The 108,217-nt window shown below is 34.6% G+C and overlaps 9 protein-coding genes across 38 annotated transcripts; all 9 read right to left on the minus strand.

Moving 5' to 3' along the window:
- Positions 1-10,819: 10,819 nt before the first annotated feature.
- LOC142242498 (uncharacterized) lies at positions 10,820-16,335 on the minus strand. Of its 3 annotated transcripts, none has more exons than XM_075314070.1 (3): positions 15,971-16,335; positions 11,432-11,743; positions 10,820-11,367 (listed from the first exon to the last, which is right to left on the minus strand). In XM_075314070.1, exons 1-3 carry the CDS (start codon positions 16,133-16,135, stop codon positions 10,855-10,857), a joined length of 990 nt encoding a protein of 329 aa, XP_075170185.1. In that variant the 5' UTR covers positions 16,136-16,335; the 3' UTR covers positions 10,820-10,854. The 3 variants fall into 3 exon arrangements, with proteins under 3 accessions (XP_075170185.1, XP_075170186.1, XP_075170188.1); XM_075314071.1 differs by having other exon boundaries at positions 11,432-11,784; positions 15,971-16,106; XM_075314073.1 differs by lacking the exon at positions 15,971-16,335 and adding an exon at positions 15,826-15,894 and having other exon boundaries at positions 11,432-11,784.
- Positions 16,336-16,799: 464 nt separating this feature from the next.
- On the minus strand, positions 16,800-28,285 carry LOC142242497 (uncharacterized). Of its 4 annotated transcripts, XM_075314067.1 has the most exons (8): positions 27,482-27,519; positions 27,243-27,328; positions 25,795-27,168; positions 24,541-24,786; positions 22,839-24,470; positions 20,487-22,787; positions 20,282-20,417; positions 16,800-16,936 (listed from the first exon to the last, which is right to left on the minus strand). In XM_075314067.1, the coding sequence occupies exons 5-6, from the start codon at positions 24,268-24,270 to the stop codon at positions 20,596-20,598; spliced, it is 3,624 nt and encodes a 1,207-aa protein (XP_075170182.1). In that variant the 5' UTR covers positions 24,271-24,470; positions 24,541-24,786; positions 25,795-27,168; positions 27,243-27,328; positions 27,482-27,519; the 3' UTR covers positions 16,800-16,936; positions 20,282-20,417; positions 20,487-20,595. The 4 variants fall into 4 exon arrangements, with proteins under 4 accessions (XP_075170182.1, XP_075170184.1, XP_075170181.1 ...); XM_075314069.1 differs by lacking the exons at positions 24,541-24,786; positions 25,795-27,168 and adding an exon at positions 27,837-28,285 and having other exon boundaries at positions 22,839-23,266; positions 27,482-27,602; XM_075314066.1 differs by lacking the exon at positions 27,482-27,519 and having other exon boundaries at positions 27,243-27,382.
- Positions 28,286-31,259: 2,974 nt separating this feature from the next.
- On the minus strand, positions 31,260-36,967 carry LOC142242496 (uncharacterized). 3 transcript variants are annotated; one of them, XM_075314063.1, is made up of 3 exons: positions 36,603-36,967; positions 32,064-32,375; positions 31,260-31,999 (listed from the first exon to the last, which is right to left on the minus strand). In XM_075314063.1, the coding sequence occupies exons 1-3, from the start codon at positions 36,765-36,767 to the stop codon at positions 31,487-31,489; spliced, it is 990 nt and encodes a 329-aa protein (XP_075170178.1). In that variant the 5' UTR covers positions 36,768-36,967; the 3' UTR covers positions 31,260-31,486. The 3 variants fall into 3 exon arrangements, with proteins under 3 accessions (XP_075170178.1, XP_075170179.1, XP_075170180.1); XM_075314064.1 differs by having other exon boundaries at positions 32,064-32,416; positions 36,603-36,738; XM_075314065.1 differs by lacking the exon at positions 36,603-36,967 and adding an exon at positions 36,458-36,524 and having other exon boundaries at positions 32,064-32,416.
- A 464-nt stretch (positions 36,968-37,431) lies between these two features.
- Positions 37,432-48,917, minus strand: LOC142242495 (uncharacterized). 4 transcript variants are annotated; one of them, XM_075314059.1, is made up of 8 exons: positions 48,114-48,151; positions 47,875-47,960; positions 46,427-47,800; positions 45,173-45,418; positions 43,471-45,102; positions 41,119-43,419; positions 40,914-41,049; positions 37,432-37,568 (listed from the first exon to the last, which is right to left on the minus strand). In XM_075314059.1, the coding sequence occupies exons 5-6, from the start codon at positions 44,900-44,902 to the stop codon at positions 41,228-41,230; spliced, it is 3,624 nt and encodes a 1,207-aa protein (XP_075170174.1). In that variant the 5' UTR covers positions 44,903-45,102; positions 45,173-45,418; positions 46,427-47,800; positions 47,875-47,960; positions 48,114-48,151; the 3' UTR covers positions 37,432-37,568; positions 40,914-41,049; positions 41,119-41,227. The 4 variants fall into 4 exon arrangements, with proteins under 4 accessions (XP_075170174.1, XP_075170176.1, XP_075170173.1 ...); XM_075314061.1 differs by lacking the exons at positions 45,173-45,418; positions 46,427-47,800 and adding an exon at positions 48,469-48,917 and having other exon boundaries at positions 43,471-43,898; positions 48,114-48,234; XM_075314058.1 differs by lacking the exon at positions 48,114-48,151 and having other exon boundaries at positions 47,875-48,014.
- Positions 48,918-51,891: 2,974 nt separating this feature from the next.
- LOC142242501 (uncharacterized) lies at positions 51,892-60,145 on the minus strand. 7 transcript variants are annotated; one of them, XM_075314082.1, is made up of 7 exons: positions 59,993-60,145; positions 59,758-59,939; positions 57,895-58,200; positions 57,660-57,841; positions 57,449-57,600; positions 52,696-53,048; positions 51,892-52,631 (listed from the first exon to the last, which is right to left on the minus strand). In XM_075314082.1, exons 5-7 carry the CDS (start codon positions 57,477-57,479, stop codon positions 52,119-52,121), a joined length of 897 nt encoding a protein of 298 aa, XP_075170197.1. In that variant the 5' UTR covers positions 57,480-57,600; positions 57,660-57,841; positions 57,895-58,200; positions 59,758-59,939; positions 59,993-60,145; the 3' UTR covers positions 51,892-52,118. The 7 variants fall into 7 exon arrangements, with proteins under 7 accessions (XP_075170197.1, XP_075170196.1, XP_075170198.1 ...); XM_075314081.1 differs by lacking the exons at positions 59,758-59,939; positions 59,993-60,145 and adding an exon at positions 58,277-58,672; XM_075314083.1 differs by lacking the exons at positions 57,449-57,600; positions 59,758-59,939; positions 59,993-60,145 and adding an exon at positions 58,277-58,668.
- Positions 60,146-60,161: 16 nt separating this feature from the next.
- Positions 60,162-66,296, minus strand: LOC142242504 (uncharacterized). Of its 8 annotated transcripts, none has more exons than XM_075314091.1 (6): positions 65,884-65,902; positions 65,529-65,649; positions 65,290-65,473; positions 63,842-65,215; positions 62,588-62,833; positions 60,901-62,517 (listed from the first exon to the last, which is right to left on the minus strand). In XM_075314091.1, exon 6 carries the CDS (start codon positions 62,315-62,317, stop codon positions 61,550-61,552), a length of 768 nt encoding a protein of 255 aa, XP_075170206.1. In that variant the 5' UTR covers positions 62,318-62,517; positions 62,588-62,833; positions 63,842-65,215; positions 65,290-65,473; positions 65,529-65,649; positions 65,884-65,902; the 3' UTR covers positions 60,901-61,549. The 8 variants fall into 8 exon arrangements, 6 of the variants coding, with proteins under 6 accessions (XP_075170206.1, XP_075170208.1, XP_075170207.1 ...); XM_075314093.1 differs by having other exon boundaries at positions 65,290-65,427; positions 65,884-65,899; XR_012724124.1 differs by lacking the exons at positions 60,901-62,517; positions 62,588-62,833 and adding an exon at positions 60,162-60,298.
- Positions 66,297-69,306: 3,010 nt separating this feature from the next.
- On the minus strand, positions 69,307-74,877 carry LOC142242503 (uncharacterized). Of its 3 annotated transcripts, none has more exons than XM_075314088.1 (3): positions 74,650-74,877; positions 70,111-70,422; positions 69,307-70,046 (listed from the first exon to the last, which is right to left on the minus strand). In XM_075314088.1, exons 1-3 carry the CDS (start codon positions 74,812-74,814, stop codon positions 69,534-69,536), a joined length of 990 nt encoding a protein of 329 aa, XP_075170203.1. In that variant the 5' UTR covers positions 74,815-74,877; the 3' UTR covers positions 69,307-69,533. The 3 variants fall into 3 exon arrangements, with proteins under 3 accessions (XP_075170203.1, XP_075170204.1, XP_075170205.1); XM_075314089.1 differs by having other exon boundaries at positions 70,111-70,463; positions 74,650-74,785; XM_075314090.1 differs by lacking the exon at positions 74,650-74,877 and adding an exon at positions 74,505-74,571 and having other exon boundaries at positions 70,111-70,463.
- Positions 74,878-75,478: 601 nt separating this feature from the next.
- On the minus strand, positions 75,479-80,821 carry LOC142242500 (uncharacterized). Its single transcript, XM_075314079.1, has 3 exons — positions 79,166-80,821; positions 78,961-79,096; positions 75,479-75,615 (listed from the first exon to the last, which is right to left on the minus strand). Exon 1 carries the CDS (start codon positions 80,787-80,789, stop codon positions 79,275-79,277), a length of 1,515 nt encoding a protein of 504 aa, XP_075170194.1. The 5' UTR covers positions 80,790-80,821; the 3' UTR covers positions 75,479-75,615; positions 78,961-79,096; positions 79,166-79,274.
- A 9,117-nt stretch (positions 80,822-89,938) lies between these two features.
- On the minus strand, positions 89,939-96,716 carry LOC142242499 (uncharacterized). Of its 5 annotated transcripts, none has more exons than XM_075314075.1 (5): positions 96,324-96,716; positions 95,942-96,247; positions 95,707-95,888; positions 90,743-91,095; positions 89,939-90,678 (listed from the first exon to the last, which is right to left on the minus strand). In XM_075314075.1, the coding sequence occupies exons 3-5, from the start codon at positions 95,717-95,719 to the stop codon at positions 90,166-90,168; spliced, it is 879 nt and encodes a 292-aa protein (XP_075170190.1). In that variant the 5' UTR covers positions 95,720-95,888; positions 95,942-96,247; positions 96,324-96,716; the 3' UTR covers positions 89,939-90,165. The 5 variants fall into 5 exon arrangements, with proteins under 5 accessions (XP_075170190.1, XP_075170191.1, XP_075170189.1 ...); XM_075314076.1 differs by having other exon boundaries at positions 90,743-91,054; positions 96,324-96,709; XM_075314074.1 differs by lacking the exons at positions 95,707-95,888; positions 95,942-96,247; positions 96,324-96,716 and adding an exon at positions 95,282-95,509 and having other exon boundaries at positions 90,743-91,054.
- Between the last annotated feature and the right edge of the window lie 11,501 nt (positions 96,717-108,217).

Here is a 108,217-nt window from a genome sequence, read left to right on the forward strand (position 1 = left end):
TACATAGATGGGCATATGTACATACATATGTATACATAGGGATAGTGGTGGAAAGGTGTTATATAGGTGGTGAATTTGTATGATTGTGATATGAATGGATGTGTGTTGTGTATGCATTATATGCATGTGTGAATGTGTGAATGTGTGTGTGTGTCTGTGTGTCTGTGTTTTTTCCGATAGGTTAGGCAGATATTCGAATAGGTTGATGAAGTTGTGGACGGAGCTTTGTGATCTAGTTGAGCATAATAGTACATAGTGGACAGTCTGAGTGAATGTAAAGTATGTTAAGAGTGGTGTTTTTACATGTGACGATGATTTGTTCCGGGTGAGTGGTTTTATTTTAGTTTTATTTATTTTATTTTATTTTAGTTTTATTTATTTATTTTAGTTTTATTTATTTATTTTATTTTATTTTAGTTTTATTTATTTTAGTTTTATTTATCTTAGTTTATTTACATTTGTTAGTATGGTTTTTGGTGTTTTGTTTTTGTTTTTGTTTTTGGTTTTGTTTTTTGGTTTGTTTGGTTTTGGCTTTGGTTTGGTTTTGTTTATATCGTTTCTGTTATATGAACTAGCTGATGAGTCCCGGTGGTGTGGGACGAAAGGCCTCCTAGAGCACCGTTAGGGGCCTAAACGGCCATTTTGTTAGGATAATGGTAATGATAGGAGTTTGAGGAATTGGTGTAAAACACACCCCATATATATAGACGATAGCCATTGGTGGATATGCGTCTATATTAATTTCTATATAGTTGTGAGGGAACACAGTGGGAAGGAAGATCCTTATGTGATATATTTGGAAGATTAGGAATTTTATGATTTAATTCACTCTTAGGAATTGGTTTATGTAAATTAAATTTAGATTTAGTTACATCTAATCTACTCATTTATTTAATTGGATGTAGTTTAAAATGGAAGTTAAGTTAAATTAGTTATTTTTAGATAAAATTTAAGTCAATTTATTTTCATTTATTTTATTTATTTTTCGGGTTAGTTTAGTTTAAAATTATTTATGTATTTTATAATTTCAGGTTTAGGTTAATTAAATTTAATTATTATAACAATTTGAATTATTTTAAATTGAATTCAAATTTATTTATTTTATTTATTTATTTATTTTAATAAATTCGGTTTAGGTTAATTTAATTTAATTTATGTATTTTAATAAATTTAGACTAGGTTAATTTAATTTAATTTCGATTTATTTTGATTAAATGTGAATTAATTTGGAATTGAATTTGAGTAAAATTATTTCATTTAATTTGATTAATTTGGCTAATTCAATTTATTTAAATTTAATAAGTTCGGTTTAGGTTAGTTTAAGTTATTTATGCATTTTAATAAATTTAGATTTAGGTTTTAATTGAAATTTAGATTAATGATTAATGATATAATTTTAACAATTCGGTTTAGGGTAGTTTAATTCAATTTATTTTATTATTTAACAAGTTAGTTTTAAGTTAATTTAGTTTAATTTATTGTATTTTATTAGACATATCATAGATGGTTTCTATGATATAGGGCCCTCGTGGTTTGGATGCATGAGATGTGATAATAGATCACAACGAGGGAGGAGGGAAATGGACGAGATAGGTAGGCGGTGGGTATAGATGATAAGCTTTTTTCTTCATTGCACAGTTGGTGGCAATGAGGATTAGAGACCATCACGATACTGATTTGTACATATTAGGGACTATATATTGATTGATATAGTTATGAGACAGTTTGGAGTTCCATCACTTACTGGATGAGATTGACACGTCCAAAGTGTTGAAACCCTAGTATACTGTGTTACCGACGGTATCAACAATAGATAGATAGTTTTTGGATATTTGCATATTATGTATATGTAAATTGGCCCCCGAGGGATATGGATATCTACGTACCCGTCTGATGATATAGGCTGCGCGTGATAGTAGGATGTTGATGGGATGAGAGTGACATAGTTAGAGATCAGACCTTTATATATGCTTGAGAGCCTGTAAACGATCATGTCTACATGGCTCAGCTAGATAAAGTATAGTAAGTTGGGGTATTTTCTAAGGTAGGAGGAAGACGATAGTTACTATGCGACTAGTATAACAATGATGTTGATACTTGCATATGGACATATAGGTAGGATACATGGTAGAAGGGACGTGATTACGGGATTTTGTCTCCCTTGGTGAGACATGGGTTGGGGCGATATATAGGGAGATTTAGGGACTAGTGAGATTAGTTGTGTATATGCAGACCATACAAGCTTGATGATGACCTTGACCCATCTAAAGCTTAGCTATATACACTAGATAGGTCGGTGTTAAACTAGACCAACTATAATGTTGATGTCTAGTATATAGTGGATATGATTGAATGTAGGGAATCAAGCGTATGGGTGAATTAGACGTATAGGTGTATATGGTTGTCAAGTTGGGTGGGATGCATGTTAGGTACTTGGCCAGTGGATAGGTGATTATCTACTTTGGCCTAGGTTACGTAGGGACATATAATATGTATAGAGATTTAGGGATGCCATTGATGATGATGGTATGAAGTTGGGGTTTTGTCCTGTAGAATTTCGAATAGTCTGCACTGAGACTGGAGGTACAACTGCTGACTCGAATTGTGGTACAGTAGATTGTGGGAGGAGCAGTGCTCTCCGCTACCTCGCAGTATAAAAGGCCCATGAGGTGTATTTATTAAATTATCGTATATCATATGCATTTGCGTGTGACACTGTGGCCACTGTATCTCTTGGTTTGTTGTTATATATGAATGGGAGGAATAGTGGTGACGGGAGTGTATGATGTATATGATATGGGATCATGATGTATATTTCTTGATCTGTTCATAGGGACCAGATAACATAGACGACGGGAGGACATAGCTCGTCATGATGTGATACGGATACTGAATAGATCAAAGGGATAAGACAATAGAGTGACGGAATACATAAATTAATTTAAGATAGATATTCGTTTTTGTAAGTTAAGATAAATTAAGATTATTATTAGTATTAAGTAATTTTAATTTTAATTCGTATTAAGTTAAGATAAGCTATTATTATTATTATTATTATTATTATTATTATTATTATTATTATTATTATTATTATTATTATTATTATTATTATTATTATTATTATTATTATTATTATTATTATTATTATTATTATTATTATTATTATTATTATTATTATTATTATTATTATTATTATTATTATTATTATTATTATTATTATTATTATTATTATTATTATTATTATTATTATTATTATTATTATTATTATTATTATTATTATTATTATTATTATTATTATTATTATTATTATTATTATTATTATTATTATTATTATTATTATTATTATTATTATTATTATTATTATTATTATTATTATTATTATTATTATTATTATTATTATTATTATTATTATTATTATTATTATTATTATTATTATTATTATTATTATTATTATTATTATTATTATTATTATTATTATTATTATTATTATTATTATTATTATTATTATTATTATTATTATTATTATTATTATTATTATTATTATTATTATTATTATTGTTATTGTTATTATTATTATTATTATTATTATTATTATTATTATTATTATTATTATTATTATTATTATTATTATTATTATTATTATTATTATTATTATTATTATTATTATTATTATTATTATTATTATTATTATTATTATTACTATTATTATTATTATTATTATTATTATTATTATTATTATTATTATTATTATTATTATTATTATTATTATTATTATTATTATTATTATTATTATTATTATTATTATTATTATTATTATTACTATTATTATTATTATTATTATTATTATTGTTTATTATTATTATTGTTATTATTATTATTATTATTATTATTATTATTATTATTATTATTATTATTATTAGTATTAGTATTATTATTATTATTATTATTATTATTATTATTATTATTATTATTATTATTATTATTATTATTATTATTATTATTATTATTATTATTATTATTATTATTATTATTATTATTATTATTATTATTATTATTATTATTATTATTATTATATTATTATTATTATTATTATTATTATTATTATTATTATTATTATTATTATTATTATTATTATTATTATTATTATTATTATTATTATTATTATTATTATTATTATTATTATTATTATTATTATTATTATTATTATTATTATTATTATTATTATTATTATTATTATTATTATTATTATTATTATTATTATTATTATTATTATTATTATTATTATTATTATTATTATATAGTCTTAAAATTAAGTTAAGTTAGTATTAAGTTAAGTAAGTATTATTATTATTAATAATATTATTATTATTAAGTTAGGTTAAGTTATCATCATTTATTTGCTAAGATCATTTGGGGGATCTACATAATTTGCTCATGCACACATGTGTGGTGAGTAGTGTTACATAGATGGGCATATGTACATACATATGTATACATAGGGATAGTGGTGGAAAGGTGTTATATAGGTGGTGAATTTGTATGATTGTGATATGAATGGATGTGTGTTGTGTATGCATTATATGCATGTGTGAATGTGTGAATGTGTGTGTGTGTCTGTGTGTCTGTGTTTTTTCCGATAGGTTAGGCAGATATTCGAATAGGTTGATGAAGTTGTGGACGGAGCTTTGTGATCTAGTTGAGCATAATAGTACATAGTGGACAGTCTGAGTGAATGTAAAGTATGTTAAGAGTGGTGTTTTTACATGTGACGATGATTTGTTCCGGGTGAGTGGTTTTATTTTAGTTTTATTTATTTTATTTTATTTTAGTTTTATTTATTTATTTTAGTTTTATTTATTTATTTTATTTTATTTTAGTTTTATTTATTTTAGTTTTATTTATCTTAGTTTATTTACATTTGTTAGTATGGTTTTTGGTGTTTTGTTTTTGTTTTTGTTTTTGGTTTTGTTTTTTGGTTTGTTTGGTTTTGGCTTTGGTTTGGTTTTGTTTATATCGTTTCTGTTATATGAACTAGCTGATGAGTCCCGGTGGTGTGGGACGAAAGGCCTCCTAGAGCACCGTTAGGGGCCTAAACGGCCATTTTGTTAGGATAATGGTAATGATAGGAGTTTGAGGAATTGGTGTAAAACACACCCCATATATATAGACGATAGCCATTGGTGGATATGCGTCTATATTAATTTCTATATAGTTGTGAGGGAACACAGTGGGAAGGAAGATCCTTATGTGATATATTTGGAAGATTAGGAATTTTATGATTTAATTCACTCTTAGGAATTGGTTTATGTAAATTAAATTTAGATTTAGTTACATCTAATCTACTCATTTATTTAATTGGATGTAGTTTAAAATGGAAGTTAAGTTAAATTAGTTATTTTTAGATAAAATTTAAGTCAATTTATTTTCATTTATTTTATTTATTTTTCGGGTTAGTTTAGTTTAAAATTATTTATGTATTTTATAATTTCAGGTTTAGGTTAATTAAATTTAATTATTATAACAATTTGAATTATTTTAAATTGAATTCAAATTTATTTATTTTATTTATTTATTTATTTTAATAAATTCGGTTTAGGTTAATTTAATTTAATTTATGTATTTTAATAAATTTAGACTAGGTTAATTTAATTTAATTTCGATTTATTTTGATTAAATGTGAATTAATTTGGAATTGAATTTGAGTAAAATTATTTCATTTAATTTGATTAATTTGGCTAATTCAATTTATTTAAATTTAATAAGTTCGGTTTAGGTTAGTTTAAGTTATTTATGCATTTTAATAAATTTAGATTTAGGTTTTAATTGAAATTTAGATTAATGATTAATGATATAATTTTAACAATTCGGTTTAGGGTAGTTTAATTCAATTTATTTTATTATTTAACAAGTTAGTTTTAAGTTAATTTAGTTTAATTTATTGTATTTTATTAGACATATCATAGATGGTTTCTATGATATAGGGCCCTCGTGGTTTGGATGCATGAGATGTGATAATAGATCACAACGAGGGAGGAGGGAAATGGACGAGATAGGTAGGCGGTGGGTATAGATGATAAGCTTTTTTCTTCATTGCACAGTTGGTGGCAATGAGGATTAGAGACCATCACGATACTGATTTGTACATATTAGGGACTATATATTGATTGATATAGTTATGAGACAGTTTGGAGTTCCATCACTTACTGGATGAGATTGACACGTCCAAAGTGTTGAAACCCTAGTATACTGTGTTACCGACGGTATCAACAATAGATAGATAGTTTTTGGATATTTGCATATTATGTATATGTAAATTGGCCCCCGAGGGATATGGATATCTACGTACCCGTCTGATGATATAGGCTGCGCGTGATAGTAGGATGTTGATGGGATGAGAGTGACATAGTTAGAGATCAGACCTTTATATATGCTTGAGAGCCTGTAAACGATCATGTCTACATGGCTCAGCTAGATAAAGTATAGTAAGTTGGGGTATTTTCTAAGGTAGGAGGAAGACGATAGTTACTATGCGACTAGTATAACAATGATGTTGATACTTGCATATGGACATATAGGTAGGATACATGGTAGAAGGGACGTGATTACGGGATTTTGTCTCCCTTGGTGAGACATGGGTTGGGGCGATATATAGGGAGATTTAGGGACTAGTGAGATTAGTTGTGTATATGCAGACCATACAAGCTTGATGATGACCTTGACCCATCTAAAGCTTAGCTATATACACTAGATAGGTCGGTGTTAAACTAGACCAACTATAATGTTGATGTCTAGTATATAGTGGATATGATTGAATGTAGGGAATCAAGCGTATGGGTGAATTAGACGTATAGGTGTATATGGTTGTCAAGTTGGGTGGGATGCATGTTAGGTACTTGGCCAGTGGATAGGTGATTATCTACTTTGGCCTAGGTTACGTAGGGACATATAATATGTATAGAGATTTAGGGATGCCATTGATGATGATGGTATGAAGTTGGGGTTTTGTCCTGTAGAATTTCGAATAGTCTGCACTGAGACTGGAGGTACAACTGCTGACTCGAATTGTGGTACAGTAGATTGTGGGAGGAGCAGTGCTCTCCGCTACCTCGCAGTATAAAAGGCCCATGAGGTGTATTTATTAAATTATCGTATATCATATGCATTTGCGTGTGACACTGTGGCCACTGTATCTCTTGGTTTGTTGTTATATATGAATGGGAGGAATAGTGGTGACGGGAGTGTATGATGTATATGATATGGGATCATGATGTATATTTCTTGATCTGTTCATAGGGACCAGATAACATAGACGACGGGAGGACATAGCTCGTCATGATGTGATACGGATACTGAATAGATCAAAGGGATAAGACAATAGAGTGACGGAATACATAAATTAATTTAAGATAGATATTCGTTTTTGTAAGTTAAGATAAATTAAGATTATTATTAGTATTAAGTAATTTTAATTTTAATTCGTATTAAGTTAAGATAAGCTATTATTATTATTATTATTATTATTATTATTATTATTATTATTATTATTATTATTATTATTATTATTATTATTATTATTATTATTATTATTATTATTATTATTATTATTATTATTATTATTATTATTATTATTATTATTATTATTATTATTATTATTATTATTATTATTATTATTATTATTATTATTATTATTATTATTATTATTATTATTATTATTATTATTATTATTATTATTATTATTATTATTATTATTATTATTATTATTATTATTATTATTATTATTATTATTATTATTATTATTATTATTATTATTATTATTATTATTATTATTATTATTATTATTATTATTATTATTATTATTATTATTATTATTATTATTATTATTATTATTATTATTATTATTATTATTATTATTATTATTATTATTATTATTATTATTATTATTATTATTATTATTATTATTATTATTATTATTATTATTATTATTATTATTATTATTATTATTATTATTATTATTGTTATTGTTATTATTATTATTATTATTATTATTATTATTATTATTATTATTATTATTATTATTATTATTATTATTATTATTATTATTATTATTATTATTATTATTATTATTATTATTATTATTATTATTATTATTATTATTATTATTACTATTATTATTATTATTATTATTATTATTATTATTATTATTATTATTATTATTATTATTATTATTATTATTATTATTATTATTATTATTATTATTATTATTATTATTATTATTATTATTATTACTATTATTATTATTATTATTATTATTATTGTTTATTATTATTATTGTTATTATTATTATTATTATTATTATTATTATTATTATTATTATTATTATTATTATTAGTATTAGTATTATTATTATTATTATTATTATTATTATTATTATTATTATTATTATTATTATTATTATTATTATTATTATTATTATTATTATTATTATTATTATTATTATTATTATTATTATTATTATTATTATTATTATTATTATTATTATTATTATTATTATTATTATTATTATTATTATTATTATTATTATTATTATTATTATTATTATTATTATTATTATTATTATTATTATTATTATTATTATTATTATTATTATTATTATTATTATTATTATTATTATTATTATTATTATTATTATTATTATTATTATTATTATTATTATTATTATTATTATTATTATTATTATTATTATTATTATTATTATTATTATTATTATTATTATTATTATTATTATTATTATTATTATTATTATTATTATTATTATTATTATTATTATTATTATTATTATTATTATTATTATTATTATTATTATTATTATTATTATTATTATTATATAGTCTTAAAATTAAGTTAAGTTAGTATTAAGTTAAGTAAGTATTATTATTATTAATAATATTATTATTATTAAGTTAGGTTAAGTTATCATCATTTATTTGCTAAGATCATTTGGGGGATCTACATAATTTGCTCATGCACACATGTGTGGTGAGTAGTGTTACATAGATGGGCATATGTACATACATATGTATACATAGGGATAGTGGTGGAAAGGTGTTATATAGGTGGTGAATTTGTATGATTGTGATATGAATGGATGTGTGTTGTGTATGCATTATATGCATGTGTGAATGTGTGAATGTGTGTGTGTGTCTGTGTGTCTGTGTTTTTTCCGATAGGTTAGGCAGATATTCGAATAGGTTGATGAAGTTGTGGACGGAGCTTTGTGATCTAGTTGAGCATAATAGTACATAGTGGACAGTCTGAGTGAATGTAAAGTATGTTAAGAGTGGTGTTTTTACATGTGACGATGATTTGTTCCGGGTGAGTGGTTTTATTTTAGTTTTATTTATTTTATTTTATTTTAGTTTTATTTATTTATTTTAGTTTTATTTATTTATTTTATTTTATTTTAGTTTTATTTATTTTAGTTTTATTTATCTTAGTTTATTTACATTTGTTAGTATGGTTTTTGGTGTTTTGTTTTTGTTTTTGTTTTTGGTTTTGTTTTTTGGTTTGTTTGGTTTTGGCTTTGGTTTGGTTTTGTTTATATCGTTTCTGTTATATGAACTAGCTGATGAGTCCCGGTGGTGTGGGACGAAAGGCCTCCTAGAGCACCGTTAGGGGCCTAAACGGCCATTTTGTTAGGATAATGGTAATGATAGGAGTTTGAGGAATTGGTGTAAAACACACCCCATATATATAGACGATAGCCATTGGTGGATATGCGTCTATATTAATTTCTATATAGTTGTGAGGGAACACAGTGGGAAGGAAGATCCTTATGTGATATATTTGGAAGATTAGGAATTTTATGATTTAATTCACTCTTAGGAATTGGTTTATGTAAATTAAATTTAGATTTAGTTACATCTAATCTACTCATTTATTTAATTGGATGTAGTTTAAAATGGAAGTTAAGTTAAATTAGTTATTTTTAGATAAAATTTAAGTCAATTTATTTTCATTTATTTTATTTATTTTTCGGGTTAGTTTAGTTTAAAATTATTTATGTATTTTATAATTTCAGGTTTAGGTTAATTAAATTTAATTATTATAACAATTTGAATTATTTTAAATTGAATTCAAATTTATTTATTTTATTTATTTATTTATTTTAATAAATTCGGTTTAGGTTAATTTAATTTAATTTATGTATTTTAATAAATTTAGACTAGGTTAATTTAATTTAATTTCGATTTATTTTGATTAAATGTGAATTAATTTGGAATTGAATTTGAGTAAAATTATTTCATTTAATTTGATTAATTTGGCTAATTCAATTTATTTAAATTTAATAAGTTCGGTTTAGGTTAGTTTAAGTTATTTATGCATTTTAATAAATTTAGATTTAGGTTTTAATTGAAATTTAGATTAATGATTAATGATATAATTTTAACAATTCGGTTTAGGGTAGTTTAATTCAATTTATTTTATTATTTAACAAGTTAGTTTTAAGTTAATTTAGTTTAATTTATTGTATTTTATTAGACATATCATAGATGGTTTCTATGATATAGGGCCCTCGTGGTTTGGATGCATGAGATGTGATAATAGATCACAACGAGGGAGGAGGGAAATGGACGAGATAGGTAGGCGGTGGGTATAGATGATAAGCTTTTTTCTTCATTGCACAGTTGGTGGCAATGAGGATTAGAGACCATCACGATACTGATTTATAATAGTTTATGAGAGATCAGATAATATAGAAGATATATGATAGAGACACACAGTTGCTTATATAGGATGATAAGTGTACATATGATTTTGGATGCATGAATGAATATAATCAGATAGCTTAATTATTTATAGACCACTATAGGGTAATGAATCTCGTACGGAAGTGTTCCGGAAAGTAACACTACGAGGAGTATTCGTACCAGGATGATATGTAACGCTGAACGGTACCCAGTTTGTAGGATGACCAATGGCTTGATATGGTGACCGGAAACGGCTGATAGTGATGAATTGGGAATTTGGATAGTGTACGGCCCTTGGCATGTAATTGTCACGAACATGGCCTGATCCATTGGGGTAGTCCACTGACCGACGATGAACACCATAGGTTAAACGAGGGTTGTATGGCACTGCCCTACGTGGACGATAGTTGGTGGTATAATTATATGGTGTGTTATGGATTGGCTGCTGCTGTCTTCCCACTCCCATGTTTACAAATACATCCGAACTATTTACCGGAGTTGGAGGAAAAGGCTGCAGAGATGAAGACGGACTACTGGTATCACACGATGATGAATGGTAAATGGCTGAAATGGCCAAAGAGGGGGTAGTATGAGAAGACGAGTCATACAGTGGTTGGGCCTGGAAATACAAAAGAGAACACAAGGCTATGAGAATATATACACGTGACAATAGAAATTCTTACCTCTTGGGATGAACTGAGACCAGCTGCATTAACTTGGGTTTTGTTGGCAGTCTGGTTACCCACACCCTGCACAGCGGTGGTTCCAGTTAAGGGAATATCAACGTCCATAAAAAATTCTCGTAGTTCTTCCTCTTTGTATAGAACCTCTCCGGTTTTGGGTGTAGATGGCAATGTGGATGGCTTTCCAATTGGAGGGTGATCATCCTCATTGTCAGAACCTAAATCATCGATACTTACGAGAGAATTGGGATACATATCCATGATCTCTGAATGAATTGTGACACGGAAAAACTTGGTATCTGAGTAGATGCTCTGTAAAGAGGTGATGCGTTGATTGAGTGGGATAGAATGACCTGCATGAAGTAGAGATGACAATATGAACATATAGAATAAAAGGAAAGTAATAGATGTCGCCAGTAATGAGAAATATATGTATGCTGATTTGTCTAAACATGTTTTTTGTACATGACGCCTGATGCTTGACGCTGATTGGCTGTTACGAATGTACACATTATATAGGTTGATAACACATGAAAGATATGAGATGAGTGACAATGTAATGGTGATGCAGACGATACACACACACACATGTACATATATGTACATATGGAGTATGACTAAATGTTGACGGCATGCTGTTCGAATGGATGACGTGTCAGACTGGTGGTGTGTGTACGAATGAAATATGTGTGTGCTCTGGCAAAAACGGTTAGGATTCGAAAAAAATCCTATATGTACCCAATGCGTGACGCTGATTGGACGACGGGGCAGAGGTGAGATACATAGATATGTATGATACATGAAGGAAGAAGTAATAAAGTACTGCGAGCTATAACGTGTATAACAGCACGTAGATATAATATGGAATATTAATGATTGATGTGATGAGCGCCATTATAGATTTAGAACAAGTACAGATATTAATGATTGAGAGATGATTTTTGAGCCTTGATCTATGAGTAATCGGTACTTGAACAATACGATGTATTGTGGACAAGATCATGCATGTTGGGATACTAATGTTTATATATACAAGTATATGTATATAATCGAAGAGAATATGAATGTTCACATGGGTGCGGAAGCATGTATGCATGCAAGATGCGAATATAGACATATGAACATAATAGCGGACAAATTAATGTCTATATGGTACAGTTGTGTTTTTATCCGATTTTAGTCGTTAAGTCGAGCTGAAAGAATATAAGTGTCAGTTAGTGAATTGTACAAGGTTTGGAGAAGAAAGTCTGGGACATGAATTTGACAGGGCAGACACGTTATTTAAGGTCTGGTAAGTTTGGGTGGATTTCATGTATAAAAAGGTCCAATTTTCTAATATGGTACCGTTCCATGCCATTGAAACTCTTATAGATGTCTCTGGTTGCGTTCACGGGAGATATAAAGTGACGGTTTTTCTGCAACAGGAAAACAGTGAACCCACCAGGAAAGAAAACTTTCAGTTAAATTTAGGAATTCTGAATATTATGGAAAATTTGAATTAAATTTAGGAAATTTGAATATTTGTAGAAAATTTAAATTTTGAACATTATGAAAGTTTTTCTAAAAGTTTCGATTAAAAATTTAGAAAATCTGGATATTTGCAGAAAAATTTAAATAAAGATAATGAATATATTTGGACAAATTCGGAGAAAAATTTAAATAAAGATAATGAATATATTTGGACAAATTCAAAGAAATCTTGTAGTTTGAAGAGAAAGTTTGGGTTCAAAATTGCTAGAATGTCTTGGTGACATGCGAAGTTTATGAGGGACGCATTTCCAGTGAAGTTATAAATTTAAAGAATTTCTAAACTAATTTGTTGAAGACATGAATTTAGTTAACCTTAAGGTTCAATTGAGTATATCCTTTCCTCGGTATTGGTTAATTCAACTAAGGTACCCAAGGAATTATTAGAGGGAGGGAAAATTCCTCCAAATATATTATTCCATAAATTAAAAGAAAGTTAAATTGGTTTGAGGAAATAGAAAGTTCACCTTTAAGTTTGTTCCGGTGGAGTCAATTTGAGTTTTTGGAATTACAATGAACTTTAGAGATGGATAAGGTTTCTAATTTGTTAGAAGAAATTGTTTAAGACATCCTGGTCTTAAGATTCTATGAGTAAGGTCAGGTTAAATGGTCTGACAAGGCCTTTTTAGATTCCAACACTAATATCTTTTGCCTTCTGCAAATATAAATATATTTGGACAAATTTAAGGAAATCTTGTATTTTGAAGGAGGATTTGGGTTCAAAATTGCAAGAATGTCGTGGTGACATACGAAGTTCATGAGGGACGCATTTCCAGTGAAGTTATAAATTTAAAATATTTCTGAACTGATTTGTAGAAAACATGAATTTAGTTAACCTTAAGTTTCATTTGAGTATATACATTCCTCGTTATTGGTTAATCTAACTAAAGTACCCAGAGAATTACTGGAGGGAAAGAAAAATTCCTCCAAATATATTATTCCATGAATTAAATAAAGTTAAACTGGTTTGAGGAATAGAAAGTTCACTTTTTAAGTGTTTCTGGTTGTCTTTGTGTTCCAGTGGAGCCAATTTGAGTTTTGGAATTACAATAGATGGACATGGTTCCTTATGTGTTAGAGGAAATTATGTATGACATCCTGGTCTTAAGATTCTATGAGCGAGGTCAGGTTGAATGGTCTGACAAGGCCTGTTCGGATTCCAACACTAATATTTTTGCCTTCGGCAAAAATAAAAGGGGTTGTCTTACAGTGCTCGTGCTGGGATCTTTTGCCATAGGCAGTTTGACATACATTATGGAGATCTGATAGCCGGGCATATGATAAGACCATGTGGGTAGAAAAGTGACTTGATTACAGAGGATACAAGAGCTGTCCAGGAGTGATATATCGAAGTGGGTTCGGTTTGTAGCGATGCAGTTCCGGGCCAGTGATAGTAACAAATTTTCAATTTTCGTGGGTTCCTTAGGATCACCGTGAAACGATCCGATAATAAATTTTGGTTTGGCTTCCCGGATCGTGATGGGAACTAATCATAAATGAATGCGGTCTGATGCATCTGGTTTCCTACTAGATTATTCTGCCTTTCATTTGTAGTATGTATAAATAGATCCGGATACCATATGACAGAATTTGGTCAATATCTGATTTTAGGTAGACGATTTTTCATGGTATGAGAAATGCATGTTACTTGTAGAAGTAGAATAAGTAGATATATCCTAACTAACACTATGATTCAGTAGTAGAAAATATATATAGTTATTGGTTTGTATTGCTATTTTGGTTTACATACAGAAACTAGCTGATGAGTCCCGGTGGTGTGGGACGAAAGGCCTCCTAGTACACCCTTAGGGACCTAAACGGTCATAATAGAAAGAATTAATAATAGGAGTTAAATATAGGAGTATATACATACTCTACAGTTACTACCATAACAATATGGTATTCACTCAAGATAGTATAGGGATCATAGAGGGAAGAGCATCTATTTATATAGGTATCCAAGTAGGCATAATAGAATACTAACATTTGACAATAAGATGAAATGTAAACATAGGCTGTTATAAATACATGTTAGGTTGAGTGTGTGAGCGTGAATGTGAATATGGGTCATCGGTTGTGTGACTGACCTTTGGATGATATGGATGAAAGACCAACAGTGGTAAGTAGTCATATGAATTATATTTAATGATATATGATTAGAATGGAGTGATGTCTTCAATACCGTGGGTAGTACGTCACGTTAAGGGTAAATGTTTTTTGGTTTGAATTTTTTGTCGATTCCTGTTGATGATGTTTATTTGAATGGGCCGGATTAAGGTAGACCGGATTGGACACAGTTTTCGAACCTTATTGTTATACTTGATTTGCTTATTTGAATGGGTTGGATTAAGGTAGACTGGAGTAGACACAGTATTTGAACCTTATTATTATACTTAATTTACTTTAATTAAGTTATATATATAGTAGAATTAAGAGAAAACGAAGACCTATTGGCTGCCCTTAGGTAAGAGGGGTTTATATCTACTGTCTCCCATTCATATATGATGGTACAGGCCCACTCGTATGTTCGACTTGATATACGATTTGAATTTAGCTGGTTTCGGATTACACAGCTAAATCAATAGATGAATGAATCCTTTGGAAAACAACCCAAAGGAGTCTAGAATCACTGATGAATTTGGGTGTTTACCCCTGACGTGTAAGTGGGAAGTAATGCCCTATGATACCATAGGGCCAGATTTATTCACGGTGATTGATAAATGTATCTGCAGATTACATGTCTTATGATAAATTTATTCAAGGTTCTAGATAGATGTATCATTGGAATACATGGTTTATAATTGATATATTCAAGGTTCTAGATAGATGTATCCTTGGAATACATGGTTTATAATAGATATATTCACCGTTATATATATGAGAAATGTATCAGTAAAATACATGTCTGATAATAATTTACAGATCTTGACTGGTAGTGACTCCTGTATGATTTATTCAAGGTTCTAGATAGATGCATCTTTAGAATACATGGTTTATAATAGATATATTTACCGTTATATATATGAGAAATGTATCAGTAGGATACATGTCTGATAATAACGTATAGATGTTGACTGGTAGTGACTCCTGTATGAATATGATTTTTGATGAATTAAATTCGTAGAGTGATTTACGGATAGCATTACAGGTTGATGAGGGCCTGAATCTTGATTGCATATGATTTTTGATGAATTAAATTCGTAGAGTGATTTACGGATAGCATTACAAGTTGATGAGGGCCTGAATCTTGATTGCATGTAAACACAGTGGATCACTAATGTTCAGGCTGGATGCCACAAGGGGCTGAGTTAGACTGGACATTGAAACATGTAGCGAGGATTACACACATGGCTTATCCTGATGGAATTTGTTTTCCTCCTGGAGATATATGATGGCATGTATGTCACATGGGACTAAACCTCTATAGTAAGACTTACATGTATGATGCATGGGCAGAGGCAGATGGACCCAGATACTTATATGGACTGATGACTGCTGAGCACGGTTTGTGCGCTTGGGCCACACAGGTGGAAGGTTACTTAAGAAGGACCTAGACGTTGATAGTTACTGTCGCCTTCAGGGGTACACTGTCAGCTGCATATAATGGATGACTATGTCCCTATTGGAGGAGACATTTAGAATAGGATCATATAATGTACAAGGATGACTTACCTGTGGGTACATGTATGTGACGAGGTATGTATTTGCGTTGATAGGCGAGTGGACACTCGACCATTTTAAGTTTTTTCCATGGGGTGGTAGGGTGGAAACGGCACCATAGGGATCGGTTGATCCAACAAAAAATATACATGTTTTTGTTTATGTTTTTATACAGGCATAACTGGGTTGCTAGAATACGAGAACACAGTTGGCATAACACAGGGTGACACTAAATTGCCTAGAAGGTATTGTACAAGATAGGTGGTAATTTGAACCAGCAGGTTTACGAGTATGCTAACGTGTGAATGTTCCGAGTATCTGAAATATAGATTTGAATATTTAAACATAAAAAGGTGGACATAATATGTAATTATATACTATATTAGTTACTTACTATATATGATAGGTGGGAACTATGTGATTGACCGTATGCGGATACAATATGCATTGGCACATATATATGTATAAAAGATATAATTCCGGTTAGACTAGAAAGGGCAAAGGCTAGTATGGGACTTATATAATCACAGAGATCTGAATGTGCATGGATAAGTAAGACCTATGATTAAGGTCAGACCTGAACTTTGGATAATATGCTAGTTATATGTCGTTGATGCAAGTATAAATAAGACAGACTTTATGCAATTACACATTTCGTAAGTTTGTTAATGTATATACAGACTTATGCAATTACACATTTTGAACGGTAAAATGGTATACTGCATACGAAGCAAATTAAGTTTGTTAATAATATAATATATACAAGACCCATTGAACTGATTGACGGTACTGACCAGGAATGAGATAGGTCAAGGTTAATTCTAGACTGAATTAATGGATTGACGGTAGATTTAGAGTAACAAACAATTAGATCAACAATTATTGGATCAACAATTATGAATACAATAGGCAAAAATAAGTAAGGTATAAGATACGTTCGTGTACTTCCATTCAGAATTGGACATGGTACGGGTATGGCACTGTACCCATACACTATATTATAGAATATTTTATTTGTAGATAGGATTAAAACTAGGATGCTGACATAAAAACAGACAGAATAATGAAGATTGAAGTTCAATTTTGGGTGGTACCACAGATGCCTGGTGACATACTTATGGAATACTAGTTAGCATTTAGATCGTGATAACATTAGTCATTAAAATGGTCTAATTATATAGTGTAGAAAATATGGTCTGCATATTAGAATTTATCTGTTAGATACTAGAGATATATGAAGGTAATAAAGTATTATAGTCTTTGTGAGGTGAGGCCAAGCATGCCTGCTGAAATACTGGATGGATGCCTACAGCACTTGGATTGCGTGGGCAGCAGATATTGAATTGGGTTATTTAATTTATATATGAAATAGATTGTATATAGAACTTATGTTCACTATAAATTTGACGGACGGCATGAGTGACAGATAGAATATATAGATGATCGATAATATGCGCTAGATAGCAACTAATCCGTGGTACATATGGATGGTTGCTGATATTTGAGGTGATGATATGCAGACTCTGGGACACATGATGATGTTGCCATGCTGGTACCATGATGGACATGTTATATAGGGCCCTCGTAGAATACACGTATCTGTGATGTTAGATCACATACGAGGGGAAAGGATAATGAACAAATAGGCAGGCGGCGGGTAATGTGGTGGTAATTCCCTTCTTTATTATAAGAAATTGATGATGAGGAGCGGAACCCATTACAAAAGTGTTTGATCTGTACATTGACAATATGTTTTGTAGGGCATAATAATGATCATGATGTTGAGACCTACACTAATAGGTGATTACACGCCGAAGGTGTAGGGAACATAATACGCGATGTGAATGACGATGCTCACAACACATATATAGAAAAATTTTCATATCATAATATATGAAAATGGCCCCCGAGGGATTGATATATATCGTCGTACCCGTCTGACTCCAGAAGATGACATGGTTAGTCCATGATAGTAGTATGCAAAGTAAATTAATGTTGGGACAATATATAGGTAGAAATAGGTTTATATATACATAAGAGCCAGCAAATATGATACGATATAATATGGTTCAGCTATATATAAACAGATGCAGAGATGGGAATCACCCATATAGGTCGAATAGGATTAGTTAACACCACATAACTGGTATGACAATGATGTTTATACTAGATGTTGGATATAGGTAGGTGAAAGGACATATATATATTCATAAAAAATTGTCGCATCATTAAGTAGATATTTAAATGTATATACGATCGACCTTCTGGTCTATCGAGAATTTGCCGATTATAGGTCTGGATAATACACAGAATGAATTAGGAGAATTATCAGAAGTTAACATAGATTATGTGTGTATATATGGGCAAAACAAGCTTTGGCAATGACATTTTAACATTACAAAGTTTAGCTGTGTACACTAGGAGGAGATATATAACTAGATTAACGAATGTTTAGATCTAGTAATTAGGATGTAGAATTATATAGATCTAATACGGCAAAAAAACTAGAGAGGTAATCAGTTCCGTAGCCATATGATATGCAGATGGATGTATGCAATATGATATAGATGTGACTATATGGGCATAAGACCATTAATTGGTATTTGCCAATGAGAAAAGGAATGAAATCAGGAACAATATATAGTGGTGTTATAGATAGAATGTGATACGGCCTGAGGTAAATGATACTATGTTACACATGTTTGAAAAAAATGTGCTATACGATTATGGAGAGAGGTACACATGACATGGTTATCATGGCATAAGGATATAAGGGATAGATGACCAATAGTATTTCATATAGACTGATTCAAGACTGGAGGTACATCCATCGACCCGAATTGTGGCTTGATAGGTTGAGTGGAGAATAAAGCTCTCCAATACCTCACAGTATAAAGAACCCATATAGGAGATTTTAAACAATTTCTTACGTGATATATACCAACCATTGAACTGATCATATTGCTACTTAGTGGTCTGTGTATATTCTATGCACAACGGCTGAATTGTGATGTGTGAGATATGGGGCTGTAGTGTGTGATAAGAAATTGCCAACAAACTTCAAGATCTGTTATAGGGATTTGAGTTATCAATGGACAGGGATGTAGCTAATATAAATAAATATAATGACAAAGATATCAACAGATCATAATAAGGTAATGACTATAGGGTGACTGAACATGGTCTATGGCAATACCATTATGATATAGATATGTCACCCATGTGGATATGAGGTGGAATATGATTACCTGGACCCATGACGAAGTTAACAGTCAGACAGGTGAGTACCATGTGTTACTGGTATATAGGGATCATAAGCACAATAGTGTGCACATGGAGATATGGGAACTCTATACAGAAGATGACATGAGACATGTGTTAGATTGTGTATTTTTACGGTTCCTCGAGATTAAGTTAGTTAGAATATTTGCATATGGATTGGTTTTTGACCGCTTGGAATAGCTTGTTCAAGACTAAGACGCACCGATAGATAAGAATATATAAGCTGATACAGGACTGATATGAGTGGATCATTGATGACAAATTTGATGGGTAAAGGGGATGCAAAGTTTGAGATAGAACGGATATGCAAAAGCTAGTAGATATGTGCTGAGAAGGTAATACATATCAGTTAGTTATATGAATAGGCATTTGGTTACTTACCGGTAAAATTAATGAATAGCTAGGCTATAAACAGGATTCGGACTACATCCACAATGTGATCAGCCTAGCTAGTATACATGAATAGATTATACAATAACATGATTATGGAAATGATGTAGTAAGTAGAAGCCCAGGCCTGAGAGAAGAGATCTATATTAATGATATGAAATTATATAGTTTATGAAGTAGAGATATGTTGACTTACGATTTATATGGTAGAACAATTCATATGGGAAATGCGATTAATTTGGATACATATTGATGAACATGAGGCGATGATGGAGTTAGATGGACTCAGAATGACATCATGTGCATTAGTCTGCTAAAGGTATTAATGACTTTAGCGGCAAATAGTTATTGAGCATATTTGATTGTGTTCTGAAGATGTACCGTATGCCCATCTGTATTATGCGGGGAAGCAGTTGTACCTGTTTGGAGCTTATACTATTGTAACCCATGTTTTCCAGAGTGGCACGTAATAATGGTACATATAGATCGGTGGACATGATGGTGTCTGTTGTTGACGGTATACGTAAGGGTACGGGCGTCATGGGATACCGATGATTCAATAGACGGACATGATGACTTATGAGACTGTTGGGATCATCACAGGCCGTGCTGGATATAGATGACAGAGCTCGTTCACCAGCCAGTATGAAAACGGTGGGACAATCAGGACATTTTAATAGACCAATATTTTCGACTTTGGAGTTATGGTCAACAATGGTTGGATCTACTTGGGACATGCCCATCTTCAATTTATGAAACAGAGAATTACTGTTATGGAAAGTTGGATCGCCAAGCTGGAATTCCCTACATAACAGGGTTATTAATTTCCCGTAGTCCTCACATATATATGGTAGGGATTGACGATATTGATTACGGACCATAGTGTGGGACCCGAGGGCATGTAAGGCCTTATATTTGGGTGCACTCATCAATGTTAAGGACGGGTCATTAGAAGGTACATCGGACTGTCCAGGGAGAGATCCTAATGGTTCTAGACAAGAGTTAAGTAACTTCATGCGGATTTTTAGGCCACCTAACGTATTTCTATAATCCTTATGACGTGGGGCATTGTTGACAGCCGCACATTTCCTTAACTCGATGGTGACCAACTTGGAAATGACTTTGTGAATAAGAGTGAGAGGGTACATATTGTGTATGAATATACTTATGACAGTTTTAAGATCGGACAATAAGAAATGATTAGTAGACCGGACGAGGACTTTCCTGATATAATGTGTCAATGTAGATTCCTTATGCACCATCTTGGTATTACTGAGATAATGACAGACCCGATCGCTACACATGGATTTCCGATACAGGGACGTATGAGCACGGGTGGTTGTTCTGTGGCACTGGATGTCCAGAAAGTCTATAGCGCCTTTTACTTCAGACCCATAGATATATTTGGGTGCATCGGGCATGTCTTCTTGATCTACGGTGAAGGTCAGTGAAGTGGCCTCTTGAAGGGCCTCTAATAGGCTATCCAATTGTTGGGTGGGTATATATAATAGAATATCGTCAATGTATTTATGCCAATGCACTATCCCGTTGGCAATGAAGATATTATAATAATGGATTTGAAAACGGTGATCGAGGTAGATGGTGGCCAATAGTCCAGAGTCGCAGGCGCCTTGGGGTAGACCCTGAACCTGGTGGTAAATTTGACCACCATAGGTAAACAATATATATTCATTGAGGCAGAATCGGATACAGGCCAATAATAATTTTGGCTCCACGGGACAGCATTGGACAACACACGGTAGACTCAGAAAATGTTCCAAGGAGTATAATATGTCGGTCCTATTCATGTTAGGATACATGTTCTCTACATCGATTTTCACGAATTTGTAATTTGGACATATTAGTATCTCTCGTATACTTAGTGCCACAGTGTCGATATTGCACACATTTTGTGGGCATAGAAATGTTTTCATTACTCGACCTAGAATATGTGTTACGATCTTGGCCACAGGGTAGGTATACCAACCGCGGGTACTCACAATGGGCCTACAAGGTTGGTCTGGCTTGTGGGTCTTTACTGTGCCATACATGTAGGGTAGACTTAAGGGCTGGGTGTCTAATACTCGTAATAACTGCTGATACTTGTATGGATAAGGTGGTATCACGGTTTTGCCATTTTCTTTTTCTTTGGGCACACATACGGTTTGGCGCCAATTGTCGCCCAATTGATTGAGAAGTATTTGGTACCGCTTATACCACAATTTTTTCAGTTGAGAGGCCCTGACTAGAGGTATGGATGCATAATAGCCTAGGGAGACCTGCCTGGACACCCAGGTGTTCATTTTTGAGTGATATACAGTTTTGGGGATAAGTACCAAACTTTTTGCCTTATCACTTTGGAGCAATAGGATGTCCTTGTGATTGCGAAGAAATATGAGTGTTTTATGGGCCATAAGTTGTAATTTCTTTTCCAAAGGGTTGAATGGGACAACAGTAGCTTCGGCCAGGAATGCATATATGGTGCGTAGATACTCACCTAGAGACGATAACAGTTTAATGGATTACTTAGGAGGTGGGAAACACTTACCTAACAGTGAACTGGGATCTATAGTCGGATGACACTCTTGGGAGTACCTGTCCAGAATTAATAAATGATCTATATAGTCGCCAAAGCTGGGACGGGCTGGTGGTACAAATTTAGGACCAAAACTGAGTAAGGTGGAAATATCAGTGTCAATCTTATATTCAGTAAGATTTTCAAACCCTCCGGGGACTGGCGATATGTAAGAGAGGCAATCTGAAGGTGGTCCATATAAGGGATGCTCCAAACTCATATGACCTAGTGGCACATTAATTTCGGGTGAAAACCATTGGTCATAAGAAGTTTGTGATTGGGCGGTTGACAGTTGAGGTACACAAACTTGAGGATGAGTAATTTTAGTAACTGGTGATTTATTATTGGCACAAGCATAGGGATGAGGCCGTGATGATGTAGATAGACGTGGTATATGAACACTTGAAGATAAAGAAGAATTGAGACCAGAAATAGAATTGTTGCGTGCTTCGGGAGGCATTGAGGAGAGAGTTGATGACTGATCATTGAAGGTAGAGCCATGATCATTATAAGATAAAATGGACGGACGATCGGGATGATGACCTGTAGGAGTTATGATATTAGATAGAACTAATGGTGATGTAGAGAACGATGACCGCACGACCGTTTGGCTATCAGCATTATCGGGTTTGTTAGGCGGATTTGATGGAATGCTATAGACAAGTTCCTCTATTGATGGTAAGTCATTAATGAGTGTTAGATCCTCATTCCAGGTGAATGAGGGACGACCAGGTGATTTAAGAGTGAGACTTGTTATATGTAAGTTAGAGGAGTCATAGCTGATTATTAGGTCATGAGAAGTGTCGAATAAGCTGAGAGTTGTGGATATTTGTGTTATGTTGTTTGCATGAAACCTAAAGGACTCTCGATCATGTGGGTATATGAGTGGACAGATATCTATTTTGAGATCGGACAATAACCCATTTGGCAGACAACCACTAGATATTATTAGACCGAGAATTTGTGAGGTAGAATTAAAAGACACCTCATTTAGAATTCTCGGTGGCAGATATCCCGTACACATTATGCTGCGCAGCCGCATTATTTCCACATAGGTCTCACATTGCACTTCGGCGTATTGATGAGGCGAATAGCTTATGAGAGCACCATAACGGTAGGGCCGTACTAGAAGAGGACTATCTATAACTCCAGACGTCTTAAAATAGATTCCATAACTCATGAGCGATGGGACATATTGTGATGGTAGTTCGGTACGGGTGGGTAGTTTGTCCTGTTCATGTTGGAATAGATGGACGCTATATAAGACATCACATGATGGACCATCATTTCTGGTCTCAGTGATGACCTGTACTTTTAGTATTTCTTTATCTGCAAGTGTGGAGGCGAGGTGACAGATGTGATTTGGATTGAGTAATGAGGTGACGGCAACTGGCTCCTGTGACATGATTGATGATTATTAAGACAATCCGGGTCGATGGGGCATACACACATTCGATGTGATGGATGACTAATATATGATATGCCTGTACGACACGGGTTATATACGGTTTTGGTCTATAGAACCTATTCAGATTTATGTGACGCTTAAGAGGTTTAGGAGGCTTGGATGGTGATGATGAACAGAGGACCAGATGACGACCTGACCTGCATTTTCCAAAGTGTGGATATGGGTAGGGGATATGCATAATATGATATGAGAATGACATGTACTTACTCGACTAGTGTATAAATTCGATTTCCAGGTACATTGAATGTCTGAGTATAAGTAGGACAAGAATAAGTAATACAGTTTTTGAATATGTGTATAAAAGTGCGGTTTTATTCTCTGCATATTGACGATAGAAAATAGAGAGATATGATGATATGACCCATTATGCGATAATGATTAGACAAGACGTAGGCAAAAATTTAGATATGACATAGCCCAGGTGGTACAAATGATGTATACCGATGGTGATAACTGAAATAAGGAGGAGAGGATTTGTAATTAGGACACTTCTAGGTGAATCCATAATATATTGGGTGTATGTGTTGTTAATCTTGTAGTATGCAGAATACATTAGGCGACTACTTGTGACTAGATATGGCATGAGATACGGACACATACTGGGGTAATGGATTTTATGATATTGTATGATGTGGCGATGGGAGACATGATGACCTATACAGCAGGTGAGAGAAAATATCTATTCTCACGGGGAGGTTATGACCATGATTCTCCTTCATCGTAACCTGATAGAAAATTCGCATGAACTTTTGAAGTTGGGATATGATCGTATGTTTCTACATGTGGCTAGGGTCATTGCTCGTATATCTGATTTCCATACTTATGATGAGTTTTATGACAGAGAGGACTCTTGAAGGGAGTCTTATGATCAATAGGTTATTGCTCATGTTCCTATACTCGTGATGAGTTTATGACAGATGAACTCGAGAAAGGGGTCTTATGGTAGCATATTTGCTATACGAGTTAAGGTGGATTCACCTTTCTGTTCATTCTGCAGAAGATGGGATAAACTTTCAGGTTAATATAATATTGTGAAGCGAGGAGGTTTTCGCAATCCGGTTTATTTGTTGGAGATATATATTCCCATGATGAATGCATGGCGTAAGTGACTCTAATAAAGATTCTGATAATTATTTCTGTCAAGGTGGAATATGTATTGCATGAATAAATACTGATGGTGTTATAATGATCATAATTTACATGTATAAGGCAGAATGTTTACAGCGAGGTTAGTTGAAAGGATTTTCTCTGCGTAAGTGTTGATATGGGTCTACATGTAGATAGATTATGACTTTTTAAAATACTAGAGGTCTTGCACAGTTGAGATTTCCAAGGATATATAGGTTCTGAATAATAGATACGTTGTGCTTTTTTATCAGTTTCGTCATTTTTAATCCATAGGTTATACAAAATATGGTAGACTAATATTTGAATACTGAAAGTATACGTTTACATACATACCTGGTCAATTCTCGGGTTAGCTTTATAGTGACATAGAAATGTGAGATGAGTGTGTCCGGTCAGCCTGGACTGATCCATAATAGAATTCAGGGGCAATTAAGATATGAGGTGATATTCCATTTTGATGAACCCTATGCGGTTTTATGACACTCTAGGTTATACGACCGTTAACATGTGATATTGTTTGACCGTTAATATGCGATATTGTTTTGACCGGATTAACAATGAAAAGAGTTTCACGATTGCGGGTTAATACAGAGAAAATATGTATCGATTGATAATTTACATAGCGCATTTGGCAAAGGATAGGAAAATTTTCATGTTGCATATAATAGTCCATGCTACCTGTACTAGAAATTTTCACAAAGTATTAGGATTCTCACATTAGTATATATTTCACTTGCATGTTGACTATTTTCCATGTAAACTTATTGATATTACACACAATGTATTTGAGAGAAATGGTATGTCACTATGTGTTCACAATCCTTTGAAAAATGACACAAATACTGATATGCCCGCTCCACAAAACACGAGTAATTTAAGAATTTCACATCGCTCATTTGAGCATCTTGATTAGTCTCACGGTTTTTTGGTTTAAGTTCGATTTTCTATGGAACTTATGGTGTAACAGTATCCCATGAGATATAGTTTGGCAAGTTGATGAATATCATAATTTCACAATTCAGTAAGAAAGCTCGCTGTTTCACATACGGTTTTTATATTGGAGGGGAAAACAATTTGAATTTGGTATTGTCCAGATAGTGGCAATTAAGGGACACTTAATAAGCCAATGGGGCTTTTACACATATTATTTTTTATATAGAGTGTCCTCGTAGTTCCTGATTGATCCCTTTGAAGTGGTGGTGGTCATAGATGATTGGGATTGCGTATGATAACGACCGTGATTTAGAGCCAGTGGCAGCCATGATTGATTGTCAGTTGTAACCGCCAAGGTTTTTGAATAGAATTGGCAAGATAGAAGGTTCGAGACGATATTGTCTAAGTCTATCGGATTGGCAATGTTTCTAACCGTCTGAAATGCTGGTTTGAATTGGTGTAATGGAAGGTTCGAGACAATGTCAGATGTGGTTTTTGGTTGATATGGCAAGACGGTGGGCTCGAGTTGTTGCTGGCTGTGAATGATGGTTGCGACTGATGATTGGTAACACTTAAATTTGGTTTGATAGTTGATAGTATGCATGTATGGTTGGAGGAGAAATAATGAAGATGAGAACGGTGATGCCGGATGGATATTGAAGTTGCGATTCCTGACCGGATTTGATAATTTCCCATTTATATTGTGAGTTGCTTTGATATTGAGATATGGTGTATGGGATTACATAGCAGAGTCGATGAATACAGATTTAATTACTATAGGGGTGAGATAGGAATTTGAGATCAGGTCTACCGGGCATTATATCCATATATGATAAATTTATACATACCTTGTTTGGGATCTTCTCTTCCTTTTTCCTTGCCTTCGGCTAATGTAATTTTGAATATTGTCTGATGTATAGTTTGATGGAAGACACTGCAATGATGATGAGGAGGAGAAAAATTTCCTGATGTATTCAGTTTTCATTCTGGAATCAGTGTAGGTTGGATGCATACATGACTTATAGTTCATAACTGTTTTTAAAAATGGATTATTATTGTTGACCGGAGTGAGACTGATGGTGCATACCTGCATGGGAATACCAGGATCGGGAGGTTTCTCTCCCATTTTCCATCCAGGTGGCATTAGATTGTTTCTCTCATATTGCGCTAATTTAGCCATCTGATTACACAGTTGAATATGGAACGAACTGCGGAAAAAATAGATGCATTTAATGTCGTAGACCATAGTTGTATATGAATGAGTTGGTATATTTATGGCGCAGTATAGGTGCGATAGATGACGTATATTGAAATTGTAGGAACTCAATGAGAACACATTAGGCACATGGCAATGGATGATGCAATGTTTATGCGCAATAATTATGGTAAACCCTAAAGAACAGTGCGTAAACATTGAATGTACCATTCTAAATGATAAATACCTTAGATATGGAATTGATTAAGATGGCTCCAAGATGAGGTAATTACACGAGAATTTCCCGCTTTAAGTGGAATAGGTTAACCAAAAATTTATCCACTAAAAGAAATGATCGTTGTTGTACTTGACGTAATTCGGCGAACGATGGTGCATAAGTAGTTACATATGACGATAAATGCGCATTTACCACTACGCAGACAATGTTCTTATAGTGCACAAGAGTGTAGGGTTGCCTAATCTTATTTATTCTATAATGGCAATTAGTATATCATAGGACGGTATTCGGTATAATTATGGTTGTGTGAGATAGTTCACACATAAAGTAATATAGATGAATATTACTAACACTGCAATAAGTTGAGATATGGCAAATCAGAGGACCGACATGATGGTTATTACAACTCATGGGAACGATTCGAAGACTCATGCCATTATCTGACACAAGATAGTCTGACGACGGGTCAATTGACTATATTGTAAAGAGGCTAGATATTTAAATTCGGACAGACAGTGGATATATGATTAGGTCATATGTTATGATACAATATGTGTATGAGATTAAGAGGGCTTGGCGCATGTGTGGTCTTAACAGGTTGGCGAAATACACCTACATGAACGAGATGTATTGGAAGAGGTTTCCATATATATATAGACCTCATGTAAGTGAGTAAGGATTTGTCATGTGACAACTACGGTTGATGCGCTTCTCCAAGGGCGGATGATTGCCACTACGCAAAAGGTGTGGCGTACGACTGTATATAGGCCAGTCCGAATGGATGGAATAGATGAGGCAGAAGAGTAGCATTACCAACACATCTAAGATGAGTGGAGGATGATAAGTGGGGTTGCCAGATATATGCATTCGTGTTTGGACACATTGGTGGAGCATGATGCATGATGTTGCTGAACGTTATATTCTTGTTCACACGCTTCACATGCATATGGACCGGTTTACATTTGAGTATTGAGATAGTCAATATGATGTAGGTGGTTATATGAGAAATGGTAGTAAGCTGACATAGGTAGTTAATACGCAGTTGTACCGTTTAGAATATGGCCGTATAGGGTCCAATGGATTTAGCACAATGGACAAGTGAGTGATATTGATGATTGGATTACTAAGTCACACAGTATGACTGATACAAGGATATGCGGGATTGCTAGACACCGTATTAATTATCATGCAATTTAACTTATAGTGTGAACAGGATGATGCCAAGACTGACATATCTCTACATATGGAACGTATGACTTATTATAATTGTATGAGATTGCCGAGAGGCACTTGCGTAATGAAGATTGGATTAATAATGATGGATGAACATACGAGCTCATGAGGGGCCTTCATGCCAATTTAAGTGGGCTCCCAGCACGACGAGAGGTGAATATGCAGCGCCTGGGCATGGGTTAATTAATGCAACATGTATGGGAATGCTTCACACTTGATCGGACACACCTCATGTGTGTAGGTTGGAGATGAAAGGTTTGACATGATCGAGTGTGACTGGCACCACTGATATATGGTTGTCTTATATGAACTTACAATTTTGGGTTGGATGATACACGACAAGATTATAAGATGGTGACACTATCTAGGTAGGACGTTTTAGGCGTAATGAGTTTCCATATACATACTTTGTGATTGAGATGCCTGGAAAAATGTATACATACGGGGCGGCGCAGATGGGGAGAATATAGAGATGAGTCAGACAACACAATGTAACGATTCATGATCTATTGGTTGGTGGCAGATGGTTTTTTGCCTAAAAGATTTTTGTATTGTTAGATGTGTATATGGGGACCCATCGGATAGTATGGAATATGATAGATTGCATGATCTTACACTCCCTGAGTGATTCTATTTTTGTATTGTTAGATGTGTATATGGGGACCCATCGGATAGTATGGAATATGATAGATTGCATGATCTTACACTCCCTGAGTGATTCTACCTAGGTGACATATGGTGTCAGATTGGTCATATAGTTCATATTAGTAATGGGCAGAATAGGAGCTGCTGGATCGGGAGGTAACTGGCTTTATGATCACTGGAATATGGTTTGGATTAAGTCCATGGTTATAATTTCTGACCTCAAAATTCTGAACATATACCTTGTTTATGAATGATTTTAATGTAGACAGGAGATATAGATAACTATGAGGGATGACCCTTGGTATAAGGTGATAATTCCGTAGGATGACAGTCGGGGCTGACTTAATATGACGAAGATGCAATGGGACATAAGGATGGCATGAAATTAGCAATTTCAATAAATGATAGCCACCACGACCCTTGTCTCGGTTTGTCTTCCTGCTGTTCAGGATTTAAACGGAATATACAGTTGAAGGTTTCTTCTAGTAGCATCACTGCTGTTCTCATTGAACCACAGGACAAGTTGCATGCTTGATTAGTCTGAGACATATTGGATAACGTCAGGAATATAGGTGGTGATATACCACGAAAGTTTTTCATGTTTCAGGTTTGTTATTTGGTCGGATTGATGTTTATCAAAGGCATGTTATGGATTATGACCTGCAGGTAAAATGAATGATTGACCCTATGATGATATGCGTTTTTGAGTGACTTGCTAGATATGTCTTGACACATCATTGAGCAATGGTGCAAAAAAATCCTAGCAAGTGATTTGTTGATTTCGGAAAATATGGGATTACACGATTAAAAGTAACTTAACCCAGATTTTCTGTGTAGTACCCTTGGATCACCTATAATACTTGATAACAATTAGCGATAATGTAACTTCTTAGTTAGTATATAACTAGCCATGTTATGAAATAATGAGAGTCTAGATATTCAGATATAACATTGCTATATATAATAGTTAATGATTAATCTGATGATATATGAGATATAAGGTAGAGACACACAATTGCTTATTTAGAGGATTGATGTGTAGGATAATAAATGAACAGTTCGACAAATAATGGCTACTACGACCATCATTCCTATTTGTCTTCCTACTGTTCAGGATTAAAATGGAATACAGTTGAAAGTTCCTTCTATTAGTTTCTTATATTAGCATCGCTACTGTCCTCATTGAACCATAGGACAAGCTGCAAGCTCGATTAGTCTGAGACCTACTGGATAACGTCAAGAATATAGATGGTGATATACCATAAAAGGTTTTTTCATGTTTCTGAGGAAGACACTAATTGGATTGATGATGGTCAAATCCATGGTGTGGGTTTATGACCTAAGATGATATGCGATTTGATTGATTTGCTAGGGATGTCATGACACATCATTGAGCAATGGTGCAAAAAAACCCCCTGGGTTTTTCAAATTTCAAAATTTGGATTACACGATTGATAATAACTTAACACAGTTTTTCGCTGTTGCTGCACCCTGGGATTACCTATAATACCGGATGACAATTGGTTTCAGTAGCCCATAGAAAGACAAGACAAGTTGGGATATATTGATGATAAGGGTTTTTATTCAGTATATAGTTATAGCCATGGTATGAAATAAAAATAAAATAGATATCCAGATATAACCTTGCCATTTATAATAGTTTATGAGAGATCAGATAATATAGAAGATATATGATAGAGACACACAGTTGCTTATATAGGATGATAAGTGTACATATGAATTTGGATGCATGAATGAATATAATCAGATAGCTTAATTATTTATAGACCACTATAGGGTAATGAATCTCGTACGGAAGTGTTCCGGAAAGTAACACTACGAGGAGTATTCGTACCAGGATGATATGTAACGCTGAACGGTACCCAGTTTGTAGGATGACCAATGGCTTGATATGGTGACCGGAAACGGCTGATAGTGATGAATTGGGAATTTGGATAGTGTACGGCCCTTGGCATGTAATTGTCACGAACATGGCCTGATCCATTGGGGTAGTCCACTGACCGACGATGAACACCATAGGTTAAACGAGGGTTGTATGGCACTGCCCTACGTGGACGATAGTTGGTGGTATAATTATATGGTGTGTTATGGATTGGCTGCTGCTGTCTTCCCACTCCCATGTTTACAAATACATCCGAACTATTTACCGGAGTTGGAGGAAAAGGCTGCAGAGATGAAGACGGACTACTGGTATCACACGATGATGAATGGTAAATGGCTGAAATGGCCAAAGAGGGGGTAGTATGAGAAGACGAGTCATACAGTGGTTGGGCCTGGAAATACAAAAGAGAACACAAGGCTATGAGAATATATACACGTGACAATAGAAATTCTTACCTCTTGGGATGAACTGAGACCAGCTGCATTAACTTGGGTTTTGTTGGCAGTCTGGTTACCCACACCCTGCACAGCGGTGGTTCCAGTTAAGGGAATATCAACGTCCATAAAAAATTCTCGTAGTTCTTCCTCTTTGTATAGAACCTCTCCGGTTTTGGGTGTAGATGGCAATGTGGATGGCTTTCCAATTGGAGGGTGATCATCCTCATTGTCAGAACCTAAATCATCGATACTTACGAGAGAATTGGGATACATATCCATGATCTCTGAATGAATTGTGACACGGAAAAACTTGGTATCTGAGTAGATGCTCTGTAAAGAGGTGATGCGTTGATTGAGTGGGATAGAATGACCTGCATGAAGTAGAGATGACAATATGAACATATAGAATAAAAGGAAAGTAATAGATGTCGCCAGTAATGAGAAATATATGTATGCTGATTTGTCTAAACATGTTTTTTGTACATGACGCCTGATGCTTGACGCTGATTGGCTGTTACGAATGTACACATTATATAGGTTGATAACACATGAAAGATATGAGATGAGTGACAATGTAATGGTGATGCAGACGATACACACACACACATGTACATATATGTACATATGGAGTATGACTAAATGTTGACGGCATGCTGTTCGAATGGATGACGTGTCAGACTGGTGGTGTGTGTACGAATGAAATATGTGTGTGCTCTGGCAAAAACGGTTAGGATTCGAAAAAAATCCTATATGTACCCAATGCGTGACGCTGATTGGACGACGGGGCAGAGGTGAGATACATAGATATGTATGATACATGAAGGAAGAAGTAATAAAGTACTGCGAGCTATAACGTGTATAACAGCACGTAGATATAATATGGAATATTAATGATTGATGTGATGAGCGCCATTATAGATTTAGAACAAGTACAGATATTAATGATTGAGAGATGATTTTTGAGCCTTGATCTATGAGTAATCGGTACTTGAACAATACGATGTATTGTGGACAAGATCATGCATGTTGGGATACTAATGTTTATATATACAAGTATATGTATATAATCGAAGAGAATATGAATGTTCACATGGGTGCGGAAGCATGTATGCATGCAAGATGCGAATATAGACATATGAACATAATAGCGGACAAATTAATGTCTATATGGTACAGTTGTGTTTTTATCCGATTTTAGTCGTTAAGTCGAGCTGAAAGAATATAAGTGTCAGTTAGTGAATTGTACAAGGTTTGGAGAAGAAAGTCTGGGACATGAATTTGACAGGGCAGACACGTTATTTAAGGTCTGGTAAGTTTGGGTGGATTTCATGTATAAAAAGGTCCAATTTTCTAATATGGTACCGTTCCATGCCATTGAAACTCTTATAGATGTCTCTGGTTGCGTTCACGGGAGATATAAAGTGACGGTTTTTCTGCAACAGGAAAACAGTGAACCCACCAGGAAAGAAAACTTTCAGTTAAATTTAGGAATTCTGAATATTATGGAAAATTTGAATTAAATTTAGGAAATTTGAATATTTGTAGAAAATTTAAATTTTGAACATTATGAAAGTTTTTCTAAAAGTTTCGATTAAAAATTTAGAAAATCTGGATATTTGCAGAAAAATTTAAATAAAGATAATGAATATATTTGGACAAATTCGGAGAAAAATTTAAATAAAGATAATGAATATATTTGGACAAATTCAAAGAAATCTTGTAGTTTGAAGAGAAAGTTTGGGTTCAAAATTGCTAGAATGTCTTGGTGACATGCGAAGTTTATGAGGGACGCATTTCCAGTGAAGTTATAAATTTAAAGAATTTCTAAACTAATTTGTTGAAGACATGAATTTAGTTAACCTTAAGGTTCAATTGAGTATATCCTTTCCTCGGTATTGGTTAATTCAACTAAGGTACCCAAGGAATTATTAGAGGGAGGGAAAATTCCTCCAAATATATTATTCCATAAATTAAAAGAAAGTTAAATTGGTTTGAGGAAATAGAAAGTTCACCTTTAAGTTTGTTCCGGTGGAGTCAATTTGAGTTTTTGGAATTACAATGAACTTTAGAGATGGATAAGGTTTCTAATTTGTTAGAAGAAATTGTTTAAGACATCCTGGTCTTAAGATTCTATGAGTAAGGTCAGGTTAAATGGTCTGACAAGGCCTTTTTAGATTCCAACACTAATATCTTTTGCCTTCTGCAAATATAAATATATTTGGACAAATTTAAGGAAATCTTGTATTTTGAAGGAGGATTTGGGTTCAAAATTGCAAGAATGTCGTGGTGACATACGAAGTTCATGAGGGACGCATTTCCAGTGAAGTTATAAATTTAAAATATTTCTGAACTGATTTGTAGAAAACATGAATTTAGTTAACCTTAAGTTTCATTTGAGTATATACATTCCTCGTTATTGGTTAATCTAACTAAAGTACCCAGAGAATTACTGGAGGGAAAGAAAAATTCCTCCAAATATATTATTCCATGAATTAAATAAAGTTAAACTGGTTTGAGGAATAGAAAGTTCACTTTTTAAGTGTTTCTGGTTGTCTTTGTGTTCCAGTGGAGCCAATTTGAGTTTTGGAATTACAATAGATGGACATGGTTCCTTATGTGTTAGAGGAAATTATGTATGACATCCTGGTCTTAAGATTCTATGAGCGAGGTCAGGTTGAATGGTCTGACAAGGCCTGTTCGGATTCCAACACTAATATTTTTGCCTTCGGCAAAAATAAAAGGGGTTGTCTTACAGTGCTCGTGCTGGGATCTTTTGCCATAGGCAGTTTGACATACATTATGGAGATCTGATAGCCGGGCATATGATAAGACCATGTGGGTAGAAAAGTGACTTGATTACAGAGGATACAAGAGCTGTCCAGGAGTGATATATCGAAGTGGGTTCGGTTTGTAGCGATGCAGTTCCGGGCCAGTGATAGTAACAAATTTTCAATTTTCGTGGGTTCCTTAGGATCACCGTGAAACGATCCGATAATAAATTTTGGTTTGGCTTCCCGGATCGTGATGGGAACTAATCATAAATGAATGCGGTCTGATGCATCTGGTTTCCTACTAGATTATTCTGCCTTTCATTTGTAGTATGTATAAATAGATCCGGATACCATATGACAGAATTTGGTCAATATCTGATTTTAGGTAGACGATTTTTCATGGTATGAGAAATGCATGTTACTTGTAGAAGTAGAATAAGTAGATATATCCTAACTAACACTATGATTCAGTAGTAGAAAATATATATAGTTATTGGTTTGTATTGCTATTTTGGTTTACATACAGAAACTAGCTGATGAGTCCCGGTGGTGTGGGACGAAAGGCCTCCTAGTACACCCTTAGGGACCTAAACGGTCATAATAGAAAGAATTAATAATAGGAGTTAAATATAGGAGTATATACATACTCTACAGTTACTACCATAACAATATGGTATTCACTCAAGATAGTATAGGGATCATAGAGGGAAGAGCATCTATTTATATAGGTATCCAAGTAGGCATAATAGAATACTAACATTTGACAATAAGATGAAATGTAAACATAGGCTGTTATAAATACATGTTAGGTTGAGTGTGTGAGCGTGAATGTGAATATGGGTCATCGGTTGTGTGACTGACCTTTGGATGATATGGATGAAAGACCAACAGTGGTAAGTAGTCATATGAATTATATTTAATGATATATGATTAGAATGGAGTGATGTCTTCAATACCGTGGGTAGTACGTCACGTTAAGGGTAAATGTTTTTTGGTTTGAATTTTTTGTCGATTCCTGTTGATGATGTTTATTTGAATGGGCCGGATTAAGGTAGACCGGATTGGACACAGTTTTCGAACCTTATTGTTATACTTGATTTGCTTATTTGAATGGGTTGGATTAAGGTAGACTGGAGTAGACACAGTATTTGAACCTTATTATTATACTTAATTTACTTTAATTAAGTTATATATATAGTAGAATTAAGAGAAAACGAAGACCTATTGGCTGCCCTTAGGTAAGAGGGGTTTATATCTACTGTCTCCCATTCATATATGATGGTACAGGCCCACTCGTATGTTCGACTTGATATACGATTTGAATTTAGCTGGTTTCGGATTACACAGCTAAATCAATAGATGAATGAATCCTTTGGAAAACAACCCAAAGGAGTCTAGAATCACTGATGAATTTGGGTGTTTACCCCTGACGTGTAAGTGGGAAGTAATGCCCTATGATACCATAGGGCCAGATTTATTCACGGTGATTGATAAATGTATCTGCAGATTACATGTCTTATGATAAATTTATTCAAGGTTCTAGATAGATGTATCATTGGAATACATGGTTTATAATTGATATATTCAAGGTTCTAGATAGATGTATCCTTGGAATACATGGTTTATAATAGATATATTCACCGTTATATATATGAGAAATGTATCAGTAAAATACATGTCTGATAATAATTTACAGATCTTGACTGGTAGTGACTCCTGTATGATTTATTCAAGGTTCTAGATAGATGCATCTTTAGAATACATGGTTTATAATAGATATATTTACCGTTATATATATGAGAAATGTATCAGTAGGATACATGTCTGATAATAACGTATAGATGTTGACTGGTAGTGACTCCTGTATGAATATGATTTTTGATGAATTAAATTCGTAGAGTGATTTACGGATAGCATTACAGGTTGATGAGGGCCTGAATCTTGATTGCATATGATTTTTGATGAATTAAATTCGTAGAGTGATTTACGGATAGCATTACAAGTTGATGAGGGCCTGAATCTTGATTGCATGTAAACACAGTGGATCACTAATGTTCAGGCTGGATGCCACAAGGGGCTGAGTTAGACTGGACATTGAAACATGTAGCGAGGATTACACACATGGCTTATCCTGATGGAATTTGTTTTCCTCCTGGAGATATATGATGGCATGTATGTCACATGGGACTAAACCTCTATAGTAAGACTTACATGTATGATGCATGGGCAGAGGCAGATGGACCCAGATACTTATATGGACTGATGACTGCTGAGCACGGTTTGTGCGCTTGGGCCACACAGGTGGAAGGTTACTTAAGAAGGACCTAGACGTTGATAGTTACTGTCGCCTTCAGGGGTACACTGTCAGCTGCATATAATGGATGACTATGTCCCTATTGGAGGAGACATTTAGAATAGGATCATATAATGTACAAGGATGACTTACCTGTGGGTACATGTATGTGACGAGGTATGTATTTGCGTTGATAGGCGAGTGGACACTCGACCATTTTAAGTTTTTTCCATGGGGTGGTAGGGTGGAAACGGCACCATAGGGATCGGTTGATCCAACAAAAAATATACATGTTTTTGTTTATGTTTTTATACAGGCATAACTGGGTTGCTAGAATACGAGAACACAGTTGGCATAACACAGGGTGACACTAAATTGCCTAGAAGGTATTGTACAAGATAGGTGGTAATTTGAACCAGCAGGTTTACGAGTATGCTAACGTGTGAATGTTCCGAGTATCTGAAATATAGATTTGAATATTTAAACATAAAAAGGTGGACATAATATGTAATTATATACTATATTAGTTACTTACTATATATGATAGGTGGGAACTATGTGATTGACCGTATGCGGATACAATATGCATTGGCACATATATATGTATAAAAGATATAATTCCGGTTAGACTAGAAAGGGCAAAGGCTAGTATGGGACTTATATAATCACAGAGATCTGAATGTGCATGGATAAGTAAGACCTATGATTAAGGTCAGACCTGAACTTTGGATAATATGCTAGTTATATGTCGTTGATGCAAGTATAAATAAGACAGACTTTATGCAATTACACATTTCGTAAGTTTGTTAATGTATATACAGACTTATGCAATTACACATTTTGAACGGTAAAATGGTATACTGCATACGAAGCAAATTAAGTTTGTTAATAATATAATATATACAAGACCCATTGAACTGATTGACGGTACTGACCAGGAATGAGATAGGTCAAGGTTAATTCTAGACTGAATTAATGGATTGACGGTAGATTTAGAGTAACAAACAATTAGATCAACAATTATTGGATCAACAATTATGAATACAATAGGCAAAAATAAGTAAGGTATAAGATACGTTCGTGTACTTCCATTCAGAATTGGACATGGTACGGGTATGGCACTGTACCCATACACTATATTATAGAATATTTTATTTGTAGATAGGATTAAAACTAGGATGCTGACATAAAAACAGACAGAATAATGAAGATTGAAGTTCAATTTTGGGTGGTACCACAGATGCCTGGTGACATACTTATGGAATACTAGTTAGCATTTAGATCGTGATAACATTAGTCATTAAAATGGTCTAATTATATAGTGTAGAAAATATGGTCTGCATATTAGAATTTATCTGTTAGATACTAGAGATATATGAAGGTAATAAAGTATTATAGTCTTTGTGAGGTGAGGCCAAGCATGCCTGCTGAAATACTGGATGGATGCCTACAGCACTTGGATTGCGTGGGCAGCAGATATTGAATTGGGTTATTTAATTTATATATGAAATAGATTGTATATAGAACTTATGTTCACTATAAATTTGACGGACGGCATGAGTGACAGATAGAATATATAGATGATCGATAATATGCGCTAGATAGCAACTAATCCGTGGTACATATGGATGGTTGCTGATATTTGAGGTGATGATATGCAGACTCTGGGACACATGATGATGTTGCCATGCTGGTACCATGATGGACATGTTATATAGGGCCCTCGTAGAATACACGTATCTGTGATGTTAGATCACATACGAGGGGAAAGGATAATGAACAAATAGGCAGGCGGCGGGTAATGTGGTGGTAATTCCCTTCTTTATTATAAGAAATTGATGATGAGGAGCGGAACCCATTACAAAAGTGTTTGATCTGTACATTGACAATATGTTTTGTAGGGCATAATAATGATCATGATGTTGAGACCTACACTAATAGGTGATTACACGCCGAAGGTGTAGGGAACATAATACGCGATGTGAATGACGATGCTCACAACACATATATAGAAAAATTTTCATATCATAATATATGAAAATGGCCCCCGAGGGATTGATATATATCGTCGTACCCGTCTGACTCCAGAAGATGACATGGTTAGTCCATGATAGTAGTATGCAAAGTAAATTAATGTTGGGACAATATATAGGTAGAAATAGGTTTATATATACATAAGAGCCAGCAAATATGATACGATATAATATGGTTCAGCTATATATAAACAGATGCAGAGATGGGAATCACCCATATAGGTCGAATAGGATTAGTTAACACCACATAACTGGTATGACAATGATGTTTATACTAGATGTTGGATATAGGTAGGTGAAAGGACATATATATATTCATAAAAAATTGTCGCATCATTAAGTAGATATTTAAATGTATATACGATCGACCTTCTGGTCTATCGAGAATTTGCCGATTATAGGTCTGGATAATACACAGAATGAATTAGGAGAATTATCAGAAGTTAACATAGATTATGTGTGTATATATGGGCAAAACAAGCTTTGGCAATGACATTTTAACATTACAAAGTTTAGCTGTGTACACTAGGAGGAGATATATAACTAGATTAACGAATGTTTAGATCTAGTAATTAGGATGTAGAATTATATAGATCTAATACGGCAAAAAAACTAGAGAGGTAATCAGTTCCGTAGCCATATGATATGCAGATGGATGTATGCAATATGATATAGATGTGACTATATGGGCATAAGACCATTAATTGGTATTTGCCAATGAGAAAAGGAATGAAATCAGGAACAATATATAGTGGTGTTATAGATAGAATGTGATACGGCCTGAGGTAAATGATACTATGTTACACATGTTTGAAAAAAATGTGCTATACGATTATGGAGAGAGGTACACATGACATGGTTATCATGGCATAAGGATATAAGGGATAGATGACCAATAGTATTTCATATAGACTGATTCAAGACTGGAGGTACATCCATCGACCCGAATTGTGGCTTGATAGGTTGAGTGGAGAATAAAGCTCTCCAATACCTCACAGTATAAAGAACCCATATAGGAGATTTTAAACAATTTCTTACGTGATATATACCAACCATTGAACTGATCATATTGCTACTTAGTGGTCTGTGTATATTCTATGCACAACGGCTGAATTGTGATGTGTGAGATATGGGGCTGTAGTGTGTGATAAGAAATTGCCAACAAACTTCAAGATCTGTTATAGGGATTTGAGTTATCAATGGACAGGGATGTAGCTAATATAAATAAATATAATGACAAAGATATCAACAGATCATAATAAGGTAATGACTATAGGGTGACTGAACATGGTCTATGGCAATACCATTATGATATAGATATGTCACCCATGTGGATATGAGGTGGAATATGATTACCTGGACCCATGACGAAGTTAACAGTCAGACAGGTGAGTACCATGTGTTACTGGTATATAGGGATCATAAGCACAATAGTGTGCACATGGAGATATGGGAACTCTATACAGAAGATGACATGAGACATGTGTTAGATTGTGTATTTTTACGGTTCCTCGAGATTAAGTTAGTTAGAATATTTGCATATGGATTGGTTTTTGACCGCTTGGAATAGCTTGTTCAAGACTAAGACGCACCGATAGATAAGAATATATAAGCTGATACAGGACTGATATGAGTGGATCATTGATGACAAATTTGATGGGTAAAGGGGATGCAAAGTTTGAGATAGAACGGATATGCAAAAGCTAGTAGATATGTGCTGAGAAGGTAATACATATCAGTTAGTTATATGAATAGGCATTTGGTTACTTACCGGTAAAATTAATGAATAGCTAGGCTATAAACAGGATTCGGACTACATCCACAATGTGATCAGCCTAGCTAGTATACATGAATAGATTATACAATAACATGATTATGGAAATGATGTAGTAAGTAGAAGCCCAGGCCTGAGAGAAGAGATCTATATTAATGATATGAAATTATATAGTTTATGAAGTAGAGATATGTTGACTTACGATTTATATGGTAGAACAATTCATATGGGAAATGCGATTAATTTGGATACATATTGATGAACATGAGGCGATGATGGAGTTAGATGGACTCAGAATGACATCATGTGCATTAGTCTGCTAAAGGTATTAATGACTTTAGCGGCAAATAGTTATTGAGCATATTTGATTGTGTTCTGAAGATGTACCGTATGCCCATCTGTATTATGCGGGGAAGCAGTTGTACCTGTTTGGAGCTTATACTATTGTAACCCATGTTTTCCAGAGTGGCACGTAATAATGGTACATATAGATCGGTGGACATGATGGTGTCTGTTGTTGACGGTATACGTAAGGGTACGGGCGTCATGGGATACCGATGATTCAATAGACGGACATGATGACTTATGAGACTGTTGGGATCATCACAGGCCGTGCTGGATATAGATGACAGAGCTCGTTCACCAGCCAGTATGAAAACGGTGGGACAATCAGGACATTTTAATAGACCAATATTTTCGACTTTGGAGTTATGGTCAACAATGGTTGGATCTACTTGGGACATGCCCATCTTCAATTTATGAAACAGAGAATTACTGTTATGGAAAGTTGGATCGCCAAGCTGGAATTCCCTACATAACAGGGTTATTAATTTCCCGTAGTCCTCACATATATATGGTAGGGATTGACGATATTGATTACGGACCATAGTGTGGGACCCGAGGGCATGTAAGGCCTTATATTTGGGTGCACTCATCAATGTTAAGGACGGGTCATTAGAAGGTACATCGGACTGTCCAGGGAGAGATCCTAATGGTTCTAGACAAGAGTTAAGTAACTTCATGCGGATTTTTAGGCCACCTAACGTATTTCTATAATCCTTATGACGTGGGGCATTGTTGACAGCCGCACATTTCCTTAACTCGATGGTGACCAACTTGGAAATGACTTTGTGAATAAGAGTGAGAGGGTACATATTGTGTATGAATATACTTATGACAGTTTTAAGATCGGACAATAAGAAATGATTAGTAGACCGGACGAGGACTTTCCTGATATAATGTGTCAATGTAGATTCCTTATGCACCATCTTGGTATTACTGAGATAATGACAGACCCGATCGCTACACATGGATTTCCGATACAGGGACGTATGAGCACGGGTGGTTGTTCTGTGGCACTGGATGTCCAGAAAGTCTATAGCGCCTTTTACTTCAGACCCATAGATATATTTGGGTGCATCGGGCATGTCTTCTTGATCTACGGTGAAGGTCAGTGAAGTGGCCTCTTGAAGGGCCTCTAATAGGCTATCCAATTGTTGGGTGGGTATATATAATAGAATATCGTCAATGTATTTATGCCAATGCACTATCCCGTTGGCAATGAAGATATTATAATAATGGATTTGAAAACGGTGATCGAGGTAGATGGTGGCCAATAGTCCAGAGTCGCAGGCGCCTTGGGGTAGACCCTGAACCTGGTGGTAAATTTGACCACCATAGGTAAACAATATATATTCATTGAGGCAGAATCGGATACAGGCCAATAATAATTTTGGCTCCACGGGACAGCATTGGACAACACACGGTAGACTCAGAAAATGTTCCAAGGAGTATAATATGTCGGTCCTATTCATGTTAGGATACATGTTCTCTACATCGATTTTCACGAATTTGTAATTTGGACATATTAGTATCTCTCGTATACTTAGTGCCACAGTGTCGATATTGCACACATTTTGTGGGCATAGAAATGTTTTCATTACTCGACCTAGAATATGTGTTACGATCTTGGCCACAGGGTAGGTATACCAACCGCGGGTACTCACAATGGGCCTACAAGGTTGGTCTGGCTTGTGGGTCTTTACTGTGCCATACATGTAGGGTAGACTTAAGGGCTGGGTGTCTAATACTCGTAATAACTGCTGATACTTGTATGGATAAGGTGGTATCACGGTTTTGCCATTTTCTTTTTCTTTGGGCACACATACGGTTTGGCGCCAATTGTCGCCCAATTGATTGAGAAGTATTTGGTACCGCTTATACCACAATTTTTTCAGTTGAGAGGCCCTGACTAGAGGTATGGATGCATAATAGCCTAGGGAGACCTGCCTGGACACCCAGGTGTTCATTTTTGAGTGATATACAGTTTTGGGGATAAGTACCAAACTTTTTGCCTTATCACTTTGGAGCAATAGGATGTCCTTGTGATTGCGAAGAAATATGAGTGTTTTATGGGCCATAAGTTGTAATTTCTTTTCCAAAGGGTTGAATGGGACAACAGTAGCTTCGGCCAGGAATGCATATATGGTGCGTAGATACTCACCTAGAGACGATAACAGTTTAATGGATTACTTAGGAGGTGGGAAACACTTACCTAACAGTGAACTGGGATCTATAGTCGGATGACACTCTTGGGAGTACCTGTCCAGAATTAATAAATGATCTATATAGTCGCCAAAGCTGGGACGGGCTGGTGGTACAAATTTAGGACCAAAACTGAGTAAGGTGGAAATATCAGTGTCAATCTTATATTCAGTAAGATTTTCAAACCCTCCGGGGACTGGCGATATGTAAGAGAGGCAATCTGAAGGTGGTCCATATAAGGGATGCTCCAAACTCATATGACCTAGTGGCACATTAATTTCGGGTGAAAACCATTGGTCATAAGAAGTTTGTGATTGGGCGGTTGACAGTTGAGGTACACAAACTTGAGGATGAGTAATTTTAGTAACTGGTGATTTATTATTGGCACAAGCATAGGGATGAGGCCGTGATGATGTAGATAGACGTGGTATATGAACACTTGAAGATAAAGAAGAATTGAGACCAGAAATAGAATTGTTGCGTGCTTCGGGAGGCATTGAGGAGAGAGTTGATGACTGATCATTGAAGGTAGAGCCATGATCATTATAAGATAAAATGGACGGACGATCGGGATGATGACCTGTAGGAGTTATGATATTAGATAGAACTAATGGTGATGTAGAGAACGATGACCGCACGACCGTTTGGCTATCAGCATTATCGGGTTTGTTAGGCGGATTTGATGGAATGCTATAGACAAGTTCCTCTATTGATGGTAAGTCATTAATGAGTGTTAGATCCTCATTCCAGGTGAATGAGGGACGACCAGGTGATTTAAGAGTGAGACTTGTTATATGTAAGTTAGAGGAGTCATAGCTGATTATTAGGTCATGAGAAGTGTCGAATAAGCTGAGAGTTGTGGATATTTGTGTTATGTTGTTTGCATGAAACCTAAAGGACTCTCGATCATGTGGGTATATGAGTGGACAGATATCTATTTTGAGATCGGACAATAACCCATTTGGCAGACAACCACTAGATATTATTAGACCGAGAATTTGTGAGGTAGAATTAAAAGACACCTCATTTAGAATTCTCGGTGGCAGATATCCCGTACACATTATGCTGCGCAGCCGCATTATTTCCACATAGGTCTCACATTGCACTTCGGCGTATTGATGAGGCGAATAGCTTATGAGAGCACCATAACGGTAGGGCCGTACTAGAAGAGGACTATCTATAACTCCAGACGTCTTAAAATAGATTCCATAACTCATGAGCGATGGGACATATTGTGATGGTAGTTCGGTACGGGTGGGTAGTTTGTCCTGTTCATGTTGGAATAGATGGACGCTATATAAGACATCACATGATGGACCATCATTTCTGGTCTCAGTGATGACCTGTACTTTTAGTATTTCTTTATCTGCAAGTGTGGAGGCGAGGTGACAGATGTGATTTGGATTGAGTAATGAGGTGACGGCAACTGGCTCCTGTGACATGATTGATGATTATTAAGACAATCCGGGTCGATGGGGCATACACACATTCGATGTGATGGATGACTAATATATGATATGCCTGTACGACACGGGTTATATACGGTTTTGGTCTATAGAACCTATTCAGATTTATGTGACGCTTAAGAGGTTTAGGAGGCTTGGATGGTGATGATGAACAGAGGACCAGATGACGACCTGACCTGCATTTTCCAAAGTGTGGATATGGGTAGGGGATATGCATAATATGATATGAGAATGACATGTACTTACTCGACTAGTGTATAAATTCGATTTCCAGGTACATTGAATGTCTGAGTATAAGTAGGACAAGAATAAGTAATACAGTTTTTGAATATGTGTATAAAAGTGCGGTTTTATTCTCTGCATATTGACGATAGAAAATAGAGAGATATGATGATATGACCCATTATGCGATAATGATTAGACAAGACGTAGGCAAAAATTTAGATATGACATAGCCCAGGTGGTACAAATGATGTATACCGATGGTGATAACTGAAATAAGGAGGAGAGGATTTGTAATTAGGACACTTCTAGGTGAATCCATAATATATTGGGTGTATGTGTTGTTAATCTTGTAGTATGCAGAATACATTAGGCGACTACTTGTGACTAGATATGGCATGAGATACGGACACATACTGGGGTAATGGATTTTATGATATTGTATGATGTGGCGATGGGAGACATGATGACCTATACAGCAGGTGAGAGAAAATATCTATTCTCACGGGGAGGTTATGACCATGATTCTCCTTCATCGTAACCTGATAGAAAATTCGCATGAACTTTTGAAGTTGGGATATGATCGTATGTTTCTACATGTGGCTAGGGTCATTGCTCGTATATCTGATTTCCATACTTATGATGAGTTTTATGACAGAGAGGACTCTTGAAGGGAGTCTTATGATCAATAGGTTATTGCTCATGTTCCTATACTCGTGATGAGTTTATGACAGATGAACTCGAGAAAGGGGTCTTATGGTAGCATATTTGCTATACGAGTTAAGGTGGATTCACCTTTCTGTTCATTCTGCAGAAGATGGGATAAACTTTCAGGTTAATATAATATTGTGAAGCGAGGAGGTTTTCGCAATCCGGTTTATTTGTTGGAGATATATATTCCCATGATGAATGCATGGCGTAAGTGACTCTAATAAAGATTCTGATAATTATTTCTGTCAAGGTGGAATATGTATTGCATGAATAAATACTGATGGTGTTATAATGATCATAATTTACATGTATAAGGCAGAATGTTTACAGCGAGGTTAGTTGAAAGGATTTTCTCTGCGTAAGTGTTGATATGGGTCTACATGTAGATAGATTATGACTTTTTAAAATACTAGAGGTCTTGCACAGTTGAGATTTCCAAGGATATATAGGTTCTGAATAATAGATACGTTGTGCTTTTTTATCAGTTTCGTCATTTTTAATCCATAGGTTATACAAAATATGGTAGACTAATATTTGAATACTGAAAGTATACGTTTACATACATACCTGGTCAATTCTCGGGTTAGCTTTATAGTGACATAGAAATGTGAGATGAGTGTGTCCGGTCAGCCTGGACTGATCCATAATAGAATTCAGGGGCAATTAAGATATGAGGTGATATTCCATTTTGATGAACCCTATGCGGTTTTATGACACTCTAGGTTATACGACCGTTAACATGTGATATTGTTTGACCGTTAATATGCGATATTGTTTTGACCGGATTAACAATGAAAAGAGTTTCACGATTGCGGGTTAATACAGAGAAAATATGTATCGATTGATAATTTACATAGCGCATTTGGCAAAGGATAGGAAAATTTTCATGTTGCATATAATAGTCCATGCTACCTGTACTAGAAATTTTCACAAAGTATTAGGATTCTCACATTAGTATATATTTCACTTGCATGTTGACTATTTTCCATGTAAACTTATTGATATTACACACAATGTATTTGAGAGAAATGGTATGTCACTATGTGTTCACAATCCTTTGAAAAATGACACAAATACTGATATGCCCGCTCCACAAAACACGAGTAATTTAAGAATTTCACATCGCTCATTTGAGCATCTTGATTAGTCTCACGGTTTTTTGGTTTAAGTTCGATTTTCTATGGAACTTATGGTGTAACAGTATCCCATGAGATATAGTTTGGCAAGTTGATGAATATCATAATTTCACAATTCAGTAAGAAAGCTCGCTGTTTCACATACGGTTTTTATATTGGAGGGGAAAACAATTTGAATTTGGTATTGTCCAGATAGTGGCAATTAAGGGACACTTAATAAGCCAATGGGGCTTTTACACATATTATTTTTTATATAGAGTGTCCTCGTAGTTCCTGATTGATCCCTTTGAAGTGGTGGTGGTCATAGATGATTGGGATTGCGTATGATAACGACCGTGATTTAGAGCCAGTGGCAGCCATGATTGATTGTCAGTTGTAACCGCCAAGGTTTTTGAATAGAATTGGCAAGATAGAAGGTTCGAGACGATATTGTCTAAGTCTATCGGATTGGCAATGTTTCTAACCGTCTGAAATGCTGGTTTGAATTGGTGTAATGGAAGGTTCGAGACAATGTCAGATGTGGTTTTTGGTTGATATGGCAAGACGGTGGGCTCGAGTTGTTGCTGGCTGTGAATGATGGTTGCGACTGATGATTGGTAACACTTAAATTTGGTTTGATAGTTGATAGTATGCATGTATGGTTGGAGGAGAAATAATGAAGATGAGAACGGTGATGCCGGATGGATATTGAAGTTGCGATTCCTGACCGGATTTGATAATTTCCCATTTATATTGTGAGTTGCTTTGATATTGAGATATGGTGTATGGGATTACATAGCAGAGTCGATGAATACAGATTTAATTACTATAGGGGTGAGATAGGAATTTGAGATCAGGTCTACCGGGCATTATATCCATATATGATAAATTTATACATACCTTGTTTGGGATCTTCTCTTCCTTTTTCCTTGCCTTCGGCTAATGTAATTTTGAATATTGTCTGATGTATAGTTTGATGGAAGACACTGCAATGATGATGAGGAGGAGAAAAATTTCCTGATGTATTCAGTTTTCATTCTGGAATCAGTGTAGGTTGGATGCATACATGACTTATAGTTCATAACTGTTTTTAAAAATGGATTATTATTGTTGACCGGAGTGAGACTGATGGTGCATACCTGCATGGGAATACCAGGATCGGGAGGTTTCTCTCCCATTTTCCATCCAGGTGGCATTAGATTGTTTCTCTCATATTGCGCTAATTTAGCCATCTGATTACACAGTTGAATATGGAACGAACTGCGGAAAAAATAGATGCATTTAATGTCGTAGACCATAGTTGTATATGAATGAGTTGGTATATTTATGGCGCAGTATAGGTGCGATAGATGACGTATATTGAAATTGTAGGAACTCAATGAGAACACATTAGGCACATGGCAATGGATGATGCAATGTTTATGCGCAATAATTATGGTAAACCCTAAAGAACAGTGCGTAAACATTGAATGTACCATTCTAAATGATAAATACCTTAGATATGGAATTGATTAAGATGGCTCCAAGATGAGGTAATTACACGAGAATTTCCCGCTTTAAGTGGAATAGGTTAACCAAAAATTTATCCACTAAAAGAAATGATCGTTGTTGTACTTGACGTAATTCGGCGAACGATGGTGCATAAGTAGTTACATATGACGATAAATGCGCATTTACCACTACGCAGACAATGTTCTTATAGTGCACAAGAGTGTAGGGTTGCCTAATCTTATTTATTCTATAATGGCAATTAGTATATCATAGGACGGTATTCGGTATAATTATGGTTGTGTGAGATAGTTCACACATAAAGTAATATAGATGAATATTACTAACACTGCAATAAGTTGAGATATGGCAAATCAGAGGACCGACATGATGGTTATTACAACTCATGGGAACGATTCGAAGACTCATGCCATTATCTGACACAAGATAGTCTGACGACGGGTCAATTGACTATATTGTAAAGAGGCTAGATATTTAAATTCGGACAGACAGTGGATATATGATTAGGTCATATGTTATGATACAATATGTGTATGAGATTAAGAGGGCTTGGCGCATGTGTGGTCTTAACAGGTTGGCGAAATACACCTACATGAACGAGATGTATTGGAAGAGGTTTCCATATATATATAGACCTCATGTAAGTGAGTAAGGATTTGTCATGTGACAACTACGGTTGATGCGCTTCTCCAAGGGCGGATGATTGCCACTACGCAAAAGGTGTGGCGTACGACTGTATATAGGCCAGTCCGAATGGATGGAATAGATGAGGCAGAAGAGTAGCATTACCAACACATCTAAGATGAGTGGAGGATGATAAGTGGGGTTGCCAGATATATGCATTCGTGTTTGGACACATTGGTGGAGCATGATGCATGATGTTGCTGAACGTTATATTCTTGTTCACACGCTTCACATGCATATGGACCGGTTTACATTTGAGTATTGAGATAGTCAATATGATGTAGGTGGTTATATGAGAAATGGTAGTAAGCTGACATAGGTAGTTAATACGCAGTTGTACCGTTTAGAATATGGCCGTATAGGGTCCAATGGATTTAGCACAATGGACAAGTGAGTGATATTGATGATTGGATTACTAAGTCACACAGTATGACTGATACAAGGATATGCGGGATTGCTAGACACCGTATTAATTATCATGCAATTTAACTTATAGTGTGAACAGGATGATGCCAAGACTGACATATCTCTACATATGGAACGTATGACTTATTATAATTGTATGAGATTGCCGAGAGGCACTTGCGTAATGAAGATTGGATTAATAATGATGGATGAACATACGAGCTCATGAGGGGCCTTCATGCCAATTTAAGTGGGCTCCCAGCACGACGAGAGGTGAATATGCAGCGCCTGGGCATGGGTTAATTAATGCAACATGTATGGGAATGCTTCACACTTGATCGGACACACCTCATGTGTGTAGGTTGGAGATGAAAGGTTTGACATGATCGAGTGTGACTGGCACCACTGATATATGGTTGTCTTATATGAACTTACAATTTTGGGTTGGATGATACACGACAAGATTATAAGATGGTGACACTATCTAGGTAGGACGTTTTAGGCGTAATGAGTTTCCATATACATACTTTGTGATTGAGATGCCTGGAAAAATGTATACATACGGGGCGGCGCAGATGGGGAGAATATAGAGATGAGTCAGACAACACAATGTAACGATTCATGATCTATTGGTTGGTGGCAGATGGTTTTTTGCCTAAAAGATTTTTGTATTGTTAGATGTGTATATGGGGACCCATCGGATAGTATGGAATATGATAGATTGCATGATCTTACACTCCCTGAGTGATTCTATTTTTGTATTGTTAGATGTGTATATGGGGACCCATCGGATAGTATGGAATATGATAGATTGCATGATCTTACACTCCCTGAGTGATTCTACCTAGGTGACATATGGTGTCAGATTGGTCATATAGTTCATATTAGTAATGGGCAGAATAGGAGCTGCTGGATCGGGAGGTAACTGGCTTTATGATCACTGGAATATGGTTTGGATTAAGTCCATGGTTATAATTTCTGACCTCAAAATTCTGAACATATACCTTGTTTATGAATGATTTTAATGTAGACAGGAGATATAGATAACTATGAGGGATGACCCTTGGTATAAGGTGATAATTCCGTAGGATGACAGTCGGGGCTGACTTAATATGACGAAGATGCAATGGGACATAAGGATGGCATGAAATTAGCAATTTCAATAAATGATAGCCACCACGACCCTTGTCTCGGTTTGTCTTCCTGCTGTTCAGGATTTAAACGGAATATACAGTTGAAGGTTTCTTCTAGTAGCATCACTGCTGTTCTCATTGAACCACAGGACAAGTTGCATGCTTGATTAGTCTGAGACATATTGGATAACGTCAGGAATATAGGTGGTGATATACCACGAAAGTTTTTCATGTTTCAGGTTTGTTATTTGGTCGGATTGATGTTTATCAAAGGCATGTTATGGATTATGACCTGCAGGTAAAATGAATGATTGACCCTATGATGATATGCGTTTTTGAGTGACTTGCTAGATATGTCTTGACACATCATTGAGCAATGGTGCAAAAAAATCCTAGCAAGTGATTTGTTGATTTCGGAAAATATGGGATTACACGATTAAAAGTAACTTAACCCAGATTTTCTGTGTAGTACCCTTGGATCACCTATAATACTTGATAACAATTAGCGATAATGTAACTTCTTAGTTAGTATATAACTAGCCATGTTATGAAATAATGAGAGTCTAGATATTCAGATATAACATTGCTATATATAATAGTTAATGATTAATCTGATGATATATGAGATATAAGGTAGAGACACACAATTGCTTATTTAGAGGATTGATGTGTAGGATAATAAATGAACAGTTCGACAAATAATGGCTACTACGACCATCATTCCTATTTGTCTTCCTACTGTTCAGGATTAAAATGGAATACAGTTGAAAGTTCCTTCTATTAGTTTCTTATATTAGCATCGCTACTGTCCTCATTGAACCATAGGACAAGCTGCAAGCTCGATTAGTCTGAGACCTACTGGATAACGTCAAGAATATAGATGGTGATATACCATAAAAGGTTTTTTCATGTTTCTGAGGAAGACACTAATTGGATTGATGATGGTCAAATCCATGGTGTGGGTTTATGACCTAAGATGATATGCGATTTGATTGATTTGCTAGGGATGTCATGACACATCATTGAGCAATGGTGCAAAAAAACCCCCTGGGTTTTTCAAATTTCAAAATTTGGATTACACGATTGATAATAACTTAACACAGTTTTTCGCTGTTGCTGCACCCTGGGATTACCTATAATACCGGATGACAATTGGTTTCAGTAGCCCATAGAAAGACAAGACAAGTTGGGATATATTGATGATAAGGGTTTTTATTCAGTATATAGTTATAGCCATGGTATGAAATAAAAATAAAATAGATATCCAGATATAACCTTGCCATTTATAATAGTTTATGAGAGATCAGATAATATAGAAGATATATGATAGAGACACACAGTTGCTTATATAGGATGATAAGTGTACATATGAATTTGGATGCATGAATGAATATAATCAGATAGCTTAATTATTTATAGACCACTATAGGGTAATGAATCTCGTACGGAAGTGTTCCGGAAAGTAACACTACGAGGAGTATTCGTACCAGGATGATATGTAACGCTGAACGGTACCCAGTTTGTAGGATGACCAATGGCTTGATATGGTGACCGGAAACGGCTGATAGTGATGAATTGGGAATTTGGATAGTGTACGGCCCTTGGCATGTAATTGTCACGAACATGGCCTGATCCATTGGGGTAGTCCACTGACCGACGATGAACACCATAGGTTAAACGAGGGTTGTATGGCACTGCCCTACGTGGACGATAGTTGGTGGTATAATTATATGGTGTGTTATGGATTGGCTGCTGCTGTCTTCCCACTCCCATGTTTACAAATACATCCGAACTATTTACCGGAGTTGGAGGAAAAGGCTGCAGAGATGAAGACGGACTACTGGTATCACACGATGATGAATGGTAAATGGCTGAAATGGCCAAAGAGGGGGTAGTATGAGAAGACGAGTCATACAGTGGTTGGGCCTGGAAATACAAAAGAGAACACAAGGCTATGAGAATATATACACGTGACAATAGAAATTCTTACCTCTTGGGATGAACTGAGACCAGCTGCATTAACTTGGGTTTTGTTGGCAGTCTGGTTACCCACACCCTGCACAGCGGTGGTTCCAGTTAAGGGAATATCAACGTCCATAAAAAATTCTCGTAGTTCTTCCTCTTTGTATAGAACCTCTCCGGTTTTGGGTGTAGATGGCAATGTGGATGGCTTTCCAATTGGAGGGTGATCATCCTCATTGTCAGAACCTAAATCATCGATACTTACGAGAGAATTGGGATACATATCCATGATCTCTGAATGAATTGTGACACGGAAAAACTTGGTATCTGAGTAGATGCTCTGTAAAGAGGTGATGCGTTGATTGAGTGGGATAGAATGACCTGCATGAAGTAGAGATGACAATATGAACATATAGAATAAAAGGAAAGTAATAGATGTCGCCAGTAATGAGAAATATATGTATGCTGATTTGTCTAAACATGTTTTTTGTACATGACGCCTGATGCTTGACGCTGATTGGCTGTTACGAATGTACACATTATATAGGTTGATAACACATGAAAGATATGAGATGAGTGACAATGTAATGGTGATGCAGACGATACACACACACACATGTACATATATGTACATATGGAGTATGACTAAATGTTGACGGCATGCTGTTCGAATGGATGACGTGTCAGACTGGTGGTGTGTGTACGAATGAAATATGTGTGTGCTCTGGCAAAAACGGTTAGGATTCGAAAAAAATCCTATATGTACCCAATGCGTGACGCTGATTGGACGACGGGGCAGAGGTGAGATACATAGATATGTATGATACATGAAGGAAGAAGTAATAAAGTACTGCGAGCTATAACGTGTATAACAGCACGTAGATATAATATGGAATATTAATGATTGATGTGATGAGCGCCATTATAGATTTAGAACAAGTACAGATATTAATGATTGAGAGATGATTTTTGAGCCTTGATCTATGAGTAATCGGTACTTGAACAATACGATGTATTGTGGACAAGATCATGCATGTTGGGATACTAATGTTTATATATACAAGTATATGTATATAATCGAAGAGAATATGAATGTTCACATGGGTGCGGAAGCATGTATGCATGCAAGATGCGAATATAGACATATGAACATAATAGCGGACAAATTAATGTCTATATGGTACAGTTGTGTTTTTATCCGATTTTAGTCGTTAAGTCGAGCTGAAAGAATATAAGTGTCAGTTAGTGAATTGTACAAGGTTTGGAGAAGAAAGTCTGGGACATGAATTTGACAGGGCAGACACGTTATTTAAGGTCTGGTAAGTTTGGGTGGATTTCATGTATAAAAAGGTCCAATTTTCTAATATGGTACCGTTCCATGCCATTGAAACTCTTATAGATGTCTCTGGTTGCGTTCACGGGAGATATAAAGTGACGGTTTTTCTGCAACAGGAAAACAGTGAACCCACCAGGAAAGAAAACTTTCAGTTAAATTTAGGAATTCTGAATATTATGGAAAATTTGAATTAAATTTAGGAAATTTGAATATTTGTAGAAAATTTAAATTTTGAACATTATGAAAGTTTTTCTAAAAGTTTCGATTAAAAATTTAGAAAATCTGGATATTTGCAGAAAAATTTAAATAAAGATAATGAATATATTTGGACAAATTCGGAGAAAAATTTAAATAAAGATAATGAATATATTTGGACAAATTCAAAGAAATCTTGTAGTTTGAAGAGAAAGTTTGGGTTCAAAATTGCTAGAATGTCTTGGTGACATGCGAAGTTTATGAGGGACGCATTTCCAGTGAAGTTATAAATTTAAAGAATTTCTAAACTAATTTGTTGAAGACATGAATTTAGTTAACCTTAAGGTTCAATTGAGTATATCCTTTCCTCGGTATTGGTTAATTCAACTAAGGTACCCAAGGAATTATTAGAGGGAGGGAAAATTCCTCCAAATATATTATTCCATAAATTAAAAGAAAGTTAAATTGGTTTGAGGAAATAGAAAGTTCACCTTTAAGTTTGTTCCGGTGGAGTCAATTTGAGTTTTTGGAATTACAATGAACTTTAGAGATGGATAAGGTTTCTAATTTGTTAGAAGAAATTGTTTAAGACATCCTGGTCTTAAGATTCTATGAGTAAGGTCAGGTTAAATGGTCTGACAAGGCCTTTTTAGATTCCAACACTAATATCTTTTGCCTTCTGCAAATATAAATATATTTGGACAAATTTAAGGAAATCTTGTATTTTGAAGGAGGATTTGGGTTCAAAATTGCAAGAATGTCGTGGTGACATACGAAGTTCATGAGGGACGCATTTCCAGTGAAGTTATAAATTTAAAATATTTCTGAACTGATTTGTAGAAAACATGAATTTAGTTAACCTTAAGTTTCATTTGAGTATATACATTCCTCGTTATTGGTTAATCTAACTAAAGTACCCAGAGAATTACTGGAGGGAAAGAAAAATTCCTCCAAATATATTATTCCATGAATTAAATAAAGTTAAACTGGTTTGAGGAATAGAAAGTTCACTTTTTAAGTGTTTCTGGTTGTCTTTGTGTTCCAGTGGAGCCAATTTGAGTTTTGGAATTACAATAGATGGACATGGTTCCTTATGTGTTAGAGGAAATTATGTATGACATCCTGGTCTTAAGATTCTATGAGCGAGGTCAGGTTGAATGGTCTGACAAGGCCTGTTCGGATTCCAACACTAATATTTTTGCCTTCGGCAAAAATAAAAGGGGTTGTCTTACAGTGCTCGTGCTGGGATCTTTTGCCATAGGCAGTTTGACATACATTATGGAGATCTGATAGCCGGGCATATGATAAGACCATGTGGGTAGAAAAGTGACTTGATTACAGAGGATACAAGAGCTGTCCAGGAGTGATATATCGAAGTGGGTTCGGTTTGTAGCGATGCAGTTCCGGGCCAGTGATAGTAACAAATTTTCAATTTTCGTGGGTTCCTTAGGATCACCGTGAAACGATCCGATAATAAATTTTGGTTTGGCTTCCCGGATCGTGATGGGAACTAATCATAAATGAATGCGGTCTGATGCATCTGGTTTCCTACTAGATTATTCTGCCTTTCATTTGTAGTATGTATAAATAGATCCGGATACCATATGACAGAATTTGGTCAATATCTGATTTTAGGTAGACGATTTTTCATGGTATGAGAAATGCATGTTACTTGTAGAAGTAGAATAAGTAGATATATCCTAACTAACACTATGATTCAGTAGTAGAAAATATATATAGTTATTGGTTTGTATTGCTATTTTGGTTTACATACAGAAACTAGCTGATGAGTCCCGGTGGTGTGGGACGAAAGGCCTCCTAGTACACCCTTAGGGACCTAAACGGTCATAATAGAAAGAATTAATAATAGGAGTTAAATATAGGAGTATATACATACTCTACAGTTACTACCATAACAATATGGTATTCACTCAAGATAGTATAGGGATCATAGAGGGAAGAGCATCTATTTATATAGGTATCCAAGTAGGCATAATAGAATACTAACATTTGACAATAAGATGAAATGTAAACATAGGCTGTTATAAATACATGTTAGGTTGAGTGTGTGAGCGTGAATGTGAATATGGGTCATCGGTTGTGTGACTGACCTTTGGATGATATGGATGAAAGACCAACAGTGGTAAGTAGTCATATGAATTATATTTAATGATATATGATTAGAATGGAGTGATGTCTTCAATACCGTGGGTAGTACGTCACGTTAAGGGTAAATGTTTTTTGGTTTGAATTTTTTGTCGATTCCTGTTGATGATGTTTATTTGAATGGGCCGGATTAAGGTAGACCGGATTGGACACAGTTTTCGAACCTTATTGTTATACTTGATTTGCTTATTTGAATGGGTTGGATTAAGGTAGACTGGAGTAGACACAGTATTTGAACCTTATTATTATACTTAATTTACTTTAATTAAGTTATATATATAGTAGAATTAAGAGAAAACGAAGACCTATTGGCTGCCCTTAGGTAAGAGGGGTTTATATCTACTGTCTCCCATTCATATATGATGGTACAGGCCCACTCGTATGTTCGACTTGATATACGATTTGAATTTAGCTGGTTTCGGATTACACAGCTAAATCAATAGATGAATGAATCCTTTGGAAAACAACCCAAAGGAGTCTAGAATCACTGATGAATTTGGGTGTTTACCCCTGACGTGTAAGTGGGAAGTAATGCCCTATGATACCATAGGGCCAGATTTATTCACGGTGATTGATAAATGTATCTGCAGATTACATGTCTTATGATAAATTTATTCAAGGTTCTAGATAGATGTATCATTGGAATACATGGTTTATAATTGATATATTCAAGGTTCTAGATAGATGTATCCTTGGAATACATGGTTTATAATAGATATATTCACCGTTATATATATGAGAAATGTATCAGTAAAATACATGTCTGATAATAATTTACAGATCTTGACTGGTAGTGACTCCTGTATGATTTATTCAAGGTTCTAGATAGATGCATCTTTAGAATACATGGTTTATAATAGATATATTTACCGTTATATATATGAGAAATGTATCAGTAGGATACATGTCTGATAATAACGTATAGATGTTGACTGGTAGTGACTCCTGTATGAATATGATTTTTGATGAATTAAATTCGTAGAGTGATTTACGGATAGCATTACAGGTTGATGAGGGCCTGAATCTTGATTGCATATGATTTTTGATGAATTAAATTCGTAGAGTGATTTACGGATAGCATTACAAGTTGATGAGGGCCTGAATCTTGATTGCATGTAAACACAGTGGATCACTAATGTTCAGGCTGGATGCCACAAGGGGCTGAGTTAGACTGGACATTGAAACATGTAGCGAGGATTACACACATGGCTTATCCTGATGGAATTTGTTTTCCTCCTGGAGATATATGATGGCATGTATGTCACATGGGACTAAACCTCTATAGTAAGACTTACATGTATGATGCATGGGCAGAGGCAGATGGACCCAGATACTTATATGGACTGATGACTGCTGAGCACGGTTTGTGCGCTTGGGCCACACAGGTGGAAGGTTACTTAAGAAGGACCTAGACGTTGATAGTTACTGTCGCCTTCAGGGGTACACTGTCAGCTGCATATAATGGATGACTATGTCCCTATTGGAGGAGACATTTAGAATAGGATCATATAATGTACAAGGATGACTTACCTGTGGGTACATGTATGTGACGAGGTATGTATTTGCGTTGATAGGCGAGTGGACACTCGACCATTTTAAGTTTTTTCCATGGGGTGGTAGGGTGGAAACGGCACCATAGGGATCGGTTGATCCAACAAAAAATATACATGTTTTTGTTTATGTTTTTATACAGGCATAACTGGGTTGCTAGAATACGAGAACACAGTTGGCATAACACAGGGTGACACTAAATTGCCTAGAAGGTATTGTACAAGATAGGTGGTAATTTGAACCAGCAGGTTTACGAGTATGCTAACGTGTGAATGTTCCGAGTATCTGAAATATAGATTTGAATATTTAAACATAAAAAGGTGGACATAATATGTAATTATATACTATATTAGTTACTTACTATATATGATAGGTGGGAACTATGTGATTGACCGTATGCGGATACAATATGCATTGGCACATATATATGTATAAAAGATATAATTCCGGTTAGACTAGAAAGGGCAAAGGCTAGTATGGGACTTATATAATCACAGAGATCTGAATGTGCATGGATAAGTAAGACCTATGATTAAGGTCAGACCTGAACTTTGGATAATATGCTAGTTATATGTCGTTGATGCAAGTATAAATAAGACAGACTTTATGCAATTACACATTTCGTAAGTTTGTTAATGTATATACAGACTTATGCAATTACACATTTTGAACGGTAAAATGGTATACTGCATACGAAGCAAATTAAGTTTGTTAATAATATAATATATACAAGACCCATTGAACTGATTGACGGTACTGACCAGGAATGAGATAGGTCAAGGTTAATTCTAGACTGAATTAATGGATTGACGGTAGATTTAGAGTAACAAACAATTAGATCAACAATTATTGGATCAACAATTATGAATACAATAGGCAAAAATAAGTAAGGTATAAGATACGTTCGTGTACTTCCATTCAGAATTGGACATGGTACGGGTATGGCACTGTACCCATACACTATATTATAGAATATTTTATTTGTAGATAGGATTAAAACTAGGATGCTGACATAAAAACAGACAGAATAATGAAGATTGAAGTTCAATTTTGGGTGGTACCACAGATGCCTGGTGACATACTTATGGAATACTAGTTAGCATTTAGATCGTGATAACATTAGTCATTAAAATGGTCTAATTATATAGTGTAGAAAATATGGTCTGCATATTAGAATTTATCTGTTAGATACTAGAGATATATGAAGGTAATAAAGTATTATAGTCTTTGTGAGGTGAGGCCAAGCATGCCTGCTGAAATACTGGATGGATGCCTACAGCACTTGGATTGCGTGGGCAGCAGATATTGAATTGGGTTATTTAATTTATATATGAAATAGATTGTATATAGAACTTATGTTCACTATAAATTTGACGGACGGCATGAGTGACAGATAGAATATATAGATGATCGATAATATGCGCTAGATAGCAACTAATCCGTGGTACATATGGATGGTTGCTGATATTTGAGGTGATGATATGCAGACTCTGGGACACATGATGATGTTGCCATGCTGGTACCATGATGGACATGTTATATAGGGCCCTCGTAGAATACACGTATCTGTGATGTTAGATCACATACGAGGGGAAAGGATAATGAACAAATAGGCAGGCGGCGGGTAATGTGGTGGTAATTCCCTTCTTTATTATAAGAAATTGATGATGAGGAGCGGAACCCATTACAAAAGTGTTGCCACAAGGGGCTGAGTTAGACTGGACATTGAAACATGTAGCGAGGATTACACACATGGCTTATCCTGATGGAATTTGTTTTCCTCCTGGAGATATATGATGGCATGTATGTCACATGGGACTAAACCTCTATAGTAAGACTTACATGTATGATGCATGGGCAGAGGCAGATGGACCCAGATACTTATATGGACTGATGACTGCTGAGCACGGTTTGTGCGCTTGGGCCACACAGGTGGAAGGTTACTTAAGAAGGACCTAGACGTTGATAGTTACTGTCGCCTTCAGGGGTACACTGTCAGCTGCATATAATGGATGACTATGTCCCTATTGGAGGAGACATTTAGAATAGGATCATATAATGTACAAGGATGACTTACCTGTGGGTACATGTATGTGACGAGGTATGTATTTGCGTTGATAGGCGAGTGGACACTCGACCATTTTAAGTTTTTTCCATGGGGTGGTAGGGTGGAAACGGCACCATAGGGATCGGTTGATCCAACAAAAAATATACATGTTTTTGTTTATGTTTTTATACAGGCATAACTGGGTTGCTAGAATACGAGAACACAGTTGGCATAACACAGGGTGACACTAAATTGCCTAGAAGGTATTGTACAAGATAGGTGGTAATTTGAACCAGCAGGTTTACGAGTATGCTAACGTGTGAATGTTCCGAGTATCTGAAATATAGATTTGAATATTTAAACATAAAAAGGTGGACATAATATGTAATTATATACTATATTAGTTACTTACTATATATGATAGGTGGGAACTATGTGATTGACCGTATGCGGATACAATATGCATTGGCACATATATATGTATAAAAGATATAATTCCGGTTAGACTAGAAAGGGCAAAGGCTAGTATGGGACTTATATAATCACAGAGATCTGAATGTGCATGGATAAGTAAGACCTATGATTAAGGTCAGACCTGAACTTTGGATAATATGCTAGTTATATGTCGTTGATGCAAGTATAAATAAGACAGACTTTATGCAATTACACATTTCGTAAGTTTGTTAATGTATATACAGACTTATGCAATTACACATTTTGAACGGTAAAATGGTATACTGCATACGAAGCAAATTAAGTTTGTTAATAATATAATATATACAAGACCCATTGAACTGATTGACGGTACTGACCAGGAATGAGATAGGTCAAGGTTAATTCTAGACTGAATTAATGGATTGACGGTAGATTTAGAGTAACAAACAATTAGATCAACAATTATTGGATCAACAATTATGAATACAATAGGCAAAAATAAGTAAGGTATAAGATACGTTCGTGTACTTCCATTCAGAATTGGACATGGTACGGGTATGGCACTGTACCCATACACTATATTATAGAATATTTTATTTGTAGATAGGATTAAAACTAGGATGCTGACATAAAAACAGACAGAATAATGAAGATTGAAGTTCAATTTTGGGTGGTACCACAGATGCCTGGTGACATACTTATGGAATACTAGTTAGCATTTAGATCGTGATAACATTAGTCATTAAAATGGTCTAATTATATAGTGTAGAAAATATGGTCTGCATATTAGAATTTATCTGTTAGATACTAGAGATATATGAAGGTAATAAAGTATTATAGTCTTTGTGAGGTGAGGCCAAGCATGCCTGCTGAAATACTGGATGGATGCCTACAGCACTTGGATTGCGTGGGCAGCAGATATTGAATTGGGTTATTTAATTTATATATGAAATAGATTGTATATAGAACTTATGTTCACTATAAATTTGACGGACGGCATGAGTGACAGATAGAATATATAGATGATCGATAATATGCGCTAGATAGCAACTAATCCGTGGTACATATGGATGGTTGCTGATATTTGAGGTGATGATATGCAGACTCTGGGACACATGATGATGTTGCCATGCTGGTACCATGATGGACATGTTATATAGGGCCCTCGTAGAATACACGTATCTGTGATGTTAGATCACATACGAGGGGAAAGGATAATGAACAAATAGGCAGGCGGCGGGTAATGTGGTGGTAATTCCCTTCTTTATTATAAGAAATTGATGATGAGGAGCGGAACCCATTACAAAAATGAGAAGTGTCGAATAAGCTGAGAGTTGTGGATATTTGTGTTATGTTGTTTGCATGAAACCTAAAGGACTCTCGATCATGTGGGTATATGAGTGGACAGATATCTATTTTGAGATCGGACAATAACCCATTTGGCAGACAACCACTAGATATTATTAGACCGAGAATTTGTGAGGTAGAATTAAAAGACACCTCATTTAGAATTCTCGGTGGCAGATATCCCGTACACATTATGCTGCGCAGCCGCATTATTTCCACATAGGTCTCACATTGCACTTCGGCGTATTGATGAGGCGAATAGCTTATGAGAGCACCATAACGGTAGGGCCGTACTAGAAGAGGACTATCTATAACTCCAGACGTCTTAAAATAGATTCCATAACTCATGAGCGATGGGACATATTGTGATGGTAGTTCGGTACGGGTGGGTAGTTTGTCCTGTTCATGTTGGAATAGATGGACGCTATATAAGACATCACATGATGGACCATCATTTCTGGTCTCAGTGATGACCTGTACTTTTAGTATTTCTTTATCTGCAAGTGTGGAGGCGAGGTGACAGATGTGATTTGGATTGAGTAATGAGGTGACGGCAACTGGCTCCTGTGACATGATTGATGATTATTAAGACAATCCGGGTCGATGGGGCATACACACATTCGATGTGATGGATGACTAATATATGATATGCCTGTACGACACGGGTTATATACGGTTTTGGTCTATAGAACCTATTCAGATTTATGTGACGCTTAAGAGGTTTAGGAGGCTTGGATGGTGATGATGAACAGAGGACCAGATGACGACCTGACCTGCATTTTCCAAAGTGTGGATATGGGTAGGGGATATGCATAATATGATATGAGAATGACATGTACTTACTCGACTAGTGTATAAATTCGATTTCCAGGTACATTGAATGTCTGAGTATAAGTAGGACAAGAATAAGTAATACAGTTTTTGAATATGTGTATAAAAGTGCGGTTTTATTCTCTGCATATTGACGATAGAAAATAGAGAGATATGATGATATGACCCATTATGCGATAATGATTAGACAAGACGTAGGCAAAAATTTAGATATGACATAGCCCAGGTGGTACAAATGATGTATACCGATGGTGATAACTGAAATAAGGAGGAGAGGATTTGTAATTAGGACACTTCTAGGTGAATCCATAATATATTGGGTGTATGTGTTGTTAATCTTGTAGTATGCAGAATACATTAGGCGACTACTTGTGACTAGATATGGCATGAGATACGGACACATACTGGGGTAATGGATTTTATGATATTGTATGATGTGGCGATGGGAGACATGATGACCTATACAGCAGGTGAGAGAAAATATCTATTCTCACGGGGAGGTTATGACCATGATTCTCCTTCATCGTAACCTGATAGAAAATTCGCATGAACTTTTGAAGTTGGGATATGATCGTATGTTTCTACATGTGGCTAGGGTCATTGCTCGTATATCTGATTTCCATACTTATGATGAGTTTTATGACAGAGAGGACTCTTGAAGGGAGTCTTATGATCAATAGGTTATTGCTCATGTTCCTATACTCGTGATGAGTTTATGACAGATGAACTCGAGAAAGGGGTCTTATGGTAGCATATTTGCTATACGAGTTAAGGTGGATTCACCTTTCTGTTCATTCTGCAGAAGATGGGATAAACTTTCAGGTTAATATAATATTGTGAAGCGAGGAGGTTTTCGCAATCCGGTTTATTTGTTGGAGATATATATTCCCATGATGAATGCATGGCGTAAGTGACTCTAATAAAGATTCTGATAATTATTTCTGTCAAGGTGGAATATGTATTGCATGAATAAATACTGATGGTGTTATAATGATCATAATTTACATGTATAAGGCAGAATGTTTACAGCGAGGTTAGTTGAAAGGATTTTCTCTGCGTAAGTGTTGATATGGGTCTACATGTAGATAGATTATGACTTTTTAAAATACTAGAGGTCTTGCACAGTTGAGATTTCCAAGGATATATAGGTTCTGAATAATAGATACGTTGTGCTTTTTTATCAGTTTCGTCATTTTTAATCCATAGGTTATACAAAATATGGTAGACTAATATTTGAATACTGAAAGTATACGTTTACATACATACCTGGTCAATTCTCGGGTTAGCTTTATAGTGACATAGAAATGTGAGATGAGTGTGTCCGGTCAGCCTGGACTGATCCATAATAGAATTCAGGGGCAATTAAGATATGAGGTGATATTCCATTTTGATGAACCCTATGCGGTTTTATGACACTCTAGGTTATACGACCGTTAACATGTGATATTGTTTGACCGTTAATATGCGATATTGTTTTGACCGGATTAACAATGAAAAGAGTTTCACGATTGCGGGTTAATACAGAGAAAATATGTATCGATTGATAATTTACATAGCGCATTTGGCAAAGGATAGGAAAATTTTCATGTTGCATATAATAGTCCATGCTACCTGTACTAGAAATTTTCACAAAGTATTAGGATTCTCACATTAGTATATATTTCACTTGCATGTTGACTATTTTCCATGTAAACTTATTGATATTACACACAATGTATTTGAGAGAAATGGTATGTCACTATGTGTTCACAATCCTTTGAAAAATGACACAAATACTGATATGCCCGCTCCACAAAACACGAGTAATTTAAGAATTTCACATCGCTCATTTGAGCATCTTGATTAGTCTCACGGTTTTTTGGTTTAAGTTCGATTTTCTATGGAACTTATGGTGTAACAGTATCCCATGAGATATAGTTTGGCAAGTTGATGAATATCATAATTTCACAATTCAGTAAGAAAGCTCGCTGTTTCACATACGGTTTTTATATTGGAGGGGAAAACAATTTGAATTTGGTATTGTCCAGATAGTGGCAATTAAGGGACACTTAATAAGCCAATGGGGCTTTTACACATATTATTTTTTATATAGAGTGTCCTCGTAGTTCCTGATTGATCCCTTTGAAGTGGTGGTGGTCATAGATGATTGGGATTGCGTATGATAACGACCGTGATTTAGAGCCAGTGGCAGCCATGATTGATTGTCAGTTGTAACCGCCAAGGTTTTTGAATAGAATTGGCAAGATAGAAGGTTCGAGACGATATTGTCTAAGTCTATCGGATTGGCAATGTTTCTAACCGTCTGAAATGCTGGTTTGAATTGGTGTAATGGAAGGTTCGAGACAATGTCAGATGTGGTTTTTGGTTGATATGGCAAGACGGTGGGCTCGAGTTGTTGCTGGCTGTGAATGATGGTTGCGACTGATGATTGGTAACACTTAAATTTGGTTTGATAGTTGATAGTATGCATGTATGGTTGGAGGAGAAATAATGAAGATGAGAACGGTGATGCCGGATGGATATTGAAGTTGCGATTCCTGACCGGATTTGATAATTTCCCATTTATATTGTGAGTTGCTTTGATATTGAGATATGGTGTATGGGATTACATAGCAGAGTCGATGAATACAGATTTAATTACTATAGGGGTGAGATAGGAATTTGAGATCAGGTCTACCGGGCATTATATCCATATATGATAAATTTATACATACCTTGTTTGGGATCTTCTCTTCCTTTTTCCTTGCCTTCGGCTAATGTAATTTTGAATATTGTCTGATGTATAGTTTGATGGAAGACACTGCAATGATGATGAGGAGGAGAAAAATTTCCTGATGTATTCAGTTTTCATTCTGGAATCAGTGTAGGTTGGATGCATACATGACTTATAGTTCATAACTGTTTTTAAAAATGGATTATTATTGTTGACCGGAGTGAGACTGATGGTGCATACCTGCATGGGAATACCAGGATCGGGAGGTTTCTCTCCCATTTTCCATCCAGGTGGCATTAGATTGTTTCTCTCATATTGCGCTAATTTAGCCATCTGATTACACAGTTGAATATGGAACGAACTGCGGAAAAAATAGATGCATTTAATGTCGTAGACCATAGTTGTATATGAATGAGTTGGTATATTTATGGCGCAGTATAGGTGCGATAGATGACGTATATTGAAATTGTAGGAACTCAATGAGAACACATTAGGCACATGGCAATGGATGATGCAATGTTTATGCGCAATAATTATGGTAAACCCTAAAGAACAGTGCGTAAACATTGAATGTACCATTCTAAATGATAAATACCTTAGATATGGAATTGATTAAGATGGCTCCAAGATGAGGTAATTACACGAGAATTTCCCGCTTTAAGTGGAATAGGTTAACCAAAAATTTATCCACTAAAAGAAATGATCGTTGTTGTACTTGACGTAATTCGGCGAACGATGGTGCATAAGTAGTTACATATGACGATAAATGCGCATTTACCACTACGCAGACAATGTTCTTATAGTGCACAAGAGTGTAGGGTTGCCTAATCTTATTTATTCTATAATGGCAATTAGTATATCATAGGACGGTATTCGGTATAATTATGGTTGTGTGAGATAGTTCACACATAAAGTAATATAGATGAATATTACTAACACTGCAATAAGTTGAGATATGGCAAATCAGAGGACCGACATGATGGTTATTACAACTCATGGGAACGATTCGAAGACTCATGCCATTATCTGACACAAGATAGTCTGACGACGGGTCAATTGACTATATTGTAAAGAGGCTAGATATTTAAATTCGGACAGACAGTGGATATATGATTAGGTCATATGTTATGATACAATATGTGTATGAGATTAAGAGGGCTTGGCGCATGTGTGGTCTTAACAGGTTGGCGAAATACACCTACATGAACGAGATGTATTGGAAGAGGTTTCCATATATATATAGACCTCATGTAAGTGAGTAAGGATTTGTCATGTGACAACTACGGTTGATGCGCTTCTCCAAGGGCGGATGATTGCCACTACGCAAAAGGTGTGGCGTACGACTGTATATAGGCCAGTCCGAATGGATGGAATAGATGAGGCAGAAGAGTAGCATTACCAACACATCTAAGATGAGTGGAGGATGATAAGTGGGGTTGCCAGATATATGCATTCGTGTTTGGACACATTGGTGGAGCATGATGCATGATGTTGCTGAACGTTATATTCTTGTTCACACGCTTCACATGCATATGGACCGGTTTACATTTGAGTATTGAGATAGTCAATATGATGTAGGTGGTTATATGAGAAATGGTAGTAAGCTGACATAGGTAGTTAATACGCAGTTGTACCGTTTAGAATATGGCCGTATAGGGTCCAATGGATTTAGCACAATGGACAAGTGAGTGATATTGATGATTGGATTACTAAGTCACACAGTATGACTGATACAAGGATATGCGGGATTGCTAGACACCGTATTAATTATCATGCAATTTAACTTATAGTGTGAACAGGATGATGCCAAGACTGACATATCTCTACATATGGAACGTATGACTTATTATAATTGTATGAGATTGCCGAGAGGCACTTGCGTAATGAAGATTGGATTAATAATGATGGATGAACATACGAGCTCATGAGGGGCCTTCATGCCAATTTAAGTGGGCTCCCAGCACGACGAGAGGTGAATATGCAGCGCCTGGGCATGGGTTAATTAATGCAACATGTATGGGAATGCTTCACACTTGATCGGACACACCTCATGTGTGTAGGTTGGAGATGAAAGGTTTGACATGATCGAGTGTGACTGGCACCACTGATATATGGTTGTCTTATATGAACTTACAATTTTGGGTTGGATGATACACGACAAGATTATAAGATGGTGACACTATCTAGGTAGGACGTTTTAGGCGTAATGAGTTTCCATATACATACTTTGTGATTGAGATGCCTGGAAAAATGTATACATACGGGGCGGCGCAGATGGGGAGAATATAGAGATGAGTCAGACAACACAATGTAACGATTCATGATCTATTGGTTGGTGGCAGATGGTTTTTTGCCTAAAAGATTTTTGTATTGTTAGATGTGTATATGGGGACCCATCGGATAGTATGGAATATGATAGATTGCATGATCTTACACTCCCTGAGTGATTCTATTTTTGTATTGTTAGATGTGTATATGGGGACCCATCGGATAGTATGGAATATGATAGATTGCATGATCTTACACTCCCTGAGTGATTCTACCTAGGTGACATATGGTGTCAGATTGGTCATATAGTTCATATTAGTAATGGGCAGAATAGGAGCTGCTGGATCGGGAGGTAACTGGCTTTATGATCACTGGAATATGGTTTGGATTAAGTCCATGGTTATAATTTCTGACCTCAAAATTCTGAACATATACCTTGTTTATGAATGATTTTAATGTAGACAGGAGATATAGATAACTATGAGGGATGACCCTTGGTATAAGGTGATAATTCCGTAGGATGACAGTCGGGGCTGACTTAATATGACGAAGATGCAATGGGACATAAGGATGGCATGAAATTAGCAATTTCAATAAATGATAGCCACCACGACCCTTGTCTCGGTTTGTCTTCCTGCTGTTCAGGATTTAAACGGAATATACAGTTGAAGGTTTCTTCTAGTAGCATCACTGCTGTTCTCATTGAACCACAGGACAAGTTGCATGCTTGATTAGTCTGAGACATATTGGATAACGTCAGGAATATAGGTGGTGATATACCACGAAAGTTTTTCATGTTTCAGGTTTGTTATTTGGTCGGATTGATGTTTATCAAAGGCATGTTATGGATTATGACCTGCAGGTAAAATGAATGATTGACCCTATGATGATATGCGTTTTTGAGTGACTTGCTAGATATGTCTTGACACATCATTGAGCAATGGTGCAAAAAAATCCTAGCAAGTGATTTGTTGATTTCGGAAAATATGGGATTACACGATTAAAAGTAACTTAACCCAGATTTTCTGTGTAGTACCCTTGGATCACCTATAATACTTGATAACAATTAGCGATAATGTAACTTCTTAGTTAGTATATAACTAGCCATGTTATGAAATAATGAGAGTCTAGATATTCAGATATAACATTGCTATATATAATAGTTAATGATTAATCTGATGATATATGAGATATAAGGTAGAGACACACAATTGCTTATTTAGAGGATTGATGTGTAGGATAATAAATGAACAGTTCGACAAATAATGGCTACTACGACCATCATTCCTATTTGTCTTCCTACTGTTCAGGATTAAAATGGAATACAGTTGAAAGTTCCTTCTATTAGTTTCTTATATTAGCATCGCTACTGTCCTCATTGAACCATAGGACAAGCTGCAAGCTCGATTAGTCTGAGACCTACTGGATAACGTCAAGAATATAGATGGTGATATACCATAAAAGGTTTTTTCATGTTTCTGAGGAAGACACTAATTGGATTGATGATGGTCAAATCCATGGTGTGGGTTTATGACCTAAGATGATATGCGATTTGATTGATTTGCTAGGGATGTCATGACACATCATTGAGCAATGGTGCAAAAAAACCCCCTGGGTTTTTCAAATTTCAAAATTTGGATTACACGATTGATAATAACTTAACACAGTTTTTCGCTGTTGCTGCACCCTGGGATTACCTATAATACCGGATGACAATTGGTTTCAGTAGCCCATAGAAAGACAAGACAAGTTGGGATATATTGATGATAAGGGTTTTTATTCAGTATATAGTTATAGCCATGGTATGAAATAAAAATAAAATAGATATCCAGATATAACCTTGCCATTTATAATAGTTTATGAGAGATCAGATAATATAGAAGATATATGATAGAGACACACAGTTGCTTATATAGGATGATAAGTGTACATATGAATTTGGATGCATGAATGAATATAATCAGATAGCTTAATTATTTATAGACCACTATAGGGTAATGAATCTCGTACGGAAGTGTTCCGGAAAGTAACACTACGAGGAGTATTCGTACCAGGATGATATGTAACGCTGAACGGTACCCAGTTTGTAGGATGACCAATGGCTTGATATGGTGACCGGAAACGGCTGATAGTGATGAATTGGGAATTTGGATAGTGTACGGCCCTTGGCATGTAATTGTCACGAACATGGCCTGATCCATTGGGGTAGTCCACTGACCGACGATGAACACCATAGGTTAAACGAGGGTTGTATGGCACTGCCCTACGTGGACGATAGTTGGTGGTATAATTATATGGTGTGTTATGGATTGGCTGCTGCTGTCTTCCCACTCCCATGTTTACAAATACATCCGAACTATTTACCGGAGTTGGAGGAAAAGGCTGCAGAGATGAAGACGGACTACTGGTATCACACGATGATGAATGGTAAATGGCTGAAATGGCCAAAGAGGGGGTAGTATGAGAAGACGAGTCATACAGTGGTTGGGCCTGGAAATACAAAAGAGAACACAAGGCTATGAGAATATATACACGTGACAATAGAAATTCTTACCTCTTGGGATGAACTGAGACCAGCTGCATTAACTTGGGTTTTGTTGGCAGTCTGGTTACCCACACCCTGCACAGCGGTGGTTCCAGTTAAGGGAATATCAACGTCCATAAAAAATTCTCGTAGTTCTTCCTCTTTGTATAGAACCTCTCCGGTTTTGGGTGTAGATGGCAATGTGGATGGCTTTCCAATTGGAGGGTGATCATCCTCATTGTCAGAACCTAAATCATCGATACTTACGAGAGAATTGGGATACATATCCATGATCTCTGAATGAATTGTGACACGGAAAAACTTGGTATCTGAGTAGATGCTCTGTAAAGAGGTGATGCGTTGATTGAGTGGGATAGAATGACCTGCATGAAGTAGAGATGACAATATGAACATATAGAATAAAAGGAAAGTAATAGATGTCGCCAGTAATGAGAAATATATGTATGCTGATTTGTCTAAACATGTTTTTTGTACATGACGCCTGATGCTTGACGCTGATTGGCTGTTACGAATGTACACATTATATAGGTTGATAACACATGAAAGATATGAGATGAGTGACAATGTAATGGTGATGCAGACGATACACACACACACATGTACATATATGTACATATGGAGTATGACTAAATGTTGACGGCATGCTGTTCGAATGGATGACGTGTCAGACTGGTGGTGTGTGTACGAATGAAATATGTGTGTGCTCTGGCAAAAACGGTTAGGATTCGAAAAAAATCCTATATGTACCCAATGCGTGACGCTGATTGGACGACGGGGCAGAGGTGAGATACATAGATATGTATGATACATGAAGGAAGAAGTAATAAAGTACTGCGAGCTATAACGTGTATAACAGCACGTAGATATAATATGGAATATTAATGATTGATGTGATGAGCGCCATTATAGATTTAGAACAAGTACAGATATTAATGATTGAGAGATGATTTTTGAGCCTTGATCTATGAGTAATCGGTACTTGAACAATACGATGTATTGTGGACAAGATCATGCATGTTGGGATACTAATGTTTATATATACAAGTATATGTATATAATCGAAGAGAATATGAATGTTCACATGGGTGCGGAAGCATGTATGCATGCAAGATGCGAATATAGACATATGAACATAATAGCGGACAAATTAATGTCTATATGGTACAGTTGTGTTTTTATCCGATTTTAGTCGTTAAGTCGAGCTGAAAGAATATAAGTGTCAGTTAGTGAATTGTACAAGGTTTGGAGAAGAAAGTCTGGGACATGAATTTGACAGGGCAGACACGTTATTTAAGGTCTGGTAAGTTTGGGTGGATTTCATGTATAAAAAGGTCCAATTTTCTAATATGGTACCGTTCCATGCCATTGAAACTCTTATAGATGTCTCTGGTTGCGTTCACGGGAGATATAAAGTGACGGTTTTTCTGCAACAGGAAAACAGTGAACCCACCAGGAAAGAAAACTTTCAGTTAAATTTAGGAATTCTGAATATTATGGAAAATTTGAATTAAATTTAGGAAATTTGAATATTTGTAGAAAATTTAAATTTTGAACATTATGAAAGTTTTTCTAAAAGTTTCGATTAAAAATTTAGAAAATCTGGATATTTGCAGAAAAATTTAAATAAAGATAATGAATATATTTGGACAAATTCGGAGAAAAATTTAAATAAAGATAATGAATATATTTGGACAAATTCAAAGAAATCTTGTAGTTTGAAGAGAAAGTTTGGGTTCAAAATTGCTAGAATGTCTTGGTGACATGCGAAGTTTATGAGGGACGCATTTCCAGTGAAGTTATAAATTTAAAGAATTTCTAAACTAATTTGTTGAAGACATGAATTTAGTTAACCTTAAGGTTCAATTGAGTATATCCTTTCCTCGGTATTGGTTAATTCAACTAAGGTACCCAAGGAATTATTAGAGGGAGGGAAAATTCCTCCAAATATATTATTCCATAAATTAAAAGAAAGTTAAATTGGTTTGAGGAAATAGAAAGTTCACCTTTAAGTTTGTTCCGGTGGAGTCAATTTGAGTTTTTGGAATTACAATGAACTTTAGAGATGGATAAGGTTTCTAATTTGTTAGAAGAAATTGTTTAAGACATCCTGGTCTTAAGATTCTATGAGTAAGGTCAGGTTAAATGGTCTGACAAGGCCTTTTTAGATTCCAACACTAATATCTTTTGCCTTCTGCAAATATAAATATATTTGGACAAATTTAAGGAAATCTTGTATTTTGAAGGAGGATTTGGGTTCAAAATTGCAAGAATGTCGTGGTGACATACGAAGTTCATGAGGGACGCATTTCCAGTGAAGTTATAAATTTAAAATATTTCTGAACTGATTTGTAGAAAACATGAATTTAGTTAACCTTAAGTTTCATTTGAGTATATACATTCCTCGTTATTGGTTAATCTAACTAAAGTACCCAGAGAATTACTGGAGGGAAAGAAAAATTCCTCCAAATATATTATTCCATGAATTAAATAAAGTTAAACTGGTTTGAGGAATAGAAAGTTCACTTTTTAAGTGTTTCTGGTTGTCTTTGTGTTCCAGTGGAGCCAATTTGAGTTTTGGAATTACAATAGATGGACATGGTTCCTTATGTGTTAGAGGAAATTATGTATGACATCCTGGTCTTAAGATTCTATGAGCGAGGTCAGGTTGAATGGTCTGACAAGGCCTGTTCGGATTCCAACACTAATATTTTTGCCTTCGGCAAAAATAAAAGGGGTTGTCTTACAGTGCTCGTGCTGGGATCTTTTGCCATAGGCAGTTTGACATACATTATGGAGATCTGATAGCCGGGCATATGATAAGACCATGTGGGTAGAAAAGTGACTTGATTACAGAGGATACAAGAGCTGTCCAGGAGTGATATATCGAAGTGGGTTCGGTTTGTAGCGATGCAGTTCCGGGCCAGTGATAGTAACAAATTTTCAATTTTCGTGGGTTCCTTAGGATCACCGTGAAACGATCCGATAATAAATTTTGGTTTGGCTTCCCGGATCGTGATGGGAACTAATCATAAATGAATGCGGTCTGATGCATCTGGTTTCCTACTAGATTATTCTGCCTTTCATTTGTAGTATGTATAAATAGATCCGGATACCATATGACAGAATTTGGTCAATATCTGATTTTAGGTAGACGATTTTTCATGGTATGAGAAATGCATGTTACTTGTAGAAGTAGAATAAGTAGATATATCCTAACTAACACTATGATTCAGTAGTAGAAAATATATATAGTTATTGGTTTGTATTGCTATTTTGGTTTACATACAGAAACTAGCTGATGAGTCCCGGTGGTGTGGGACGAAAGGCCTCCTAGTACACCCTTAGGGACCTAAACGGTCATAATAGAAAGAATTAATAATAGGAGTTAAATATAGGAGTATATACATACTCTACAGTTACTACCATAACAATATGGTATTCACTCAAGATAGTATAGGGATCATAGAGGGAAGAGCATCTATTTATATAGGTATCCAAGTAGGCATAATAGAATACTAACATTTGACAATAAGATGAAATGTAAACATAGGCTGTTATAAATACATGTTAGGTTGAGTGTGTGAGCGTGAATGTGAATATGGGTCATCGGTTGTGTGACTGACCTTTGGATGATATGGATGAAAGACCAACAGTGGTAAGTAGTCATATGAATTATATTTAATGATATATGATTAGAATGGAGTGATGTCTTCAATACCGTGGGTAGTACGTCACGTTAAGGGTAAATGTTTTTTGGTTTGAATTTTTTGTCGATTCCTGTTGATGATGTTTATTTGAATGGGCCGGATTAAGGTAGACCGGATTGGACACAGTTTTCGAACCTTATTGTTATACTTGATTTGCTTATTTGAATGGGTTGGATTAAGGTAGACTGGAGTAGACACAGTATTTGAACCTTATTATTATACTTAATTTACTTTAATTAAGTTATATATATAGTAGAATTAAGAGAAAACGAAGACCTATTGGCTGCCCTTAGGTAAGAGGGGTTTATATCTACTGTCTCCCATTCATATATGATGGTACAGGCCCACTCGTATGTTCGACTTGATATACGATTTGAATTTAGCTGGTTTCGGATTACACAGCTAAATCAATAGATGAATGAATCCTTTGGAAAACAACCCAAAGGAGTCTAGAATCACTGATGAATTTGGGTGTTTACCCCTGACGTGTAAGTGGGAAGTAATGCCCTATGATACCATAGGGCCAGATTTATTCACGGTGATTGATAAATGTATCTGCAGATTACATGTCTTATGATAAATTTATTCAAGGTTCTAGATAGATGTATCATTGGAATACATGGTTTATAATTGATATATTCAAGGTTCTAGATAGATGTATCCTTGGAATACATGGTTTATAATAGATATATTCACCGTTATATATATGAGAAATGTATCAGTAAAATACATGTCTGATAATAATTTACAGATCTTGACTGGTAGTGACTCCTGTATGATTTATTCAAGGTTCTAGATAGATGCATCTTTAGAATACATGGTTTATAATAGATATATTTACCGTTATATATATGAGAAATGTATCAGTAGGATACATGTCTGATAATAACGTATAGATGTTGACTGGTAGTGACTCCTGTATGAATATGATTTTTGATGAATTAAATTCGTAGAGTGATTTACGGATAGCATTACAGGTTGATGAGGGCCTGAATCTTGATTGCATATGATTTTTGATGAATTAAATTCGTAGAGTGATTTACGGATAGCATTACAAGTTGATGAGGGCCTGAATCATGATTGCATGTAAACACAGTGGATCACTAATGTTCAGGCTGGATGCCACAAGGGGCTGAGTTAGACTGGACATTGAAACATGTAGCGAGGATTACACACATGGCTTATCCTGATGGAATTTGTTTTCCTCCTGGAGATATATGATGGCATGTATGTCACATGGGACTAAACCTCTATAGTAAGACTTACATGTATGATGCATGGGCAGAGGCAGATGGACCCAGATACTTATATGGACTGATGACTGCTGAGCACGGTTTGTGCGCTTGGGCCACACAGGTGGAAGGTTACTTAAGAAGGACCTAGACGTTGATAGTTACTGTCGCCTTCAGGGGTACACTGTCAGCTGCATATAATGGATGACTATGTCCCTATTGGAGGAGACATTTAGAATAGGATCATATAATGTACAAGGATGACTTACCTGTGGGTACATGTATGTGACGAGGTATGTATTTGCGTTGATAGGCGAGTGGACACTCGACCATTTTAAGTTTTTTCCATGGGGTGGTAGGGTGGAAACGGCACCATAGGGATCGGTTGATCCAACAAAAAATATACATGTTTTTGTTTATGTTTTTATACAGGCATAACTGGGTTGCTAGAATACGAGAACACAGTTGGCATAACACAGGGTGACACTAAATTGCCTAGAAGGTATTGTACAAGATAGGTGGTAATTTGAACCAGCAGGTTTACGAGTATGCTAACGTGTGAATGTTCCGAGTATCTGAAATATAGATTTGAATATTTAAACATAAAAAGGTGGACATAATATGTAATTATATACTATATTAGTTACTTACTATATATGATAGGTGGGAACTATGTGATTGACCGTATGCGGATACAATATGCATTGGCACATATATATGTATAAAAGATATAATTCCGGTTAGACTAGAAAGGGCAAAGGCTAGTATGGGACTTATATAATCACAGAGATCTGAATGTGCATGGATAAGTAAGACCTATGATTAAGGTCAGACCTGAACTTTGGATAATATGCTAGTTATATGTCGTTGATGCAAGTATAAATAAGACAGACTTTATGCAATTACACATTTCGTAAGTTTGTTAATGTATATACAGACTTATGCAATTACACATTTTGAACGGTAAAATGGTATACTGCATACGAAGCAAATTAAGTTTGTTAATAATATAATATATACAAGACCCATTGAACTGATTGACGGTACTGACCAGGAATGAGATAGGTCAAGGTTAATTCTAGACTGAATTAATGGATTGACGGTAGATTTAGAGTAACAAACAATTAGATCAACAATTATTGGATCAACAATTATGAATACAATAGGCAAAAATAAGTAAGGTATAAGATACGTTCGTGTACTTCCATTCAGAATTGGACATGGTACGGGTATGGCACTGTACCCATACACTATATTATAGAATATTTTATTTGTAGATAGGATTAAAACTAGGATGCTGACATAAAAACAGACAGAATAATGAAGATTGAAGTTCAATTTTGGGTGGTACCACAGATGCCTGGTGACATACTTATGGAATACTAGTTAGCATTTAGATCGTGATAACATTAGTCATTAAAATGGTCTAATTATATAGTGTAGAAAATATGGTCTGCATATTAGAATTTATCTGTTAGATACTAGAGATATATGAAGGTAATAAAGTATTATAGTCTTTGTGAGGTGAGGCCAAGCATGCCTGCTGAAATACTGGATGGATGCCTACAGCACTTGGATTGCGTGGGCAGCAGATATTGAATTGGGTTATTTAATTTATATATGAAATAGATTGTATATAGAACTTATGTTCACTATAAATTTGACGGACGGCATGAGTGACAGATAGAATATATAGATGATCGATAATATGCGCTAGATAGCAACTAATCCGTGGTACATATGGATGGTTGCTGATATTTGAGGTGATGATATGCAGACTCTGGGACACATGATGATGTTGCCATGCTGGTACCATGATGGACATGTTATATAGGGCCCTCGTAGAATACACGTATCTGTGATGTTAGATCACATACGAGGGGAAAGGATAATGAACAAATAGGCAGGCGGCGGGTAATGTGGTGGTAATTCCCTTCTTTATTATAAGAAATTGATGATGAGGAGCGGAACCCATTACAAAAGTGTTTGATCTGTACATTGACAATATGTTTTGTAGGGCATAATAATGATCATGATGTTGAGACCTACACTAATAGGTGATTACACGCCGAAGGTGTAGGGAACATAATACGCGATGTGAATGACGATGCTCACAACACATATATAGAAAAATTTTCATATCATAATATATGAAAATGGCCCCCGAGGGATTGATATATATCGTCGTACCCGTCTGACTCCAGAAGATGACATGGTTAGTCCATGATAGTAGTATGCAAAGTAAATTAATGTTGGGACAATATATAGGTAGAAATAGGTTTATATATACATAAGAGCCAGCAAATATGATACGATATAATATGGTTCAGCTATATATAAACAGATGCAGAGATGGGAATCACCCATATAGGTCGAATAGGATTAGTTAACACCACATAACTGGTATGACAATGATGTTTATACTAGATGTTGGATATAGGTAGGTGAAAGGACATATATATATTCATAAAAAATTGTCGCATCATTAAGTAGATATTTAAATGTATATACGATCGACCTTCTGGTCTATCGAGAATTTGCCGATTATAGGTCTGGATAATACACAGAATGAATTAGGAGAATTATCAGAAGTTAACATAGATTATGTGTGTATATATGGGCAAAACAAGCTTTGGCAATGACATTTTAACATTACAAAGTTTAGCTGTGTACACTAGGAGGAGATATATAACTAGATTAACGAATGTTTAGATCTAGTAATTAGGATGTAGAATTATATAGATCTAATACGGCAAAAAAACTAGAGAGGTAATCAGTTCCGTAGCCATATGATATGCAGATGGATGTATGCAATATGATATAGATGTGACTATATGGGCATAAGACCATTAATTGGTATTTGCCAATGAGAAAAGGAATGAAATCAGGAACAATATATAGTGGTGTTATAGATAGAATGTGATACGGCCTGAGGTAAATGATACTATGTTACACATGTTTGAAAAAAATGTGCTATACGATTATGGAGAGAGGTACACATGACATGGTTATCATGGCATAAGGATATAAGGGATAGATGACCAATAGTATTTCATATAGACTGATTCAAGACTGGAGGTACATCCATCGACCCGAATTGTGGCTTGATAGGTTGAGTGGAGAATAAAGCTCTCCAATACCTCACAGTATAAAGAACCCATATAGGAGATTTTAAACAATTTCTTACGTGATATATACCAACCATTGAACTGATCATATTGCTACTTAGTGGTCTGTGTATATTCTATGCACAACGGCTGAATTGTGATGTGTGAGATATGGGGCTGTAGTGTGTGATAAGAAATTGCCAACAAACTTCAAGATCTGTTATAGGGATTTGAGTTATCAATGGACAGGGATGTAGCTAATATAAATAAATATAATGACAAAGATATCAACAGATCATAATAAGGTAATGACTATAGGGTGACTGAACATGGTCTATGGCAATACCATTATGATATAGATATGTCACCCATGTGGATATGAGGTGGAATATGATTACCTGGACCCATGACGAAGTTAACAGTCAGACAGGTGAGTACCATGTGTTACTGGTATATAGGGATCATAAGCACAATAGTGTGCACATGGAGATATGGGAACTCTATACAGAAGATGACATGAGACATGTGTTAGATTGTGTATTTTTACGGTTCCTCGAGATTAAGTTAGTTAGAATATTTGCATATGGATTGGTTTTTGACCGCTTGGAATAGCTTGTTCAAGACTAAGACGCACCGATAGATAAGAATATATAAGCTGATACAGGACTGATATGAGTGGATCATTGATGACAAATTTGATGGGTAAAGGGGATGCAAAGTTTGAGATAGAACGGATATGCAAAAGCTAGTAGATATGTGCTGAGAAGGTAATACATATCAGTTAGTTATATGAATAGGCATTTGGTTACTTACCGGTAAAATTAATGAATAGCTAGGCTATAAACAGGATTCGGACTACATCCACAATGTGATCAGCCTAGCTAGTATACATGAATAGATTATACAATAACATGATTATGGAAATGATGTAGTAAGTAGAAGCCCAGGCCTGAGAGAAGAGATCTATATTAATGATATGAAATTATATAGTTTATGAAGTAGAGATATGTTGACTTACGATTTATATGGTAGAACAATTCATATGGGAAATGCGATTAATTTGGATACATATTGATGAACATGAGGCGATGATGGAGTTAGATGGACTCAGAATGACATCATGTGCATTAGTCTGCTAAAGGTATTAATGACTTTAGCGGCAAATAGTTATTGAGCATATTTGATTGTGTTCTGAAGATGTACCGTATGCCCATCTGTATTATGCGGGGAAGCAGTTGTACCTGTTTGGAGCTTATACTATTGTAACCCATGTTTTCCAGAGTGGCACGTAATAATGGTACATATAGATCGGTGGACATGATGGTGTCTGTTGTTGACGGTATACGTAAGGGTACGGGCGTCATGGGATACCGATGATTCAATAGACGGACATGATGACTTATGAGACTGTTGGGATCATCACAGGCCGTGCTGGATATAGATGACAGAGCTCGTTCACCAGCCAGTATGAAAACGGTGGGACAATCAGGACATTTTAATAGACCAATATTTTCGACTTTGGAGTTATGGTCAACAATGGTTGGATCTACTTGGGACATGCCCATCTTCAATTTATGAAACAGAGAATTACTGTTATGGAAAGTTGGATCGCCAAGCTGGAATTCCCTACATAACAGGGTTATTAATTTCCCGTAGTCCTCACATATATATGGTAGGGATTGACGATATTGATTACGGACCATAGTGTGGGACCCGAGGGCATGTAAGGCCTTATATTTGGGTGCACTCATCAATGTTAAGGACGGGTCATTAGAAGGTACATCGGACTGTCCAGGGAGAGATCCTAATGGTTCTAGACAAGAGTTAAGTAACTTCATGCGGATTTTTAGGCCACCTAACGTATTTCTATAATCCTTATGACGTGGGGCATTGTTGACAGCCGCACATTTCCTTAACTCGATGGTGACCAACTTGGAAATGACTTTGTGAATAAGAGTGAGAGGGTACATATTGTGTATGAATATACTTATGACAGTTTTAAGATCGGACAATAAGAAATGATTAGTAGACCGGACGAGGACTTTCCTGATATAATGTGTCAATGTAGATTCCTTATGCACCATCTTGGTATTACTGAGATAATGACAGACCCGATCGCTACACATGGATTTCCGATACAGGGACGTATGAGCACGGGTGGTTGTTCTGTGGCACTGGATGTCCAGAAAGTCTATAGCGCCTTTTACTTCAGACCCATAGATATATTTGGGTGCATCGGGCATGTCTTCTTGATCTACGGTGAAGGTCAGTGAAGTGGCCTCTTGAAGGGCCTCTAATAGGCTATCCAATTGTTGGGTGGGTATATATAATAGAATATCGTCAATGTATTTATGCCAATGCACTATCCCGTTGGCAATGAAGATATTATAATAATGGATTTGAAAACGGTGATCGAGGTAGATGGTGGCCAATAGTCCAGAGTCGCAGGCGCCTTGGGGTAGACCCTGAACCTGGTGGTAAATTTGACCACCATAGGTAAACAATATATATTCATTGAGGCAGAATCGGATACAGGCCAATAATAATTTTGGCTCCACGGGACAGCATTGGACAACACACGGTAGACTCAGAAAATGTTCCAAGGAGTATAATATGTCGGTCCTATTCATGTTAGGATACATGTTCTCTACATCGATTTTCACGAATTTGTAATTTGGACATATTGGTATCTCTCGTATACTTAGTGCCACAGTGTCGATATTGCACACATTTTGTGGGCATAGAAATGTTTTCATTACTCGACCTAGAATATGTGTTACGATCTTGGCCACAGGGTAGGTATACCAACCGCGGGTACTCACAATGGGCCTACAAGGTTGGTCTGGCTTGTGGGTCTTTACTGTGCCATACATGTAGGGTAGACTTAAGGGCTGGGTGTCTAATACTCGTAATAACTGCTGATACTTGTATGGATAAGGTGGTATCACGGGTTTGCCATTTTCTTTTTCTTTGGGCACACATACGGTTTGGCGCCAATTGTCGCCCAATTGATTGAGAAGTATTTGGTACCGCTTATACCACAATTTTTTCAGTTGAGAGGCCCTGACTAGAGGTATGGATGCATAATAGCCTAGGGAGACCTGCCTGGACACCCAGGTGTTCATTTTTGAGTGATATACAGTTTTGGGGATAAGTACCAAACTTTTTGCCTTATCACTTTGGAGCAATAGGATGTCCTTGTGATTGCGAAGAAATATGAGTGTTTTATGGGCCATAAGTTGTAATTTCTTTTCCAAAGGGTTGAATGGGACAACAGTAGCTTCGGCCAGGAATGCATATATGGTGCGTAGATACTCACCTAGAGACGATAACAGTTTAATGGATTACTTAGGAGGTGGGAAACACTTACCTAACAGTGAACTGGGATCTATAGTCGGATGACACTCTTGGGAGTACCTGTCCAGAATTAATAAATGATCTATATAGTCGCCAAAGCTGGGACGGGCTGGTGGTACAAATTTAGGACCAAAACTGAGTAAGGTGGAAATATCAGTGTCAATCTTATATTCAGTAAGATTTTCAAACCCTCCGGGGACTGGCGATATGTAAGAGAGGCAATCTGAAGGTGGTCCATATAAGGGATGCTCCAAACTCATATGACCTAGTGGCACATTAATTTCGGGTGAAAACCATTGGTCATAAGAAGTTTGTGATTGGGCGGTTGACAGTTGAGGTACACAAACTTGAGGATGAGTAATTTTAGTAACTGGTGATTTATTATTGGCACAAGCATAGGGATGAGGCCGTGATGATGTAGATAGACGTGGTATATGAACACTTGAAGATAAAGAAGAATTGAGACCAGAAATAGAATTGTTGCGTGCTTCGGGAGGCATTGAGGAGAGAGTTGATGACTGATCATTGAAGGTAGAGCCATGATCATTATAAGATAAAATGGACGGACGATCGGGATGATGACCTGTAGGAGTTATGATATTAGATAGAACTAATGGTGATGTAGAGAACGATGACCGCACGACCGTTTGGCTATCAGCATTATCGGGTTTGTTAGGCGGATTTGATGGAATGCTATAGACAAGTTCCTCTATTGATGGTAAGTCATTAATGAGTGTTAGATCCTCATTCCAGGTGAATGAGGGACGACCAGGTGATTTAAGAGTGAGACTTGTTATATGTAAGTTAGAGGAGTCATAGCTGATTATTAGGTCATGAGAAGTGTCGAATAAGCTGAGAGTTGTGGATATTTGTGTTATGTTGTTTGCATGAAACCTAAAGGACTCTCGATCATGTGGGTATATGAGTGGACAGATATCTATTTTGAGATCGGACAATAACCCATTTGGCAGACAACCACTAGATATTATTAGACCGAGAATTTGTGAGGTAGAATTAAAAGACACCTCATTTAGAATTCTCGGTGGCAGATATCCCGTACACATTATGCTGCGCAGCCGCATTATTTCCACATAGGTCTCACATTGCACTTCGGCGTATTGATGAGGCGAATAGCTTATGAGAGCACCATAACGGTAGGGCCGTACTAGAAGAGGACTATCTATAACTCCAGACGTCTTAAAATAGATTCCATAACTCATGAGCGATGGGACATATTGTGATGGTAGTTCGGTACGGGTGGGTAGTTTGTCCTGTTCATGTTGGAATAGATGGACGCTATATAAGACATCACATGATGGACCATCATTTCTGGTCTCAGTGATGACCTGTACTTTTAGTATTTCTTTATCTGCAAGTGTGGAGGCGAGGTGACAGATGTGATTTGGATTGAGTAATGAGGTGACGGCAACTGGCTCCTGTGACATGATTGATGATTATTAAGACAATCCGGGTCGATGGGGCATACACACATTCGATGTGATGGATGACTAATATATGATATGCCTGTACGACACGGGTTATATACGGTTTTGGTCTATAGAACCTATTCAGATTTATGTGACGCTTAAGAGGTTTAGGAGGCTTGGATGGTGATGATGAACAGAGGACCAGATGACGACCTGACCTGCATTTTCCAAAGTGTGGATATGGGTAGGGGATATGCATAATATGATATGAGAATGACATGTACTTACTCGACTAGTGTATAAATTCGATTTCCAGGTACATTGAATGTCTGAGTATAAGTAGGACAAGAATAAGTAATACAGTTTTTGAATATGTGTATAAAAGTGCGGTTTTATTCTCTGCATATTGACGATAGAAAATAGAGAGATATGATGATATGACCCATTATGCGATAATGATTAGACAAGACGTAGGCAAAAATTTAGATATGACATAGCCCAGGTGGTACAAATGATGTATACCGATGGTGATAACTGAAATAAGGAGGAGAGGATTTGTAATTAGGACACTTCTAGGTGAATCCATAATATATTGGGTGTATGTGTTGTTAATCTTGTAGTATGCAGAATACATTAGGCGACTACTTGTGACTAGATATGGCATGAGATACGGACACATACTGGGGTAATGGATTTTATGATATTGTATGATGTGGCGATGGGAGACATGATGACCTATACAGCAGGTGAGAGAAAATATCTATTCTCACGGGGAGGTTATGACCATGATTCTCCTTCATCGTAACCTGATAGAAAATTCGCATGAACTTTTGAAGTTGGGATATGATCGTATGTTTCTACATGTGGCTAGGGTCATTGCTCGTATATCTGATTTCCATACTTATGATGAGTTTTATGACAGAGAGGACTCTTGAAGGGAGTCTTATGATCAATAGGTTATTGCTCATGTTCCTATACTCGTGATGAGTTTATGACAGATGAACTCGAGAAAGGGGTCTTATGGTAGCATATTTGCTATACGAGTTAAGGTGGATTCACCTTTCTGTTCATTCTGCAGAAGATGGGATAAACTTTCAGGTTAATATAATATTGTGAAGCGAGGAGGTTTTCGCAATCCGGTTTATTTGTTGGAGATATATATTCCCATGATGAATGCATGGCGTAAGTGACTCTAATAAAGATTCTGATAATTATTTCTGTCAAGGTGGAATATGTATTGCATGAATAAATACTGATGGTGTTATAATGATCATAATTTACATGTATAAGGCAGAATGTTTACAGCGAGGTTAGTTGAAAGGATTTTCTCTGCGTAAGTGTTGATATGGGTCTACATGTAGATAGATTATGACTTTTTAAAATACTAGAGGTCTTGCACAGTTGAGATTTCCAAGGATATATAGGTTCTGAATAATAGATACGTTGTGCTTTTTTATCAGTTTCGTCATTTTTAATCCATAGGTTATACAAAATATGGTAGACTAATATTTGAATACTGAAAGTATACGTTTACATACATACCTGGTCAATTCTCGGGTTAGCTTTATAGTGACATAGAAATGTGAGATGAGTGTGTCCGGTCAGCCTGGACTGATCCATAATAGAATTCAGGGGCAATTAAGATATGAGGTGATATTCCATTTTGATGAACCCTATGCGGTTTTATGACACTCTAGGTTATACGACCGTTAACATGTGATATTGTTTGACCGTTAATATGCGATATTGTTTTGACCGGATTAACAATGAAAAGAGTTTCACGATTGCGGGTTAATACAGAGAAAATATGTATCGATTGATAATTTACATAGCGCATTTGGCAAAGGATAGGAAAATTTTCATGTTGCATATAATAGTCCATGCTACCTGTACTAGAAATTTTCACAAAGTATTAGGATTCTCACATTAGTATATATTTCACTTGCATGTTGACTATTTTCCATGTAAACTTATTGATATTACACACAATGTATTTGAGAGAAATGGTATGTCACTATGTGTTCACAATCCTTTGAAAAATGACACAAATACTGATATGCCCGCTCCACAAAACACGAGTAATTTAAGAATTTCACATCGCTCATTTGAGCATCTTGATTAGTCTCACGGTTTTTTGGTTTAAGTTCGATTTTCTATGGAACTTATGGTGTAACAGTATCCCATGAGATATAGTTTGGCAAGTTGATGAATATCATAATTTCACAATTCAGTAAGAAAGCTCGCTGTTTCACATACGGTTTTTATATTGGAGGGGAAAACAATTTGAATTTGGTATTGTCCAGATAGTGGCAATTAAGGGACACTTAATAAGCCAATGGGGCTTTTACACATATTATTTTTTATATAGAGTGTCCTCGTAGTTCCTGATTGATCCCTTTGAAGTGGTGGTGGTCATAGATGATTGGGATTGCGTATGATAACGACCGTGATTTAGAGCCAGTGGCAGCCATGATTGATTGTCAGTTGTAACCGCCAAGGTTTTTGAATAGAATTGGCAAGATAGAAGGTTCGAGACGATATTGTCTAAGTCTATCGGATTGGCAATGTTTCTAACCGTCTGAAATGCTGGTTTGAATTGGTGTAATGGAAGGTTCGAGACAATGTCAGATGTGGTTTTTGGTTGATATGGCAAGACGGTGGGCTCGAGTTGTTGCTGGCTGTGAATGATGGTTGCGACTGATGATTGGTAACACTTAAATTTGGTTTGATAGTTGATAGTATGCATGTATGGTTGGAGGAGAAATAATGAAGATGAGAACGGTGATGCCGGATGGATATTGAAGTTGCGATTCCTGACCGGATTTGATAATTTCCCATTTATATTGTGAGTTGCTTTGATATTGAGATATGGTGTATGGGATTACATAGCAGAGTCGATGAATACAGATTTAATTACTATAGGGGTGAGATAGGAATTTGAGATCAGGTCTACCGGGCATTATATCCATATATGATAAATTTATACATACCTTGTTTGGGATCTTCTCTTCCTTTTTCCTTGCCTTCGGCTAATGTAATTTTGAATATTGTCTGATGTATAGTTTGATGGAAGACACTGCAATGATGATGAGGAGGAGAAAAATTTCCTGATGTATTCAGTTTTCATTCTGGAATCAGTGTAGGTTGGATGCATACATGACTTATAGTTCATAACTGTTTTTAAAAATGGATTATTATTGTTGACCGGAGTGAGACTGATGGTGCATACCTGCATGGGAATACCAGGATCGGGAGGTTTCTCTCCCATTTTCCATCCAGGTGGCATTAGATTGTTTCTCTCATATTGCGCTAATTTAGCCATCTGATTACACAGTTGAATATGGAACGAACTGCGGAAAAAATAGATGCATTTAATGTCGTAGACCATAGTTGTATATGAATGAATTGGTATATTTATGGCGCAGTATAGGTGCGATAGATGACGTATATTGAAATGGTAGGAACTCAATGAGAACACATTAGGCACATGGCAATGGATGATGCAATGTTTATGCGCAATAATTATGGTAAACCCTAAAGAACAGTGCGTAAACATTGAATGTACCATTCTAAATGATAAATACCTTAGATATGGAATTGATTAAGATGGCTCCAAGATGAGGTAATTACACGAGAATTTCCCGCTTTAAGTGGAATAGGTTAACCAAAAATTTATCCACTAAAAGAAATGATCGTTGTTGTACTTGACGTAATTCGGCGAACGATGGTGCATAAGTAGTTACATATGACGATAAATGCGCATTTACCACTACGCAGACAATGTTCTTATAGTGCACAAGAGTGTAGGGTTGCCTAATCTTATTTATTCTATAATGGCAATTAGTATATCATAGGACGGTATTCGGTATAATTATGGTTGTGTGAGATAGTTCACACATAAAGTAATATAGATGAATATTACTAACACTGCAATAAGTTGAGATATGGCAAATCAGAGGACCGACATGATGGTTATTACAACTCATGGGAACGATTCGAAGACTCATGCCATTATCTGACACAAGATAGTCTGACGACGGGTCAATTGACTATATTGTAAAGAGGCTAGATATTTAAATTCGGACAGACAGTGGATATATGATTAGGTCATATGTTATGATACAATATGTGTATGAGATTAAGAGGGCTTGGCGCATGTGTGGTCTTAACAGGTTGGCGAAATACACCTACATGAACGAGATGTATTGGAAGAGGTTTCCATATATATATAGACCTCATGTAAGTGAGTAAGGATTTGTCATGTGACAACTACGGTTGATGCGCTTCTCCAAGGGCGGATGATTGCCACTACGCAAAAGGTGTGGCGTACGACTGTATATAGGCCAGTCCGAATGGATGGAATAGATGAGGCAGAAGAGTAGCATTACCAACACATCTAAGATGAGTGGAGGATGATAAGTGGGGTTGCCAGATATATGCATTCGTGTTTGGACACATTGGTGGAGCATGATGCATGATGTTGCTGAACGTTATATTCTTGTTCACACGCTTCACATGCATATGGACCGGTTTACATTTGAGTATTGAGATAGTCAATATGATGTAGGTGGTTATATGAGAAATGGTAGTAAGCTGACATAGGTAGTTAATACGCAGTTGTACCGTTTAGAATATGGCCGTATAGGGTCCAATGGATTTAGCACAATGGACAAGTGAGTGATATTGATGATTGGATTACTAAGTCACACAGTATGACTGATACAAGGATATGCGGGATTGCTAGACACCGTATTAATTATCATGCAATTTAACTTATAGTGTGAACAGGATGATGCCAAGACTGACATATCTCTACATATGGAACGTATGACTTATTATAATTGTATGAGATTGCCGAGAGGCACTTGCGTAATGAAGATTGGATTAATAATGATGGATGAACATACGAGCTCATGAGGGGCCTTCATGCCAATTTAAGTGGGCTCCCAGCACGACGAGAGGTGAATATGCAGCGCCTGGGCATGGGTTAATTAATGCAACATGTATGGGAATGCTTCACACTTGATCGGACACACCTCATGTGTGTAGGTTGGAGATGAAAGGTTTGACATGATCGAGTGTGACTGGCACCACTGATATATGGTTGTCTTATATGAACTTACAATTTTGGGTTGGATGATACACGACAAGATTATAAGATGGTGACACTATCTAGGTAGGACGTTTTAGGCGTAATGAGTTTCCATATACATACTTTGTGATTGAGATGCCTGGAAAAATGTATACATACGGGGCGGCGCAGATGGGGAGAATATAGAGATGAGTCAGACAACACAATGTAACGATTCATGATCTATTGGTTGGTGGCAGATGGTTTTTTGCCTAAAAGATTTTTGTATTGTTAGATGTGTATATGGGGACCCATCGGATAGTATGGAATATGATAGATTGCATGATCTTACACTCCCTGAGTGATTCTATTTTTGTATTGTTAGATGTGTATATGGGGACCCATCGGATAGTATGGAATATGATAGATTGCATGATCTTACACTCCCTGAGTGATTCTACCTAGGTGACATATGGTGTCAGATTGGTCATATAGTTCATATTAGTAATGGGCAGAATAGGAGCTGCTGGATCGGGAGGTAACTGGCTTTATGATCACTGGAATATGGTTTGGATTAAGTCCATGGTTATAATTTCTGACCTCAAAATTCTGAACATATACCTTGTTTATGAATGATTTTAATGTAGACAGGAGATATAGATAACTATGAGGGATGACCCTTGGTATAAGGTGATAATTCCGTAGGATGACAGTCGGGGCTGACTTAATATGACGAAGATGCAATGGGACATAAGGATGGCATGAAATTAGCAATTTCAATAAATGATAGCCACCACGACCCTTGTCTCGGTTTGTCTTCCTGCTGTTCAGGATTTAAACGGAATATACAGTTGAAGGTTTCTTCTAGTAGCATCACTGCTGTTCTCATTGAACCACAGGACAAGTTGCATGCTTGATTAGTCTGAGACATATTGGATAACGTCAGGAATATAGGTGGTGATATACCACGAAAGTTTTTCATGTTTCAGGTTTGTTATTTGGTCGGATTGATGTTTATCAAAGGCATGTTATGGATTATGACCTGCAGGTAAAATGAATGATTGACCCTATGATGATATGCGTTTTTGAGTGACTTGCTAGATATGTCTTGACACATCATTGAGCAATGGTGCAAAAAAATCCTAGCAAGTGATTTGTTGATTTCGGAAAATATGGGATTACACGATTAAAAGTAACTTAACCCAGATTTTCTGTGTAGTACCCTTGGATCACCTATAATACTTGATAACAATTAGCGATAATGTAACTTCTTAGTTAGTATATAACTAGCCATGTTATGAAATAATGAGAGTCTAGATATTCAGATATAACATTGCTATATATAATAGTTAATGATTAATCTGATGATATATGAGATATAAGGTAGAGACACACAATTGCTTATTTAGAGGATTGATGTGTAGGATAATAAATGAACAGTTCGACAAATAATGGCTACTACGACCATCATTCCTATTTGTCTTCCTACTGTTCAGGATTAAAATGGAATACAGTTGAAAGTTCCTTCTATTAGTTTCTTATATTAGCATCGCTACTGTCCTCATTGAACCATAGGACAAGCTGCAAGCTCGATTAGTCTGAGACCTACTGGATAACGTCAAGAATATAGATGGTGATATACCATAAAAGGTTTTTTCATGTTTCTGAGGAAGACACTAATTGGATTGATGATGGTCAAATCCATGGTGTGGGTTTATGACCTAAGATGATATGCGATTTGATTGATTTGCTAGGGATGTCATGACACATCATTGAGCAATGGTGCAAAAAAACCCCCTGGGTTTTTCAAATTTCAAAATTTGGATTACACGATTGATAATAACTTAACACAGTTTTTCGCTGTTGCTGCACCCTGGGATTACCTATAATACCGGATGACAATTGGTTTCAGTAGCCCATAGAAAGACAAGACAAGTTGGGATATATTGATGATAAGGGTTTTTATTCAGTATATAGTTATAGCCATGGTATGAAATAAAAATAAAATAGATATCCAGATATAACCTTGCCATTTATAATAGTTTATGAGAGATCAGATAATATAGAAGATATATGATAGAGACACACAGTTGCTTATATAGGATGATAAGTGTACATATGAATTTGGATGCATGAATGAATATAATCAGATAGCTTAATTATTTATAGACCACTATAGGGTAATGAATCTCGTACGGAAGTGTTCCGGAAAGTAACACTACGAGGAGTATTCGTACCAGGATGATATGTAACGCTGAACGGTACCCAGTTTGTAGGATGACCAATGGCTTGATATGGTGACCGGAAACGGCTGATAGTGATGAATTGGGAATTTGGATAGTGTACGGCCCTTGGCATGTAATTGTCACGAACATGGCCTGATCCATTGGGGTAGTCCACTGACCGACGATGAACACCATAGGTTAAACGAGGGTTGTATGGCACTGCCCTACGTGGACGATAGTTGGTGGTATAATTATATGGTGTGTTATGGATTGGCTGCTGCTGTCTTCCCACTCCCATGTTTACAAATACATCCGAACTATTTACCGGAGTTGGAGGAAAAGGCTGCAGAGATGAAGACGGACTACTGGTATCACACGATGATGAATGGTAAATGGCTGAAATGGCCAAAGAGGGGGTAGTATGAGAAGACGAGTCATACAGTGGTTGGGCCTGGAAATACAAAAGAGAACACAAGGCTATGAGAATATATACACGTGACAATAGAAATTCTTACCTCTTGGGATGAACTGAGACCAGCTGCATTAACTTGGGTTTTGTTGGCAGTCTGGTTACCCACACCCTGCACAGCGGTGGTTCCAGTTAAGGGAATATCAACGTCCATAAAAAATTCTCGTAGTTCTTCCTCTTTGTATAGAACCTCTCCGGTTTTGGGTGTAGATGGCAATGTGGATGGCTTTCCAATTGGAGGGTGATCATCCTCATTGTCAGAACCTAAATCATCGATACTTACGAGAGAATTGGGATACATATCCATGATCTCTGAATGAATTGTGACACGGAAAAACTTGGTATCTGAGTAGATGCTCTGTAAAGAGGTGATGCGTTGATTGAGTGGGATAGAATGACCTGCATGAAGTAGAGATGACAATATGAACATATAGAATAAAAGGAAAGTAATAGATGTCGCCAGTAATGAGAAATATATGTATGCTGATTTGTCTAAACATGTTTTTTGTACATGACGCCTGATGCTTGACGCTGATTGGCTGTTACGAATGTACACATTATATAGGTTGATAACACATGAAAGATATGAGATGAGTGACAATGTAATGGTGATGCAGACGATACACACACACACATGTACATATATGTACATATGGAGTATGACTAAATGTTGACGGCATGCTGTTCGAATGGATGACGTGTCAGACTGGTGGTGTGTGTACGAATGAAATATGTGTGTGCTCTGGCAAAAACGGTTAGGATTCGAAAAAAATCCTATATGTACCCAATGCGTGACGCTGATTGGACGACGGGGCAGAGGTGAGATACATAGATATGTATGATACATGAAGGAAGAAGTAATAAAGTACTGCGAGCTATAACGTGTATAACAGCACGTAGATATAATATGGAATATTAATGATTGATGTGATGAGCGCCATTATAGATTTAGAACAAGTACAGATATTAATGATTGAGAGATGATTTTTGAGCCTTGATCTATGAGTAATCGGTACTTGAACAATACGATGTATTGTGGACAAGATCATGCATGTTGGGATACTAATGTTTATATATACAAGTATATGTATATAATCGAAGAGAATATGAATGTTCACATGGGTGCGGAAGCATGTATGCATGCAAGATGCGAATATAGACATATGAACATAATAGCGGACAAATTAATGTCTATATGGTACAGTTGTGTTTTTATCCGATTTTAGTCGTTAAGTCGAGCTGAAAGAATATAAGTGTCAGTTAGTGAATTGTACAAGGTTTGGAGAAGAAAGTCTGGGACATGAATTTGACAGGGCAGACACGTTATTTAAGGTCTGGTAAGTTTGGGTGGATTTCATGTATAAAAAGGTCCAATTTTCTAATATGGTACCGTTCCATGCCATTGAAACTCTTATAGATGTCTCTGGTTGCGTTCACGGGAGATATAAAGTGACGGTTTTTCTGCAACAGGAAAACAGTGAACCCACCAGGAAAGAAAACTTTCAGTTAAATTTAGGAATTCTGAATATTATGGAAAATTTGAATTAAATTTAGGAAATTTGAATATTTGTAGAAAATTTAAATTTTGAACATTATGAAAGTTTTTCTAAAAGTTTCGATTAAAAATTTAGAAAATCTGGATATTTGCAGAAAAATTTAAATAAAGATAATGAATATATTTGGACAAATTCGGAGAAAAATTTAAATAAAGATAATGAATATATTTGGACAAATTCAAAGAAATCTTGTAGTTTGAAGAGAAAGTTTGGGTTCAAAATTGCTAGAATGTCTTGGTGACATGCGAAGTTTATGAGGGACGCATTTCCAGTGAAGTTATAAATTTAAAGAATTTCTAAACTAATTTGTTGAAGACATGAATTTAGTTAACCTTAAGGTTCAATTGAGTATATCCTTTCCTCGGTATTGGTTAATTCAACTAAGGTACCCAAGGAATTATTAGAGGGAGGGAAAATTCCTCCAAATATATTATTCCATAAATTAAAAGAAAGTTAAATTGGTTTGAGGAAATAGAAAGTTCACCTTTAAGTTTGTTCCGGTGGAGTCAATTTGAGTTTTTGGAATTACAATGAACTTTAGAGATGGATAAGGTTTCTAATTTGTTAGAAGAAATTGTTTAAGACATCCTGGTCTTAAGATTCTATGAGTAAGGTCAGGTTAAATGGTCTGACAAGGCCTTTTTAGATTCCAACACTAATATCTTTTGCCTTCTGCAAATATAAATATATTTGGACAAATTTAAGGAAATCTTGTATTTTGAAGGAGGATTTGGGTTCAAAATTGCAAGAATGTCGTGGTGACATACGAAGTTCATGAGGGACGCATTTCCAGTGAAGTTATAAATTTAAAATATTTCTGAACTGATTTGTAGAAAACATGAATTTAGTTAACCTTAAGTTTCATTTGAGTATATACATTCCTCGTTATTGGTTAATCTAACTAAAGTACCCAGAGAATTACTGGAGGGAAAGAAAAATTCCTCCAAATATATTATTCCATGAATTAAATAAAGTTAAACTGGTTTGAGGAATAGAAAGTTCACTTTTTAAGTGTTTCTGGTTGTCTTTGTGTTCCAGTGGAGCCAATTTGAGTTTTGGAATTACAATAGATGGACATGGTTCCTTATGTGTTAGAGGAAATTATGTATGACATCCTGGTCTTAAGATTCTATGAGCGAGGTCAGGTTGAATGGTCTGACAAGGCCTGTTCGGATTCCAACACTAATATTTTTGCCTTCGGCAAAAATAAAAGGGGTTGTCTTACAGTGCTCGTGCTGGGATCTTTTGCCATAGGCAGTTTGACATACATTATGGAGATCTGATAGCCGGGCATATGATAAGACCATGTGGGTAGAAAAGTGACTTGATTACAGAGGATACAAGAGCTGTCCAGGAGTGATATATCGAAGTGGGTTCGGTTTGTAGCGATGCAGTTCCGGGCCAGTGATAGTAACAAATTTTCAATTTTCGTGGGTTCCTTAGGATCACCGTGAAACGATCCGATAATAAATTTTGGTTTGGCTTCCCGGATCGTGATGGGAACTAATCATAAATGAATGCGGTCTGATGCATCTGGTTTCCTACTAGATTATTCTGCCTTTCATTTGTAGTATGTATAAATAGATCCGGATACCATATGACAGAATTTGGTCAATATCTGATTTTAGGTAGACGATTTTTCATGGTATGAGAAATGCATGTTACTTGTAGAAGTAGAATAAGTAGATATATCCTAACTAACACTATGATTCAGTAGTAGAAAATATATATAGTTATTGGTTTGTATTGCTATTTTGGTTTACATACAGAAACTAGCTGATGAGTCCCGGTGGTGTGGGACGAAAGGCCTCCTAGTACACCCTTAGGGACCTAAACGGTCATAATAGAAAGAATTAATAATAGGAGTTAAATATAGGAGTATATACATACTCTACAGTTACTACCATAACAATATGGTATTCACTCAAGATAGTATAGGGATCATAGAGGGAAGAGCATCTATTTATATAGGTATCCAAGTAGGCATAATAGAATACTAACATTTGACAATAAGATGAAATGTAAACATAGGCTGTTATAAATACATGTTAGGTTGAGTGTGTGAGCGTGAATGTGAATATGGGTCATCGGTTGTGTGACTGACCTTTGGATGATATGGATGAAAGACCAACAGTGGTAAGTAGTCATATGAATTATATTTAATGATATATGATTAGAATGGAGTGATGTCTTCAATACCGTGGGTAGTACGTCACGTTAAGGGTAAATGTTTTTTGGTTTGAATTTTTTGTCGATTCCTGTTGATGATGTTTATTTGAATGGGCCGGATTAAGGTAGACCGGATTGGACACAGTTTTCGAACCTTATTGTTATACTTGATTTGCTTATTTGAATGGGTTGGATTAAGGTAGACTGGAGTAGACACAGTATTTGAACCTTATTATTATACTTAATTTACTTTAATTAAGTTATATATATAGTAGAATTAAGAGAAAACGAAGACCTATTGGCTGCCCTTAGGTAAGAGGGGTTTATATCTACTGTCTCCCATTCATATATGATGGTACAGGCCCACTCGTATGTTCGACTTGATATACGATTTGAATTTAGCTGGTTTCGGATTACACAGCTAAATCAATAGATGAATGAATCCTTTGGAAAACAACCCAAAGGAGTCTAGAATCACTGATGAATTTGGGTGTTTACCCCTGACGTGTAAGTGGGAAGTAATGCCCTATGATACCATAGGGCCAGATTTATTCACGGTGATTGATAAATGTATCTGCAGATTACATGTCTTATGATAAATTTATTCAAGGTTCTAGATAGATGTATCATTGGAATACATGGTTTATAATTGATATATTCAAGGTTCTAGATAGATGTATCCTTGGAATACATGGTTTATAATAGATATATTCACCGTTATATATATGAGAAATGTATCAGTAAAATACATGTCTGATAATAATTTACAGATCTTGACTGGTAGTGACTCCTGTATGATTTATTCAAGGTTCTAGATAGATGCATCTTTAGAATACATGGTTTATAATAGATATATTTACCGTTATATATATGAGAAATGTATCAGTAGGATACATGTCTGATAATAACGTATAGATGTTGACTGGTAGTGACTCCTGTATGAATATGATTTTTGATGAATTAAATTCGTAGAGTGATTTACGGATAGCATTACAGGTTGATGAGGGCCTGAATCTTGATTGCATATGATTTTTGATGAATTAAATTCGTAGAGTGATTTACGGATAGCATTACAAGTTGATGAGGGCCTGAATCATGATTGCATGTAAACACAGTGGATCACTAATGTTCAGGCTGGATGCCACAAGGGGCTGAGTTAGACTGGACATTGAAACATGTAGCGAGGATTACACACATGGCTTATCCTGATGGAATTTGTTTTCCTCCTGGAGATATATGATGGCATGTATGTCACATGGGACTAAACCTCTATAGTAAGACTTACATGTATGATGCATGGGCAGAGGCAGATGGACCCAGATACTTATATGGACTGATGACTGCTGAGCACGGTTTGTGCGCTTGGGCCACACAGGTGGAAGGTTACTTAAGAAGGACCTAGACGTTGATAGTTACTGTCGCCTTCAGGGGTACACTGTCAGCTGCATATAATGGATGACTATGTCCCTATTGGAGGAGACATTTAGAATAGGATCATATAATGTACAAGGATGACTTACCTGTGGGTACATGTATGTGACGAGGTATGTATTTGCGTTGATAGGCGAGTGGACACTCGACCATTTTAAGTTTTTTCCATGGGGTGGTAGGGTGGAAACGGCACCATAGGGATCGGTTGATCCAACAAAAAATATACATGTTTTTGTTTATGTTTTTATACAGGCATAACTGGGTTGCTAGAATACGAGAACACAGTTGGCATAACACAGGGTGACACTAAATTGCCTAGAAGGTATTGTACAAGATAGGTGGTAATTTGAACCAGCAGGTTTACGAGTATGCTAACGTGTGAATGTTCCGAGTATCTGAAATATAGATTTGAATATTTAAACATAAAAAGGTGGACATAATATGTAATTATATACTATATTAGTTACTTACTATATATGATAGGTGGGAACTATGTGATTGACCGTATGCGGATACAATATGCATTGGCACATATATATGTATAAAAGATATAATTCCGGTTAGACTAGAAAGGGCAAAGGCTAGTATGGGACTTATATAATCACAGAGATCTGAATGTGCATGGATAAGTAAGACCTATGATTAAGGTCAGACCTGAACTTTGGATAATATGCTAGTTATATGTCGTTGATGCAAGTATAAATAAGACAGACTTTATGCAATTACACATTTCGTAAGTTTGTTAATGTATATACAGACTTATGCAATTACACATTTTGAACGGTAAAATGGTATACTGCATACGAAGCAAATTAAGTTTGTTAATAATATAATATATACAAGACCCATTGAACTGATTGACGGTACTGACCAGGAATGAGATAGGTCAAGGTTAATTCTAGACTGAATTAATGGATTGACGGTAGATTTAGAGTAACAAACAATTAGATCAACAATTATTGGATCAACAATTATGAATACAATAGGCAAAAATAAGTAAGGTATAAGATACGTTCGTGTACTTCCATTCAGAATTGGACATGGTACGGGTATGGCACTGTACCCATACACTATATTATAGAATATTTTATTTGTAGATAGGATTAAAACTAGGATGCTGACATAAAAACAGACAGAATAATGAAGATTGAAGTTCAATTTTGGGTGGTACCACAGATGCCTGGTGACATACTTATGGAATACTAGTTAGCATTTAGATCGTGATAACATTAGTCATTAAAATGGTCTAATTATATAGTGTAGAAAATATGGTCTGCATATTAGAATTTATCTGTTAGATACTAGAGATATATGAAGGTAATAAAGTATTATAGTCTTTGTGAGGTGAGGCCAAGCATGCCTGCTGAAATACTGGATGGATGCCTACAGCACTTGGATTGCGTGGGCAGCAGATATTGAATTGGGTTATTTAATTTATATATGAAATAGATTGTATATAGAACTTATGTTCACTATAAATTTGACGGACGGCATGAGTGACAGATAGAATATATAGATGATCGATAATATGCGCTAGATAGCAACTAATCCGTGGTACATATGGATGGTTGCTGATATTTGAGGTGATGATATGCAGACTCTGGGACACATGATGATGTTGCCATGCTGGTACCATGATGGACATGTTATATAGGGCCCTCGTAGAATACACGTATCTGTGATGTTAGATCACATACGAGGGGAAAGGATAATGAACAAATAGGCAGGCGGCGGGTAATGTGGTGGTAATTCCCTTCTTTATTATAAGAAATTGATGATGAGGAGCGGAACCCATTACAAAAGTGTAATAGATCACAACGAGGGAGGAGGGAAATGGACGAGATAGGTAGGCGGTGGGTATAGATGATAAGCTTTTTTCTTCATTGCACAGTTGGTGGCAATGAGGATTAGAGACCATCACGATACTGATTTGTACATATTAGGGACTATATATTGATTGATATAGTTATGAGACAGTTTGGAGTTCCATCACTTACTGGATGAGATTGACACGTCCAAAGTGTTGAAACCCTAGTATACTGTGTTACCGACGGTATCAACAATAGATAGATAGTTTTTGGATATTTGCATATTATGTATATGTAAATTGGCCCCCGAGGGATATGGATATCTACGTACCCGTCTGATGATATAGGCTGCGCGTGATAGTAGGATGTTGATGGGATGAGAGTGACATAGTTAGAGATCAGACCTTTATATATGCTTGAGAGCCTGTAAACGATCATGTCTACATGGCTCAGCTAGATAAAGTATAGTAAGTTGGGGTATTTTCTAAGGTAGGAGGAAGACGATAGTTACTATGCGACTAGTATAACAATGATGTTGATACTTGCATATGGACATATAGGTAGGATACATGGTAGAAGGGACGTGATTACGGGATTTTGTCTCCCTTGGTGAGACATGGGTTGGGGCGATATATAGGGAGATTTAGGGACTAGTGAGATTAGTTGTGTATATGCAGACCATACAAGCTTGATGATGACCTTGACCCATCTAAAGCTTAGCTATATACACTAGATAGGTCGGTGTTAAACTAGACCAACTATAATGTTGATGTCTAGTATATAGTGGATATGATTGAATGTAGGGAATCAAGCGTATGGGTGAATTAGACGTATAGGTGTATATGGTTGTCAAGTTGGGTGGGATGCATGTTAGGTACTTGGCCAGTGGATAGGTGATTATCTACTTTGGCCTAGGTTACGTAGGGACATATAATATGTATAAAGATTTAGGGATGCCATTGATGATGATGGTATGAAGTTGGGGTTTTGTCCTGTAGAATTTCGAATAGTCTGCACTGAGACTGGAGGTACAACTGCTGACTCGAATTGTGGTACAGTAGATTGTGGGAGGAGCAGTGCTCTCCGCTACCTCGCAGTATAAAAGGCCCATGAGGTGTATTTATTAAATTATCGTATATCATATGCATTTGCGTGTGACACTGTGGCCACTGTATCTCTTGGTTTGTTGTTATATATGAATGGGAGGAATAGTGGTGACGGGAGTGTATGATGTATATGATATGGGATCATGATGTATATTTCTTGATCTGTTCATAGGGACCAGATAACATAGACGACGGGAGGACATAGCTCGTCATGATGTGATACGGATACTGAATAGATCAAAGGGATAAGACAATAGAGTGACGGAATACATAAATTAATTTAAGATAGATATTCGTTTTTGTAAGTTAAGATAAATTAAGATTATTATTAGTATTAAGTAATTTTAATTTTAATTCGTATTAAGTTAAGATAAGCTATTATTATTATTATTATTATTATTATTATTATTATTATTATTATTATTATTATTATTATTATTATTATTATTATTATTATTATTATTATTATTATTATTATTATTATTATTATTATTATTATTATTATTATTATTATTATTATTATTATTATTATTATTATTATTATTATTATTATTATTATTATTATTATTATTATTATTATTATTATTATTATTATTATTATTATTATTATTATTATTATTATTATTATTATTATTATTATTATTATTATTATTATTATTATTATTATTATTATTATTATTATTATTATTATTATTATTATTATTATTATTATTATTATTATTATTATTATTATTATTATTATTATTATTATTATTATTATTATTATTATTATTATTATTATTATTATTATTATTATTATTATTATTATTATTATTATTATTATTATTATTATTATTATTATTATTATTATTATTATTATTATTATTATTATTATTATTATTATTATTATTATTATTGTTATTGTTATTATTATTATTATTATTATTATTATTATTATTATTATTATTATTATTATTATTATTATTATTATTATTATTATTATTATTATTATTATTATTATTATTATTATTATTATTATTATTATTATTATTATTATTATTATTATTATTATTACTATTATTATTATTATTATTATTATTATTATTATTATTATTATTATTATTATTATTATTATTATTATTATTATTATTATTATTATTATTATTATTATTATTATTATTATTATTATTATTATTACTATTATTATTATTATTATTATTATTATTGTTTATTATTATTATTGTTATTATTATTATTATTATTATTATTATTATTATTATTATTATTATTATTATTAGTATTAGTATTATTATTATTATTATTATTATTATTATTATTATTATTATTATTATTATTATTATTATTATTATTATTATTATTATTATTATTATTATTATTATTATTATTATTATTATTATTATTATTATTATTATTATTATTATTATTATTATTATTATTATTATTATTATTATTATTATTATTATTATTATTATTATTATTATTATTATTATTATTATTATTATTATTATTATTATTATTATTATTATTATTATTATTATTATTATTATTATTATTATTATTATTATTATTATTATTATTATTATTATTATTATTATTATTATTATTATTATTATTATTATTATTATTATTATTATTATTATTATTATTATTATTATTATTATTATTATTATTATTATTATTATTATTATTATTATTATTATTATTATTATTATTATTATTATTATTATTATTATTATTATTATTATTATTATTATTATTATATAGTCTTAAAATTAAGTTAAGTTAGTATTAAGTTAAGTAAGTATTATTATTATTAATAATATTATTATTATTAAGTTAGGTTAAGTTATCATCATTTATTTGCTAAGATCATTTGGGGGATCTACATAATTTGCTCATGCACACATGTGTGGTGAGTAGTGTTACATAGATGGGCATATGTACATACATATGTATACATAGGGATAGTGGTGGAAAGGTGTTATATAGGTGGTGAATTTGTATGATTGTGATATGAATGGATGTGTGTTGTGTATGCATTATATGCATGTGTGAATGTGTGAATGTGTGTGTGTGTCTGTGTGTCTGTGTTTTTTCCGATAGGTTAGGCAGATATTCGAATAGGTTGATGAAGTTGTGGACGGAGCTTTGTGATCTAGTTGAGCATAATAGTACATAGTGGACAGTCTGAGTGAATGTAAAGTATGTTAAGAGTGGTGTTTTTACATGTGACGATGATTTGTTCCGGGTGAGTGGTTTTATTTTAGTTTTATTTATTTTATTTTATTTTAGTTTTATTTATTTATTTTAGTTTTATTTATTTATTTTATTTTATTTTAGTTTTATTTATTTTAGTTTTATTTATCTTAGTTTATTTACATTTGTTAGTATGGTTTTTGGTGTTTTGTTTTTGTTTTTGTTTTTGGTTTTGTTTTTTGGTTTGTTTGGTTTTGGCTTTGGTTTGGTTTTGTTTATATCGTTTCTGTTATATGAACTAGCTGATGAGTCCCGGTGGTGTGGGACGAAAGGCCTCCTAGAGCACCGTTAGGGGCCTAAACGGCCATTTTGTTAGGATAATGGTAATGATAGGAGTTTGAGGAATTGGTGTAAAACACACCCCATATATATAGACGATAGCCATTGGTGGATATGCGTCTATATTAATTTCTATATAGTTGTGAGGGAACACAGTGGGAAGGAAGATCCTTATGTGATATATTTGGAAGATTAGGAATTTTATGATTTAATTCACTCTTAGGAATTGGTTTATGTAAATTAAATTTAGATTTAGTTACATCTAATCTACTCATTTATTTAATTGGATGTAGTTTAAAATGGAAGTTAAGTTAAATTAGTTATTTTTAGATAAAATTTAAGTCAATTTATTTTCATTTATTTTATTTATTTTTCGGGTTAGTTTAGTTTAAAATTATTTATGTATTTTATAATTTCAGGTTTAGGTTAATTAAATTTAATTATTATAACAATTTGAATTATTTTAAATTGAATTCAAATTTATTTATTTTATTTATTTATTTATTTTAATAAATTCGGTTTAGGTTAATTTAATTTAATTTATGTATTTTAATAAATTTAGACTAGGTTAATTTAATTTAATTTCGATTTATTTTGATTAAATGTGAATTAATTTGGAATTGAATTTGAGTAAAATTATTTCATTTAATTTGATTAATTTGGCTAATTCAATTTATTTAAATTTAATAAGTTCGGTTTAGGTTAGTTTAAGTTATTTATGCATTTTAATAAATTTAGATTTAGGTTTTAATTGAAATTTAGATTAATGATTAATGATATAATTTTAACAATTCGGTTTAGGGTAGTTTAATTCAATTTATTTTATTATTTAACAAGTTAGTTTTAAGTTAATTTAGTTTAATTTATTGTATTTTATTAGACATATCATAGATGGTTTCTATGATATAGGGCCCTCGTGGTTTGGATGCATGAGATGTGATAATAGATCACAACGAGGGAGGAGGGAAATGGACGAGATAGGTAGGCGGTGGGTATAGATGATAAGCTTTTTTCTTCATTGCACAGTTGGTGGCAATGAGGATTAGAGACCATCACGATACTGATTTGTACATATTAGGGACTATATATTGATTGATATAGTTATGAGACAGTTTGGAGTTCCATCACTTACTGGATGAGATTGACACGTCCAAAGTGTTGAAACCCTAGTATACTGTGTTACCGACGGTATCAACAATAGATAGATAGTTTTTGGATATTTGCATATTATGTATATGTAAATTGGCCCCCGAGGGATATGGATATCTACGTACCCGTCTGATGATATAGGCTGCGCGTGATAGTAGGATGTTGATGGGATGAGAGTGACATAGTTAGAGATCAGACCTTTATATATGCTTGAGAGCCTGTAAACGATCATGTCTACATGGCTCAGCTAGATAAAGTATAGTAAGTTGGGGTATTTTCTAAGGTAGGAGGAAGACGATAGTTACTATGCGACTAGTATAACAATGATGTTGATACTTGCATATGGACATATAGGTAGGATACATGGTAGAAGGGACGTGATTACGGGATTTTGTCTCCCTTGGTGAGACATGGGTTGGGGCGATATATAGGGAGATTTAGGGACTAGTGAGATTAGTTGTGTATATGCAGACCATACAAGCTTGATGATGACCTTGACCCATCTAAAGCTTAGCTATATACACTAGATAGGTCGGTGTTAAACTAGACCAACTATAATGTTGATGTCTAGTATATAGTGGATATGATTGAATGTAGGGAATCAAGCGTATGGGTGAATTAGACGTATAGGTGTATATGGTTGTCAAGTTGGGTGGGATGCATGTTAGGTACTTGGCCAGTGGATAGGTGATTATCTACTTTGGCCTAGGTTACGTAGGGACATATAATATGTATAAAGATTTAGGGATGCCATTGATGATGATGGTATGAAGTTGGGGTTTTGTCCTGTAGAATTTCGAATAGTCTGCACTGAGACTGGAGGTACAACTGCTGACTCGAATTGTGGTACAGTAGATTGTGGGAGGAGCAGTGCTCTCCGCTACCTCGCAGTATAAAAGGCCCATGAGGTGTATTTATTAAATTATCGTATATCATATGCATTTGCGTGTGACACTGTGGCCACTGTATCTCTTGGTTTGTTGTTATATATGAATGGGAGGAATAGTGGTGACGGGAGTGTATGATGTATATGATATGGGATCATGATGTATATTTCTTGATCTGTTCATAGGGACCAGATAACATAGACGACGGGAGGACATAGCTCGTCATGATGTGATACGGATACTGAATAGATCAAAGGGATAAGACAATAGAGTGACGGAATACATAAATTAATTTAAGATAGATATTCGTTTTTGTAAGTTAAGATAAATTAAGATTATTATTAGTATTAAGTAATTTTAATTTTAATTCGTATTAAGTTAAGATAAGCTATTATTATTATTATTATTATTATTATTATTATTATTATTATTATTATTATTATTATTATTATTATTATTATTATTATTATTATTATTATTATTATTATTATTATTATTATTATTATTATTATTATTATTATTATTATTATTATTATTATTATTATTATTATTATTATTATTATTATTATTATTATTATTATTATTATTATTATTATTATTATTATTATTATTATTATTATTATTATTATTATTATTATTATTATTATTATTATTATTATTATTATTATTATTATTATTATTATTATTATTATTATTATTATTATTATTATTATTATTATTATTATTATTATTATTATTATTATTATTATTATTATTATTATTATTATTATTATTATTATTATTATTATTATTATTATTATTATTATTATTATTATTATTATTATTATTATTATTATTATTATTATTATTATTATTATTATTATTATTATTATTATTATTATTATTATTATTATTGTTATTGTTATTATTATTATTATTATTATTATTATTATTATTATTATTATTATTATTATTATTATTATTATTATTATTATTATTATTATTATTATTATTATTATTATTATTATTATTATTATTATTATTATTATTATTATTATTATTATTATTATTATTATTATTATTATTATTATTATTATTATTATTATTATTATTATTATTATTATTATTATTATTATTATTATTATTATTATTATTATTATTATTATTATTATTATTATTATTATTATTACTATTATTATTATTATTATTATTATTATTGTTTATTATTATTATTGTTATTATTATTATTATTATTATTATTATTATTATTATTATTATTATTATTATTATTATTAGTATTAGTATTATTATTATTATTATTATTATTATTATTATTATTATTATTATTATTATTATTATTATTATTATTATTATTATTATTATTATTATTATTATTATTATTATTATTATTATTATTATTATTATTATTATTATTATTATTATTATTATTATTATTATTATTATTATTATTATTATTATTATTATTATTATTATTATTATTATTATTATTATTATTATTATTATTATTATTATTATTATTATTATTATTATTATTATTATTATTATTATTATTATTATTATTATTATTATTATTATTATTATTATTATTATTATTATTATTATTATTATTATTATTATTATTATTATTATTATTATTATTATTATTATTATTATTATTATTATTATTATTATTATTATTATTATTATTATTATTATTATTATTATTATTATTATTATATAGTCTTAAAATTAAGTTAAGTTAGTATTAAGTTAAGTAAGTATTATTATTATTAATAATATTATTATTATTAAGTTAGGTTAAGTTATCATCATTTATTTGCTAAGATCATTTGGGGGATCTACATAATTTGCTCATGCACACATGTGTGGTGAGTAGTGTTACATAGATGGGCATATGTACATACATATGTATACATAGGGATAGTGGTGGAAAGGTGTTATATAGGTGGTGAATTTGTATGATTGTGATATGAATGGATGTGTGTTGTGTATGCATTATATGCATGTGTGAATGTGTGAATGTGTGTGTGTGTCTGTGTGTCTGTGTTTTTTCCGATAGGTTAGGCAGATATTCGAATAGGTTGATGAAGTTGTGGACGGAGCTTTGTGATCTAGTTGAGCATAATAGTACATAGTGGACAGTCTGAGTGAATGTAAAGTATGTTAAGAGTGGTGTTTTTACATGTGACGATGATTTGTTCCGGGTGAGTGGTTTTATTTTAGTTTTATTTATTTTATTTTATTTTAGTTTTATTTATTTATTTTAGTTTTATTTATTTATTTTATTTTATTTTAGTTTTATTTATTTTAGTTTTATTTATCTTAGTTTATTTACATTTGTTAGTATGGTTTTTGGTGTTTTGTTTTTGTTTTTGTTTTTGGTTTTGTTTTTTGGTTTGTTTGGTTTTGGCTTTGGTTTGGTTTTGTTTATATCGTTTCTGTTATATGAACTAGCTGATGAGTCCCGGTGGTGTGGGACGAAAGGCCTCCTAGAGCACCGTTAGGGGCCTAAACGGCCATTTTGTTAGGATAATGGTAATGATAGGAGTTTGAGGAATTGGTGTAAAACACACCCCATATATATAGACGATAGCCATTGGTGGATATGCGTCTATATTAATTTCTATATAGTTGTGAGGGAACACAGTGGGAAGGAAGATCCTTATGTGATATATTTGGAAGATTAGGAATTTTATGATTTAATTCACTCTTAGGAATTGGTTTATGTAAATTAAATTTAGATTTAGTTACATCTAATCTACTCATTTATTTAATTGGATGTAGTTTAAAATGGAAGTTAAGTTAAATTAGTTATTTTTAGATAAAATTTAAGTCAATTTATTTTCATTTATTTTATTTATTTTTCGGGTTAGTTTAGTTTAAAATTATTTATGTATTTTATAATTTCAGGTTTAGGTTAATTAAATTTAATTATTATAACAATTTGAATTATTTTAAATTGAATTCAAATTTATTTATTTTATTTATTTATTTATTTTAATAAATTCGGTTTAGGTTAATTTAATTTAATTTATGTATTTTAATAAATTTAGACTAGGTTAATTTAATTTAATTTCGATTTATTTTGATTAAATGTGAATTAATTTGGAATTGAATTTGAGTAAAATTATTTCATTTAATTTGATTAATTTGGCTAATTCAATTTATTTAAATTTAATAAGTTCGGTTTAGGTTAGTTTAAGTTATTTATGCATTTTAATAAATTTAGATTTAGGTTTTAATTGAAATTTAGATTAATGATTAATGATATAATTTTAACAATTCGGTTTAGGGTAGTTTAATTCAATTTATTTTATTATTTAACAAGTTAGTTTTAAGTTAATTTAGTTTAATTTATTGTATTTTATTAGACATATCATAGATGGTTTCTATGATATAGGGCCCTCGTGGTTTGGATGCATGAGATGTGATAATAGATCACAACGAGGGAGGAGGGAAATGGACGAGATAGGTAGGCGGTGGGTATAGATGATAAGCTTTTTTCTTCATTGCACAGTTGGTGGCAATGAGGATTAGAGACCATCACGATACTGATTTGTACATATTAGGGACTATATATTGATTGATATAGTTATGAGACAGTTTGGAGTTCCATCACTTACTGGATGAGATTGACACGTCCAAAGTGTTGAAACCCTAGTATACTGTGTTACCGACGGTATCAACAATAGATAGATAGTTTTTGGATATTTGCATATTATGTATATGTAAATTGGCCCCCGAGGGATATGGATATCTACGTACCCGTCTGATGATATAGGCTGCGCGTGATAGTAGGATGTTGATGGGATGAGAGTGACATAGTTAGAGATCAGACCTTTATATATGCTTGAGAGCCTGTAAACGATCATGTCTACATGGCTCAGCTAGATAAAGTATAGTAAGTTGGGGTATTTTCTAAGGTAGGAGGAAGACGATAGTTACTATGCGACTAGTATAACAATGATGTTGATACTTGCATATGGACATATAGGTAGGATACATGGTAGAAGGGACGTGATTACGGGATTTTGTCTCCCTTGGTGAGACATGGGTTGGGGCGATATATAGGGAGATTTAGGGACTAGTGAGATTAGTTGTGTATATGCAGACCATACAAGCTTGATGATGACCTTGACCCATCTAAAGCTTAGCTATATACACTAGATAGGTCGGTGTTAAACTAGACCAACTATAATGTTGATGTCTAGTATATAGTGGATATGATTGAATGTAGGGAATCAAGCGTATGGGTGAATTAGACGTATAGGTGTATATGGTTGTCAAGTTGGGTGGGATGCATGTTAGGTACTTGGCCAGTGGATAGGTGATTATCTACTTTGGCCTAGGTTACGTAGGGACATATAATATGTATAAAGATTTAGGGATGCCATTGATGATGATGGTATGAAGTTGGGGTTTTGTCCTGTAGAATTTCGAATAGTCTGCACTGAGACTGGAGGTACAACTGCTGACTCGAATTGTGGTACAGTAGATTGTGGGAGGAGCAGTGCTCTCCGCTACCTCGCAGTATAAAAGGCCCATGAGGTGTATTTATTAAATTATCGTATATCATATGCATTTGCGTGTGACACTGTGGCCACTGTATCTCTTGGTTTGTTGTTATATATGAATGGGAGGAATAGTGGTGACGGGAGTGTATGATGTATATGATATGGGATCATGATGTATATTTCTTGATCTGTTCATAGGGACCAGATAACATAGACGACGGGAGGACATAGCTCGTCATGATGTGATACGGATACTGAATAGATCAAAGGGATAAGACAATAGAGTGACGGAATACATAAATTAATTTAAGATAGATATTCGTTTTTGTAAGTTAAGATAAATTAAGATTATTATTAGTATTAAGT

This window comes from Haematobia irritans, unplaced genomic scaffold (assembly GCF_050003625.1).
Source record: "Haematobia irritans isolate KBUSLIRL unplaced genomic scaffold, ASM5000362v1 scaffold_24, whole genome shotgun sequence".
NCBI lineage: Eukaryota > Metazoa > Arthropoda > Insecta > Diptera > Muscidae > Haematobia > Haematobia irritans.

Bases quoted from the DNA above. Each gene is read 5' to 3' on its own strand.
- LOC142242504 (XM_075314092.1), bottom strand. From the start codon at position 62,317: ATGTCACAGGAGCCAGTTGCCGTCACCTCATTACTCAATCCAAATCAC.
- LOC142242497 (XM_075314067.1), bottom strand. From the start codon at position 24,270: ATGTCACAGGAGCCAGTTGCCGTCACCTCATTACTCAATCCAAATCAC. The intron at 22,788-22,838 runs GTAAGTGTTTCC...TATCGTCTCTAG, and splicing joins AGATCCCAGTTCACTGTTAG to GTGAGTATCTACGCACCATA.
- LOC142242496 (XM_075314063.1), bottom strand. From the start codon at position 36,767: ATGCAATCAAGATTCAGGCCCTCATCAACCTGTAATGCTATCCGTAAA. The intron at 32,376-36,602 runs GTAAATATATCT...ACCTCTTTACAG, and splicing joins CATTTCTCATATATATAACG to AGCATCTACTCAGATACCAA. The intron at 32,000-32,063 runs GTAAGAATTTCT...TTGTATTTCCAG, and splicing joins GTCTCAGTTCATCCCAAGAG to GCCCAACCACTGTATGACTC.
- LOC142242498 (XM_075314070.1), bottom strand. From the start codon at position 16,135: ATGCAATCAAGATTCAGGCCCTCATCAACCTGTAATGCTATCCGTAAA. The intron at 11,744-15,970 runs GTAAATATATCT...ACCTCTTTACAG, and splicing joins CATTTCTCATATATATAACG to AGCATCTACTCAGATACCAA. The intron at 11,368-11,431 runs GTAAGAATTTCT...TTGTATTTCCAG, and splicing joins GTCTCAGTTCATCCCAAGAG to GCCCAACCACTGTATGACTC.
- LOC142242501 (XM_075314080.1), bottom strand. From the start codon at position 57,399: ATGCAATCAAGATTCAGGCCCTCATCAACCTGTAATGCTATCCGTAAA. The intron at 53,008-57,234 runs GTAAATATATCT...ACCTCTTTACAG, and splicing joins CATTTCTCATATATATAACG to AGCATCTACTCAGATACCAA. The intron at 52,632-52,695 runs GTAAGAATTTCT...TTGTATTTCCAG, and splicing joins GTCTCAGTTCATCCCAAGAG to GCCCAACCACTGTATGACTC.
- LOC142242495 (XM_075314059.1), bottom strand. From the start codon at position 44,902: ATGTCACAGGAGCCAGTTGCCGTCACCTCATTACTCAATCCAAATCAC. The intron at 43,420-43,470 runs GTAAGTGTTTCC...TATCGTCTCTAG, and splicing joins AGATCCCAGTTCACTGTTAG to GTGAGTATCTACGCACCATA.
- LOC142242500 (XM_075314079.1), bottom strand. From the start codon at position 80,789: ATGTATCCTAACATGAATAGGACCGACATATTATACTCCTTGGAACAT.
- LOC142242503 (XM_075314088.1), bottom strand. From the start codon at position 74,814: ATGCAATCAAGATTCAGGCCCTCATCAACCTGTAATGCTATCCGTAAA. The intron at 70,423-74,649 runs GTAAATATATCT...ACCTCTTTACAG, and splicing joins CATTTCTCATATATATAACG to AGCATCTACTCAGATACCAA. The intron at 70,047-70,110 runs GTAAGAATTTCT...TTGTATTTCCAG, and splicing joins GTCTCAGTTCATCCCAAGAG to GCCCAACCACTGTATGACTC.
- LOC142242499 (XM_075314074.1), bottom strand. From the start codon at position 95,446: ATGCAATCAAGATTCAGGCCCTCATCAACCTGTAATGCTATCCGTAAA. The intron at 91,055-95,281 runs GTAAATATATCT...ACCTCTTTACAG, and splicing joins CATTTCTCATATATATAACG to AGCATCTACTCAGATACCAA. The intron at 90,679-90,742 runs GTAAGAATTTCT...TTGTATTTCCAG, and splicing joins GTCTCAGTTCATCCCAAGAG to GCCCAACCACTGTATGACTC.